Raw genomic sequence first — 144,179 nt, forward strand, 5'->3', positions numbered from 1 at the left:
TAAAGTACTTACCTACCCATTATAAGCTGCTGTAAACTTGAAATAATTTACATGGAACTCAGCAGAGTTCATAGCACGCAGAAAGAACTCAACAAATATTGGCTCTTATGTTTTTTTAGGTTTTCATACCAACACAATTCTACATTTTTAAAACAATTAGGACTACAAACAAGGCTCCAGTACAAAAGGGTGGGTAATTCTTTATCCCTGGTCCTTAATGTTATATAAAACTATAAAACAACTTCCCATAAAATGCACTCCATGCTGCAGTCAAAGGACATATGAGTTCCAAGTGTTTACCACTAAGCCAATGGTTAATAAACCTCAAAGTCTCACACCCTAAGTGGGAACAATTTCACAGAAACCACAAGAACTTGAAATAACTTAACAGGTTAATATATATATTTTTATCAAGTATAACATGGTCATATAAAAGCATTTGTTACAAATATAATTCACACATACAAAAAGAGGCTATTTTATTTTTTATCCCTTTTATATCCTATTTTATGCAAAATGACAAAACCAAGAAACTAACAGAACTGAGCTAGTTCTAAAAAACTGGGAAATATAAATGAAATATATCCAATCATCTACACTCCCTCTCAAATTCCAAACAATGAGGCCTATTGAACTATACTCTTAGAATCAACTTTAAATCTCTGTATGATTCACCTGAATCATACATGGTCAATAGTTATAAATCCAGGTAGAAAAAGCACATAAAATTATTCACAAGTGAAAACACTTCAAACAAAAGAAATGTTTTAAAAAAAAATCCAGATAATATTAAAAGGAAATACACTGAATTTTAAAACATTGTTTTGGACTATTATATAAAATACCAAAAGGTTCAGAACTGTTGAACAAAAGTTTATGCAGAACAAAGTCAAAAAGTGAAAAATTATTAAATGTGTACTATCTAAAACCAAATAAGACATGACTGAACTATACAATTTAGAAACATGTTTAAATGCAGTTTCTTTGTACAGTTAAACTGGCTACCACATGCAAAATTTGGCAATTAATTAAAATGGAATTAAATACAGATTTGCAAGCCTTTTGGCCATGATGTAAATATGAAAAAGTTAAGTGAATCACCAATTGGAAAATAAAAGGTTACACACTTACCATAAAAGCATAAATGGTCAAAGATACACTATAAAATTGTGTGAAAAAAATAATCATACCAAATAAAGATCTTTCAAGCACTTGCACTCAGAAACATTCCTTTTATAAATAAGCACACAGTTTCAACTTCAAAAAAATAAAGCTGATTTCCCTCAATTGCACCTATTAGTTGAGAGCTATAGCATATATTAGGGATGCACTTAAATGGACCATTTTATGGGGAATCAACTGAACTTTAAAAAAATTTTAGAGTATATTTATTCACAACTTCAAAAATACATATAATTCCAGTGAGGCACAGGTGGGCCCTATCAAAACATTCTGCCATTCAACAAAATTGACACAGGATAACACAATACAATGACAAAAAGCTAACTCCACAATTTGGCAATCCTATACAAGAGAGGCCCTGGCAAAAATTTCTTTCAGAAGACAAATACGATACCACAAAACAAAACAACAAAAAGAGAAAAAACTGAACTCTGACAATCCTACACAAACTGTGGGATTTCATCTTCAAGGTCTTCAAACTGCTGCATTCGTTTCAGCCTTGGTCTCTGACACGCCGTGGGTACGTCAGGCTGGTCTCGTTCTTCAGCCTTCTCTTCAGGCCTACTAACTGGGTGCACAGGCCCAGCCGAGGCATTTTCAGACCCTGGAACTGATTTCAGCACGTGCTCCTGGGGAGCATGCGTTGTGCCAGGGGGCACGGCTACGGAGGGTGTCACCGGTTTCTCCTCATCCCCTCTCCCACTAGCAGCAGGAGCAGGTGGTTTATAAAATGTTGTCCAGTGCTGGGGCTGCAGTGTCCTGGGTGTTCTGACAGAAGCAGGAGGGCAGGAGTCAGAGGACCGTCTCTCCGACACCTGTCTTGTTGACCTGACAGGTTCTGTGTATGGCTTACTGGGCTGGGTGATGCTGACAGGGTGGTCCCCGCTGCTCCTGATGTTCAGTGCCACACCTCTTTCCTGGAATGCACTGGGCACAATCATTCCAGTCTTTGCAGTGTGGTCATTTTGTTCATACTGTTTCTCCCTAGTTTTTTGTAGAGTCTGCTGATCAAAGCCATCAAATTTAGAACAAACAACAGTTGGGGAGTCTTTTCTATTAACTCCTTCAAAGACAGGATTCTTGCAAAGCTTGTCTGAATTTACATTTCCCATATTTCTGCCATTTCTCTCAGTAGGAGAGCTAGCAAGAAGTAGTAGTCTGTCTATAGGCAAACTTACAGGCCTAATCCTGGTCCTTGGAAGATGCCTCTCAACACCATTTATTTCCCTATCGGACTTCAGAGTAGGCAGCTTGGAGGTTTTACAAGCATCTTCTGTCTTTCTTGATGCTGACTCAAGTTCTTGGTCTACAAGCAAACGCCCTTTGTTGTCTGTAAAAGAAGAGATTCATTTAAAAATCAAACTTTATGGTACACAGTTAACAAGAGTATCAAAACGAGTTAGAGATGAACACCCTCTCAAAACACGAGTCTTCATGTATTTTCTCCATGTTATTTTTTAGTTTTCTAGGCAGAGGAGTAAAATACTCATAAAATATTAAATGTACACTTTGATTTTAAAATGTTAGAAGTCTATATTTATTTAAATAAATATAATAAATAGCTACAAAATTCATTGCAGGTTGTGGGAAAAAACACCCTTGCTGATGTATAATAGCTTATGTGCTATGTATGAACAAGTAAGTGAAGTGAAATGAAAGTCACTCAGTTGTGTGTCTGACTCTTTGTGACTGCCAGAATACTGGAGTGGGGAGCCGTTCCCTTCTCCAGGGGATCTTTCCAACCCAGGGATTGAACCCAGGTCGTCTGCATTGCCAGGTGAATACTTTACCAGCTGAGCCACAAGGGAAGCCCATGATTAAGTAAGTGCTGGCTAAAAGGGTTGTCATGATTTCAACAGGCTGATATTGGTGTGTTACCCTCAGAAAAGTTACACCAATTTACATGCCAACCAAATATAAGTATACTCTGAATCCCAAGGCTTTTGCCAACTCCATCTGCTTTTCACAGTTATGCTCAACCCACAGTGAGAACGTATTATATTAAATGCCTTAGAGGCCCTTGTATGATCAATTAATAAATGGACTATAATATTCATCCTGATTAAAATTGAATAGTTTTAAGTGGAAAATGCCATTCTCCCTACTTACTGTTCACTTCCAGATGTACTTCTCTCTCTCTTTCTATCAAGTCTGGACCCATGGTCCATGTTTTCTCAAACTAGAATCCTGAACTTTTTCAAATCCTGTCGTTTTTTTGCAGCATCTCCCTTAAAACATCCCGGTTTCTGGTAAATTCCAGCCCTCTGTTCATGCTCCTCTTCTGAGGAGTGGTTTGTAGACAGGAGCCCATCAGAATGACTTAACAATTATCACCTCATCTGACCTTCCTCCATAGCTCCTTACTGTGAACCTCTCTTCCCTGGGCTTCCAGGGCAATGGTCTCTCATTTTGATTTCCCAGGTCCTCCCCCCAGGTATATAGAACATCCTAAAGGACATTTTGCAAACCACCGCAGGCACCAAAGTGTATTCTTAAGTTCTAAGGGAAAAAACTACAGTGTAATGGATAAGAGTGCAGACTCTGAAGCCCAGCATCTGGATTTAGCTCAGCTCTCCCCCTTTTGCACTGGGCAAGGCAATCTTGCTGTCCCTCAGTGTCTTCACCTGTCAAAAGGAATCATACTTGTATCTTTGATGGTATGTGGCCTAAATGATCTAATCATGAAAAGTGTTCATTTATCTAGTATATAAATGAAGTGGTACAGGCACTAAAAACAATGACATTCCTAACTGGGAGCCCTAGATAATGGAATAGTGAAATTATCATGAACATAGGTTCAAATACTGAACAATCAATTAGGGGCATGACCTCTGGCACTATTTAACCTCTCTCAGATTATTAGGTTATGGGTTGAAAGGGGTTAATACTATCTATATTATAACACAGAACTGTTTCTGAGATCAAATTGGATAAACAGAATCAAACAATAAGAACAGTGCCTAGCACAGAGCAGGCTCCCTTGCTTTTCAGATCTTGTCAGGCTATGATCATTAATATTTAATTACAGATCAAATTTAACATATATGACTACATTTAAAAACCCTGCAAGTTCGCTTTAGTGATGTACAGAATTACAGTAATAAATGAAAGCCTTTCCACAAATGGATGCCACCAATCACTACAACTAAAATTATATACAGTGAATGACTACAGACAAGGAAATAAAAAAAATATCATGTGTGCTCAATGTGTTAATGACAGGTGATATGAAAAGGCATTTGAAAAAATTTTTTCTGAGTTTTTTGAGTCTAAAATTTTTGAATTTGAGGAGTCTAAGTGATTCCTTACAAGTCGTAAGATCAATACAATGATCTATGGTTACAAAAGATGCTAATGAATCATCATACTACTCAAAACATTTCTGCGTTCTTGACATACATTAATGGCAAAAAAAAAAAAAAAATTTTTTCAGAAAGAGCACAAAACACACCTGTGAACTCTAAGATGTCTTTTTATAAGGATTACTGAAAAGAATGGCATTCATATAGACACAAGGTACACTAAAAGGCATTCTTAATGTCTGGGAAAGATGCACTACTAAAGAACTTTCTCCCTCTGACTTCTTTCAACTTCACTCACCTTGGCTTTTAATCATGGTTTACTGGGACAGTTTTAAGTCAGTAAGCATGCATTTTACATGGCCACTCACCAATGAGATATGCATCACATTTTTCTAATGCATTTTGCTTTCGCTCTGATTCCTCAAATGATGGAGTGGATTCAAAACTTTTGCATTCACTATCCGTAGTTTGGATATCCTGTTGATAGAAGAAAGTTTTTAAACTTGAAGAAGCAAAACACACTTCAAAATAAACAGTTCAAAGATTTTCAACTTATAACGTTACACTTTACAAAGTTCCAACATAATTCCATATAAGCAAAACTCACTTCTTTTGAAGAGAAAAACAATGACTTCATAGAACGTTCTGGATCTCTTTCTTCTGGTGATAACAGAGACTTTGGAAGATAGCCTGGGTCAACCTGAGGTGCGATGCCACCTGCACTACCTACAGCCGAATCCTGTGGCTGCAGGGACCCATCAAAGATCTTCTGTGAGTAGGTAATGAGGAACTCTACCAACCGTGCTTGATTTGAATAGTCAGCAAGAGAGGAGATGGTGATCGGAGCCGTTGTGGGCCTCGGCCTAAGGAGACTTGGTCCGAATATCACACCCAAGTTTCTGGAGTTCATTTTGTTTTCTTCTGAATGATCTACAACTCTGCGACGCAGAACACATAAGGCTGTATTAGATTTCCTTGATGGCAGTGTATTATGGGATGGGAAAGGTGGAGGAAAAATGGGTTGAAATCTAGGAAAAGGATCTATTTATTTGCTTAAATATTGACCACACAGCAAGTTGGGTTTCACGGTATTAGGGTTAAATATAAATAAGTAGAAGGAATCAGTATAGTTTTACCAGCAGAAAAAAAAAAAAATACCCCTAAATGTTGCTCCTATCTTAGTAAATATGTATGACATCCTCCCAGGTACCTATGGTGGAAACTCTACCTCACTGCCCACAGCTAGTCCTCAAGCCTAGCTGATCCTAAAGATCTCTCTGCTGCTCCACTGCCATTCCCACTGCTCTGGCCTTACTTCAAGTTCTCATCACCTTTTATTTCTCTGACTATTCAAGGAGATCTGAATTGAAGTAATTAAGTACCTCCCCTCCAAGCCATTCTCGATACAGCTGCTAGGAAGACCTAACAGGCAAACTTGACCATGTTAAATTCCTGGCCCCAAATCCTTCAGTGAGTACAGAAAGAAGACAGTCAATTAATCTGCCAGGCATGTATGACTTTACCAGGACTCCACCTTGCTCACTTTGTGCTACTGCTTGCTAGACTGCGGCCGAACTGAACTTCTTTTATGTCCCCTAAAGCAAAGCGTTCTCCTGTGTCTCTGCCTGGACTGCCCTTTTGCACATCAGCAAACCGTTCTTCAAGTCTGGCTCAGGGTTACCGTCTCTGATTCACGACCCCCTCCCCCATGCTCCTCTGCATGCTAAGCGAAGTACCCTCCGAATGAGAATGACACTGCAGTGCACTTCTGTGCAGGTCTGCCACTCAAGCTCACAGCAGGACACATGAAAGAAACCTGACATCTGCATCCTTATTTCCCCAGCCAGAGCCTGGCACAGAACAGGCATCTGACAGAAAGATGTTGGCTCCAAGAACATATATTAAGTGTCTCCCTTTCCCTCATACATATTAGAAATGAAATATTCAGTCAAAAAACAATACCACAAGAATGTGAAATGTACTTACTACTGAGCTGTACACTTAAAAATGGCTAAAAGGGTAAATTTTTGTTATGTGTATTTTACCACAATTAAAAAAATAAACCATAAAAGCAAAACCAAAAAAACTGACCCATTATCCACCCATTAACGCCTGTCTTATTCAAAGTTCTTACCGCTTAAGATGAACTATGAGGTAATGAAGGCTGTTAAAATTTGATGCTGGCAATTGTCTTAGAAGGTCCTTGCTTTTTAGGAGGATTCGGCTTATTTCTATAGATGAACTTGGCCATTTTTTGTCCTCAGGGTTATCCTTTTTCATCTCCTGTTCTTCATTTACATGTTGGATTTCTATTGCAAGGTCTATAAATTCCTTGTACAATCGAAATAAAATAAATGGTTCTGGCAGCTAAAGAGATAAAATTATATTAGAAATATCATTCTTTTCATGTTTTTCACTGTTAATAATTTACTGAATAGCTACTGAGTGGTTTAGCACATCCTTTTTAGGTAACAGGACTTAAGGTCAATCCACAGTTAGAAATGTACGTAATGTCTCATCACAAGGAAAAATACTTTTTTCTATTTCTTTAACCTTGTATCTATATATGATGGATTTCACTAAACTTATTGTGATAATCGTCTCATGATGTATGTCAGTCAAACTGTTATGCTGTACAGCTTAAACTTATACAGTGCTGTATGTCAGTTATATCTCAATACAACCAGAAGAAAAAAAATTAAACTCTAGAACAAGAAAAAAAGAAATGTATGTATGTTTGCTAGGTGTGATCTATAAAGTGAATCTGACATCACCGTAAGTATATCCATATTAAAAATGAGTTAACTAGTAATCAAGTAAAACTCTAAACCTAAAGCTGCATTATGGGATTTTAAAACTGATACTCTATACCAATTACATTCAAGACTGCCCCAAAGTCAGCATGATCTTCAGCTATCTTATTGAAAAAAATCCAGGATAATGTACAATATATATCAAATTAAATAGAAAAAACTTATTTTCTGTTTGTATGGGAGACAGAACAAAATGCTGTAAGGCCCTTGTGTTTTACCTGGACCTGACTGAAGATTAGCAAAAGACAATATGACTTAACAAGAAGACACTGCCAACATTTTATCTAATTTTTAAATACCACTTTAATTGCCAATAAGCAGATCAAAAGAAGTTCCTCTCTCAAACTGTCCATAGGCATACCACCTTTATCCGTCTACTGGCATAACTGATTTCAAGGATTGCACTGCGTGGTGATAAAATATACAACATCTCTCTTGCTAGGTGATGTCTTACACTATCTGTGGTGAGGTTGGCACCTACTTCTCCAGCTTCCCCTGCTGGTCCCAAAGAGGGCATCAAGATCAATTTCTACCTCTACCATTTTGGGATCTGAAGAAGGTCATTCTTGGAGCTTCAGATTTCCCACATAGTACTGAGTAAAATAAAGGCTATTCTCTTAATACTGTAAGAACTGACCATGGCTTTCCACACTAAAGCTCTGGTCCCATAGTATTCCTAGCACAGAACTAGAGCTGGTATGTTGTTGCTGTTTAGCTGCCAAGTCACGTCCAACTCTTTACAACCCCCATGGACTGTAGCCTGCCAGGCTCTTCTGTCCATGGGGTTTCCCAGGCAAGAATATTGCAGTGGGTTGCCATTTCCTTCTCTAGGGGATCTTTTTGACTCAGGGATTGAATCCTTATCTCTGGCATCTTCTGCACTGGCAAATGGATTCTTTACCACTGAGCCACCCAGGAAGACCAAAAGCTGGTAGTATTTGACCCCATTTATTTCCTCTCCCTGACTGACTAGAAGAAATAAAGGATGATTCATTGTGAGATTAAGTTATTTGAAAATACTGTCTCCATTTCTCAGTTGAGAATCATATAAAATGTGGTTAAAGATATATCAATAGTTTCCTGGGCTAACATGGTACATTCAACATTTGTACCTAATTTCTTTCCTTTCTACAATCCCACTGACATACAGTTAAGCCCACAGGACTGGGAGAACAGGGATGGAGACAAAAAACATTTCGCAAGCTGAAGAGGACATAAACATGTGCTGACTTAGCACTCCTAAGAAAGCTAAAATTCTAAACGGAGAATCAACATGATTTACCGGATCCTAAGGAGACTCTGCCTCTTGAGAAATCTGTATGCAGGTCAGGAAGCAACAGTTAGAACTGGACATGGAACAACAGACTGGTTCCAAATCAGGAAAGGAATATATCAAGGCTGTATATTGTCACCCTGCTTATTTGACTTATATACAGAGTACATCATGAGAAACGCTGGGCTGGATGAAGCACAAGATGGAATCAAGATTGTTGGGAGAAATATCAATAACCTCAGATGTGCAGATGACACCACCCTTATGGCAGAAAGCGAAGAACTAAAGAGCCTCTTGATGAAAGTGAAAGTGGAGAGTGAAAAAGTTGGCCTAAAATTCAGAAAACTAAGATCATGGCATCTGATCTCATCACTTCATTGCAAATAGTTGGGAAAACAGTGGAAACATTGTCAGACTATTTTTTTGGGCTCCAAAATCACTGCAGATGGTGACTGCAGCCATGAAATTAAAAGACACTTGCTCCTTGGAAGAAAAGCTATGACCAACCTAGACAGTGTATTAAAAAGCAGGGACATTACTTTGCCAACAAAGGTCTGTCTAGTTGAAGCTTTGGTTTTTCCAGTAGTCATGTATGGATGTGAAAGTTGGACTATAAAGAAAGCTGAATGCCAAAGAATTGATGCTTTTGAACTGTGGTGTTGGAGAAGACTCTTGAGAGTCCCTTGGACTGCAAGGAGATTCAACCAGTACATCCTAAAAGAAATCAGTCCTGACTATTCCTTGGAAGGACTGATGCTGAAGTTGACACTCCAATACTTTGGCCACCTGATGTGAAGAGCTGACTCATGTGAAAAGACCCTGATGCTGGGAAAGATTGAAGACGGGAAAAGAAGGGGATGACAGAGGATGAGACGGTTGGATGGCATCACCGACCCTGTGGACATGATTCTGAGTAAACTTCGGGAGTTGGTGATGGACAGGGAGGCCTGGCGTGCTGCAGTCATTGGGGTCGCAAAGAGTCAGAGATGACTGAGCTGAACTGAAGGAGATTCAGGGATTGTTAGACTAGGTCCTCTAATTTGGGGGAAGTGTGAGCTATCCAAAAAGCATTAGAATTCTAGATCTTTATCCCTAGTCCATGCTCCTGAGCAACCTCAGAAGTCTGGAAATTTCTTCTCTGGGCAGTGTAAAACAGAGGGTCTCTGGAAGGGTAATGCCAAGCATAAGGAACAGGTGGGTAACTATCTTAAATAAGGATTTAGTGACTGTATGCCTGCTGAACCCTTCTTACCTAACTAGGATCCCAGAGTTATGGAATCATACCTGTAGGCAGGGAAAGACTCTTCTCTGTGCTATTAGATTAGCCCACAAGCAGAGACCTAGACATACGAATGTCAGGTGTTTCCCAAACAGTCCTCTTAGATAACGCTACACTCACTACAGTAAAGTTCAAAATCTTCAAGTCTTCATGTATTCAAGAGTTTCCAGACAGTAGCACAGGGAACCATATCCAATATTCTGGGATAAACCATAATGGAAAAAAATATTAAAAGAATATATATATATATATGTAAAAAAGGAATCACTTTGCAGAAATTAATACAACACTGTACATCAATGATAGTTCAATAAAATCTTAAAAATAGTTTACAATTAAAAAAGCTTCCAGAGAGATTTCAGTTCCCAAAGCTTTCATTTTAAGGAGAAAACTACAGAAGACAGAAATGAAAATAGGAAAAAACCAACTCGAAGGCCTACAACTCTGCCGTCAATATTGTGGCTGCTAGTCATATATGGCTACTGAGCAGTGGACATGTGGCTGTTCCAAACTGACATGTGCTCTAAGTGAAAAATACACACCAGATTTCAAAGACCCAGTAAACCCCAGAAAAGGTAAATATTTCATTAATTATTTAAAATTACTGATTAGATGCTCAGATGCTTTCCATTTGTTAAATATTAAAATTTAACTTCACTGTTTCTTTTTATGTGGCTACTAGGAAATTAAATATTATATACAAAGCTCACATTATATTTCTATAGGACAGGGCTAGAAGCTGAGACAAGAAAAAATTCTTTAAAAAATATGAATATTTCAGGTAGAAGAAATACAGCATTCAATAAAATAAAAAGAATGTTATAAAAGGGACAGAAAACTAGAATTCTTGGAAATTAAAACATGATCTCAGAAATGAAATAGTTTACAGTAAGAATGGAAGATAAAGCTGAGGGAATTTTTTAGACAGAATTAAAAGAAAACAAAAACGAAAGAACAGGGAAAAGGGAAGGAAGCTAGAGAACCAATACAAGTTGCATCCAAATGTAAGTTCCAGAAAAAAACACAGAGAAAACAGAGGGGAGCAACAGAGCAAGGAAATTAAAGTTCCACGAACTAAAGGACAAGTAAGCAGAATGACAGAAACTGTGGAGTGCCTGAAAGAGTGGATGAAAATACACCCACATCAAGGCATAGGCTGTGGAATTTGAAGATAGTAGATAGCAAAAGATTCTACAAGTTTTCAGAGAGAAAACAACAGGCTACATATAAATAAATAGTCAGGAATGAGAAGGATTTTAGGCTTCAAAGAAAACAATAAAAAAAAATGCCTTCAAATTTCCAAAGAAAAATAATTTCCAGCCTAGAATATTATAACCTTCCTTACCTCCCACTCTTCCATTCTTATTCAAGGAAGCAAAGTAAAGACATTTACAGATAAAACAGTTTCAAATGTTTAGTTAGTCCGCTTTGCTCCAGATGGCCCTGACCAAAACAGGAGAATAAAAAACAAGAAGACATGACACAGAAGACAGGTGTTCTCACAGAAGAGAGTGGAGAAGAGAGACCCCAGGATGACAGCTCTTCCCATATTAAAAGGACTCAGAAGAACAGAGCTCCTGAGATGGACACGTAGAGGACCAACATTACTATGCTCTCTGCAATTGTCTTCATTTTCACTCAAGGACAGAGCTTTACCCAAGGACAGAATGCAGCTGGCCCTGGCCCAGATCTTTTGAACTTGGCTTATCATGACAAAGTGCTGATTGTTCCCGCAACCCTTCCATGAGCTGCTGCCTGAGACATTATGGCCACTTAATCCACCCACAGCAGCATTTTCTTCAGACCTACTCCTAAAACATGCGAGTACAAGAGTGAGCACAGAAAAAGAAAATATAAAGCACTTCACTGCTGACCACATTCCTGCTGAACTTGCAGTACTAAGCTTATAGGAGAGCCCTGACTGATGCCCCAACCATAGTGAACTTCATCTTCCCTGAATGCATTCACACCTTGATCACTAACCTCCCCCAACAGCTATTCTAAAATACCAATGAAACTAAAGCCAAACCACTACTGAATCCTTCATATAACAGTGTGAATAGTAAACTTTCCTTAAACAGCTAGATTTATGCTTTCTACTCAGTTTTCAAGAACTTGATACATTCTGTTGTATGTATATTGTGAGGCTTCCCTTGTGGCTCAGTTGGTAAAGAATCTGCCTTCAATGCAGGAGACCTGGGTTTGATCCCTGGATTGGGAAGATGCCCCTTGGAGAAGGAAATGGCAACCCACTCCAGTATTCTTGCTTGGGAAATTCCACGGGCAGAGCAGCCTGGAGGGCTACAGTCCATGGGGTTGCAAGAGTTGGACACAACTTAGTGGCTAAACCACTATTCTTAAATATATGAACAATATTTAGGAATACACAACAGGTACTAAAACAATTAAGAAAAGACAGGGAGGTATTAACACTGTTATGAAACACCACTGGGTAGAGCTGTGGGCTGTAACTGTGGAGTGGCATATAGGGGCCTTCAACAAAGTATAAGAATGTTCTATTATAAGGACCTAAGTGATAGAAAATGAAGATTTTTATTATTATGGGTCTTTAAACTGTACATACATTTTATACACTCTTTGATCTGTACTTTAATAATTGGAAAAATATTGATATGGTTTATATCAATGAAAAATGTGTGCAGCAAACATTATCAGCAAATTGCAAATTATATTTTTGCTCTATTTAATGGTAAGTTTCAATGGTAAAAACTTTACCTGTCGAAGGTATAATTTTAAGACATCACAGATATCATGTGAGCTAAATTCTGAAATGTCTACCAAGTGCATTCCATTTTCCAAGGCTTGACACAGTTTTTCAGTTTTGATTTTGTTCCCACATACACGATAAATTCCCTTGAGAAAAGAGAAAAAATTTTGCAAAAAATTCTGCTTCAGTACAAATGGTTAAATGCATATAGCTAAATATACTTTGATTCTTACTAATATTTTAGGAAAAAAACTAGGACCAAATGAGGTAATATTTTTCAAATAAATCTGAATAAATTCAGTTACTTAGTAAAAACTGAGAGCATTGTTCTCCTTTAGTGTATCCTTATGATTAGAACAAATCACATTTATGCTTTAAAAGTATTAACTTTAAAAATTATAATGTACCTGTAGACTCAAGGCTCTATTTTCGATCTCTGAGGCACACATTTTGAGTACAAAAGGGATGCCATCTGGTTCCTTTTTTGCAACTTGTGTGAACTCTGCTCCAAATAAGTGGATTTTCCCCATAAGTTTCTGATGACCACAAATGATGACTAAATTTTCCAAACACTTTCGGTGACAAACAAGGAGACACTACAAGAAAATGACAGTTTAAAATGGTGAACTCACCTTAAATCTGTTCACAAAAGGACAAACTACAGGTAGAGTGATAAATAACAAAAATGAGTTTAAAAGGTATTACTTGGGTTTGAAATACATTTGATAGCAAAATAAAATATAAAATTATAGAAGGAACACTGTGGTTCAATTTTTTTAAAATACATTTGCAAAAGATCTTAATTGCAAAATTAATAACAAAAAAGTATAAAGCAAAAAGGATAAAAGGGCTAATATAATTCCAGAAAGATCTTACCTCTTCACATTCAACACCATGGAATACCACAATGCCTTCACAATCCCTGCACTTGGTGGGGGATCTCAGTTTGCGAAATTTGTGAGTGAGAGCTGCCTTTGACATCAACGTTTTCTTAAATGTTCCAAGAGAATTGGGTCCTTCCAACAGAAGCAGGGTTGTATACAAGAATGGTTAGCAGGACAGAAAAAATTATACCACATGATACTACACTTTAAAAGATTTTTAAATAAGATTACAAAAAGTTATGACTTTTAGTCTGTAACATCAAAATAAGCATCCAATGTACAGATCCCTTATCAGGTACACATTCATCAAACATTTAAGCTATGAGTAAAAATCATCATCAAACCAATAACATACTTCTAAAATATCATGGCACAAGGTTTCCAGAATTATAAAATTTACAGTTTAACATGATCTTCATTTCACAGGAGCCATTACATTCTTGGAGAAGGACCTTATAAAGTTTGGAAGAAAACTAGCTCTACGAGTTTAGTGTGTCAGGATTATTTGCATTAAAGATAACGCTATTCTTGATTTATTACAAAATTACAGGTGACGGAATTCCAGTTGAGCTATTCCAAATTCTGAAAGATGATGCTGTGAAAGTGCTGCACTCAATGTGCCAGCAAATTTGGAAAACTCAGCAGTGGCCACAGGACTGGAAAAGGTCAGTTTTCATTCCAATCCCAAAGAAAGGCAATGCCAAAGAATGCTCAAACTGCCGCACAATTGCACTCATCTCACATGCTAGTAAAGTAATGCTCAAAATTCTCCAAGCCAGGCTTCAGCAGTATGTGAACCATGAACTTCCTGATGTTCAAGCTGGTTTTAGAAAACGCAGAGGCACCAGAGATCAAATTGCCAACATCCGCTGGATCATGGAAAAAGCAAGAGAGTTCCAGAAAAACATCTATTTCTGCTTTATTGACTATGCCAAAGCCTTTGACTGTGTGGATCACAATAAACTGTGGAAAATTCTGAAAGAGATGGGAATACCAGACCACCTGATCTGCCTCTTGAGAAATCTGTATGCAGGTCAGGAAGCAACAGTTAGAACTGGACATGGAACAATAGACTGGTTCCAAATAGGAAAAGGAGTTTGTCAAGGCTGTATATTGTCACCCAGTTTATTTAACTTATATGCAGAGTACATCATGAGAAACGCTGGACTGTAAGAAACACAAACTGGAATCAAGATTGCCGGGAGAAATATCAATAACCTCAGATATGCAGATGACACCACCCTTACGGCAGAAAAGTGAAGAGAACTCAAAAGCCTCTTGATGAAAGTGAAAGAGGAGAGTGAAAAAGTTGGCTTAAAGCTCAACATTCAGAAAACGAAGGTCATGGCATCCGGTCCCATCATTTCATGGGAAATAGATGGGGAAACAGTGGAAACAGTGTCAGACTTTATTTTTCTGGGCTCCAAAATCACTGCAGATGGTGACTGCAGCCATGAAATTAAAAGACGCTTACTCCTTGGAAGGAAAGTTATGACCAATCTAGATAGCATATTCAAAAGCAGAAACATTACTTTGCCAACAAAGGTTCGTCTAGTCAAGGCTATGGTTTTTCCTGTGGTCATGTATGGATGTGAGGGTTGGACTGTGAAGAAGGGTGAGCGCTGAAGAATTGATGCTTTTGAACTGTGGTGTTGGAGAAGACTCTTGAGAGTCCCTTGGACTGCAAGGAGATCCAACCAGTCCATTCTGAAGGAGATCAGCCCTGGGATTTCTTTGGAAGGAATGATGCTAAAGCTGAAGCTCCAGTACTTTGGCCACCTCATGGGAAGAGTTGACTCACTGGAAAAGACTCTGATGCTGGGAGGGACTGGGGGCAGGAGGAGAAGGGGACGACAGAGGATGAGATGGCTGGATGGCATCACTGACTCGATGGATGTGAGTCTGAGTGAACTCCGGGAGTTGGTGCTGGACAGGGAGGCCTGGCGTGCTGCGATTCATGGGGTCGCAAAGAGTTGGACATGACTGAGTGACTGATCTGATCCGATAAATATCCTACCAGAGGTCAGATATTCTATATTGCTTTAGAAAATGATGCCAAAACAAGTATCTGGAGGTCTCAAGTGAAGCCATTAATGTAACTGACTGATCTTTTATGTCCTTCAGTATCCATAGTCTTCCCTGCCCTCAAGAAGTACATGTATTTTATTTACTTTTCCTGCCTAGCTTCTTACACTTTCTTTTGAAGAGGATTTTCTCACATAGAAATTCTCAGAAACAGAATTTCTTCTGTACACTCTGAACAATTAAGTCACTATAAAGTTTCTGAAAGATAAAAATATCTAGCCTATTGGACTTCTCTGGTGGTCCAATGATTAAGAATCTGTGTTCCAATGCAGGGGACGCAGGTTTGATCCTTGGTTGGGAGAACTAAGATCCCACATGCTGTGGGGCAACTACCAAGCCCACGTACCACAACTAAGACCCAATGCAGCCAAAAATAAATAAATATATATTTAAAAAAATATCTAGCCTATTTGAGCATCACAACAATACATTTTAGCTCTAGTAGTTTTCCTTATTCTTATATTTTTATTTGTAACATTTGATTAATACACTATGAACCCATACTTATAAATAATTGGTTGGGATATATCTAGTCAATATAATGCCTTTTGTTTAATACACAGTAAAGTAATTCTTTAAACCATACTATTTCTTCCTAATATCATGCAGTGTTACTGATTCAGCTAGTTTAGTGGAAATGTGATTCAGGTGAGAGTAATACCAGCTTCTGAAGGGGAGGGTGGCTCTCTTTCATCCAGATCGTCTGCAGAAGACATGGTGCCACTGGATGGAGTTCGTGGAAGTTTTCGATGAAAGTCTCCTAAAAGAAAATTCATTGAGAGTTTAAGAAATGGGTAATGACAGCATTTTTTGAATAACACAAGTCATGCTATTTTATTAGTTACAATATCAACATTGCTTCCATTCAGACTGTGGATACACAGGATCCTAATACTTACTACTGGGAACAAAAGAGAATGAGCCAAATCTGACTTTTCCAAATAAATCTAAAATAAACTGAGGATCACACATTCCAATGAGACCTCAACTGTCAACTTCTGATAGTGTTAGAGATTATGAACTCTACAAGAATAAAGAGTATTTTCTACTCAAGCCTTATATCTAATATCTGATGGAATAGCTGGCAGAACAGTAAAGCTGTCATTACTTGCTTGTTGAATTAAGTGATAAAGAAATAAGTGTACCCTAAAGCTTTCTATAATAAAATATACAAAAATCTACAAACACAGCAATGTAACAGTACCATCACATTTATGTTGCTAGTAAGACAGGAGCCTGGGAACCAGGAGCAACGATCCTGGCCAGGAGCTAAGAGTTCATGACATAAGTTGTCAGCCAAGGACTCTGTCAGTTGTCTCAAAGCATGTGTGGAAGCAGCCCAACCAGGTAATGAGGTTTATTTGCTCTGTGCTGATCCTACAAACAGGGCTGTCTCTAAGTGGAAGTTTACATTTAACTCAAGGCTTTAAGAGAGTCTTCAGTTCAGAGTTAGAAAGTACTTCACTAATTATTTAAACCACTTCCTCTCTCTCAAAAGATTCCTTCCCCTCTTCAAACTATGCTTAAAAGGTGGTCATCTAGTTTTTGTTTTGAATGTGTCCCCAAATGACTAAGAGATCATGAAGCCGTATGTTCATTTAAAAACTATTATAACTGTAAAACAAGGGCTTCCAAGGTGGCTCAGTGGTAAAGAATCCCCCTGCCAAGCAGGAGATAGAGTTTTGATGCCTGGATCGGGAAGATACCCTGAAGTAGGGAATGGCAACCCACTTCAGTATTCTTGCCTGATAAATCCCATGGACAGAGGAACCTGGTGGGAAACACACAATTCATGGGATGGCAAAGACTCCGACATGACTTAGTAACTAAGCAGCAGCAGCAACAATTGTAAAATGACTTCCTTTCATTACTGAGCAGAAACCTACCACTTATAAATCCCAGCCCCGGTCACATGTCTTCTTACAAAGCACTCTGACTCTCATCCCTTTCCACTACCAGTGTCTGAGGATGGCTGTCACAAGGCTATGCATCCTTGGGTCTTTACCCATTTATCATGTGACCAGGTTCTAAGTTTTCATCTTTATCACATGAAGTCTTACAGGATTCCAAATAATTTAGGAATAATTTTGCTCTAGACTGAGTCTAAATTTATGGGAATTGCTAGAACCTGTTTTTATAAAGCTAATTATAAATATTCAGTTAAATAGGCTCACATCTCCAAAGTGTTCCTGAACAGCAATAACTTTAAAGTAGGCCTCAAGCTAGTTGGCAACAACCTGCCTGTAAACCTCAGTGCTGCATGGAAGTCATTTCTAACTTTAAAGTCAAAGATATATTTACAGGAATAAAATTTCTGAATTGTGTAGAACACGAAAAGAAAAGTCATTAGTCTTTGATTTTGAGGAAGGTTAAATCCTATAACATATCTCCTGGAATGCCAAGATCCTAGGAGAAAGAAACTTAGCCAGGAAGAATAGGATTGGAGCAGTCTTTGGTAGAAGAGTGAAGGAGAAAGAACATGGAAAGAAATAATCTCAAGGGTTCAAATGACCCATTCTTCTCTTGCTAGCTGTATTACAAGTCATTCTCTTTGAAGCCATTAAGGGAGAATTCAAAACATCTACTCTGCCTCTCTAAAGAGGATGAGATTCTCTTTATCAAAGTACCTTAAAGCACATTTATAAAAAATGAGTAAGTTATCACAGGCACAAGAATTGGTATTCATTTTATGGCTCGTTACCCAGTGAATAACTACAAAACAACCCAAAAGATATATAATAAATTATGTCCACAGAATGGAAAACTATACAGCATATAGCATAAAGTAAAAGACAGTTTCTCACACATCAATAGGAATCTCAAAATTCATAAAAGAGGTCACAAAAGAACAATATGATTTCGTCTGCCTAAGATTCCAAAGAGGGCAAAGCTCAACTACATGAGTACTAAAATATTTAAAGTAGCCAGGGAAAGATAAACAAAATTCAGGATGATGGTTCATCTGGTGAGTGACAAGGCAAGGTTATCAAGGAAGTACACACAGGGGCCTTCTAATATAATGTTTTGTTAGGCTAGGTGTTGAATATATATGGGTTTGTTCTATGATTTTTATTTAAACTGTACATATACATGTACATACTTCTCTCTATGAGACAATTCATTATAAAAATAAGATAGTTATAAATAAGAATTTACTGTATAGCACAATGAACTATATTCAGTATCTTGTAATAAACTATAATGGAAAGGAATCCAAAAAGTATATAGATATATACCTAAATATATGTATAACCTATTAACTTTGCTGGACATTTAAAACTAATACAATATTGCAAATTAACTATACTTCAATTAAAAAAAAGAAAAAGGAAAATAAAGTAGCTAAGATATCCCCCAAAAGGAATATTTTCATCTTTCATTGAATTTTCACTCTAGACTTAATACTTATATACCTGGACTTATAGATTCAGAATCCAGAGATCTGGATTCACTGCTTCCTCCAGTGCTCTCAGAATCACTAAACATTCCAAATGTCCATGACCTTAGAAAAGATGGACCTTTAAGAAAAGAATATTTACAGTCAAACTTGGCTACAGATGAATTTCATAAGGCAAAATACTGACATTATTTAAAATGAGACAAGTCAAACTTCTCTAACAGTGTGACAGCTGACAGGCGCAGTGCTCACAACTATGAATAAAGTTTCATAAGGTTATATCTCAAGGCCTGATTTTTAACTTCCAGACCTGCAACTCATTTAATGATCACATTTAAACAATTTTAGCTGTCATGAATTAGTTCTCTTTTTAGTGTGAAAAACTACCTGTTATGTCTGCACTGTTAGAGCATCTGTCCTCTTCAATCTTGTTAGAGCTGTCAGGAAGGCGTACAACGTCTTCTAAAGAGTCAGAAGGTCCGTATCCAGAAATGGGAGGACTGCTTAATTGTTTATTTACATTCCTAAGAAAACCCAAATACAACTCTTCATACAGAAAAATGACAAATAATCAGCCCACTTTATTTTCAGAAATATTTGTTAATTTAATGAACAGAGTAATTAAATATTAAGAAACATATAGTTGAACTTCTTAAAAGATATGTGAATAAAACTTATTAATCATTTTTATTTATTACAGTTGAAACTTGAAAAAGAGGAGCAAAAATATAGTGAATTATTCATAGCATGGTTAAACTTTTCAAGTATAGTGGATTTCTAAATCTCAAATAACTGAGCTCTGTGTCAAAATGGAAAGCTTTACTCTAAGTCAATTACATCTTAAATATTTTAAAAATTCAGAAAGTTTTACAGTCAATGCTGTCAGTGTTAGAAACGACACCACCTGACACAAGATAGAAAACTCGGCAATAAAGATTTTATATCTAGAAATAATTTCTTCTATATGTTCTCACCCATCAACTTTCTCCTCTTCAGCTGAATTTGTGGCCCTGACAAACTCACTGTACTCTTGGCCTGGGTCATAGAGTTTGGCACTATCACAGAGAGATTGTAAGTTGCTTGAGAGGGAGGCAGCCTGCAGCTGCTGCATCTGGAAGAGGTTAACTGTTACCTATGGTCACAAACAAAACAAAACAAAAAGGTAAAAGAGTCATGCTACAGAGAATGCTATGTACATACACATTTATTTCAAGTAACAGTACCAAGAAAAAGGCCACACAGTGAAGAATTCGACAGTGAATATCATCGTGAGCACACTATGTCACCTGACTTTGTACAAGGACTAAATTGGGGGAGGGGCATGGAAAGTAGTTTTAATGAAGTATCTAGGAGCAATCACTTCCAGCAAAGCTGGCTTTAATCTGAAAGGTTTAAAAACACAACCCATGTCCCTACAGGTTCACAATTTTAGGAGATGGATGTGTTTCTGATGATCCCAGCTCTGTACTCTGATGGTCTGACCGTAACTGTCTACACTGAAAAACATGGAGGAAAAATTCCAATCAGAGCACTATTATTTTCAGTTTCACTTCTTCAATCCTATAAAAATAGAAATACTTTATACTTATAATGTGTCCTACAGCACTCAGTTTTTATAATTAGGTACTATCTTGAATCTATTCAAAATAATTATTCCATTGAATTTCTACAAATGCCTAACATGCCTACTGTCACTACTGCCACTTACAGGAACAACAACAAAAATAAGCAGACAGAGTGTTTACAATATGCCAGGTCCACCCCGAGAACTGTACATGAATTAACTACTCTCAAGTTCATAAAAATCCAAGTTTTGGGTATATTACAGCAAATAAATAGATGAAATCCCAGTCCTCATATGAGTTTGCATTTTCCTGAGGGTGGGGGTTGAAGACAGAGGACAAATTAAGTAGGATAATTTCTGGTACTGAAAACTGCTACAAACATGATATAACATTGTCAGGTTATAGAATATGACCAGGTATGTGTTTGCAAAAGGGTACTTTTGATATGACAGTTTGGTGAAGGGACTCTCTGAGGAGGTAATGTCTGAACTGAGACCTGATATAACAAAGAACCAGTGAGAAGTTCCAGGGAGAAAACCAATACAAACAGAAGAGATAGTGCAAAGACCCTAGGGCAAAAGTGAGTAAGAAAGAACCTGTCATGCGCAAGAAACAGATGAAAGGTCAGTGTGGTGTTTCAGTTTGAGATAAAGCCAAACAGGGAAGACGCCATCTAAACCAAGGTAAGGTACAACAGGAAGCGAGTGGAGGGTTCCCTGGTGACTCGGTCAGTAAAGAATCTATGCAGTGTGGGAGACCTGGGTTTGATCCCTGGGTTGGGAAGATCCCCTGGAGGAGGGTATGGCAAGCCACTCCAGTATTCTTGCCTGGAGAATCCCCAAGGTCAGAGGAGCCTGGAAGGCTGCAGTCCATGGGGTTGCAAAGAGTCAGACACGACTGAGCGACTAAGTACAACATACAGCACAGCACAGGATTTGTAACATGATCTGACTTTTCTAAATGCCACTCCCACTTCTGTGTGGGAAATGTGAATGAATGCCAAATTTCGATCAGCTTAATGTTATTTCAAAGACTGCCATGTTTCCTCTTCATCTCTTTTGATTACCAGATGATACGTTGAACTTTTGATTAGCCTAAGTCCTTTCCAAGGTAGATAGGCATTCTCCAAGGATAACTAAGAGTCAGCATAAATAGTATTTGAAAAGTGCACATAATAGAATCACTTGTTCCTCCTTCAAGTAACACAGGAAATTCAAATTGTGGATGGTAAAGTTTAAGTCCAACAATTAGCTATAATTGGGAATTCTCTGGTTAATGGTAAACTGAACTGAACTCTCTTGATCCTAAAGGTAATTGTATGTCCACTTTTAATACTTTTTAATAAACTTTATGAATCTAGTTAGAAACACTAATTAAAAAGTCAAATGAATACACAGGCATAATCAATCAACTCATCCGCTTAATGTTTGTCTATGCTGCTGCTGCTGCTGCTAAGTCGCTTCAGTCATGTCCGACTCTGTGCGACCCCATAGACGGCAGCCCACCAGGCTCCGCCATCCCTGGGATTCTCTAGGCAAGAACACTGGGGTGGGTTGCCATTTCCTTCTCCAATGCATCAAAGTGAAAAGTGAAAGTGAAGTCGCTCAGTCATGTCGGACTCTTAGCGACCCCATGGACTATACAGCCTACCAGGCTCCTCCATCCATGGGATTTTCCAGGCAAGAGTACTGGAATGGGTTGCCATTGCCTTCTCCAATGTTTGTCTACAGGTACTTATAAATAAAGCCTTATATGTACTGGAAGTCCAATCTTAAAATATCTTTCCCCTAAATTATTCAGTCTTCTCCCTCACCTAACAGAAATGCTGAAGATTGAGGTCCCCATGGGGTAGATCCTGCAGGACTTGCTGGGAATCTTTACTGGGGTGGCTCATAGGTACTTCAAAAATCATCATGTCCCTAAGATCTTTTTGTCCCCCAATCCCGTCCTGGGTCTGGGACTTCATCCTTTTCTTCTAGGTCCCTAATGAATAATAGCACAGTGGCCTAAGTGCTTCATAAAGGGTAAATGACCAAATGAATAGTAGTAGCAAGTGTTATCAGTCAAGGTCATATTGAAATCCTGCATGTTTTCTGTTACTGCTCACTCAAGAACAGAGGATTTTCAACTCTATGCCCAGCTTTCATCATCTATATTTAATCTTTACTTACTCCACTGGCACACAGATTAGCACAAATTTTTCTGACAGTTGCTGAAATAGAGTATTTCATAATTTCCAATCAATGGGAAAAGTTTCTCTCATATACATTAGCAATAATCTAAAAATTTTTGTTCAATATTTCTGTCCTACATTTTTTAAAAAGATAAATTTTTCATGAATGTCCTTTCAAAGGAAAGGAAAACCTCTTGTGCTAATGTTTCCCATCCTTCAAAGTCTGTTAATTTAATTAGGCCTTTGGTAATTGGTTTGGTCATTTCTCCTTGTTCTCACTCAGTAATGCAATTTTTTTGGGCCGAGATACATGCATTCCAGGATCTTAGTTCCTAGACCAGGGATTGAACTCACTTCCCTCCTTGGTGAAAGCACGAAGTCCTAGCCACTCGACCTCCTGGAAATGCCCTAGTAATGTAATTATGATCTTCATCCCATATCCTTCAATACTTCCTAATTCAATACAGAATAATTCTTGATGTTTATGATGTAACTTATAATTTTGCTGGGACTGATTTATGTATCTTCCTTAAGATAGTGAGTGAATATAACCGAGTGTCCAGCATCTTTATATTTCAGATGACTTTGTTTTCTTTTCAATGATAGACGTAATAATAACAGATCCTAGAGTGAGAACAAAATTCTTTTGAAAATAATTTGCGAGATGGTGATACAAAACAGTCACCAAAAATCCCCCAATTCTTCTTTGATAGAGAAGAAAACAAAGAAATCTGAGAAAATTATGGCTCTTACCTTGGGGGAAAAGCACCTACATTCAAGAACTGAATGCTGGATTTGCTATCTGCTTAGATCTGCATGTGAATAATGTCACTTCCTCAAAGTGAAGGAGTAAAACTGATTAAACTGGTTCAAAAGAACTCCAGCTAATAAGAAATTCTGCTCACAAATATCTATAGGGAGAAACTTCCCATAAACAGACTATACATTATACGCTGTAGTGATTTTCAAGAGTTGTGTATTTGTTCAAGTTTGGGGAACTTGTACCTCAAAGTCTACTTCATACGCAGATAAGTACTGCTCTATAATTTTTCAGATGTATTAATTCTCTCTCCCTAGATAAATGCTAAAACTCCTTGAGAGAGGGTATCTGTTGTATATTTCTTTTAAATAAACAGTAGGCAATAACAGTAGTGGTATCATCATGCATATGATACGACTCTAATGGCACAAAGTGAAGAGGAACTAAAGAGCTTCTTGATGAGGGTGAAAGAGGAAAGTGAAAAAGCTGGCTTGAAAGTCAACATTTAGAAAACTAAGAGCATGGCATTTGGTCCCAACACTTCATGGCAAATAGAAGGGAAAAAAAGTGGAAACAGTGACAGATTTTACTTTTCTTAGGCTCCAAAATCACTGCAGATGGTGACTGCAGGCATGAAATTAAAAGACGCTTGCTCCTTGGAAGAAAAGCTATGAGAAACCTAGACAGCATATTAAAAAGCAGAGACATCACTATGCTGACAAAGGTCCATATAGTCAAAGCTATGGTTTTTCCAGTAGTCAAGTATGGATGTTGAGAGTAGGACAATAAAGAAAAAAGGCTGAGTGCTGAAGAACTGATACTTTCCAAGTGTGGTGCTGGAGAAGAGACCCTACTGAGTGAGTCCCTTGGACTCCAAGGAGATCAAACCAGTCAATCCTAAAGGAAAGCAACTCTGAATATTCATTGGAAGGACTGATGCTGAAGCTGAAGCTCCAAAATTCTGGCCACCTAACGCAAAGAGGTGGCTCACTGGAAAAGACCCTGATGCTGAGAAAGATTAAAGGTGAAAGAGAAGGGTGCAACAGAGGATGAGATGGTTAGACAGCATCACCGATTCAATGGACATGAATTTGAGCAAACTCCAAGAGATACTGGAGGACAGAAGAGGCTGGCATTTACAGTCAATGGGGTCACAAAGAGCTGGGCATAACTTAGCAACTGAACAACAGGCATTAACAAATACAAATGTTATATACAAAATTGTGTGCTTAGTTGCTCAGTCATGTCCAACTCTCACAACCCCATGGATTGCAGCCTGCCAGGCTCCATGGGATTCTCCAGGCAAGAACACTGGAATGGGTTGCCATTTCCTTCTCCAACAAAATTAGGTAACTTCTTGTTTATATCACATCAAATTAAAAGAAATAATAATTGTTGGATCACCAAACAGCATCACTTTTTTAGATGGAGGCAGACAAACAAGATTAAGCTCATGAGAGAACTCTGTTATATGAAGTAGTCAGATTTCAGCAGTCTGAAAAAAAATCCAGGGAGAGATATTTAAAGTACTATCTTGTGGAAGAGGGATTATATCAATATAGCACAACTTGAAAGGTCTACAATAAAACAGATTTTTTTAAAAGCTCAATATACACGTCATACTAATTCTGGAGTTGTTCAAATCCAGGCTGGGTAATCATTCACAGCAAGATAGCACAGTATTTAGAAGCACCAGCTCTGAAGTCATTCTTCAAGTCTGGCTTTCCAACGTATAGCTGGGTGACTTTGATATTAAGTTGTTTATAACTACATTAAACATTTGTTTCCAAAAAAGTTAATGTGCAATAAATCTTGTAGGGGATCCTGTTCAAAATACAGATTCTGATATCAAAAGTTTAGGCTGAAACCCAAAATTCTGCATTCCTTATAGACTTCCAAAGTAACAAGAATGTGACTGGTATAAGGAATACACTTGGAGAAGAAAGATTTTCTAAACTTTACTCCATCAGTAAAATGGAGCTTAAAACAATTATAGTTACCCAACATGATTTTGTGAAAATTAAATGAGTTAATGAAGACAAACAGCTTCATTCACAATACACTGGCAAACACACAATCTTAATTATCATTAGCTATTGTTTGAGGTAAAAGGACTTGTAAAAGGTAAAAAGTTGGCTTAAATAACTTACACAGGAATTTTGAATCTTGGGATTTTGTAATTCTTTTCAATATTTTTATTAAAATTGACTGTAAATTAACCACATATTAATTAATCAGAATTTGATAAATAAATGAGATACAATTTTAAACACCCAGAAATATTTTAAGGAAGGTTTGTGATTCAAATGGAATAAGCTCACTTCCAAAGTCTCTCACTCAATTTCCCTAAAAACCCTGGACAGAATGCACGGATTAGCTATCTGAAGGCTCTGAAAAGTAAATGGTAGCAAGTAGACTGTGGAAATAAACTACAAATTAAGTTATGACCAATCCGTGGCATGCTTCCTGTTATTTTTTTCCTGCTCATATTTCCCAGTCAGTACACTACTCCTACTCAAATATATGTGACTGAAAGAGTTGGGGAAATTCTCTTGTTTCTTTTGTATGTTTGTTTTCTCTCTTGCCCCAAGCCCTAAGATGAAGTCCTCTGGCAGTGTGAGTGATGGCAGTAGCAGCAGAACACACGTCTAAAACTGAGGGGAATTCTTTTCTATAACTGTAGTCTGAGGAATGAGGAGTCTGAAATTCCTGTTGTTTCTTTCTCTTTATCCTTCCCCAACTCAGCTCTCAAAGCAGCAGACTAGGTTAACTTCAGTTTCCCAGCCAGAAGGCCTAGAAGGGAGTCCTTAGTTGAAGAGTGAACCTAGCTGGATCAAAAGCCTGCTAAATTTTTAAAGAATCAACATCCAATACAGGTTATAAAGAAAACCCAGAGTCATATAAGGTAATACTGAAAATGCCTAAGATATCATCCAAAATTACTTGTCACACAAAGAACTGGGACAATCTCAACAACTCATAAGAAAAAAGACAAACAGATACCAACACCGAGATGACTCAGCTATTTGAATTATCATAGACTTTAAAGCAGATATTATTAGATTTCAAGAAATAAGGGCCAACAATATTAAAATGTGGAAAGACTGAAGTCTCAGCAGAGAATTTGAAGATATAAAAAAGAAACAAAAGGAGATTTTACTACTAAAAAAATATCCAAAACAAAAAAATCAGTGGATTGACTGTACGGAAAATGGAGATAACAACAAAAAAAGTCAGTGAGCTTGAAAAAAGATCAGTAGAACAACATAAACAATCAGGAGAAAAAAAGATTGGGGGAAAAAAGGTCCTACATTCTTGTGGAATAATAACAAAAGATCTGTCATTTGAGTCTTTAGGGTCTTAGAGGAAGATGAGGGACTGTTACAAAAAAAAAAAATCTGAAGGAAAAATAGCCAAATAGTTCTTACACATTGAAAGAGTTAAATCTGTAGATCCAAGAACAGGAGAAACTCAACAAAAGTTACATCCAAATACACTGTAATCAAACTGCTGAAGCCCAAAGACCAAGAAAAATTTTTGCAAGCAGCCAAAGAAAAACAACACGCTTCATATTAGGGAAACAATGATTCAAATGACTATGCATAGAAACTCTGGATGCCAGAGGCAGTGGAATAACATTTTTATAAATAAAGTGTTAAAAGAACTGAATTCTAAATTCAGTGAAAATATCCTTCATGCATGAAGATGAAATAGACATTCTAAGATGAAAGACAACCAAGAGAATTCATCACCAGTAGACCAACTATAAAAGAAATGGTAAAAGAAGTTCTTTGGACAAAAGAAATTATATGGGAGAGAAGATGGAAACTCAGAGTGAAAGAATAATAACAGAAATGGTAAATATCTGGGTACATTTAAAGACTAGTTTTATTCTCTTAAACTCTCTAAAATATGAGACTTTCGAAAACCAAAATTGTAAGTTTGTCTGGTGAAGTTTTCAATGTATGCAGATGTAAGATACATATCAACTACAACTAAAAATGAATAAAGGAACTTATATGGTGGTATAGTTCTCACATTCCATTTGAACTTGGTAAAATATTAGTTCAAAGTAAACTGAAAAATGCAGCCATTATAGTCTTAGTGCAGCCATTTAAAGAAAAAACACTATACAAATGAACAGACATAATCAAAGACCCAATAGATATATTAAAATATATATAATAAATTAAACTTTAGACAATAATTTTAGATAAACTAAAATATAATTCTAATATATAAATAAAACATTAAGTCTTTAATAAATAAATTAAATAGATCAATTAAAATGTAATTCTAAAAAATTATCGATTTATACAAAAAAGGCATCAAAAGAGAAACAGATGAAGGGAAACATAAGGTACAAACAGAAAACAAAAAGTAGTAGGCCTAAATTTGCACATATATTTACATTAAATATAAATGGTCTAACCATTCCACTCAAAAGATGGAGATTATCAAAATAGATTTTAAAAAAATCAACACTGAACACTATGCTATATAATAACTTCACTTAAAATACATGATTAAGTTAAAAGTAAAAGAATGGAAAAAGATATACCATGCTAAAAATGCTCAAAAGAAACCTTAACTACTTCTATCAATATTAAATAATGTAGAGTAAAAGGCAAGGAAAATTACCAGGATAAAAAGACACATTTCATAAAGATAAAAGGATCAATTCACCAAGAATATATAATAATCATTAATGTATATAAGCAATTGAGACATTCAAAATATATAAAGGAAAAACTGACAGAATTAAAAATATATAGTATGCTAAAAACGTCAAAATTGCTTTCTCAGTAATTGACAGAAACAAAAAGTAAATCGTCAAGGATATGGAAGAAATAAATATCATAAACCAAGAGGAACTAGTCTACATTTATAGGTTACTCCAGCCAACCACAGCAGAATATACATTCTTTCAAGTGAACACATGAACAGTACCAAGATAAACCATATCCTGAGTCATAAAGCAAATCATAACAAATATAGGAAAATTAAAATCATATAAAGTATTTGTTTCACTATAACAGAATTAAACTAGAAATCAGTATCAGGAAAATGTCCAGAAAATCCTCAAATAATTAGAAATTAAACAAGCTTCTACAATATCCACAGGTAAAATCAAAGTGTTGAGGAAAATTAGAAAATATTTTGAATTGTATAAAAATGAAAATCCAAATTCAAAATTTGTGGGATGTAGATAAGCAGTGCTTAGAGAGAAATTAAAATCATCAACTATTCATATTAAAAAAGTAGAGAGGTCTTGATGAACAATCTAAGTTTCTACCTTTAAGAAACTAAAAGGAAAAGCAAAATAAACCTAAAGTAAGCAGAAAGGAACAATAAAAAGCAGAAAAAAAATTTAAAAAGAAAAGTAGAGAAAAACCAATGAAATCAAAAGCTGTCTCTCAGAAAAGATCAACAAAATTTATAAACCTCTAGCCAGACTAACCAAAGAGAAAGGAAGTGAAAGAGAAGGCACAAATTACCAACATCAGGGAGGAAAGAGAGGATATCACTACAGCTCAATGAGACACTGAGAGGTTAAGAGTTATAAACAACACTATGCACATAAACACAATAACTTAGATGAAAGGGTGGAACTAATTCCGCAAACTACCAAAGTTCACATGAAAAGAACTAATTCAAACAGGCCTATATCAAAAGAAACTGAATACACAGGGAAAGATTTTCCAAAAAAATGAAAACTCCAAGCCAACTGCTTTCACCAGGAAATGCCACAAAACATTTAAAGAAACAATACCAATTCTATACAATCTCTTCCAGAAAATAAAATAGGAAGCAACACTTCCCAACTTATTTTACAAGGTCAGAATTACCCTGATTCCAAAATCAGATAAAGGCAGTATAAGAACATGAAAAGTAAACAAAAACATAATACCAATATCTTTCATAAACAGAGAAGAAAAAAATATTCAACAAAATATCAGCAAATTGAATCCAGCAATTTATAAAAGGAACAATGTGTCACAAACAAGAGTGGCTTATCCCAAGAATGCAAGGGTGGATCAACACTTAAATATCAATGTTAGTATTATGAAGCAACTCATCATATTAACAGACTGAAGAAGAAAAACTCTATTATCACATCTAGTGATGCAAAAAAACAAAAATCATATGACAAAAACCCAATATTTTTATGACAAAATTCTCAACAATTAGAAAAAACTAGAAATTCTTTAACATGATAAAATGTATCTTCAAAAAATAACAAACCTTACAGGGACTTCTCTGGTGGCCCAGTGGCTAAGACTCTGCATTGCCAATGCAGGGGGCCTGGGTCTGCTCCCTGGTCGGGGAACCATTTCCCACCTGCCGCAACTAAGAGTTCACATGCCACAGCTAAAGATACCTCATGACTGAAGGCATAAGGAGAAGAGGGCGGCAGAAGATGAGATGGTTAGACAGCCTCACTGACTTAATGGACATGAATTTGAACAAACTGTGGGAGACAGTGAAAGACAGGGAAGCCTGGCGTGCTGCAGTCCATGGGGTCACGGTCAGACATGACTTAGCAACTGAACAACACCACACCACAACAAAGACTGAGGATCCCTCATGCTGCAACTAGGACCCTGCGCAGCCAAATAAATTAATTAAAAACAAATATTTTTAAAAACCCTACAGCTATCATGTTTAATGGTGAGAGACTAAGTGCTTTCTTCCTAAGATTAAGACAAAGATGTCTTATCTCACCACTTCTATTCAACAATCAATTTTAATATCTAGCCAGTGTAATAAGAAAAAAAAAAAAGGAACAGAGTTTGGAAAGAAAGAAAACTGTCCCTATTTGCAGAAAATGTGATTTTTTATGTAAGAAAACCCTATGATTCTGCTAAAAAAAAAAGCTCCTAAAAGTAATAAGTGAGTTTAGCATGGTTGCAAAATACAAGATCAAGATATGAAAATAACTCGTATTTTTCAACATTAACAATGAACTTAATTTGAAATTAAATAAGCATGTGTGTATGCATAGATACATATACACATGTACACAAATATCGTGTATGTATTTATTTGTATCAGATTCACAATGAACCCCCCAAATAAATACATACATACATACAGAGGTTTAAATTTAACAAAACATGGGAAAGAAATGTTAAAAACTACAAAGTGCTGATTAAAAGTAACATAGCCCTAAATAAATGAAGACACATACTGTGTTCATGGATTGGAGAACTCTATTTATAGTTAGGATGATACCTACATAGTCAATTCTCCCTAAGCTGAATTTAATGTAATTCCAATTCAAATGTTAGCAAGATTTTTTTTTTGTAGACACAGACACACTGATTCTAACATTTTTATAAATGTTAAAGGATCTTAAATACTCAAAACAATTCTGAAAAGAATAAAATTGGAAGACTTATAGTACCTGATTTTAAGACTTTGCTAGACAATACCAGTAATCAATATAGTAGTGTTCTGACAAAAGGATAGATACATATGTATTATATATCCACAGAACAAAATAAAAAATCTAGAAACAGAACTATAAAAATATGGTCAATTGAGTTTTGACAAAGATGCAAAGGCAATTCAATGGTGATGATTCAATGGTGATGCTACAATGTCTTCAACAAATGGTATCAGAACAAGCAAACAAGTATTAATCACCCTTTTTTATTTTCTGTATTTTATGATGATTTAATATCTTTAAAAACTTGCTGACTGGGGACTTCTATTCCTCTGAATGCTAGCCAATTCTTAGCTGGGGGACACACATGTCTTTTACATGCAACTCCAACCATCTCTAACTCTCACACATCAAGCCAGTATTTTCCCCTGCCCTAAAATCATCCCAGGTCAGGTACCAATTCCTATTCCCTGTTTCAGGCCATCCTTATTCCCCAAAGCCCAAACTAGACAATCCTATATTGCTTATCCTGTCCTACCTAGATTTTCCCTCAGAAACCCCAATAAAGGTTTCATATTTGCCTCTCCTCTCCCTCGTGCTTCTGCTTCACCAATCCTGGTACCTTCTCTCAGGAAATCTAGGTAATTCATTTTTCAATGACACTGACCTCTCCATGCCAACATTCAGTCACCACTATAACATAAAGTTCCATGAGTATAATTTTCACGTAACATCCATATGCAAAAAATGAACTTCAAGTTATACTTCACTTTATAAAAAATTAACTCAAAATCGATCATTTCTCAATATCAAACTATAAATTTTTTATAGAAAACCAAAGAAGTCTTTGAGATCTTGGGTTAGATGAAGCACTCTTAGGTATCATCCAAGAGCATGACTCATAAAGCAGAAATTGTTAAGTAAGATTCCATCAAAATTAAAACTTTTGTTCCCTGACTCTGCTAAAAGAATAAAGAGAAGCTTCAAACTGGTAAACAATATATGCAAGCTCAACAATAAGAAAATATCTCAATCCAAAAGAACAGGCAAAACGGAGATTGCAAACTTACCCTTTAAAGGATGCTCTATATCATAAGTCATTCTCAAAACAAAATCACTACCACTACATACCTAAGAACAGCTAAAATATAAAAACCAACAACTGACAAGTGTTGTGAAGGATGCAGAACAACTGGAACTCTCACACATTGCTAATAACAATGAAAAAACTCTAAAAAACTGTTTGGCAATTTCTTACAAAATTAAACATCTACCATACCACCCAGTAATCTCACTCCTAGGCGTTTACCCCAGAAATGTAAAACTTATATTCACACAAAAACTGTAAATGAATATTCATAGTAACTCTATTCTTTATTACCCCAAACTGCAATTGTCCAAGTAGTGAATGGATAAACACTGTGGTATATTCACACAGTGGAATACTAATCAGCAATACAAAGAAATGAATTATTGATACATGCATAACATTGATGAATCGCAAAAGCATTATGCTGAGTAAAAGAAGCCAGTCTTCAAAACACACATATTATAATTCAATTTATGTGACACTGTGGAAAAGATCAAACTACAGAGATGGAGTACAGATCAATACTTGCCAGGGATAAGGGATAGGTGGAGAGTGTGACTATAAATGGGTACCATGAGGAAATTTTATTGGAGTGATACAATTATTTCGAGTCCTAACTGTGATGGTAGTGATTACAGAAATTTATATATGCTTTAAAATTTGTGAAACGTATGCCAAAAACAAGTGCAGTCATCCCTCAGTATCTAAGAGAACTGTTTCCAGGACCACTCATGGATACCAAAAACCCATGGATGCATAAGTCCTTTATATAAAATGGCACTGTATTTGCATGTAAATTAGGCATAACCTTCTATAGACTTTAAATCATCTCTCGATTATTTATAATACCTAATGCTATGTAAACAGCTATTAAATATAATTAAACGCTATGTAAATAGTTACCAATGCAGACAAATTCAAGTTTTGCTTTTTTGGAAGTTTCTGGAAATCTTTTTTCCCCTGAATACTCTCAAGCCACAGTTGGTTGAATCCACTAATGTAGAACCCGTGAATATGGAAAGTTCACTGTATTTTGCACATAAATTTTTAATAAAAACCATTTTAAAGAGATACATGAATGCCTTGTCTTCAAATAAACCATTGGGTTCAATTTCAATATTTAGTTTTCTCAAATTCTGGAGAACAGATCTCATTGTACTGATAGAAGTTTCAGGGATTAAATCCATTTTGTTAGTCAACCCAAGAAAGAGTGGCTTAGAGGCAATTTCAAACACTCACCCTTCAATTTTAACCAAACAAATCATCAATCCATGGAGAAGAGAATAGATAAAAAGCTCAAATCACATACTAGAATTAAAAACTGAGAGTCAACTTTCAAACTCTGCTGCTGCTGCTAAGTCGCTTCAGTCATGTCCAACTCTGTGCAATCTCACAGACTGCAGCCCACTAGGCTCCCCAATCCCTGGGATTCTCCAGGCAAGAATACCGGAGTGGGCTGCCATTTCCTTTTCCAATTTTCAAACTCTAAACTTTCCTATAATCTCAGAAATTAAATCCTGTAAGAATTGCAACTCATCAAGCATTCTAGAGGTTATACAGTCTGTATATCTACAGATGTACAGACTTTTTCTCTTTAAAATACTGAAGAAATTACTTACAGCTTTAAGGGTAAGATCACACTGGAAAACAAGTTTACGGAGTTGTGTTAAAATTTCTCTTTTGGTATTTTCTAGATCATTTCGTCTTTCTTCAACATTTGTCACACACACTTTGTAGAGTTCATTTGCTTCTTCTACCTTTAGGAGTTATCAGAGAAAAAAGTGATGCTGGTTCACTGAATCTATATTTTAAAATAAATATACTTATTCTAGTAAAGCTCAGTTTAAATGATTGAAATGGCTTATGCATGAAAGTTCTGAAACATTCTATGTTTTAGATAGAATATTCCTAAAGATAAATATTGTTTTGGTCAGCAATTCAAGGACACCTGACTTCTATGAATAGTTAAGTATAATTTACAATTAGTACATTGTCTATAAAATAAATGTCCATTAATAGACTTTTCTATTTATATTTACCATTTCCTATAATCTTCTTACAGAATTTATCAATTATATTTCATAAATATTAATAATACAAAGCTTCTGCCTAGTCTTGCTAGCAGGTACTAGAATAAGTACACATATACACCCAGTTGCCTAAATGGTGAACCTCCTGAACAATCAAGCAGAAAATATTAAACGATTGACCTAAGATACTTCCTTCACAAATAAACCCCAAAATTCAAAATATAAGCAAAAATCTCTTAGCACAATGGTTCTCAAAGTGTGGATCCCCAGCAGCAACAGCAGCAGCAGTCCTGGGCACTTGTTTGAGATCCAAGTTGTCTGGGGCCAACTCCAGACCTTACTAAATCAGAAATTCTGAGGATACAGCCCAGCAGTTTGTTTTGACAAGCCTTCCAGGTGGTCCTGATGCAGGTTAAAATAAGAGAACTGAAGCCTTAGCAGATTATTGCTAATTCAATAGTAATAAATAACAAAAAAGATGATTACTTTTTGAAGAGCCTCCTCTTCCAGCCTTCGCTTCTTTTCTAGCTGCCTATTGAGATTTTTTACTAATCCACTACTTGAGCTCAGATGTTCTTCTTCTGCACGAAACATGGAAGATTTTGCTTTTTCATATTCATCTTGACGTTGCATACACAACAATTTTGCCTTTTTAAGAGCAGTCTCTGTTTCAAGCTACACAGAATAAAAAGAGTATGAAATACAAAATAAGAAAAATCCTAATGTACAAATCTCTTTAGCATATTCAGCAAGACGGTTATGACTGCATTTTAGATAAACTATAGGATAAGATATGCATCTTTCCAGGGTATATATGCCAACAGATTGCTCATGATTTTTAGATGTTCACAAATAGATGAAACTATTATAATACTAACCATTTTATTTTGCTCCTGCTTCCAAAGTTCTTTTATTTCTTTCCTTTGTTTTTCCATTTCATTTTTCCTCCCAAGTAGAGGCTGCCAAGGGCATTTTAAAACAACAACAAACAAAAAAAACAGAAAAGAGAGAAAAAAGCTGTTTTCTAAAGGTACACTGCTGTTTAAAAAAATAAAAAGTATAGTGTATATATAAATTTTTACCTGCACAAATTTGTTGGCTTGGAGAGCTGCAATTGTTTGCTGTAAAAGGTGACTACTCTCTATATCATTAAGAAGGGCATTGGTAAATAAAGACTGCAGTGGCATAAACTCCTAGAATTTAAAATTGAAAAGAAAATTTTCCAATAGAAATGTACTAGAGTTCTAGATAACCCCCCCATTATTTTTCTTCAAAAAAAGAAATTTTTAAGTTTAAATTTTTTTCAGAAAAATGACTATTCATAAGTATGACCATATGAAAAAATACTGAAGAACATTAATAAGTAGTTCTTAAACTAGTCAGCAAAATTAGTAGCTAACAAGATAATTAATATTCATATATATAAAAAACTGTAAATTTCCTAGCTTCTTCATAATGAATATCTTTGTAAGTTTAAAAAGATCTTATCTTGTCAATAAAAAGGTTATTTAGCATTCAAGTTCTTTCCTATATTAAGTACAAAATTTTCTGATTTTACATGGTATTATCAGGAGCTGAGTAATCACTTGGCATAGAACCCTAGCAGTTCACTGACCACTTACCTGTAATCCAATGTTAGTTCTAGTTGCCTCTGCCAACTTAACAATATTTCTAGTGGACTCCAATTCTGAAAAGGTCAAAGAAGGCATCAGAAGGTAAGTCCAACTTACTTTTTCTCCTCCATACTCTAGAATTATCTGTAATCCCCCAATTAAAAAGTGATCACAAATACTAGCCTGCATCATGGTATGAAGCTATGATTCTTAATTGAAATTACTCATCAAAATCAACTGGGAAACTTTCAAAATACACTTGCATAGATCTCACCTCTTTAGGGGACTGGGACCTAGGAGTGATTATTATCTGTTTCTAAGGCCTTATTTAGGTGAATCTGATGGGCATCCCATATTAAAGGCAAATAATGTAATAGAAAGAGCACAAGTTTTGGGTAAATTCTGTATTTTGCCAGTTACTAATATGATCTTAGGCAAATCTGCTGACCTTAGGCAAATTCCCTGTCTCATTCACCTCCTCTGTTAAACAGGAATAAGAATTTTGTCTTGCCTACTTCCCAGGGTTTTGGTAAGGATTAAATCAGAAAATGGATGTGAAAGCACTTTGTTAACTGTAAAACACTGGGAAAATATTAGCTATCAAGAAGTTCCTTATATATGTTTCCATTGCCTTCTGATCTGATAGCTAGATTTTATCTGATAGTTGTTTTTTATCTCCTTTAACTATATTAGCTGATTGCATTTCTTTTCGCTCATTAGAGTATAACTTTTTTTAAAGGCAAAGACCACTGTCGTGGTGTCCCCAGATCTAATGATAGGTCCACAGTTCAATGTTCAATAAGTGTATTTATTTTAAGGAGAGCCTTCCCTATTTCAAGAAGAGAAAATGGACAATGATTTTATTTACTACAATGAAAGCACTACTAATGTGAAATCATTATTTACAGTCTGTAGAAAATGAATCACAAAGAATTTAGTTCTTATGTTCCAGAGTTAATCAGATGCCCCAAAGGGCAACTCACCCAAGTTCAGCTTCTTTTCAACCCATGAGACTATGTTCTTGGTATATTTTGACCATGTTTTAGCATATGACAAAGCCAGTTCTACAGAATTAGTGTTTTTTAACAGCATGCTGTCTAATTCTATAGGAGAAAAACTTCCTGAAAATAAAAAAATGTCAAGGTAAGTACACATTAAATATGAGCTCATAACATGAAACCTTTAAAGAAGCATTAAAATCCTAAGATGTTTTTCAATGAAAACTGGTTGAAAAAAATGTGACAAATTCAAAAACAAAGGGTCATGGCTTGAGTTGAAAATAATTTCAAATTACATTTTAAAATCTTAATACATATTTCTATCATTCATCAAGTTACAAACCCTATATAATTGTTGATCAGTCTCTATCATCACACTATCTACTCTAGTAGGTTTTTTTCCCTTAAGTTTTATATGTAAAACTTTACATATTATTCATCTTATGTCTAAAATAAATACTTTCGGTTACTAAGCAAGGAGATTAAGTAATCCAAAACATTTATCAAAAGTAACTGCAAAATGTCTGATTAAAGTTTTAAGTACCTCAAGCATTACCTTTTTCATTGGATGAGTCCACTGATTCCACAGAAACGCTTTCAAAAGACTTTAAAAAAGGAAGAAAGCAAATTTAAGATTACAGCAGAAGATAACAGATCTTTGCTTCAAAATTTTTCACTCTAACTTGTTACTCTGAGATAATTCCTACTAAAGAATTTCAAGCATTTAGAACTCAAAGAGCCTGAGAAGCCTGTTTAAATGCCAGAACATTTAATAAGAACTATATAGCTTTTTACAACAGCAGTTCTCAAGGTCCAAAATGAATAAACCTCTTTGTTTACTAACAGCATTAATGAATCCATTCAAAATTTTAAATCCTAAAGATCTCAAAAATATTAGTCAGCAAGTTTTGGAAGCAATCTAAATAGACTTCTATCTAAACAGAAGACAAAGACACTCTCAGCCATCCTTTACCATTTTATTATATGATAAGCATGTTGTGCAAAGTCCTTTGGACAGCTTAGTGTGGAATTTTCTATGATGATGGAAATGTTCCACAGCTGCACTGTCCAATAAGGTAGCTACTAGCTACCTTTGAAAAGTGGCATTTGAAAAGTGGCTAATGTAAATGAGAATTAAAATTTTAATTTAATGCACTGCATGTGACATGCAGCTACCTTAATAGACAGTGCAGGAAAATGTTATCTACCAAAATTGTGAGAGCTGATTATTCAATGTAAAAGGAATCATGTAAAACCTACATTTGAAGTCAAGCTCTATCACTTAGTAGTTATACGACACTGAGCTACATATTTATACTCACTTAAGTTTTCTTGCCCCTTCATAAAATGAGGATAAGAACACCACTTCATAAGTCTATTTTAAAGATTAAGATGATGTAGGTTTGGGGCTTCCTTGGTGGCTCAGTGGTAAATAATCCACCTGCCAATGCAGAAGACATGGGTTCGATTCCTAATCCAGGAGGATCCCACACGCCATGTGGAACAAATAAGCCTGTGTACCACAGCTACTGTAGCCTGCATGCCCTAGAGCCTGTGCTCTGAAGTAAGAGAAGCCAATGCAATGAGACACTCACGCACAGCAACATGGGCCACAACAGGAGCACATGAATAGGACATATGATTCACACCTAAAATTTAAATTGTTTAGATCCCTGTTACACTGATAGAGTGTTTTATTACACTTCCTAAATTAGCAGCAAGCTTGAAACATATAATTGAGGAAAAATCATAAATAACAGCATAATATTTTAAAGATCTAGAAATACTTCATAATTCTGATATGGTTTCTACACTGTCCTCCAGTCATCAAATGGATGACTTCAGAATGTCACATTTTTTTTTCTAAATACTGTAGTACATATAACAAATGGCCTTTAAGTAGTCATTCACATTTTGTATTATTTAAGAAAGACCTGTAGTTCTTATGTTATTTTGACATAATAACAAGTACTTGACACATTTCCAAATATGTGTTGAAATCCTTTTGGATCTGAATTCCAATACTTTTTGGAAATCCTTAACAGGAAATGATCAACATATGTCCCTAATGCAGTCTGTTTAAATATCTTGCATTTGGTGAAAAAATATTACTCAAATGAAAATATTACTACTACAATTACTATAAATCTTTAAAGCAATATTCTGAGTACATTCCTAATGTTTTATTATTTTATAGGTGTTTTTCTTCAACTAGGAATCAGAACTCTAATTCTCTGACATACTTATAAGGATGCTCTTAGGGAGAATTAAGACCTACAGTTTTGTTAATTAGGTGTTTCATGGTAACAAACAAACTACAGAGCATGTGAAAAGATTAACACCTTCTTCACTTCTTGTATCATTTTTCTAAGTTCCCACCAGTCTTCAAGACCTGCGGCACCATCAGGAAGGAAAAACGGCTAAGAACTACCGATTAAAATTTTGGATCATACGACATATAGATTCATTACATAAGACACTATAAAATTATCAGATATGTTCTTTTAAAATGATAGTTCCATTTAAAAAGTACAACTAAATTTCCAGCCCCAAAACTGGCCATAAATTATCATACTTCAAATGAACCGAGCTATTTTTCTCGCTACACTAAAAAACTATCAAAGACTAATGCTGAGATTAAGATTAAGATATTATTAAAACAGGAAGTTAAAAATATTAAAGTCTTTGCTTTCATACAAACTTGGCCTACCTTACTTTCCTGAGAAACAGGCAGTCGCAATAATGAATCATTGCCTACATCTCCCATAAGGAAGTTTGTCAAGCTATCCAGGGGAAGTTTAAAAAAAAAGAAATAGAAATTAAAAACACAAAGACAAAACACAAGTCATTACATTGCTGTGTCACAAGCTGTACATTCAACATGTCATCTAGATTAAAAGAGCCTTAGATATAAACTCCTAAGAATCTATCCACATAAACTAAGTGGTCACTCACAAATGGATGCTGCTTCTGAACGGCTATGCCGCTGCTGCTGCTGCTAAGTCGCTTTAGTGGTGTCCAACTCTGGGCAACCCCATAGACGGCAGCCCACCAGGCTCCCCAGTCCCTGGGATTCTCCAGGCAAGAACACTGGAGTGGGTTGCCATTTCCTTCTCCAGTGCATGAAAGTGAAAAGTGAAAGTGAAGTCGCTCAGTTATGTTCGACTCTTCGTGACCCCATGGACTGCAGCTCACCAGGCTCCTCCGTCCATGGGATTTTCCAGGCAAGAGTGCTGGAGTGGGGTGCCATTGCCTTCTCTGTCTGAATGGCTATAAACACCTCCAAATACAGCAATAAAGCAACATAGGATATAGCTTTTCCAAAGCTGTGATAATATTTTATGTTGGTTAATACTTTACTTTGCTTTACATACTGAATTATCATGACACATACTCTCATTGAGACTTAGGCCCTAAATTCTTGAAATGACAGTCCTCTACTTACATATTTCCAAAGGTAAAGGCCAAGGTTTCAATAGAAGAAAACACTTCTCTGAAGAGATCATTTTTGTTTTCTTCATTTACTTCTGTGAAGTTCACAGCTGAGGGAAAAGGGATTACAATAAATGAGGGGGAAAATAAACTAGATTTATACAAAAAAATTTAATCCCATAGAAATCCACCATTACTTTCTAGAAGCATTAGAAAATTCAGAAACTAAAAAACCTAATACACAAAATAATATGATGTTCAAGTCCTTCATTAAAGAAATCACACAAAAGAATCACCTTGCATAAAAGTAGCTGGCATTCCAAACTGACTCCTCCACACACACTGCATTATTTGGCACATCCAAAAAGTGACTCAATGTGAAATCAATCGATCTTGAGTCATAGAGACCACGTTACATCAGCCCTCTCTCAGTTAAGAGAGCTCTGTGCTATTTTCTCTTGCTTATTGCTTCATGGCATTTTTAAAGAACAATTAAATGCACTGTGGCCCACCTAAGTCAATATGAAGTACATTTTCCACTACAAATAACCAATATCTAAAGTCATATATACATCTAACGTAGCATAAAACCTATACATGAAGCATATCATATTAACAACACCCAATACTTAAAAAACTTTTAATTCCTAATTTCTGCCTTTTTAAAGCCTTATTTCTTGTAAGGTCCTTAGGCGCTGAGGTCCATTTAAATTGATACATAGCTGTCTTTTACCATCGTGATTTTTTAACATTTTGCATTTTGTTAAAGAAACTTATGAAATATAATTGGAAAAAGTTTCTTATTATAACTTTATCTTTACACACCTTTGTTAAAAGCCCAGATACAGTTTACAGAGACAAAAAAACGAGAGGGTTGAATAAATTGTTCCAAGCATCACGTTCTACTCAGACTGAGTTTAAGGAGCAACTGGCTCCTTGTATCCCACCCTCCCTAGGATCCCTGCCAATAACTGGAAGAAGAGAAACCAAGTGGAGAGGAAGCTATACTTTGTTTTAAAACGGAGTTGTTCTTAAGCTTGGTTGTACATCAGACTTACTTTAGGAGCTTTAAAAACAAAATCTGAGGCCCACCACCCAAGATTCAGATTTTAAAAGCCTGAAGCACAGATACTTGTTCAAAATTTCTCCCAGGTGAATCTAATGTGCAATAAGAATTGAAAATGCTTTCTAGAAAGCCAGGATTCCTAAGAAGGGATGAATTAAAACCTCAAACCTGGAAGCCTCAGGAAATTACAACCAAAATTTTATAGATACGAGGGGCTAAGGTCCACAACTTTCATCATATTCCTCTAAATATTCCTGATACAAAGATGAAGAAAAACTTAAGAACCACCACAAATAATTTTTTAAATATCTCAAAATTTAGGTTGTAGCTTATATAACCTAGACAGCTGAAAGAAATCCATACAAAATATATGAAACAACAGTTTTCAAGACACTAGCTATCAAGCAACAAAGAACAAGAATCCTAACATACAAGAAACAAACGTGGTAAGCTCTACAACTGTCCTAAACTTACTGTCTCATAACACACACAGATTTCTGAGCAAAGGAAACTAACAGAGATAAAGAAGGCCATTTTATAATGATGGAGTCAGTTCATCAGGAGGACATAATTTTATACATTTATGTACCTAATTAACAGCTTCAAAATGTATGAAACAAAAACTAACAGAATTGAAATGAGAAATAGACAAATTCACAACTATAGTCAGAAATTTCAAAAATCCTATCTCAGTAATTGACAGAACCCGTAGACAGAAAATCAGTAGAGGATATGAAAGCCTTCAACCATACTATCAGCCACATGGATGAGACGGACATTTAAGGAACCTCTACCCAATGACAGCAAAACACACATTCTTTTCAAGCATACATTGTAAATTTATGAAGATGGACTATATTATGGGCCATAAAACCAGTCTCTGGGTTTAAAAGGATTCAAGTCAAGCAAAATATGTTCTGTGGCTAGATGGGATTAAACAATAAAAATCTCTGTAAAAATCCTCAAATATTAGGAAACTAACACACTTCTAAATAACCCCATGGATCAAAGAAGAAAAAGGGAAATTAGATTAGAAAGTATTTTGAACACAATGAAAATACACTGTATCAATCTTGGTGCACATGGGGGCAAAGAGGTGCAAAACGGAGGGATTACCAAGGGGCATGCATCACCTGGACTGTGATGGTTTCACAAGAGTATGAATATCAAAATTGATCAGATTGTACCCTTAATTTAAATATGTGCAGTTTATTATAAGTCAATTATACCTCAATAATGCTGTCTTAAAAACTGCACTAAAAAGTAGACTTCAAACATAATTTAAAATGGAATACCAGAAAAAAATGTAAAGCCTACTTCTATTTCCTAATTTTAACATGTTAGACTTTAAAGAAAAGAAAAAAAATGCTTTATAACACTTGGCAGAATTCTGTAATTGTCCTTCCTTTCCTATAAATATATTTTTCAAAGCACTAAACAGGACTGGGGAACTTCAAAAAATAATTGTAAGTAGTGAAAAGACAATTATTTGAACCATCTTCAGTCCTTAACTTCATCCCTACTCAAATGAGGTTATAGCCATCTATTGTAAATTCCTCTTACTGCCTTTGCCTCCACTTCAAAACAGCTCTATATCTCTAATATCCTTTCACTTCTTTTGCTCCTGCCCAGGGTTTCAAAGAATAATCTTCAGCTCCTTTCCAATAATAAGTCTTCCCATTCCCTCCTGCATTCTCCAAAACCCTGTACCACCACCGCTTGCGCTTGTGCTCAGTCATGTCTGACTCTCTGCAACCCCATGGACCGTCGTCCACCAGGGTCCTCTGCCCTCCTCTGCTCCCCTAGGTCCCACTAGCTGACATTTCTTATGATACTAACAACATACCCAAATCTTTCCTATGGTAAAAAATTAAATTTACCGTATTTCTCCTTAAAGCTATCATCCTAATTTAGCATTTCTTTACTGCCAAACCTCTATAAATACATAATGACTGAATTCACTAGGATTTGACTTTTCATCCAGTTTAATGGTTAGCAGGGGTTGGAAAACTTTTTCTGTAAGGGGCTAGATAGTAAATATTTTAGACTTTTCAGGTCATACAATCTGTTACAACTATATTCAACTCTGTATAAAGGAGTCAAACATAAATTAAAAAAAAATGTCTCTAAAGTTTTTTCCTTCCATCCCATTCCCATTGACACTGACTTAGTTCAAAGACGACATTTTACTTCTAGTCTGGACTATTTAACAACCTGCTAATTAATTAGCCTGTCTCCACTCTCTCCTCTCTATTAGCTGACCTTCAAAATCAAATTTAAAAAATTTTGCGCAAAGTTTAAATATCTCCCTTGGGTTCCCTATTAAGTCACAACAATGAGCACTAAAACACATTTAATATCTCTTTAAGAAAACACGTGAATAGTTTTCATACATGTACTCTACAAGAACAGCAACTTTCAAACAATTTTACAATAACCAATCTTTGGTAAGAGAAGAGGGATGGTATGAGGGAGGTTCAGGATGGGGAACACGTGTACATCCGTGGCGGATGCATGTTGATGTATGGCAAAACCAATACAATATTGTAAAGTAAAAAAAATAATAACAATAAAAAAATTTTAAAAAAAAGAAATACACATCACATCATGACCAAGTATACCATAAACATATAATAGATAACTATATATACAGTTATATAACATCTTTAAAGTTTCTGAAACATCCTTAAGTCTTAAACTTCTTTTCTATTCACTTTCATATTTTAAAAATGCTGGCTACAATTCATTAATGTGATGTCATAAATCAGAGGCCAAAGTTTGAAAACTGCTGAATTAAAAGATACAATGGAAGAAAATTTTCACTATATGCATGGGGAAAATTGCAAAAACACAAACCAAAAGCTTTAGGATTTATAAAATGAAAACTTCACATTGCTTCTGAGAAACAAAAAAGACAACCTGAAGAACTTACATGCATCCTATATTCTCAGAAATGCTGAATATACAAATTGCTCCTTAATTTAATTTATAAACTTAATTATAAATTAACTATAATCTATGTTTATAGATTTAATTATAAATTAATTTAAATTTAATTCAAATCACCTTCAAAATACTAGCACATATTTTTTGGAACTAGGAAAAATCAATTGAAAAGTGCTTATGGAAAAATAAAATCCTGAACAAAAAGAATATTGGAAAGAGGAGCTATCCCTATCAGACATTAAAACACTATAAAACAATGGAGACAATAAGGTATTGACACATAACTAAACAAATCAAGGGGAGAGAATAACCTCTGATGCTGCTGCTGCTAAGTCGCTTCAGTCGTGTCTGACTCTCTGCGACCCCACAGACGGCAGCCCACCAGACTCCCCCATCCCTGGGATTCTCCAGGCAAGAACACTGGAGTGGGTTGCCATTTCCTTCCCCAATCCATGAAAGTGAAAAGTGAAAGTGATGTCGCTCAGTCGTGTCCGACCCTCAGCAACCCCATGGACTGCAGCCTACCAGGCTCCTCCGTCCATGGGATTTTCCAGCCAAGAGTACTGGAGTGGGGTGCCATTGCCTTCTCCTGAATAAACTCTAGAAACAGATATTAAATATGTGACAATGTAGTATATTTATGATAAAGATGGCATCTTAAACCAATGGGGAAAATAGGAATTATTCAATAAACTAGCCAGAAACATAGATACTCTAGAATGTACCAAAGATTTAAATTTAATAAATAACACCATGAAAACATTAGAAGAAAAAACAATGGCGAATGCTATTATAATCTCCAAGCAGGGAAATCCTTCCCTTATACTCAAAAAACATACAAAAGATTGAGATATAGATGCAAAATAAAATAAAATAAGCAACTCAAAAGATAAAAACAAACTAAAGAAAACCTGCAACTTATATCAAAGATTAAGGACTAATTTCACTTATACAGAGTTTCTATAAATCAGTACTAAAAAAAGACCATCAAGAAAAAAATTTGAATCAACAGTCAAGTCACATAAAATGATGTGCAAATGGCTCTGAAACATATGAAAAGATACTCAACTATACCCAAAATGAGGGAAATGCAAATCAAATCTATACTGAGATACCATTTTTTTGCTACCAGACTGGATAACGAAGTCTGGTCACCAGCTCTGTTGGCAAAGGTGTATGAAATGAGCTTCTTCAGCAAGACGATCAGAAGGACAGAAAAGCTATGGAGGATGTTAGCAATATAGAAAACATAGATGTACGTGTGCTCTGTTCTAGTAACTACCCACCTAGGAATATACACAAGATATTCATTGAAGCATTGTTTGTAATAAAAAAATTAGAAACAATCCAAACATCTATTAGTAGTGAACTAGTTAAATTAATTATAGTACATCAATATAACAGAATATCACGCAGCTTTGAAAAAACAAATAACAGCAAAAGAAGACCTTTTATATACAGTTAACTCAGAACAATGAGCAAAGAGCAGACTGTTAACCTTTGCATAAGAAAGAGAACGTATTGTTATTTGCTTTTGTATATGTAATGTCTCCAGAAAGATACATAAAAAACCAGTAATAGTTGTTGCTTATCTAGGGAAAGGAATGGGTAGCTAAGGTCTGATTGAATACCTTTTTATACTGTTTGCACTATGAATCATGTGAATGAACTGCCTATTAAAAAATTAAGTTTCAATACAAAGAAAACATGTGAGGCTTCTACAATTTTGGATACTTATTTTTCTTGTTTGCCAATTTTTAAATATAGGGCAAAATACAGATCATGAAAAACCTTAAAAATGGTCCTTTTATATTACAAATGAGGTTTACCAAAATGCTTGTAAATGATGAAAACACAACTACTACATACACAATAAATTACTGAGTGCTATGGTGTCTTCATCTACTTCACAAATAAGCTGTATCTCTCTTACCATACTGCAAATATTTTGTCAGACTGAGCTTCCGGCTTGGAAACAAGACACAGGAAATACAAATCACTATTAGAATGAATGGGGAAAAGCTAAGGATTTTTCTTGTAAGGTTATTAAAAGGTAAATCCCACATTTAAAATAAAAAAATAAGAGAAGTTAAAAGGATTTCAATTTTATTCCAATGCAACTGTTAGGACTATGCATAGGAAGTGCATAGATTTCATGCATTCACACCCTGAGCAGCACAAACAAAATTATACCTCCCTGATCTAACTGTCTTTAGGGCTTCCCAGGTGGCTCAAACGTAAAGAATCCTTAGGAGACTGAGGTTCTATCCCTGGATCAGGAAGATCCCCTGGAGGAGGAAATGGCAACCTACTCCAGTATTCTTGCCTGGGAAATTCCATGAACAGAGGAGCCTGGCATACTACAGTTGATGGGGTCACAAAGAAGTCAGATACCACTGAACAACTAAACAACAACGATATTCAAAAATGGTTTCTACACTTCAAATCCTGGCCTTTCCATGGTTTGAAAACTAAATTAAGATTAAATGAAAGAATTAAATAAGCTCTAATTTGACATCAGTTTTCTAGGTTACTGAATATTTTTCATTTGAGGTATCAATAACATTTTTAGATGGCCTCAACAATAAGATAAGGGGGGTCATTTAGAAACTTAAAACTTACACCAAAGAAAACATAATTTTTAGTTTTCTAGCGTCATGGAGTCCTACTGAAACAGAGCAAGTGGAGTCCTACTGAAACAATAAATTCCCCAACAACAAAGTAATCTTCTAAATTTCATCCAACACAAAAGTAAGACTGTAACAATAATTCCAAAGGTAAAGACACTCTTAGTGGGAAATAATACTCAAAAAATTGCTTTACCTCAAAGAAAAAAGATCTGTAAAGCAGTGGAGAGGTCACTTTCTTGCAGTCTGTTTCTGGAATGTGGACATCAACCATACACAGACACCCTCCTTCCCCAGGACATCCTGACTACACACAATAGCTACTGACAACAATTGAATGAACCGTGGTCCTTATTTGCAAGCATGGAAATTTTACTATCTATAGACACTAATTACTCTAACTTACATTAAATTGCGCTTATAGACAATCTATTTTAAAACAAATTTGGTTACTAAGCATTTTTAAGAGTCACAACAGAAGCTATCCACTTTGAAACCATCTATATTTTTCTAGTGCTTGAAATACAGAAAAAAAGAGAACCACGCAAACAGGATAAATCTACATAAAAAGGGAAGGCAGTTCTTAAGTACATGGACTATATTGTATTGACAAGGTTTTTATTTTCCCTTCCTGCCTAATTCCTTGACACTTGCCCTTTGCCCTCTCTATATCAATCACATCATGTTCTTCACATCCAGAGTTCGACAAGCATCCAGAATTGCAGTTCCAATCCCTGCCCTAGCCCAGTTAATGTTCACCTGACCTTTGAGACTCTGGACAGGTAATCCCTCTCCCCAAAAAAGCCTCTCATTTCATTACTCAAGCCATGGTGACTCACTTTTAGTGAGTTAAACTATTGTTAAACTAAATTGTTAAACTATTTGAATTCACATTACCTATCAGGTTAACATTTAACACTGACAATCACTTCTTAGAACCTAACATTTTTAAAATTCCATAACATCTTTCTCCAGATAATCTACCTACTTTCGTGTTTCTCACCTTCTCTCTGTCCCTGGGAGCTCACACTCAGTCCTCTAATCAGTCTGCACACTCTGAGTTGGTGTCATCCTCTTCCATTAACACTCACAGGTCAACAATAATCCAAGTCCACTACATCTTCAACTTCAAACTTCAGCTTAATCCCTAACACTCAACCTGTCCTACGTTCCATCAAATCAACAGCCACCTCCTCTTCTGTAATAGCCACACTCTACTTCTACCATACCCCAGCTTCTGTCTTAGCTCAGACATTCAACCCTCATCTAGCCCATTATTTCCAATAATCTCCTAACTGAACTCCTTTGTCTCTAGTCTCATTTTTCTCAATCTTTATATAATGCAGCCTAGAATAATAGATTTTAACAATTTTTGGTTCAAATTATTTCATCAAAGGATAATGTCCTAATTCTTATTTCTTTTAGCACATGTAATATATATACACATTTATATACACATATATGATAAACTTATTCTACAATTTTAGTTTCATTTATCCACATTTTAAAATAAGGTACCAATTAAGTCTAATTTTTCCATTTGTTTCCCCCCTTTAAGTGGAGTCACTACAAATGGCCATTTTCCAGTATCAATTGTCCTCAGATAACAAAGACTTTTTGTGCGCCAGTAACTTATTTCAAAAGAGCATACATACTTTCAAAAAACTCAAAAATTTTAAACGTCAGTTGTTTAGTTAATTTCACTTAGTATTTTTAGAGTGTTTCCTGACAAATAAAGTTTAATTTTTAAGACAAAGAGACTTTTAGGTGTGACTTAGTGTGTTAGTTGCTTAGACATGTCCGACTCTTTGCAACTCCATGGACTGTAGCCCACCAGGCTCCTCTGTCCATGGAATTCTCCAGGCAAGAATACTGGAGTGGATTGCCATTCCCTTCTCCAGGGTGACTTAGGAATATTTAAATATCAAAGTGTGTATGACTCCTACTGATACACATCATACATGCGCCATGAGAGATGGCTCCACAGACATTATGAACCAAAATATATCACGTGGATCCTTTTTGCTCATGCCAACCCATGGTTAATAGTGTCTTTCTTACCTTTCACTTTTGCGATAAGCATTTCTGCAGCATTTTGAAGATCGACAGAATTGAGGTTCTGATGTTTATTCATTACAGACTTTAAAACACGAAGAAGTTCATCAAGACGTATATGAATGACTTCTTTAAAACACTCTTAAAGGAAAAAAAAATTTTTTAATTTGTTTCCCAAACCACGTTACAAGAGTCTAAATAAACCATGAAAGATCATTTGGGAGCACATTTTAAACAGAAGCAGTGGCTCCAAAATTTTTGCCTACAGTATGTTCACTTTTATTTTCACCACTGCAATTACATGTAACTCATTTAGCCTTCAAAAAATCCATAATCATTTTAATTCACTAAAGATTTCAAAAGCACTCATAGAGTCAACTTAGGCACTAACCTTTTGCAGTTTTCTCAGTCTAAATGTGCTTTCCAGATTTCCCTTGAGGCAACTTTATAAGTTTTTCCTGTCTTTCAGTTTTTATTAATATACTTTTAAATACATATTGTATCAGTTAAAGCCCTATAAATGTCTGAAATATTAACTCATATGAAATGGCACTTACATGTTAAGTTACCACGTAAGAATTGACTCTTCATTAAGCTACTATCAGATATCAGAAATGAGCAACTCACAGGCATATATGTAAGTACCTCCATTTCACCTATATATTTTAAAAACTGATATAATTTACATACAATAAAATGCATAGATCTTTATATGGTTCAATGAAATTTTACACTTTTAGAAAAATTGAGTTAACTGCCAATGATGAAAAACTGGGGGATCATTACAAGAACTCCAGATTTATGCCTACTCTTGAAAAATCAAAATGTGGTTATACCAGGCCCATATCCTCCTTGGCCATAAGCAGCTGAAACAGAGCAGCACTGTGCTCTTTTAGGCATGCTTCCTTCCCAGTGCACACCTGCCTGCTTAGACATTTATACTTCAGTTCAGTTCAGTCGCTCAGTCATGTCTGACTCTTTGCGACCCCATGAATTGCAGCACGCCAGGCCTCCCTGTCCATCACCAACTCCTGGAGTTCACTGAGACTCACGTTCATTGAGTCAGTGATGCCATCCAGCCATCTCATCCTCTGTCGTCCCCTTCTCCTCCCGCCCCCAATCCCTCCCAGCATCAGAGTCTTTTCCAATGAGTCAACTCTTCGCATGAGGTGGCCAAAATACTGGAGTTTCAGCCTTAGTATCATTCCTTCCAAAGAAATCCCAGGGCTGATCTCCTTCAGAATGGACTGGTTGGATCTCCTTGCAGTCCAAGGGACTCTTAAGAGTCTTCTCCAACACCACAGTTCAAAAGCATCAATTCTTCGGCGCTCAGCCTTCTTCACAGTCCAACTCTCACATCCATACATGACCACAGGAAAAACCATAGCCTGGACTAGACGAACCTTTGTTGGCAAAATAATGTCTCTGCTTTTGAATATGCTATCTAGGTAGGTCATAACTTTCCTTCCAAGGAGTAAGCGTCTTTTAATTTCATGGCTGCAGTCACCATCTGTAGTGATTTTGGAGCCCAGAAAAATAAAGTCTGACACTGTTTCCACTGTTTCCCCATCTATTTCCCATGAAGTGGTGGGACCGGATGCCATGATCTTCGTTTTCTGAATGTTGAGCTTTAAGCCAACTTTTTCACTCTCCACTTTCACTTTCATCAAGAGGCTTTTGAGTTCCTCTTCACTTTCTGCCATAAGGGTGGTGTCATCTGCATATCTGAGGTTATTGATATTTCTCCCGGCAATCTTGATTCCAGCTTGTGCTTCTTCCAGTCCAGCATTTCTCATGATGTACTCTGCATAGAAGTTAAATAAGCAGGGTGACAATATACAGCCTTGACGTACTCCTTTTCCTATTTGGAACCAGTCTGTTGTTCCATGTCCAGTTCTAACTGTTGCTTCCTGACCTGCATACAGATTTCTCAAGAGGCAGATCAGGTGGTCTGGTATTCCCATCTCTTTCAGAATTTTCCACAGTTTATTGTGATCCACAGAGTCAAAGGCTTTGGCATAGTCAATAAAGCAGAAATAGATGTTTTTCTGGAACTCTCTTGCTTTTTCCATGATCCAGCGGATGTTGGCAATTTGATCTCTGGTTCCTCTGCCTTTTCTAAAACCAGCTTGAACATCAGGAAGTTCACGGTTCACATATTGCTGAAGCCTGGCTTGGAGAATTTTGAGCATTATAGTATCCCTGGTCAAAGACATACAGACAATCTTTTATAACCCCTGGAAATAAGGTGACCATATAATTTATCTTTCAAACCAAAATACTCTAGTAAGTGAAAAGGGGGGCACTTCCCACTAAACAGGCATGTTTCTGGATCACCATGCCTGGCAAACCAGAAAGTATAGTCACTTTAACCTTTAAAATCCCTTAAGTAATCCTCAAAACTTTGAAAAGACAACCACCTGAAATACAATACTCTGATGTAATGTTCATTTCTATAACCTTATATATAGCACTGGTGTTTAATAATGGCACATTTGTTAAATGCTTCCTTATGTGCTGCTGCTGCTGCTAAGTCGCTTCAGTTGTGTCCGACTCTGTGCGACCCCACAGATGGTAGCCCACCAGGCTCCCCCGTCCCTGGGATTCTCCAGGCAAGAACACTGGAGTGGGTTGCCATTTCGTTATGTGCTAGGCACTGTTAAAAGCACTTAAAGCCTATCACCTCATTTAGTTTTCATATCAATTCTATTAGGTAGATAATTTAAAAAATTTCCATTGTATATATGAGAGAACTGAGGCACATCTAGGTTCACCAAGTCAGAATGTGAACCCGGGTTTGTATAATTCTAAAAGCTAAGCTCTTAACATTATACTGTCTCCCTACTGAAATATTAAAAGCTTTAAAAAACACTTTTAAAGACGTGTTTTATAATTATGCAACTATTTAAAGAAATATTAAAAGACAGCCACTAGAAAGAAAATCTACAGGATGAAAAAACAAAAGAAAATTCTACTATTATCTGTCAAACAATCTGTTCATTAACAGTATTATCAAGAGCAAGAAATAACGAGTATAAAAGGAGCAGGCAAGGTGGGGAGCTGGGTATATTAGGGCAAAAAGTATCCCAGGTAGAGGTAAAGAAGAATAGTTCAGGTAGTGATGGGAGGAGAGAGAATAGAGTGCCTTCAGTAAAAATTCTACTCATTCATCCAAAAATTTTAATAGATAAACCCAAGAGATTAGGTGTGGCTTAAGTAGCTTTGGAAATGAGTGGAGAGTATAACGTTAAAGGCAAAGGAAATGCACATAAGCACTGGACTCCAGTTGATAAAGTTTTCAGTGACACTTCAGGTTAACAATGCTGATATTGCTCTACACGTACCCTGAAAGTGAACAACTGCATAACTGGATGGTGGATGGTGGGAGCCAGCATGGCACTCCCCCGACCCCAGAAAAAAAGAGAGAAAGGAAAGCCAGTCATTTCTATCCCCTACTGTGCTGTTTCAGATTAATTTCTACAGATATTAACATACTTAGGAAACAGTAGGTAAAAATAATTTGTCTTATTTTGAGGTCTCAGGAAAAAGAGCTTGATCTTTGTGGGTCAGCAAGAATCCTCTGTTCAAGCTGGTTTTAGAAAAGGCAGAGGAACCAGAGATCAAATTGCCAACATCCACTGGATCATGGAAAAAGCAAGAGAGTTCCAGAAAAACATCTATTTCTGCTTTATTGACTATGCCAAAGCCTTTGACTCTGTGGATCACAATAAACTGTGGAAAATTCTGAAAGAGATGGGAATACCAGACCACCTGATCTGCCTCTTGAGAAATCTGTATGCAGGTCAGGAAGCAACAGTTAGAACTGGACATGGAACAACAGACTGGTTCCAAATAGGAAAAGGAGTACGTCAAGGCTGTATATTGTCACCCTGCTTATTTAACTTCTATGCAGAGTACATCATGAGAAATGCTGGACTGGAAGAAGCACAAGCTGGAATCAAGATTGCCGGGAGAAATATCAATAACCTCAGATATGCAGATGACACCACCCTTATGGCAGAAAGTGAAGAGGAACTCAAAAGCCTCTTGATGAAAGTGAAAGTGGAGAGTGAAAAAGTTGGCTTAAAGCTCAACATTCAGAAAACGAAGATCATGGCATCCGGTCCCACCACTTCATGGGAAATAGATGGAGAAACAGTGGAAACAGTGTCAGACTTCATTTTTCTGGGCTCCAAAATCACTACAGATGGTGACTGCAGCCATGAAATTAAAAGACGCTTACTCCTTGGAAGGAAAGTTATGATCTACCTAGATAGCATATTCAAAAGCAGAGACATTACTTTGCCAACAAAGGTTCGTCTAGTCCAGGCTATGGTTTTTCCTGTGGTCATGTATGGATGTGAGAGTTGGACTGTGAAGAAGGCTGAGCGCCGAAGAATTGATGCTTTTGAACTGTGGTGTTGGAGAAGACTCTTAAGAGTCCCTTGGACTGCAAGGAGATCCAACCAGTCCATTCTGAAGGAGATCAGCCCTGGGATTTCTTTGGAAGGAATGATGCTAAAGCTGAAACTCCAGTACTTTGGCCACCTCATGCGAAGAGCTGACTTACTGGAAAAGACTCTGATGCTGGGAGGGATCGGGGGCAGGAAGAGAAGAGGACGACAGAGGATGAGATGGCTGGATGGCATCACTGACTCGATGAACGTGAGTCTCAGTGAACTCCGGGAGTTGGTGATGGACAGGGAGGCCTGGCGTGCTGCAATTCATGGGGTCGCAAAGAGTCAGACACGACTGCACGACTGATCTGATCTGATCTGAAGAATGGTCAATATTCAAAATGAATATTGGATATTAAACAAGAAGGTTTCCCAGGTGACGCTAGTGGTAAAGAACTTGCTCCAAATGCAGGAGATCCGAATTCAGTCCCTAAGTCAGGAAGATCCTCAGAGAAGGAAATGGCAACCCACTCCAGTATTCTTGCTAGGAAAGTCCATGGACAGAGGAGCCTGGTGGGCTACAGTCCATAGGGTCACAAAGAGTCGGATACAACTGAGGCGACTTAGCACGTATGCACATAATACTAATGGTTTAAATGCCTAAATAAACCAAGGTAATAAATTCTGGCTTTCTCAGAGTCAAGGAAATTAACTATGTGGAAATAAATATATTTCAAAATTATTATGTTTATTAATATATTTAAAAATTATTATTAGTGTTTCATATGTTTTAAAAACATATTATTATATATTTTTCAATGTTCTTAGTTTACAGTATATAGTAACAGATACAGCCCACAGAAACAAAAACTCTTCAGGATTCTTAATAATTTTTAACAGCATAGAGGGGCCTGAGAATGACTACTATAATTTTTCTTAAAAACCAGTGCAGAACATTCCTATAAGTGTCAACATAGATGTTCTACCAATTTGAAATCCCTTTTTTCCTACATGGAAGCCCTTATAAACATATACTGAAGTTGTTTTAAAGCAAAATACTGAAAGACAGTAACTGAGTTATTCAGTATTCATTTCCTTCTCTTTAACAAGTGGTGCTGGGAAATCTGGTCAACCACTTGTAAAAGAATGAAACTAGAACACTTTCTAACACCATATACAAAAATAAACTCAAAAATGGATTAAAGATCTCAACGTAAGACCAGAAACTATAAAACTCCTAGAGGAGAACATAGGCAAAACACTCTCTGACATACATCACAGCAGGATCCTCTATGACCCACCTCCCAGAATATTGGAAATAAAAGCAAAAATAAACAAATGGGACCTAATTAAACTTAAAAGCTTCTGCACATCAAAGGAAACTATTAGCAAGGTGAAAAGACAGCCTTCAGAATGGGAGAAAATAATAGCAAATGAAGCAACCGACAAACAACTAATCTCAAAAATATACAAGCAACTCCTACAGCTCAACTCTAGAAAAATAAATGACCCAATCAAAAAATGGGCCAAAGATCTAAATAGACATTTCTCCAAAGAAGACAGATGGCTAACAAACACATGAAAAGATGCTCAACATCACTCATTATCAGAGAAATGCAAATCAAAACCACTATGAGGTACCATTTCACACCAGTCAGAATGGCTGCAATCCAAAAGTCTACAAATAATAAATACTGGAGAGGGTGTGGAGAAAAGGGAACCCTCTTACACTGTTGGTGGGAATGCAAACTAGTACAGCCACTATGGAGAACAGTGTGGAGATTCCTTAAAAAACTGGAAATAGAACTGCCTTATGATCCAGCAATCCCACTGCTGGGCATACACACTGAGGAAACCAGAAGGGAAAGAGACACGTGTACCCCAATGTTCATCGCAGCACTGTTTATAATAGCCAGGACATGGAAGCAACCTAGATGTCCATCAGCAGATGAATGGATAAGAAAGCTGTGGTACATATACACAATGGAGTATTACTCAGCCATTAAAAAGAATACATTTGAATCAGTTCTAATGAGGTGGATGAAACTGGAGCCTATTATACAGAGTGAAGTAAGCCAGAAGGAAAAACACCAATACAGTATACTAACGCATATATATGGAATTTAGAAAGATGGTAACGATAACCCTGTATACGAGATAGCAAAAGAGACACTGACGTATAGAACAGTCTTATGGACTCTGTGGGAGAGGGAGAGGGTGGGAAGATTTGGGAGAATGGCATTGAAACATGTAAAATATCATGTATGAAACGAGATGCCAGTCCAGCTTCAATGCACGATACTGGATGCTTGGGGCTGGTGCACTGGGACGACCCAGAGGGATGGTATGGGGAGGGAGGAGGGAGGAGGGTTCAGGATGGGGAACACATGTATACCTGTGGTGGATTCATTTTGATATTTGGCAAAACTAATACAATTATGTAAAGTTTAAAAATAAAATAAAATTAATTAAAAAAAAAAGAAATTTCAGAAATATCTCAAATTACTCTATAAATAATTCCTATTTTCTGTGACTGAACACATCTCTGAAGTATAATAATCAATGGAAATGAACATGATAATTTAAAAAGCCTTACGTACAAAGATTCATAAACTCCCCTATGTATTTGAGTAGATGAGTTTAACTATAACTACTAGGACATGAGAATATTCTGATAATATTTCAGCTGGAACGTTATAAAATAGCAAGCCCTTAATTATGTTTTATAATTTTAAAAAATGTTCCAATGTTCTTTTTCATTATAGGAGAATAAAGCTATCTCAAGTTATTTTTATGAAGCAAAAGCTTCTTGAACTTTTATTTTTTCAGAAAGTTTTACGTTTAGGCAGCTCCTTCACCAACACTAAATATCTCCAAACCATCAAAAGCAGTAATAATGAGCTAAGCAAAAAAAGACAGTAACTGTTCTTCCCCAGTGGCTTCCCTGGTGGCTCAGACGGTAAAGAATCTGCCTGCAATGCGGGAGACCTGAGTTCGATCTCTGGGTTGGGAGGATTCCCCTGGAGAGGGGAATAGCAACCAACTCCAGTATTTTTGCCTGGAGAATTTCATCGACAGAAGAGCCTGGCAGACTACAGTCCAGGGGTAGTCCATGGCAAAGAGCTGGACACAGCTGAACTACTTTTACTTTTTTTTCAATACAGAAGAAAGGTATGCGGCTGATTGGTGTGGTAGAAAACAATAGATTTAAATCAAACTTCCATTACAATGCTTAATCTGCCACTTCCCTGAAATGACCATATACAAAACTCAGTTTCTCTAACCTCAGATTCATCATTATTTCATTCAAGTTACCTTATAAGTTTGTTGTGAATATCAAATAAATTGACAGAAACAAAAGTGTTTTATAGTCTTAATATATGCAAACTATCATTACTATTAAATCTGAAAGCCATTCAAACTAAATACCTTTGAAAACAGATTTGTCCCACACAGAATTACACTCAGTAACAAATTATAGTATGGTTCCACAATATTTTAATGAAAAAGAGATATTACAGTTAAATTTTAATTTAATTTTATATGTAAAATCTAAATTAGCAAACCACTTAGAAATAAAATAATTAAGAATATATTTTATAAAAGTATTTCTATACCTACCAAGTAAATTACAGTATTTAATTTAGTCATATAAGATAATTTTTAAGTTTTATAGTGGCCATATTATAAATGTAATAACATTTAAATTATAGTACAAAGGTATTAAATATGCAAATATTATAAGGTTCAATCAGTTTTAATACCAGCTATATAAAAGAGTAAAACTCCTATATCCCAGCATTTGCTTATCTACCATCCCTATATGGTAACGTGAATTTTAATTTATTGTTTCTTTCATTTGTGCCGTTTATTTTCTGCTTCACTCCGCTTATCAAGTGAGAACAGATTAGCCAGTCCCACTTTTTGGTTCTCATGCATTAACACAATAGCACAGTGTTTATAATGCAAACACTTCATGGAAATACTTAGGTAAATAAATAAGTGAAAAGGCCATGGTGTTTTCCTTGATTTAAAAAAATAAAAACTGACAATAATTTTTTAACTCAGTCTTATTAATTCAGTTTAACCTCTCTGGGAAAGCAATGAAAACAAGGAGGAGGGGAAAAGTTTTCAGAACTTATCACAAGGAAACTCACTTTTGTGTTTTCTGAAATGACTTCTGAATTTACAGGATAAAAGTGAAGCCTTAACAGCAACTTTCATTATCCAATCACTTGGGGATTGTAAAAATAGTTACAGTTGACATTTTAAAAGACTTATTCTATGAGCCTTACATATATGAAGTATGAACTCATTTAATTTTCACAATGACCCAATAATGTAGTTACTACTATCTTATTTTAGGAGATGTGAAACTGAGGAAGAGAATACTGGTAACTTGCCCAGGGTTATATACAAATAGTGGCAGAATGAGAATTCCACCTCAGGGCTCTGGCTCTAGAATTTATGTTCTTAGTCACCACGACAATCAACATGGTTAAAAAAGTTATAGCTTAATGACAGGTATACTCTGCAATCTGATTTAACAGGCTTCAACTTCCAGTTGAATATGCCAGTTACTATTACAAATGAGGTTCAATTATGTAAGCCATACTAGGTAAGTGCAGAAGAGGAAAGCAATCTCCTAAAGCTGGCACATGTGTAATAAATGAGCTACCTGTATTTCATACTTCATTCCCCAAAGATTCATTTTGTACCTTCTAGACACTAAGCCTGAACCTATTAACATCCGTATTAGCTTTTCCTAAACGATAACGATTAGAAATCACTTCTAGAGAGGTTTACTTCTGACAAACACAATAGGAGGACTAGCAACTTATGTTTCCACTATTTCACAAAATTTCTTGCACACTATAAAGGTTGAAAGTAAAATACTAGCCAACAATGGTAAAATTAATACTCACTGTAAGTTGCCTAAATAAATTTACACACCCTCCTGTGTAAAAAATGGGGTAATCCACAAGATTTCAATTCAGATTTTGAAAGTTTATACAGAACTTCCCTCTCACAACAGAACATAGTATTTAATGACATTAAAATTTTTACTTAATTCCTTCTTTCAGTAAGGTTTGCTTTAGAATGTTCACATACCACTTCTGACTACAGTTCTGTTAAATTTGGGACTCAGAATTCATCAAAAGCTGTCACTTATGAGACCAGTTATATTTTTACAAATTAAAAGTGATAAAAACAGTCTTAACTAGAAATCATTTTTAACAATTAGAGAACTTCATCTGAAACTGATGATGAAGTTTTATCTTCCTTCCTAACCTATTTAAAAAACAGACAGAAAAACAGGGCACCATTGTCACAATAGTAAAATTTTATTAAAATCCATTTTTTAAAGTTACATAATGAAAAAATCTATAACTATTAGATTAACTGCCCATTTTTTTCTTCAAATGTATGTTATAATGGCAATGGACACTTCCAAGCACCGAGTACTAGACAAAGTAAGCAATGTGCACTATTCTTTCTAGCCCAATTAAAAGCCTTGTGCTTCTTCAAATTTCCAAATTTCGAACTTCCACACATGGTGCTCACTTGGGAATGGAGAAGGTGTATCACAAAGGGAGAGTTTAAGGTTACTGTATAAACTAGAAGAGCATTTATCTTTGGAATTCAGAATACACTATTTCTCAGTGGGGCAACATAAACCTCAATTGGTACTGCACATACATTAATCTGCAGTGCTATATTTAAACACAGGGGATATACGTATAACAGCGTGCCTTCAGCATTTTAACATAAGATGCAAATTTTGTCCTGTAATTATTCATAATGTACCATAATGACACTGGAGAGAGATCTAAAACTTCAAATTTCACATCTGCTATTTACATAAGACTAAGGGGGCTTCCCTGATGGCTCAGTGGTAAAGAATTTGCCTGCCAATGCAGGAAACATGGGTTCGATCCCTGATCCAGGGAGATCCCACATACACGGAGCAACTAAGCCCCTGTGCCACAACCATTGAGCCTGTGCTCTAGAGCCCGCGAGCCACAACTTCTGAAGCCTGAGCACCCTAAAGCCCACGCTCTGCAACGAGAAGCCACAGCAATGAGAAGCCTGTGCACCACAACTAGAGAGTAGCCTCCACTCGCGTCAACTAGATGAAAGCTTGTGTAGCAACAAAGATCCTGCACAGCCCCCCACGCCCCAAAAAAAAACTCACAGGATAACCTCCTCTAGGAAATACGTAGTGGACAGAGGACCAATAATCTATCACTTACCCTATATCAAAAGCAACTGTGTTCACAGTCCTATGATCTCCCACATTAAGCTCTCTGCTTTCGTTTGTAAATAAAAACAGTAGAGACAAAGAGCACACACATCTTAACTCTGTTAGGGGGCAAAGAGTCCTTTGGCAGACATTACATGAACTTGGTCAAACTCCAAGAAATGGTGAGGGACAGGGAAGCCTAGTGTACTGCAGTCCACGAGGCTATGAAGAGGCAGACACAACCTGGCGACTGAACAACAACAATTTTCTGTAATCAGTTCAACACCTACTGCAATATGAGCGTAACATCCTCACTTGGGAAATTTTCATTAACATCACATTTAAGAAAGTTATCATAAAATTCACATTAAAAAACCCAATAAATTGGTGGGAGCCAGATGTCCTCTAAAATGTGTTATATAGTTTGAATACAAATACTTAGCTGTCTTCTTCAGCTCTGAACTTTCAATATTCTGAACAATGTAGAATTTCCAACTCCAATCAATTTTTAAATCAGAATTATAATATCAATAGCATCTGGTGTAAGCACCTCATTTTTAACAAAGTATTAGATGACTTAAGCCATATTCCAAAACTAGTCAATAGCAGAACTGGGTCTAGAACCTAGATTGTGTGATTCTCTTTCCTGAGCTCTTTCTGCCATCCCTTATTACGAATCGCACCAACTTGTATAAACTGCTTAGAAAGTGATCTGCTGGTTCAAATCAAATAACTGCATGAAAGCTACACATCCCAAAGGCAATTTAAGGAAGGGGAATTCAAATGAATTCCAAGAATTCCTATTTCTAGGTAAAATTTTGCTAAAATAACAACTTCTTCTAGGTTTTCTTTTTAGGCTATAAAAATATAAAATACTTATAGCTCAAAAATTCATCTCAATATTCCAGAGATTGATGAAAACCAAATGTCAATACCATCACTGTCTGACAGAAATCTCTGTGAAGAAGAAGTGAAGAAGTGAAGTTGCTCAGTCATGTCCGACACTTTGCGACCCCATGGACTGTAGCCCACCAAGCTCCTCCGTCCATGGGATTCTCCAGGCAAGAGTACTGGAGTGGGTTGCCATTTCCTTCTCCAGGGGATCTTCCCGACCCAGGGATCGAACCCAGGTCTCCCGCATTGCAGGCAGACACTTTTAACATCTGAGCCACCAGAGAAATCTCTGTAATGATGGTAATTTTTATATCTTCACCATTCAAAATGGTAGCAACTAAGCAGAGATGGGTAATAAGCACTTGAAGCAGTTACTGCAACTGAGGAGCTGAATTTTAAATTCTAATTAAATTTAAACAGCCATATGTCTAGAGGCTACCATACTGGGTAAGTCAATATAAATACCACATGAAATAGAATGAAATGAAAACTGAGCAGTGTCTTTATAGCATCATGCTGCTGCTGCTGCTGCTGCTAAGTCGTCTCAGTCGTGTCCAACCCTGTGCGACCCCACAGACGGCAGCCCACCAGGCTCCCCTGTCCCTGGGATTCTCAAGGCAAGAACACTGGAGTGGGTTGCCATTTCCTTCTACAATGCGTGAAAGTGAAGTCACTCAGTCGTGTCTGACTCTTAGCGACCCATGGACTGCAGCCTACCAGGCTCCTCCATCCATGGAATTCTCCAGGCAAGAGTACTGGAGTGGGGTGCCATTGCCTTCTCCGTTATAGTATCATACTGCCATGTAAAACAGCTAATAAAGCATGAGCAAAGGTCACACCATTCTACATTCATGACCTCTAGGTTCCAAATGAAATAGTAGTTATTTATCAGCAATCAGAGGTTGACGAAATCACATAATTTAAATTATACATACAACTCGTCTATGAAACGGGCTAAACCCTGCCTTTGTGGGGACTGTGTGATTACTGTTTGCATGTGAAACTACTCTGTAAAATGTAAAGCATCATATACAATTATAATAATCTCTATAACTAGTTCAAGGAAAGGGAAATGTAGATACAAAACCTATCACAAAGCTATTACTTTACACCTAGCCTTAACAATGACTGAACACCTGAAGCAGTAGTTACATGATTTTGTACACCACTGCTTCATGACAGGTAAAGTACATAAAGAAAATGGTATGCAGATAACACCAAAGGTGATTTGCATACCCACAGCTACATTCTTAAAAGACAACTTTTTAGCTTTTTCATAGCCAACCAACATGAACTGAAAGGTAATAAACAATATCAAAAATCTGGTATCCCTCCTCTTGAGGAGGCAAAAGACAAAACAGTGGCAAAGCCACCAATCAAATACTGACAATGGTCTCTTCACTCCAAAAGAAAAATATGAAACAGCTCTTTGCTGTCTGGCCAGTTTACAACTATACAGAACAGCAGGAGTCCAGGGAAATTTCTCAATGCTCAGAGACAAAAGCATGACCTATGCCTATGTCCTCTAACATATGTATATTAAACCACCTTAGACAGCTACAGAATTTAAACTTTTTACCTGCTTTCCTGAAGATTATATCTCATGTGATTTTTGCAATAATTCTATTAAATAAATAGCATGACATTCTAACAAGCTGAAAATCATGATCAAAATTAAACATTTTATTACATGGCATTTGTCATTTATAATGAGGTTGATTTATACTGTTTATACATACTCCTTTAAGGAAAACAACAAACAAAAAGGTTCTATCAATTCAAATAAACTAAAGAATATATTTCCAGATTTTGATAACAACAACACAAAGACAGAGAAAATAAATTCTTGCTAAATCCAAAATTTATTTTGAGAGGGCATACATAAATCCTTTTAACTCTGACTAAAGAATCAAGCATTAAAATCAATCCAAAGATAAACTAATGGAAATTCTCTGGCCACTGCTCACTAATGAGAGCTGGTTACCCAAAAGATGGTATTTTGCATTAATTTACCAACCATAAATGGAAAACTTTTTTACTATTAGCAATACACTCAAGTTCTAAATTTTGAAGTACTAGTTTTCTTATTTAAAGAACATCCTTACAGATTTTTAACATTACATTTATGTAAAAAATATATTTCCGTATACATCTTTTTACCTCAAAAGGTAGTTTCCTTTTCCTATCTTATTACCAATTTCCTCTTTTCTTCTTACTTAGGATCAACTTTCAATCCTCTTCCTTTCTAATGAACTGTCTATTCACAAATTTAAAACTCATTAAAAAAAGTATGGATATAAGGAGTGGGTCCAACTTGTTTTAAATTACCATCATTTAAAATCTGTGAAACAAGGGATAAACATGTGAGATAAAGATTCCAAATGATGTAAAATTTCCTACAGAAAACAAAAACAAATAGATACTCTAACTAAAACTCTTATTTATATTAGTGAAACCTATTTTAACTGATACATTAAATAAAATCAGATTTTACCTTAAATGATTTGCCAATTAATATAAATTTTGAGTTAAAAGTTAACCCAGTTACATCAAAAAGATAAAATTTTACTATATGTAAATTTTTTAAAAACCCAGTTAAGAACAAACCTTTATTACATAGCTATGCTTTTTTAAATAAATGGCAGATGTGTCATTTTAATAATGAATCTGTTACTGGTATAATGCTTAATGTATTTAGAATATCTTTCCACAATAACAAAGTAACTTTATTATCATTTAATTATCCAAAGTTAGACTTCAAAATCAAGCTATTTTTTTTCAAAATCAAGCTATTAAAATGAACAGAAATGTAGGTAAATTCTTTTCTAAAAACATATATATAGTCTCAAAAGAATGACTTACATGATTGTCATTTAAGGGTAAGTCCAATACTAAAATTTTGAGGCTACAATTCAAGTCTAGGTATTTGGGGCATTTCAAATGGAAAATTACAGGTAGGTTAGAAATAAACTCTTAAAAGCAGTATTTATGACAAAAGGCATGGTTTTTTAGTTTCTATTTTTCAGAATGCATATCAGAAAATGAGTATCTAACTTATATTCACAGAAAATATTTACTGAAATCTTATGTCTATGAAACCCCAGAAGGTGTCATATAAATAACCAGGAAACTTCATTTTCTACATCCAGACATACCTTTATGAATATGGACTGAACTGCTATTTATTACAAAAGAATATCAGTTGTATGATTATTAATTGCCATCAAAATTAGATATAAAAGAGGCACAGAAAGTTGAAAGACAAGTACTAAGATCAAGTCAGGGAGTACAGATGTATATAGCTCTTTCTTTCAGGACAATCAAGTCTCAGGCTCTAGTATCCATTTCTAACTAGACAAAAAGTAAATTCTGTGACTCTCTTTTGAGGAAGAGAACAGCAAAACAGAATTAAGTTTGACTTCTGAGGAAAAAATTCACTCAAATCAGTGATTTTAGACTGTTTCAAGAACAATATAGAAAACTGAATCTGCTGAGTCGCTTCAGTCGTGTCCAACTCTGTGTGACCCCATAGACGGCAGCCCACCATGCTCCCCCATCCCTAGGATTCTCCAGGCAAGAACACTGGAGTGGGTTGCCATTTCCTTCTACAATGCATGGAAGTGAAAAGTGAAAGTGAAGTTGCTCAGTCGTGTCCGACTCTAGCGACCCCATGGACTGCAGCCTACCAGGCTCCTCTGTCCATGGGATTTTCCAGGCAAGAGTACTGGAGTAGGGTGCCATTGCCTTCTCCGAACTGAATCTAGGCAGATGTATTAACAATGTAAATTAAAAATATTAGTGTGCTTATTACAGACCAAACAGTGCATTGCTACCATTAACAAGAGGGTTAAAATTCCAAATATCTAAAAATCTCCCATATCAAATGGGTCTTGTTCCCTCACTTCCCAAGCTTTCTACTACGTATTGCACTGTATCTGATTATAACATAGTTTACACTGGAAACATCAAACATTTGGCAAAACATATATAAAACAGCTAAAGCAGAATACTCTGCTTCTACTACTGTGTACATTCTTATATGCAAGCGAGGCTGGCATTTACGATATTACAAACCATCCAGTAAGAAGGCTAAGGGAAAGAGAGTCAACAAACCTGAAAGAATAGCTTCCTTCAAATACAGTAACATATGGGAGAACTTCCTGATGTCATTCACCAACTCCTTGATGTAATCAGGATCCAAAATGGCGTTGGAATTTATGGACTTGAGCCCCATCTCAGAAGTTGTAACATCAGTTGAGAGCTGGCCTGTTGACAAAACACGTTTTTTCTTTGTCTTTTTCTGTTTGTAAGCAATCATCCTTTCACATAACAGTCAAAAAAATGGAATTCCTTAAGTGGGAGAGAAAAAAAGAGAGAAATGCAAATATTTCATTAACCAAGGTACCAGGTTTTCACGAATAGCTCAAAGCCCACCTCAATATTCTAGTTAAAAAAAAAAACAACAAACTCTGTATTACTAATATAGCAACTTCCATTTATTAAGTGCCAATAATCTTGACAAGTCTATGATATGCCGATTCTCAATTCCCAAGTTAGGAAAGTGATTTGGAGGTTAAATGATTTGTCTAAGCTCTCAGCTGATAAATGATGAATTGGTACTTAAAACTACATCTGCCTTGTGACCAAAATCTATGCTCTTAATAAACTTCCTCTTAATTCCTAGGGCACAGAATTTTTTAAGCTATAAAAGTTGTTCTGAAATGTCACTTGGTAGAAGAACATATTCTCCCACTATGACCTCACCTTCAAAAATAAAGGTGAAATATGAGCTTTGAAAATAGAAAGGCCGTTTTCAAAGTCTCCCTTCCATCATTCCTATGTTTGACCTGACAAACCGTTAATCATCTCTTCTGGGCTTCCCTAGTGGCTCAGATGGTAAAGCATCTGTCTGCAGTGCAGGAGACCCAGGTTCAATCCCTGGGTTGGGAAGATCTCCTGGAGAAGGAAATGGCAGCCCACTGCAGGACTCTTGCCTGGAAAATCCCATGGATGCAGAAGCCTGGTAGGCTACAGTCCATGGGGTCGCAAAGAGTCAGACACAACTGACAACTTTGGTGAAGTGCTAGTCGCTCAAGCATGTCTGACTCTTTGTGACCCCATGAACTAAACAACAATACACACACACACTCTGGATTATCACTTTTCATCAAGAATACTTCTCTGTTGAAATTAAGTTCTAAGCATGTCCACAAATCTGACACACTGTTGTTATTCAGTCACTCAGTCGTGTCCGCCTCTTTGCTACCCCATGGACTGTAGCACACAGGCTCCCCTGTCCTTTATCATCTCCCAGAGCTTATTCAAACTCATGTCCTTTGAGTCAATGACGACACACTTGGACTGAACAAATAAATATATGATCACTGGAGCAATATTTTTGGTAATTTCATGGTGATATAATAAAAACACAATCTTTGTTATGACAAAGACTGAGATTTGAATCCTAGCTGAATACTTAGTAACCTGCACAATTTGGTTATAGGCTGTGTGAAGATTAAAAGGGAACATAAAAATTAAAATACTTCATTTAAAACACCTAAACCGGGTACACAGTTGGAACTCAAGGAAAACCTTACTATGTTTCTGCTTCATCCTTACATTTTATCTTCCTGGAATTAAAAGTCCTAACTTTGTTTATATCTCTTGAAATCAAAAGAGAAATGACTCGAGGAATTAAATTAGCTCAAGCATTATCATTGAAATATTTACCAAATGTTTTGTCTTGGATATTTGGATACTTTGAAAATGGTAGAGTGACTAAGGACTTCTGTGAAATTTACAGTAGAAAGTTTTATGGAATATTCATTTCTGGGTTACATGTAAGATATAAAATTGTATCATTTACTCTTTACTATACATTGCCCAACTCCATAGATTACCGCACCCCACCCCCGCCCCAGCCATCCACAGTTTTTTACTCTCTAATTCTATCTCTACTACCACACTAGCTGAATAACCATGATTTCTTGTCTGAGCTACTGCTACTAATTTCCTAATGATTTCTCCACATTCATTCTTGTTCATTCCATAGGTAGTGTCTCATTACAAAGGCATTCATTTTCAAAACATGAATCTCATCATGTTATTTCTCTGTTCAAAACTCTTCCAAAGGACAATGAGAAGCTATCGTGCATCACAAGGTTCAACATGAGATCTGCCTCCTATCTATTTCTGCAATGTCATCTGAAGTCAAATTCCTACTCAACACTCTCAGCACTCTGGCCACCCACACACCTCTTTCTCATTTTTTCAATAATATTTGTTTACCATGACTTGTAGAGAAAATAATTTTATATCAGGAGCTAGTATACATATTAAGTATGTTTGTGTGTGGTGTATGCATGCAGGAATGCATAAACATAAAACAGATACTGGCTAAGGAGCCAGGTGATGTTTTCTTACTCAGATGTTTTCTTTCCTGTTCCATTTCGTTTTTTAAAATGCCAGTTGTAACCCATCAAATTGCTCTGAGACTTACTATGGATTTTGTCCCTACAACCTGAAAAACACCAACTGTTGGACTCAACAGGGTCTTGTCTATATACAGTTCTATTTGCCTGGACTATTCTTCCTCTTTGTTTACTCATTCTGATCTCAGTTCAAAGAAGCCTTCCTGGACCTCCCCTGCCTCATAACCACCACCGCCACCAAACTAGAACAGAATTTCCTGTTGGATGCTTTATAGCATCTTATCCTTTCCATCACTGCACTTATCCAAGTTCCCATAGATGATTCATGTTTCCCTATCCAGACTATAATCTCAAGGCAATCATGATCAATGTTTGCTAACCATGTGTTTGTTCTCTGCTTATAGCAGAATGAGGGATGAAAAACTCAAAACTGTCTGAATAAGTAATGATTTTCCAGGATGAATAATGAACAATAATGAATAAGCAATTTATAATGAATTTATAAACTTTATAATTTTACAAAATTTTAATTAATTTTTATAGAAATAAAATGGTTAACTCTGGTTTGTTTCAGTGTCTTGAATGGAAAATAGAAATTGTTTTTAAAAATCTGTCTCTAAAATAGTATCTTTCAAAAAAAGAAAGGCATATAAAGTTGAGTAAAGGCAAGGGTATATAAGACTGAAATCAAAGGTGGATTTCTATTACTGTTCCTCTACTTCTGATTATTAAATAAGGTGTCCTGACACTTCTTTAATAACATTTAAAAGTCCTTTATTCAATATTGTTATCCTCAAATCATTTCTGGAAATGCAATTTCTACATTTACTCTAGTTTCAAACCTATCTAACATTAATTCTTAAACGTGTAAATAACTTCTAAAATGAACTTAGGACAATTTAGGGGGCACTATTATACCTAAGTCTCCCCTCCAACAAAAACAAAACAACACTCAAGTGTCTTGTTTGGGCAGCTCTTTTACAAACCATTAATTTAGAAGACTATTTGCCTAAGTTATCACTTTTTCAGCTTACTTAGTAAAGCCACTGTGATTAATTTTGATGGCTTTTAGTTTAGTAAATTAGAAAACTGGTCATTGTCACTGGTAAAAAGATGGTTATAAGTTTTAAAGCGTATATCACAAGCTTCAAATAAAACAAATCACCCACCTCAGTAAAACTATTTTACTTCAATTGTCAAATTAGTAACTCAAAGTTATAGAGTGTTTCAAAAATGCTTGAACATTTTTAGTCAAGACTATCTGTAAACAAACAAAAATGATGGGGATGTGAGGAGTCAGCATTATGGTGAGTAATGTACTACACTTTATTTTTACTATATACACTTTACTACTTTTCATATTTCAAACTAAAAAAAGGAAACAATACAGTTGAAAAAATGTTAACATAAAGTTAATCCATACTTTCACAAAACTGAACTATGATGAAGCGACTTAGCAAGCAAGCAAGCAGTGAGAAAGTTTGGAGGATATACACTTTCCAAGATCACCCACATTACTTTCTCATGTCCCAAAATGAACCTCTAGCTGGTGGGAACATAAAATGTAGTTACCAGATACTGTAACTGTAAATTTAATTACATGAGATAATAATACGGAAAGCACACTTAGCACAACACTTGGTTCATCATGAAGGTGCAATAACTATTAGCCATTATCATTAGCAGTGCTTTACTGCAGGAGACTGTAGACATACGTAAGTAATGAACAACATGTGGCTTCATTACAATATATCTGTAAATTGTGACCATGAAATATAGGACTGGAAACAATTCCAGAAACGTCACTGACTTTGTGGAAGCCTACTAAATATGACTTCCAAGTGAAGTTTGAACTGCGCAAACAGATTGTTGAGCAAAATATTTGTGAAACTCTTCTAATTCTCTTGCATTTCTTCCAACTCCAAGTCATCAATATAAAAAAAACACATATTATCCACTTCACAAAGAGCTGTGTAGCAAAGAGAAAACTACTGTGCAAAACTATTTTCTCTGTATGTTCCAAATTCTAAGTAATATGTGCATCAGAAATGTGAACACTAACTTCTGGTACCCTGGAATGTGTCTTTTCCAAGACTTCAGTAGACTGCGTTTATCAAATGTTTTTGCCTCACGTTCCTCCACCCCAAATGTCTCCTTACAAAAGTATTTTCATTTTAGGCACCGGGCTGCCTAACTGAAAACTGAAACAACCTCAAATATCTGTATTTAATTCCCAATCTTACCATTTCTACCTCAGGAAAAATTGCTATATATTTTAGAAATCTGCTATTTCGACACAATTTCTGATTGGTAAGAATCTTAGAGATGTTTAAAAAAAAATCAGGAAAATTCACCCTGGAGGTCTTTTTAAATGCACTTCTCACTAAAAGAGAAGAGGGGAATGTTGAAAACTTATATCAGTAATATGCAAATAATTAATTTCTAAAGGAAGGCATGCAATACTCATACACTTCATTCCAGTGCAGTCAAAACTCAGCACGTTTAAAGAAGATGAAGCTGCCCAACCTCCCACGCCTCCAGAATGTCTAGCATTCCTGACGGGCAGGGCTCTCCCTTGACCAGCCAAAACTACCCAAAGCCAAAGACCACGTTCCCCATTTCAGCGTTTAAACAGAGTGGGAAAATGGAGCAACCAAAAAGTGTGTCCGGCTTTGATAGCGATGGACAAGAGATACCGTCTAGGAGACGCCTGGAGAAGGTGCACTCAGCTCCCGCCTTTAGCAACTAACAATCCTGCTCTCCGAAAAGTTATAAGCCCAATTCCGTCTTGAGGAAGACAGTCAAGAAAGATGAACATGGAGACAAGAGGTTCGTGAGTTACTAACAGCTGCAGTATGAAACGTCTCAGGCTTGAAAATTCAGCCGTCAAAAAGGAAAAAAAAAAAAAAGTCCAGCCCTTAAAACGTCCACAGCAGACCTGGGAAAGACCATTGAGGCTTACGCGGCCTCGGAACGAAAAACCCCTCACTCAGCCCAAAAGACAGAGACGAAAACAACGCAACCACGGAAATCCTAAAATCAGGAATGAGACCCAGCTGAAGAGACGACTGCTGTCAGGGCAGGTGGGGTAGGACGGGGTCAGATCAACTCTGTAGCGATAGAGAGCACAGATTCTGGAGCAAACCTGCCTGAGTTGAAGTCACACTGCCAATTACTAGCCCGTGTGTTCTGACACGTTTTTCCCATCTGAAAAATTAGTTAAATAATCGTGGAACTCTCAGGAGGTTAAAATGTGTAGCGCACTTAGGAAACAGCATGCCGAACGTGGGACACGCTAAGTGTTTGCTTTTATTATCTTCTTCATCCGCTCAGGGCCACCGCTCGTGCCCTCCCGGCTCCCCCTCCGCTGCCGCGCCCCTCGTCCCGTCCGACCCCTCCCGGAGGACCAGGAGTCCTGGGCACACCGAACCGGCCCACCGCCGCCGGTCATCAGCGCACCCGCAGTGGCCTCCACTTCCCGCCGCCGCCTGGGCCGCCCGGACCCTAGACGTCAACTCGCCGGTGACCCCAATGCCCTGCCTCGGCCGCGGCAGCTGCAGCGAGCGCCGCCATCCGACACTCACCGCGGCGCTCCATCCCGCGTCCCGGGCGCGGACGCCCGCCAGACACTCACGGCCGTCACGGCCGCCGCCGCCGGCCCCATCCCCCACGGCTTTCGGACGCCCGGCCAAAGCCGCCGCCGCCGCTGCGGCCCCTGCAGCTACCGCCACGACCGCGCCAACCCCGGCCGCCCCGCCCCCGGCCTCGCGCCTCCCGCCCCCCGGAGCCCAGCCCATTGGTCCGCGCGCCCGGGTGGGGGCGGCCTCTGGTTCACGCGCCTGGGGTTCCGACGGTCAGCTGCACCTTGGCCGGCTGGCGGTCCTGAGCGCTGCAGGACGTGTTAGCAGCCCCGTGTGGCTTGTGGCAGAACGGGCGGAGGAACCTTAGGAATAGGTCACCTGATGACTACATCTGACAAACGAAAATTTCTTGGATGAACAATCTACATTTTTTTATGAGGTACTTCTTTTGACGACCTCGTCCCTCTCTCTCCAACTCTTAAGAAAACAAAAACACGATCCAAAGCAGGTAAAAGTGTAACACAAGCCTGACTCCTTTTCAGAAAAATAAACTTCCTCAAAACCAACTAATTACTCTACCCTCTGTACAGGGTCCTATTTCCCACTTAGACCTATATATTACTTCAGTTGCACTTGCAAACTCGCTCGGAATGAGAAAAAATGTCTGAGAAAGATGGAATAACTAAAGAAAGCAGCAGGGGCCGAAAGCACATAGGTTTCCACATCATTCTACTCAGGAAAACAAGCCTTATCAGTTATCTTCATGCTGGAACATTCAGAAAGAACTGATGGAGAAACAGGGCTCATGGGGAGGGTAGGGTGGCTAAGCCTAGTGTTGGAGGCAGAGGAAAAAAATGGTCACACGGGGAGAATGCAGAAAAAGACAAGTGTGAGGAAGAAGAGTAAGCGGAAACTGCGGAGAGAGGCAAAACCAAGGAAGACAGAAACAAGTGAGGGCAGAAAGAAGATAACGAGAAAAAAAAGAGAAAAGAGCAGCCACCTACTTCCAGAAACAGAAAAAGGAAGTGAGCACGATAGAGCCAACAAATGAGGTAGCAAGACAGGGAGAAAATACTCACTGGCAAAGAGAAGAGGAACACCTCTCGTATCTTTGAACTCTTTTACTAAAAACAATGTTGGGGAAATAAAGCAAATTTGGCCCTTCAGGTGCTACTTTATAAAAGATAAATCTGAAAACGCTCAGCTCCTTGGTTACTTTAGCTCCACATTGGAATTTTCAGATTCAACTTACACAAATTTACCCTTCAAACTTCAAAAACAACAGTATCAAGGACATGCCATAGATACTAAGGAAACCCTAAATCCAAACTCTCCTAACCACACTTAAAAAGAACAACGCGCCATGGACTCTCACCATGGAAACTGATGATGCCCTGAACTGAAACAAACTAATGAGAGGTCAAGGATCCCAGTCCAAAAGGGAGCTGGAGCACTGCAACCCTAATTAAATCCTAAGAAAAGGTTTGGGGAAGAAATATAAGAAAGTTACTCAATCTCAAACACTCTTTTATATCTATTTTAAAATACCTGTATATTAGCATAGAGAAGGAAATGGCAACCCACTCCAATATTCTTACCTGGGAAAGGCTAGAGTCTGGAGGGCTAGTCTATGGAGTCACAAAAAGTCAGACACAACTTAGGGACTAAACAATAATACATGGTTGCAAAATATGGATCATACTTAATATAATGCTTTTTACTTAAAAAATAAAATACCTGTATATTAATAATTTTGTACTCTTACTCCATTAATCACCACTCCCTTAATAAAGAGGATTGTGTTCCTTATTACAGTTAAACTGACAATGTTGTGCACGAGGTCCTCATGTGTGAGGTAGAAGCGGTGGTGTGAAAAGACAGAAAGGAGCACATGGGAGGGAGGGAGAGGAAAAACACCATGAGAGATGTGGGAGGGTGAGAAACAATCCTGGAGAGGAGAGAAAGAAGACCAAGAAAGATTCAGGGACAAGTTAAGGCAGAGAAAATAAGATGGAGACAGAACAGGGAAGACAGAAAGAGAAAGAGAAATAGGAGGACTACCCACTAACAAGAAAAGGAAGACAGACACTTCTCACACCCAAACAATTCTGGGCAAGTGATCCTAATTAAGCCCCTAGGTTGTTACTGGAAAAGAAAAATATGAGAACCTCAGGCTCCTCAACTACTTGGGCTCTACTATCATTTTGCAGATTTAATTTTTGAAAACTTACCCATTAAACTTTAAACATAACTGTGTCAAGATAAAAAGAACTAACAATGCTAGGGACATCTAACAATCAAATGCTCCTTCAAATCCTACTGGAAGAGAATGATGCACCAGAGACACTCATCATGGAAACCACTGAGGACTAAACTGAAAGACACCAATGGGGAAGAGAGGAAAGCATTCTAAAGCCATGGAAGGTAGAGGCAGGGTAACCCTCAGAGCTCAACAGAGGGAAGTCCGCCCGCTGGATCTGCTCTGGGTTAACCTCAAGACCCTTCCCACTGATCTACCTTTAAACCATATCAAAACAGCCAACTATTGTGCACAGAACCAACAGAGTGGCTCCTTGAAGAATACTGGACGATTAACTTGTAAGTACTGTTATCTGAGGGAAATTTTGAGAAGTCTCTCAATCCCAATCCTCCTCTTAAATCTTTTTTAAAAATGTATTATCTGTCATCTTTTCTACTCTTTTTCCTTAGTAAGGAGGAACAGGGTATTTGGAAACAGTGAAAACTATAGTTCACTTTTAAATTAAAGGGTTATTTTATTAATTCTCCCTAATTTACATTTTGTTTAAAGAAATTTTACATCACACAAGTGAGTTTCTAGTATGAAAAAGTACACTATTAAAACAAAACCTTTCTGCAACTCTAAAATTTTTGGTTTATAATTAAATCATAAACCATTTTAAAAAAAGAAAAAGTAAAACCATCTGTATATCTATCAAAGAAGTCCAATATCTTAAAACTGTTTTTACCATTTTACATTATTATTGTCTCAAGTATTTTTCCCTTCTAAAACAGAAATTCTTATCCTCTGTGATGTTACTTTTCTGTCACTCTGAGAAACTTCAACTTCCATACTGTTAAAATCTTTTCCATGTGTTCTCTTCAGTGTTAACATTTATAATAAGTATTCCTATTTTTGCTGGGTAGGGATCTTCATATTCCTGAAATTGATTCTGTAGCTACCTAGCATACTTTTCATAATAGAACATTGTTCCAAAAACATTTTACAGTGTCTGTAGACACCTTTGGTTCTCACAGCTGGGAAGGAATCGTACTGACATCTAGTAAATAGAGGCCAAGGATGCCGCTACACATCCCACCTGCACAAGAGAGCACCCCTCAACCCTACGTCCACCCCAGCAGAGAACTACCTAGCCCCAAATGGCCAAAAACTGCCAAGATTGAGAAACTCTGCTCTAGATCCAATTACCACTTTATAAGTAATACAGAAGACAAGAGAATATGTTAAATTACATCACAGGATGCACTCAGTAAAGTCTAGACTGTGCACCATTTTATAGAGCAAACAACAGTTTCTTAAATAAACTGTACTAAAATGATGAAAAAAATTTCCAGATTTTAAAAAAGTCTTAAAATTTTGACTACATCAATGCAGGAATAACTGAGATTTGCCCTTCCACTATATTATTTTCATACATCAGACTATAAACAGCACAGGACCATGATCCTGGAGAGATGGAATCACAAACAAATGAGGTGATCCCTACAAGTCACCCCAACTTTCTGCCTGGAGGCACATTCTAGACCATGGAACAGAAGGAGGAAGCCAAACAGAGTGTGGTGCTCTTGTTGAGGAAAGAGCAATCATAGCTCTGGGATCAGTACAACAGAGTACCAGAGAGGAAGAAGGTAGGCAGAGAAAGAGCTCCAGAAATCTGCATAGGCAACTCCTTAATTTTCTTGCTGAATTGAAAGCTGTATATGTATAGGGTGAATCCCCACAAGGATGGACAAAGAATTTCCAAGGAGCTGTAGCTGAACAATTTCCAGGGCTCTCACAAGGCTAGGAAACCTCTGAGTTTTCATGAGCCAGAGCAGAGAGATCTATGGAATACTTAAGGAGAGATCCCAGAAGGACATGTGTTAGTAGTACATGGAGACCAGCCCTAATAAAATAATATTCTAGACTCACCTCAAATGAAGCTTCAACACAAGCCTCATTTTGTAAATTTCTTTTAAAAAAAAATACTGACATTTAAAACAAATATAATAGCAATCTGTGTGGCATTTACAACATATGTAGAATAGGAAAAAGTATCACAATAACAAAAACTAAGGAAGGAGGGAAATGCAAGTAAGGTTCTTACACTATATGTGAAATATCATATTATTATTTGAAAGCATATTATAATAAATTTAAAATGTATATTAAATCTTCAGAGGTACAGTTAATAAGCCAACAGTAGTTAGGAAATGGCAACCCACTCCAGTGTTCTTGCCTGGAGAATCCCAGGGACGGGGAGCCTGGTGGGCTGCCGACTATGGGGTCGCACAGAGTCAGATACGACTGAAGCGACTTAGCAGCAGTTATAAATAGAATTTCAAAAAATTGGTCAATCCAAAAGAAGGCAGAACAAGAGGAAAAGAAACAAAGAACAGATGAGAAAAATTAAAGACAAACAGCAAGACGATAGGCTTAAACCCAATCATATCAATAATTACATTAAATATAAATTATCTGAACACCCCTATAAAAAGGCAGCACTGGTCAAATTGGACAACTGGACAATCTCCAAAAAAGTTAGATTCAATTACATACTGATTTCCCAGGTGGCACTAGTGGGAAAGAACCTGCCTGAAAATGTAGGAGACATAACAGACATGGGTGAGGAAGATCCCTTGGAGAAGGGCATGGCAACCTGCCTGAAGAATACCAGAGAGGAGTCTGGCAGGCTACAATCCATAGGATTGCAAAGAGTCAGACATGACTGAAGTAACTTAGTACACATAATTACAAACTGCCTGTAAGAAAGAGACATAAAATATAAAAGACACAAGTAGGTTGAAAGTAAAACATCACAAAAAGATACACCAAGTAAATACTAATCTTAAGAAAGCAGAAGCAGTTTTTAATCTGACAAGGATAAAGAGTAACATTTTATAACAGTAAGAGTCAATTCATCTTAAAGACATGATCTTAAAGTGTATGCACCTAAAAATAGACCTTCAGAATATATAAGACAAAACTTGACAGAAATGTAAGGAAAAATAGATAAATCCCAATGATGGTTAAGATTTCAATTATCTTCTCTCATTAACTGATAGGATAATAAGAGAAAATCTGTAAGGATATAGAAAATTTAAACAATACTATCAATCAACTTGACTTGCCTGACACACATTTATAGAAAATTCTACCCAATGACAGAATACACAGTCTTTTCAAATACACACAAAATATTCACTAAGATATATGTAGGACCATACAGCAAGTCCCAATAAATTTAAGAGAACTGAAATCATACAGTGTATGTTCTCTGACCCAAACAAAATTAAACATAGACTAAATAACAGTAGGAAAATCACCAAATATTTGGAAATTATAAAATATATTTTTAAATAATCCATGGGTCACATTTTCCCAAGGCAAATTTGAAAATAGTTTGAACTGAATAAAAATGAAAACACAATATTTCAAAATGGGTAAGTTACACAGTAAAAGCAGTAGTTAGAGAAATACACTGTTTTAGATACCTTATTAAAAAGAAAGGAGGGTCCATATGCAGCAACATGGATGGATCTAGAGATTGTCAGACTGAGTAAAGTCAGACAGAGGAGAATTATCCTATGACATCCCCTACATGCAGAATCTAAAAAGAAATGATACAAATGAACTTATTTACAAAACAAAATCAGACTCACAGAGAACAAACTTATGGTTGCCAAGGGGGAAGGATGCGGGGGAAGAGATAGGGAGCTTGGGATCCACATGTGCACACTGCTATATTTAAAATGGATACCAACAAGGTCCTACTGTATAGCACATGGCACTCTGCTCAATGTTATGTGGCAGGCTAGGTGGGAGGAGAGTCTGGGGGAGAATGGATACATGTATTTGTATGCCTAAGTCTCTCTGCTGTCCACCTGAAACTATCACAACATTGTTAACTGGCTATATGACAATATAAAATAAAAAGATTTCTAAAAATAAATAAAATACTTGAACAATGAAAAAGAAAGGAGGATCTAAAATCAATGGTTTAAGCTTTTACTTCAAGCTATAAAGCAAAGAGCAAATTGAACAGCAAGTAAGTAAAATGAAGGAAATAATGGTAAGAGTAGAAATCAGTGATTTCTTTATTTTCTTGCGCTCCAAAATCACTGTGGATGGCGACTGCAGCCATGAAATTAAAAGACGTTTGCTCCTTGGAAGAAAAGCAATGACAAACCTAGACAGCACATTAAAAAACAGAGACATTACTTTGCCAACAAAGGCCTGAACAGTCAAAGCTAGGCTCACAAAGAGTTGGACACAACAGAGCAACTGAACAACGACAACAAAGAAATCAGTGATATGGAAGACAGGTAACAGAGAAAAACCAATGTAACTGAAAGTCGGTTCTTTGAAAAGATAGATTAAATAGATATATATCTTGCTGAACTGATTAAAAAATAAAGTGAGAAAACACAAATTACTAATATCATGAATGAAATAAGGAGCATCAGTACAGACCCTACAGATGTTAAAAGGGAAACGAGACTATTATAAACTTTGCCAAGAAATTCAAATCTGATAAAATGGAAAAATTTCTTGAAAGACACAAATAACCAGATCTAACACACAAAATAGAAAATCTGGGGTAACTTTATATGTACTTAAAGAAATGGATTCATAATTTAAAATACCTCACAAAGAAAACTGCAGACCCAGATGGCCTCACTAATGAAATCTATTGAACTAGATAAAATAGTCCTACAGAAACTCTCAAAAAATAGAAGAGTTGGGAAACCTCCCAACTCATTTTATAAGGTCAGTATTACTCTGATACTGAAAGCAGACAAATATATTACAAGAAAACTACAGATCAAATTTCCTAACACAGTATTAGCAAGTCAAACCCAACAATATTTAAAAGAAATAACACATTAGAACCAAGAAAGGTTTGTCTCAAGAATCAAGCTTAGTTTAATAGTCAATAGACGAAAAAAACATGTGATGATCTTAATAAATGCAGAAAGAGCATCTGACAAAATTTTGCAAACTTTCATAATTAAAGCAGTCAGCAAAGTAGGAATAGAAAGGAATTTTTTCAACCTTTTAAGAGGCATCTACAAAAAATCTACAGCTAACATCTTGGTCAATAATGAAAGACTACCTATGTTTTCCACTTTAAGATTAGGATCAATATTGTTACTGGGCTTCCCTGATGGCTCAGATGGTAAAGAATCTGAGTCTGCAATGCAGGAGACCTGGGTTCAATGTCTGGGTCAGGAAGATGCCCTGGAGATGGGAATGGCTACCCACTCCAGTGTTCTTGCCTGGAGAATTCCATGGACAAAGGAGCCTGGCAGGCTACAGTCCATGGAGTCGCAAAGGGTTGGACATGACTGAGGAACTAACACACACTATTGTTACTGATGGTCTTAGACAGTACAAGAGAACAAGAGAAAAAAATAAAACACATTCAGATTGAAAAGGAAGAAGTAAAACACTTCATTAAAAATTGACATGTTTGCATATCTCAAAAACTCTAAGAAACCTACAAATGAGTTACTGCAACTAATAAATGAATTTAGCAAGGCTACAGAATATAGGGTCAACATATTACAATTTTATTTCTAAATACTAGCAACAAACAATTGGACAGTGACGTCTCAGAAACAAATACCAATTATAATAACATCAAAAAATCAGATATTTTTAGGAATAAATTTAACAAAATATGTCTAAGATCCTAAATTTAAAACTATAAAACTTTAGTGGCAAGAAATTAAAGAAGTAAATCAATCAGTAGATATGCCATGCTCATAGACTGGAAGACTCAAAACTGCTGAAGACTTTCGTTTCCCTCAAAGTGATGTGTCATTTCAAGCAATCCCAAACAAAATCTCTCCTAGGTTTTTGCAGAAATTGATAGGCTGACTCTGAAATGTATATAATATGTAAAAAATCTAAGCAGCCAAAAAATTTTTGAAAAAAGAACAGATTTGGAAGATCCATGTCTGATTTTAAGATTTACTATAGAGTTACAGTTGTCAAAACAATATGATATTATTATAGAGAGTGAAACAGATCAACAGAATAGTCTACAAATAGACCTACATATTTTCAAAAGGTGCTAAAGTAATTCAATAGGGGAAAAGGTGTTCTTTTCAATAAATGGTACTGAAATAACTTGATAGCCATATGAGAAAAAAATGATCCTTACTTCAGAGCATACCCTAAAGTTAACTCAACATGTATCATAGACCTAAATGTATTATCTAAAACTATCAATCTTTTAAATACTGGAGCTGGAAGAGGCAACTGCATATTTTTATTTAAAAAAATTATGGGGGGACACAGCCATGCCCAGCTGTTTATGTACAGTCATTAGCTTCTTTTGCCCTACAACAGCAAAGTTGAGTGGTTGAGGTACTGTAGCCTGTAAGCCTAAAATATTTATGATCTGGTCCTTTAAGAATATGTTTGAGGATCTCTATTCTAAGAAAACTTGGATAGAAAACCTAGGGAACAATTTCTTAGACACAAAAAGCAAGAACCATTAAACAAACAAACAAACAACTGGTTAACTAAACTTCATTGAAATGTAAAGCTTCTGCTATTTGAAAGACAACTGTTAAGCCCACAAATCGGGAGGAAATACATGACAAAGGACTTGTATCCAAATTACATCAAGAACTCTTAGCTCAATAATAAAACAAACAGCACAAGAAATTAATTAGTAAAAGATCTGAACAGATACTTCAAAAAAGAAGATACACAACTGGGCAGTAAGCACATGAAATAGTGCTCAACATCATTAGTATCAGGGAAACACAAATTTAAGCCACAATGAGATACCACCAGATGTCTACTGGAATTCTCAATTTCAGCTAGAGTGAAATCTGGGATAGGAAGGATGTACAGCAACTAAAACTCCCACACACTGGTGCTATACAAGGTACACACCACTTTGGAAAACAGCCTGGCAGTTCCTTATACACATGAACATACATTTACCATAAAAGCCAGCAACTCTACTCCCTTATCTAACTCCCCAAAATGAAAAATACATTCATCCAAAAACTATACACAAATGTACGCAGCAACTTTTTTCATGATAGTCAAAAACTGGAAACAATCCGAGTGCCAACAGATAAATGCCAACAGCCTTACAAGGGAATACTACTCAACAATAAAATATCTATAACAGCAAAAAACCATGGGTGAATCTCAAAAACATCGTGCTAAATGAAAGTCAGGCACAAAGAAAAGATGAACCAAATTCTTAGTAACAAAAAAGCAGGAATGGCTGCCTGGTGACTGGGCTTGTAGTGTGGAAAGTGGGGGGAGTTCTGCATGTGAGACTTTTTTGAAATAATGGAAATGTTCTATATCTTGATTATGGGGATTACATGAGTGTATACAATTGTCAAAACTCACTCATACTGTATAAAAATCTCTTATTATTTTAGTACTCAGGGAATATTAGGTAAATTAAAAGTAAAATTGTAAGGTTGCTATTCCCTCCTCCAGAGGATCTTCCTAACCCAGGGATGGAACCCACGTCTCTTACATCTTCTGCATTGGCAGGCATTCTTTTCCACTAGCGCCACCTGGGAAGCCCACAAAATTCCAGGAAGTTCTACTGAAATAATCCCTGAATTCAACTTTTTCTCTCCCTTAATATTTTTCAAAATATTTTCCATCTTCTTCCTTAGAAAGAAAGTCTATGGTATTTGAAAACTTTCTCAGGGATAAATACTGGAGCATTTTTTGAGAAAAAGAAAAAACCTTATCCCAGGGAGGCAGTATCATCAAAGGGCTCTTGCTTATCAGAGTAAAAGATAAAGACAAAGCAGAAAGTACAAACCGTCCACAAAAATCCTCATCATATCCAAACGTGTTGTTAACCCTCCTTTTAAACCTCCTTATTTCTTTACACAGGGATGTATCTTTCTGTGTTGTGGCTCATCATTATACTGGAGATAGGTGGGAAATCAAAAACAAAGTAGCCATCAAAGCAGAATCATAGAAGCTGACTGATGATACTCTTGTATGTGTGCATTACGATAACCAGCAACTCTGCAAAGAAGGATCATTTGGCCTTCTGTGCTTATTAAAATCATTCTCTTAATTGACTTCAATCTCACAAAAAAATCACTTCTTCCAAAAAGCCTTTTCATTTCCTCTACTGAAAATAAGTCATTCCTTTACTTTCCCATAGGACATTCAACATACTTTTCTCAGGTAACCCAAGATATTATGCCTTGGGCCCTATTTATTTGAAATTACCTGCTTCTACCCAATAGACTGAAAGTTTCTCTAACATAAAGTGGTGTCAAACTAAATTTTCTGAGTGAATGCTGAATCAATCACCAATGGTACAGGAATGAAAATCTTTCCACGGAACCTTTTGGTCATGAGCTTTGTTCAAGCAGTACTAACGACTGAGACCAACAGCAGTGGCTGAAGCAGCGCACATTCCTAGATCAAGGGCTTTTACCACTGGGAAGAGAAGGTGCTGATAATTTAGTGGATATTCTATTTTAGGGAGGTGGGTAGAGCAGGAATGACCAGCCACCATCGATTCCATGAACAGTGCTTTCTTCATCTCAGCCAGAGTTTTACTTCCTGCCAATTTAGGAACTGAAAAATTTTCAACTCAGACCTATCTTACTTCTCTTCAAATCCACTCTAGACTTTTTCTCAGAATCAGGAGACTAAGGCTATTTGAACCATAAAGCTAATGAAGCTTAAGTGTCCGGGTTCCTCACTTGCTTAGTTCCTACAATCAGGAAGCATTTCCAAGTATACATTCCTGGCAAACTGCCTGAAGAAATCTCCGAAGAAAGGGATTTAAATCTCCAAGACCCATAATTTGTTGCGAATTCTTTACTCATTCTAAATATTCACTTTCGTACTTAATTATGAATTCTTTTTCTTGAACAGGAAACTACCCCCCCACACACACACTTCCTCAAACCGAACAAGGAGGCGAAGCTAATTCCCAAAAAGAAGAGAAAAGTAAAAGGTAAATGTCAAACAAATAGTTCTTTGGTTATTTTGGCTCCAGTGCCGTGTTGCAGCTTTCACCTCCTAACAGAGAGATCCACCATTAGAGGTGGATAGGGGATGTCAACGACCAAAAACAAAACAACAGTCCATGAGGGTAGCTGGTAAACAAACCTCACCCTCCCCTCTAAAGAGGAGTGGAGATGAAAAAGCGAGATGGACCCTGGAAATGTCAGAGGGGGCTCAAAGACAAGGAGACTCCCTGGTTACTTTGTTCAAGGCAAAGGAAGGCCTTCCCTCGGGCCAAGGTTTGGACTGTGGGACCTGGGACAGCCCGGGAAACAAGCTCACAGGGATACCCTCTCCTGCTCTCCTCCTGGGAGCTGCAATCCTCCGCCTGTCAATTTCTATTCTGCAAAGCACAGGGCTTACCCGAGGACCAGGCTGGGATAGCGGGTGCGTGTGTGCGCGTGCGAAGGAACAGCTACAGGGGTGTGACAGAAGGGTCGGAGTGGTGGGAGAGAGAGGGAGTGTGAAGACCGACAGAGACGCACCGGAGCAGGGCACTTGGGTAGAACCGGAACTGAGTGTTTTTCTACTTTTCATTACCGCTCCCCCCGCCAAATAAATAAATAAACAAACAGTCGGGCCTAGGTGAGGCGAAATGTGATAAGAAAAGGAAGACAGGCAACATGGAATGTCTTGTTATTTCCCTCAGCTTTCGCATTTGTCAGACAAAAATTTGAGAAAATGGCACTAAACTTCCAAAAAGATCCCAAGTAAGGAACACCAAAGTGAAGACCCGGTTAAGGAAACCAAAAGCGGGGGCTGCGGCGGGGGGGTAAGAGTGCGGGGCAGGGAGGGTGAAGAAGCCCCTTCCAGAATTCCGCTTAAAGGCGGATGAGCGAACATGGTTAGAAAAGGGAGAGGGGCTGCAGGACACTCGAGGGGAACTGGAAAGGAAGGAAAGTCCACCCCGAGACTCTCTTCCCCAGATACCGGGACGGCGTCGCCTAACTGGGGGCACCGGGGTCCGCGGATACCTGCGACGCCCTCTCTAGCTCTCCCCGCTCTCCCTCCCCTGCCGCTCCCCTCATCCGCTAGGACCCCTCCCGGAGGACCAGGAGTCCTGGGGGCACCGGCCCGTCCAGCCGCCGACCCTCAGCGCAGCCCGCAGGCGCTTCCAGTTCTGGCCGCCTTCTGGGCCGCCCAGACCCTGGACGGCAATTCGCCGGTGACCCCAGACCCCTGCCTCAGCCGCCACGGTTGGTGCGAGCGCCGCCACCCGACACTCACCGCGGCGCTCCATCCCGCGTCCCGAACGCGGACGCCCGCCCAACATTCACGGCCGCCGCCGCCGCCGCCGAGGGCTGGAGCTCGCCGCCCCCATCCCCCACGGCCCGCGGACGCCCGGCCAAGCCGCCGCCGTCGCCGCCGCCGCCCCTGCAGCTACCGCAACGACCGCCCAGGCCCCGGCCGCCCCGCCCCCGGCCTCGCGCCTCCCCCGGGGCCCAGCCCATTGGCCTGCGCGCCCAGGGGGCGGGGCCGGACGCGGGCGGCAGGTGGGGGCGGCCTCTGGCTCTCGCGCACGGGGCTCCGACGGTCAGTTGCGCTTTGGCCTGCTGGCGGTCCTAATACCTGCAGGACGTGTTAGCAGCTCTGTGCGGCTTGTGGCAAGACGGACGGAGGAACCTCAGGAATCAGTCACCTTTTACACCCTCCAGCAGGGAGCAGGTCCTTGTTGGTTAAGTGCACATTTCTCAGGTGGACACACAGTCAGAAATTTGGTGTTCAATTTGTTTGATCCTACTCCTTGCCACATCCTCCTTACCCGTTTAGGAACAAAAATACATTTTATGTTTACCTTTAAAATTGCCACACTCTTTTCTTTGTTGACTGTCATTTTCAGAAAACTAAATTACACAAAACATCAACCATTATGTAGAATACCTGACTCGTGGGAGTTGCTCAATGAATGCTGCTGCTGCTAAGTCGCTTCAGTCGTTTCCGACTCTGTGCGACCCCATAGACGGCAGCCCACCAGGCTCCCTGAATGCATGATTCCCTAAGCATTCTATTTGGCTCTTACCATTAAATGCTCCTTTACTAATGGGACTCATCAACACTTGTAGGGAAAATGAACAACCAGAATTAAACCACTTATCTAGATTTGGATCACACACCATAATGAAAAAATACAGGGTTTCTATTGAATAGTTCAAGTACTTAGTAACACTTAACTACCAAGAATACCCTTCCTGTCATCTATGCCAAGACATAGCAGACATTCTGTGAATATTAACTGAATAAATAAGTAAAATTATGGGAAAAGAATTTGGAAAAGCTCCTCAAATCTTCTCCCATTAAATCTTTTTCAAAATACATTAAGCATCTGCCATAATCTCCACTCTTCTTCGTTAGTTGGGAGTAATATATTCCAAAACATTCTCAGAGAATGGTAATTCACTTTCACAATAAAATAAATACAACCATTAACTGAGAAAGAATGAACATCAAAAATCTGTTATCTGCTGTAAATCAACTATATTTTCATAAATTTTTTAAAAAAGAAAAAATCTGTTATCTGGGATAAGTAGTTCATGTGTTTGGTAAAGAAAATAAGAAACAAATACCTCCACCAAATTTGATAACAGTATCCCAGCACTTTCTATTATAAAGCCAACCGGTTTTTACCTCTAAATGTTTCTTGGTTAAAGCGGCTCAGGGTCACGGCTTTGGACCATAAGGAGTCAGAGACAAACAAACACAAGTCAGAGGCATAATAGGATGCTGGATCAATAATGTAACATACATGACAGATGATGTAGTATTGCTATTTATAATTATAGTATTTATCAATAACACATGACTACTCTGCCAACTGAAGTGTTCTTCATTCTTTCTATGATACACAGGATACAACCTCTACTCTGAAGCTTTCCTGTTCTCACTCAAAATCAGTCATCTTATTTAACATAATATGGTGCATGGAACCCTATACTTAGGGCACTTGTGATTCTCATGCCCTCTTTTATTGGATACTAGTACCAATGTTTACTTATACTAATTAGATTGTAGAGGTCTCTAGTGTTATGTTACCTAAGTCTGTGTCCAGTACACAATGGGTCTGTACTAAGTATTTTCTGGAGGACTTGAGGGACTGACCGATGGGCCCCTAGAATAAAAATTCTAGGATCCATTGTTTGTTTGTTTGTTCTTACTGTAAATTCTATTCAACCTGATGTGACTAGTGAAATTAAGTGTAATGGCCACAAAAACCTCATGTCTAAAGCAAAGACGGTCCCAGTTACCCTGTGGCCAGAAGTGAAGGGGCTGACAATGAAAGCAGCTGTTCCAGGTACGGATAGAGATGGGAGCCCAGCCCAAAGGAGAGTCCAGTGCACAGGTGCTTTTCCTGCCAGTCATGCTTCAGTGACAGCCTGTTTAGGGGAGCACAACATCACCCACAGACAATACTTACTGAGTACTTCCACTGTGCTAGGCATTGTTCTAAGCACAGGGATTATTATGTTAGTGAACTTACAACCCACTTTCAGACTCTCCTCAATCATAGCTAAACGCCTGGGAGAGGGAAGGAGATAGTGGAAGCAGGCAGGGTGGCCCAAAGGCAGGCAGATTCCCAGTCACTGTGGCTGTCTTTGCCCCTCACTGCTGGGAGCCCTCAGAAAGAACCATGGAGAGCCCGCCAGGCCACGGTGAGTACAAAGGCCCCAGATTCCAAAGTGGACAAAACTCACCAAGCAGGTTATTAATCTTGATTCTGTGATGGTTGTAATTGAGAAACAAGGAATCAATTCAGACCACATGCTGGAGATGAATGTGAAAGACATTGCAAAGATCCAAGAATTCTGTGTTGTTGTGAGGAGAGGGAACTGAGTAAGAGTGCCTGAAAAAAAATAAAAATAAAAAAAACTTAAGTACATGAACATGGTACCATACTCGTTTTATGTCTAGATTAAGGTATTAAATTTCAAGCCCCAATTTGTTTATGTCATTTAAAGCTCTTTGTAAGACATTTGATGACATAAACCTCTGTGCTTGAGTCACCACGTACCATGACCCTACCTAATATCCTAATACAGGTAAGGAAACTCTCCAGATAATTAATGGTTGGTGCAAAATTATACTATTGGCCTAAAAAGTTGAATTATTGATATAGTTGTAGATAAGAGATAACGATGATGATAATAGTAATAAGTAGCTTTCCATGGTTCAGTGGTAGAGAATCTCCCTGCCAATGTCAGAGACACAGGAGATGTGGGTTTGACCCCTGGGTGGAGAAGATCCCCTGGAGTAGGAACTGGCAATCCCAATCCCCATGGGATTCCTGGAGAATCCCATGGACACAGGAGTCTGGTGGGCTACAGCCCATGGGATCACAAAGAGTCGGACACAACTTGGAGACTGAGCACGCAGGATTTACTCTGTGCTAGACAGTGTCTTAATTATTCTTTATATTTAGTAACTCATTTAGTCCTCACAACAATCATCCCTATTTTTCAAATTAAAAATTGAGGCACAGAACAAAAGAGATTACATAAAGGATTCGTATTGGATTTTATGAAAATTGATCTTAGGATGAAGATAAATTTGACCATACTTTTCTTAGAAAAAGATGGTGGGGAATCACTCCTCCTATTCTTCCTCTGACGTTTTTGTTGTTCCCCTGATACCCCAAGCTCCTCTTGCCTCTGCGGTTCCCTTTGCCTGGAATGGCTCCCCTGCCCCATATACCTGACTTTTCGTCCTTTCAGTCTCCCCTCAAATGTTCCATGATATTGACATGTTCCCTGACCATTCCATAGAAAAAAGTATCCCCCTCTTTGACACTCCCTATCTTCCTTACCCTGCTTTATTTATTTACTTATTTATTACTACAATAGTTAACTTTATTTGTTCAGGGACTCACCTTGCAAGCATTAAACCAAGCATGGGCTGTAATTCTGGGAGCCAAGATTCACATGCTTCGGAAGATACAAGCAAACTGCGCTCCATGTACATGGATGAAAACTAAAGGTTCATGGTTAATCACACTGTAGTTTTTAAGTTTCTATAGCCTAGCAGCCAGAAGTCACAAGTCCTTCAGGTCCTTCTGGATGTTGCACAGGGTGTCTGTACCTCATCACTTACCCTGCTTTAAATGCTAGGAAATGCGATAGCACATCTCTACTGAGTTGGTAAATTTTATTAGCTTATTTGTATATTTTTCATTTCCTCTCACTAGTGTGGAAATGTCAGCACCATGATGAAAGGGACACTGTTTTGTTCACCATTGTATCCCCTGACCTTGGAAAAGTACTTGGAATTAATCAATAAATAAATAGTTTAAAGAACAGTACAGTCCATCGGGTCACAAAGAGTCAGACACGACTGAATGACTGAACTGAGCTGAACAGGGCAAACACTAGATTTATCTTTCAAAAAGGTAAGTTTAACATTTTGAAAGTTTTAATCAGGTAAGAAGACCTTATTACTTTGTTTGACAAAGATTTTACATTTGCTGCTTATATCCAACATACTAATACATGCCAAGTTTAATTACTTTACCTAGTCTTTGTCTGAAAGAACCATAAATAACTCTAGAATCTTAAATTATTTCCTTCCTTCTTTAAAGTGGAAAGGTGAACATTTTCTGCTGTTGTTTTTCTTTCATCTATTCCCCCAAATGCTTACTAGATAAGAAAACAAATACAGCTACTCCTCATCTACATATTCTACTCAATGGATGATGCTGTGCTTTGGAGTAATCATGTCATCCAATTCTCAAAAACCTTTATGAGATGAAAAGATGAGATTTGTTTTCCCTGAAAGAATATTGCAATTTTCAGAGCCAGAGGATGTTAGAGCTCTACTCCATTGTCCTTAATTTTATTTGTTTTTTTAAAAAAAGCTCGGCTCAGTTTTCCCAGAGATCACAGGGTTAGTCATTGGCCTGATTAGACTGGAACTAAGACCAGGACTCTTTCTACACTAATTGACAAATTAAGGTTTTAAAATGTCCATAAGTCTATGAAATTAGATCAGAGCCCCTACCTGAATCGTTCTTAGTTTATGTCTAAATATTTAAGCTATACTCACATGTTTAAATATTAAATTTGTTCTGCAAATTTACTCCTATTATTTTAGAGGTCTGACTTATTAAGTTACTAAAAAATTATGTCCCTTGAAAAAGTGGGTGGCTTAGCATGGAGCCAATGAGGAGCTCAGTTTGCTTTTGAAGTAGAAAGTTGTCCTGAGGCATTCTGAAACACATGCACAGATTACGCCTTTCTCCTGGAGAGAAGGCTGGCTGGCTGGCTTCAGGAAGGAGTAGAGCCCAGTGGAAACATTGCTAATCTCTTTCTTTATCTACACACTGAATAAATATTGCGGAACCCTGAGAAACAATGCAACCACTAGGGACTTTAATGAGTGTTTATCTTTCTAACTGCGTATTTATAGAGGGGTGACTGCCTGTGGCATGCTTGCCAGAGGATTAAGACGGGACTGCTTGTAAAAGCTGAAAACAGGTTAGTTACACTATCACATTCTATAGCATGAGAAGAATTATTATTATCCCATCATGTAGATACCTGGGTTTAAATTATTTTATTTTGAAACTATCTCAATAGCTGACAATGTAGGACTTAAATTAGAAGAAATAAAATATGAGAAAAATAGTACTATATGACTCACTAACCCTATAATATTTATATCTCGAAATGTCTGTAAACTTTTGTATCAAAAACCTTGAAAAACAGTGCTTGAGTATCACTGATGGATTGGCATCCTTTGCCACTGATAAATATGTCAAATAATAAGATTTGACATACTTATTATGCTCAATGACATATTCAGTTTAGGATGTTCATCAGTATAATTAAATTTTCCTAGGAGCTACATGGTATTAGACTACATGAAGTCATAAGCATAACATATATCCTACTAACCAAAAAGCTGATGAAATATCTGTTATGTAACATAACTGAAATCATTAGCTTAGCACACGCAGGGTGGAGAACAAATGGGATGACAAACAAGCATCAAGACAGCCAGTTGCCTTGCTTCAGAGTTAGCCCGAGCTGGGTTGCAAGGTGAAACATGGTTTGTATCTCTCTTATAAATAGATGAAGACAATCCTCTTGGTTGGAATGAACAATATCAAGCTGATGTCTAATATCTTCCATCTGGATTATAACTAAGAATCAGTGGGGGTTGGGGGGGGGGCGGGAAGAGTTCCATTATGGAAAAAAAGTTATTGAAAAGATAAAACAAGTTTACCAAGAGACCGGAATCTAAGGAAGTGAATAGACCAGTAGACAAGAGGTCTTGATATAAACCTTGGAGTTACTTGGGGAATTAGATGCATAGAATGTGGATTCTAAGGAACAGTGGATTCTAGAAGGACTCTCTGAACGTGTTTCACAGAGAACTGGTATTTCAATTTACACAAGCTTTCTTGAGCACCAACAAATCTGTGAAATGGAGCTGCCAATGGCAATGGCAGTGTTGTATTGGTGACGCAATGTTTGAAGCACAGTGAAAACTCAAGGGGCTTTGCATTGTTTTGTAGGTGATAGCTGGCTCTGGTAGTGGGAGTGAGGCAGGACTATGCCAAGGAGGCAAAAATAAAGGACATAGAGATATTACTGGGGAAATTTCTTGAGAACAAAGTAGATCACTGATTTATCAGACAAAGTGTTGTAGGCTGAAGTTTGTCCCCTCAAAATTCATATGTTGGAGTCCTAACCCCTAGTACTTCAGAAAGTGACTGTGTTGGGAGATAGGGTCTTCAAAGAGGTATTTAAATAACAATGAAGCCATTAGCCTAGGCCCTAATCCAATATGACTGCATCCTTATAAGAGATTAGAACACAGACCATGTGAAGACGAAGGGAGACCAGATCTAGACCATGCAAAAACACAGAGAAGACGGTAATTTTCAAGTTGAGAGGCATGTCTAAAGAAACCAGTCATACCAACACCTTGCTCTCAGACTTTTAGTTTCCATAATTGTGAGAAAATATACTTCTGTTAAGCCACTCTGTCTGGGGTACTTGGTTATGGCAGCCACAACAAGCATGTGAGACAACACAAAGTTCTAGAAATTAATTAATTAACTAATTATTCCATTAATGAATTCTAGCTGGACTCAAGACCATTTCTTTCTTTTACTCCATAGAAATATCAAGTCCAAGTCTGGCTGAAAGTTGCCATTATCCGACTCTTTTAGTGGCCCATTTCTTCTTTGTAATATGTAAGAGATGCAATGAGTCCATATCACTCCTACGCTGGGGTGTAGACCAGGATGCAGCATCCTATCCATTGTAATATTATCATTAAAATCAGAAAGCAGGATGTTTACAAGCCCGGTGTTTTGTGAGTATTTTCAGTGGGAGGAGGCTGATTGGTTTCTGCTCAGAGTGGAAGGGTTGCCCTGGTCTCTTCATTTGTATACAGTAGGAAAAGATTTGAGAGTGACAATTTTAAGGATACTATTTCTGCCACTGTAGGTAGTGTTAGTGGCTAGTTAGTTAATACTAGTAATTTCATCACAGTGCTCGGTTCATAATAAGAGCTTGATCAGTGTTCATTTACTTTTCTATTGTTTTTGGTTCTACAGTATTTCACAGTGTACAAAGCTACATTATCTCAATTTATCTTCAAAATAAGTTGGTGAAATATGAGTTACTGTTGTCATTCTTATTCAGATTTCTCATAAAAAAGCTATATCTTAATAAAGTTAAGCTGTTTACCCAAAATTGCACAAGCTAAGAGCAGAGACTGAACTCAAAGCAAGGTCATCTGTCTCCTCAAGCAGGACTCTTTCCAATACCCCTACCAGCTCTAAATAGACCTATTCTACACTACAAGCTTCAAATGATCCACTTTGATTTTTAAAAATGACATATTCTATATTCATCAAGTGTTCTAGGTAATAAAGAGCTTTGATATTTCTTACACAAATTGTACCTCTCCTACAAATCTACATAACTAAATTACATGCCACATGTAAGTGGGCATAAGAGGAGACTGTCACCAAAACTTCCTATGTTACCTCTCACACCATTGGCCTTGATTCAGAATTTCTAAAGCATGAGCACTTTTTAAAAGAATATTTATTTATTTATTTTTTGGCTGTGTTCAGGTCTCACTTGTGGCACATGGGATATCCCTTGTGGCGGTGGGCTTAGTTGCCCTATGGCATGTGGGATCTTAATCCCAACCAGGGATTGAACCCATGTCCCCTGCATGAAAAGGTGGATTCTTAACCACTGGACCACCAGGGGAGTCCAAGAATAAATACTTTAAAAAAAGAAGATACTTTTTCTTATTTAATTACAGAGATCCAGCTACTAATACCCAGGGATGATTAGGGTACAGTACACAACTGAGTGACTAAGCACAGCACACAGCACTAATCTTCAGATATTCTATGGTCTATTTACTTTATAATACATATAGTATATTTTATTTTGGGCATGTATATGTGTGTGAGGGCTTCCCAGGTAGTGCTAGTGGTAAAGAACCTTCCTGTCAATGTAGGAGACATAAGAGACGTGGGTTCCATCCCTAGGTCTGGAAGATCCCCTGGAGAAGGGAATGGTAGCCCACTCCAGTATTCTTGCTTGGAGAATCCCAGGGACAGAGGAGCCTGGCGGGCTACAGTCTATAGTGTGACAAAGAGTCGGACATGACTGAAGTGACTTAGCACACACACATGCATACGTGTGTGAGGTGGGGGCAACAACATTGTTTCTATAGGATGCGCCTTTTGATTCTTTATGCTAGATGTACAAGCAAACTTTGGGAATGCAATCCATTCCTTAGATGGGAGCTCCTTGAAAGTTAAGAATTTCCTTATATGATTCAGAAGACATTTCAAGAATCTCACAATGTCTACAAATGATTATTGTGACACACGTGCCACACCCCAATGATAAACGCTCTATAGATGCAGAGAAGGACTGACTAATAAGACTTCCGATGATGGTAAGACATAAATGAGGTTACACAGATGTTGCTATGCTATTGGAAATTCTTTCAGAATCCATGATAGCATCTGAATGAAGTCCAGCGTATACAGTGACTGATGGCTCACTCCACACTCTTTCCTTCAAAGAGAAGGAAGATGATAGGAGCCCACGTCAGAGATATTGGACCAATTATTAGGTGTGATATACAAAGGTTAGTTAAAATAAAACTTTAAAACTCAAAGCCCTAGAAGTAGGGGCAACCGAGAGAGACAGATCCCCTACAGAGGCATTCACTCTTAGCTCCAGATCACTGAGGTCCTGCATGAGTAGGGTAACCAACCACATATTTTGATTTGCCTTGACGGTTTAGTGGCTAAGTCATGTCTGACTCTTGCAACCCCATGGGCTGTAGCCCACCAAGCTCCTTTGTCCATGGGATTTCCCAGGCAAGAATACTGGAATGGGTTGCCATTTTCTTCTCCAGGAGATCTTCCTGACCCAGGGATCAAACCCGGGTCTCCTGCAGGCAGTCTCCTGCACTGCAGGCAGATTCTTTACCAACTGAGCCACCAGGGATGCCTCAGGCAGATTCAATTAATATCTGTTATCCAGCTGTAATTATTAAAAGAGCCTCTTCTCACTCTCAGAAATGTGCCAATTCGTGCAATACAGTATATGGGCAGTCTGGTCATAGGAAAATTTAGGTAAAGTTTTGCCTGGTCTTCTGATTTTTCAAGCCAAAAATTTACGTTTTAAAGAACATCTTTGGATTTTTTTTTTTTTTTAAGTGGCCAACAAATTCCACAAGTTTAAACACTTTGTTCAGACCAAAGAAAACTTAGGAGCAGAATCTGGCCTGGGAGCTGCCAGTTTGCAGCCTCTAGATTAAAACCTCGGACTGATATGACAGTGTTCTTTGGTTTGCCTGTTTGGAGAACATGTCTCTCTTGTAGCTGGTGACAAAGGGTCTTAGGTTGCTTCCCACAAGAGAGGGCCTTCTTGCTCTAGGAAGGGCCATAGAAATCAGTGTGGGATCAGGAAATCTGACACGAACACCTTAAATCCATTGTTCTAGGCCTTGCAATGATTGTAACTAGCATTTCCCCTGTACTACAGGCATTACATGCATGCTTAGTCGCTCAGTTGTGTTTGACGCTTTGCGACACCATGGACTTCAGCCCACCAGGTTCCTTTGTCCATGGGGATTCTCCAGGCCAGAATACTGGAGCAGGTTGCCATGCCCTACTCCAGGGGATCTTCCCAACCCAGGCAAAGAACTCAGGTTTCCCATATTGAAAGTGGCTTCTTTACCATTTGAGCCACCAGGGAAGCCCAAGAATACTGGAGTGGGTAGCCTATCCCTTCTCCAGGGGATCTTCCTGACCCAGGAATCAAACTGGGGTCTCCTGCATTGCAGGCAGATTCTTTGCCAACTGAGCTACCAAGGAAGCGTGGCATGCATTACTCATTTACTCTTTACTTTAAGTCTGTAAGGAAGATGCTACTATCTCCATTGTTCTAATGAAGAAACTGAGACTTAAGTGACTAATTAGTCTGAACGAGATCACTCAACTAGTAAGTGGTGAAACCAGGATCTGAACTTCTAACAAACTTAACACTGAAGCTCCAAAGGCCATGCCTTTTTTCTGTGTCTGCTGCTTTCCCAAGGTGGAAAGATCAACTTTCTCTTTCCCTTGGGACATTTTTCATTTGAATAAATCCTTTTTGACCTCTTGTCACTATGGAAAATTATACTCTTGACTGGGTCTGTAGGAAGACAATTTCTTGCTTTTATTTAGTGCTTTAGGTCAGAGGTCCAATGGTTCAGTCAAAATCTCTGGGAATGGGGGACCCCAAGGGAGTTTAGAGCCAAAGTCCCACTTAGTCATAAGCACTGTTCATTTACCAGGTGGCCCTTCTACTCAGACCCTTCAAGAATCTATAGTGGTGCCAGGCAGCTGGTCAAAGATTTAAGGTTGCATAACCCCAGTCACAGAGAAGGCAATGGCACCCCACTCCAGTACTCTTGCCTGGAAAATCCCATGGACAGAGGAGCCTGGAAGGCTGCAGTCCATGGGGTCGCTGAGGGTCAGACACGACTGAGCGACTTCACTTTCACTTTTCACTTCCATGCATTGGAGAAGGAAATGGCAACCCACTCCAGTGTTCTTGCCTGGAGAATCCCAGGGACCGGGGAGCCTAGTAGGGTGCCGTCTATGGGGTCACACAGAGTCGGACACGACTGAAGCGACTTAGCAGCAACCCCAGTCATGTCTGTATTTGGTATCCATTTCAGACATATAAGTAACAAACAGATCTCATCTAATGGGGACTAAGAAAAGCATAGGATTTTCTTTCCATTATTAATTTGGCCAGAGGTTGGGAAATGTTTAATATGTTATATTGGGTTGAATAACCACCTCCCCCAAATTCGTTTCTGCTTGGAACTTCTGAAGTTCTGAAAGTCACATTCTGAATGTGACCTTATTTTGAAATAAGGTATTTGCAGATCTAATTAGTTAAAATGAGGTCATACTGGATTAGGGAGAACCCTGATCTGACGACTAGAATCCACATGAGAAGAGAAAGAGACACACAGACCAATACATAGTGAAGGTGGCCATATAAAGATAAGTAGAAATCAGAGCAATGCAGCTGTCAGCCATGGAACACCAAGGACTTCAGGCAATCATCAGACCCTGGAAAAGGCTAATAAGAATTATTCTCTAGAGCTTTCAGAGGGAGCATGTTCCCACCAGTGCCTTGATTTTGGGCTTCTGGCCTCCACAGCTGTGAGAGAATACATTTCTATTGTTTTAAACCATCCAAGTTTGTGGTCATTTGTTAGAACAGCCACAGGAAACTAATACACATAAAGAAAACTATTTGAATACTGTAATTCCCTTTCAGGATGCAACAGAGCAATCTGTGTTGAATATTTAAATTCAGAGTTCATAAGTCAAAAGTTCAAGAAATATTTCATGACTCACTGTTAGTTAAAGAACAAACTATTCAGGGAGTAAAAGTTCTCTCCCTATATGATGCAAAAGCATCTGTGGAATTTCTACAGAGGACCAGAGGCATCCAGTATGTTGACTCAAAATGGCTCAATTCTGAGCTAATCCTGACCAAGACTAGCTGTAATAGGGAATCCCTTTACCAATCTGATACCATTAATCATACTGTGCTAGCCTGAAATCTGACATGGCTGAGGTGAGTCACAGGCATTGGCATGTGCATTATGTAGCAGTCTCTTCCCATTCTTTGCCACGTGTACCCTATTTATCTGATTGCTGTCTGACTCAGTTTCTCTCCTGGGATTCTGACATCACCAGCTTTCATTTCTCCAAGGGTAAATCCCTGCCTTACTCTAACCTCTGGCTGGAATCTGCCTCAAATTGGATGGACTCTCTGCATTGGGAAGAAATCTCTTATACTCTGAGTACTGAAATGTCCACTGCTCCCTTCAGAGGAAAGCTAGTCACAGCTCCTACATCCTGATCTCAGCTGATTCAGCCAAATGTGGATGTCTCATTCAAGACCAGCCCATCCATAGGTCTATCGGTGTTCTATTAAGCAATCTGGCAAGTGAGCTCTACCCAGTGAGGGAAAGGGTTAAGCAACAGCAGCAAGACCTGTATTGTATAGTTTCAATAGGAGGTCATTGTAGAGCCCCTGCTGTTGGTAGTATGGACAGAAGTTGAAAAGACACACAGAAAGCAGAAACCGTGAGGTAGCAGATGCCATTAGTGAGCAGAAACCAAGAGATAAAGAAAAGAGAACAGGAATGTGACAGGAGTAGTAAAAACAGAGACCGAGAGTAGCTGCATCACTGTAAAGCTTGCAGAGCATTAGAGTCAGGCTGAGAGATTTGCAGGCACACAGGATAACCCAAACTGCATTATATTCTAAAGTGGCTTTGAGTTCTTAGATGACGGTCTGGCCCCTGAAGCACAGCGGTGCAGCTGTTAAGAGTGTTCCCATTCTCACATTCTATAACCCTAGAAGACACCATCTTTATATCCCCACCCTCAGACCCCCCATTAACTAAAGTAAGTGGGTCTCTGTTCTCGAAACTTACGACTTTCTACTTCTGTTTACTTATTTCGTTTTTGCTTTTTCCACTTAAAATATTACAATATACACATTTTCCCATGCCATTTTGGATTCGTCAGAAGCATGATGTAGTGTGGCTACATAATAGTGTGTTTTCCAGAAGTTCTTTACTTTTGCCAGATAAGTTCTCTATCTTTGAACGTTTGTATTTCTTCCAATTTTCCTTGAGTATGAATGACACAATGGTGAACCTCCTTGCATGTAAAGCTGAGCCCACATCAGCTTTTCCTTGAATCCCCAGAAGTGGAGTTTTGGGTCAAAGGGTGGGCCTATTTTTATGAATCTTTCTACATATCATCAAATGGGCTTCAGAAAGAATATACCTGTTCATAATCTTGGCAGTAGCATATCAGAATTGCCATCTCACCACAGCAGCCCTTGAGTTCTTTCTCCCGTGTGTTACCATTAGTTGCTTTGAGCCTCAGGAATTCTTGCTGGCTCCTCTCTGAGTCTTTCTTTGTTAGGTTCTATCCTCATCCTCATCTCATCTCCACCATTTGTAATTGGTACCCAGACATCCAAAGCTACCCCTTCCATCCCGAGACTGAGAAGGCCCCATTTGGGAAGAACATTAATGGCCCTTGCTGGACTAGTCTGTGGAGGTCTGGAATGATCTTTGGCTTTCTGGCTGAAACATGAGATGCAGGGGTTTCAGGAGTTTGGGGAAGTGATTCTCCCTAATGTCCTTCTGTAGTTCCTTCCACTTGCTTCCCGTGGGCTTTTGAGTTCCTTCAAGGGAGTCCCACCCTGTCCCCACCATCAGGCTGGTATCCGCTCCTCCTACATTACATTTTGCCTGTCCCGTTTCCTGAGGCTGGGCCACTCACTCTTCTCTACCTCTATTGGATAGACTTCCCTAGAAGCTTTAGCTTTACATCTCACAATCCTCCATCCTAATCCTTTATCCCCACCCCCACGCCCACACCCAGCACACACACATACTCCTGATCTCAGCCAGGAGCCTGTAAGGCCATTCCCTTAAGCTGCTCTTCTGTGTTGGTTGGCCCTTTGACTTCGACTTCTAGGAAGCAGGGCAATATTTTCTATACTGTCTTGGCCTCTTATTGCCATCATCTTCTCTGAATTGCCACCTCTCCCCTACTTTTGCCCCTGACTCTGGCAACTTTCTATCACTGTGGCTCAGGGCTTCTTCTCTGTTTCCAGCAAGCTCTGGCCCTTGCACTACAAGTCTAGTGAGAAACTGACACTTCAAGGCCTTGCTCCAGAATATTAAGGGAGTGTACTAAACGTGCATTGAAGGGCTGTGGCAGTTTGCCAGTTTCATCTTAATAATCCCTATTTCACTCCCCAGGCTTATCCCCTCCCTGTTCAACTTCCATGTGGTCCTTCCTGCCTCCCATTTGTTAAGGGTCTGTCTCTGGCATCAGCATCTTGGTTAACCTTCCCTCTGGCCCCTGGCCCACCATAGGATATCCTTGTTCCCTCCTTGGCTCTCCCCTCCTGCCTTGGCATTACCGGCCTGGTCTGGCTTCCCCATGGGCTGTATTCACAAGGTGCCTGGGCAGGGCTGACCTGGCATTCTTGAGGGCCCTGCCTTCTTCCTGGCTCTGACCCTGCTCTAGAAGTTATGTAGATAGGCTATTTTAACCCCTTCAGTTTCCTCCCTAAAAGTTAAGGGCTAATACTTGACCATGGGCAGCTCAGGCTCAGACCAGCTTTTTATAGAAAACCCTTTCCAGGGACATGACTTGGAAAGGAATGTGGAAAACAGTGGCAGCCCCTCAGATCTAAAGAAATTCTAAGAAAGAAATCATCAGTAATTGTCTAGAATGCCCTGATCATCCTCCTGTGGGATAGTCTTACCCAAGTCCACATCATCAATTACTGGGAGCTACCACAGCACTTTCAGCATACAGCTGGCATCTCCTCTCCTTGCTGTTGCTGCCTGTTCCCCAAGTCCCAGTGACTTTTTCCTTAGACTTGTGGCTGACTGAGTTCCACTGCTTCAGGGGTAGAATGGCTGATGTCCTTAGTAAGTGCAACAAGGCTGGGGCTATTTCACCAGAGGTGATGGGGAACACCTCAACCAAGAGGTTGGGGTGATATCTCTTGGTTTGTGAAACCAAATCCAAATCCACGGGGAGAGTCTGGATTGAGAGTCCTCTCTATCCATGCTAGCAGCTGTTACAGACTTGGCACTGAACCAGGAATGTGGATGTAGGGATTTTAGGGAGAATCAGTGTTCTTGTTTCTGGCCTATTTTATGAGCCACCAGCCTCAAGTCGTTAAAGAATCCACGTGCCATGTGGGAAACCTGGGTTCGATCCGTGGTTGGGAAGATCCCCTGGAGGAGGACATGGCAACCCACTCCAGTATTCTTGCCTGGAGAAGCCCCATGGACAAAGGAGCCTGGCGGGCTGCAGTCTGTGGGGTTGTAAAGAGTCGGACACGACTGATCTACCAAACACAGCACAGCCCAGGAAAGGTGCATGGTGGCATTCTCTCTGATCAAGCTGCTTTTGATGAAAAGAAACCAAGACCTACTCTGAGTTTAGGCAAATGGAATAAGAGGAGGGGTTGGCCCTTCTAAGGTGAACTAGCAGACCAGTGGGTTTCACGGGCAAATTAACTGACACATCCAGAGGAGCGAGTCAGCCAGGCTCAAAGGCCAGGCTAAATGGACACTGGTCATTGCCATTCTCCTCCTTCTCCAGCATGCTTATTCCTGGGCTCCCTCCTGCCCATACAGAGACGAGGAACTTCCGAAGCTCATGCTACTCTAGAAACTGCTCTCCACAGAGTCTATATTCTTTCCCCTCCAAACTATGGTGAGGAATTTTCAGAGCTTCAAATAGGATTCTGAGTCTCTCTCCCTTTCTGCTAGAGAGGGACTAAATTTTCCTGAATATTGTGCTTACTGTGCCCACCTAAGAGCTAATGACATCTCCTTGCCTCTCTTCTCTTTCTCCTCCACTTTTCTCTCCTCCACACTTCATGGACTGAGTGCCCTTCAGTGCTGTGGACTTTGCTTCTTTTCATCTACATTATGGTGGGGTTCAGGGTATAGAACCAACTCATTCCCATAAAATAAATCTGGTTCTAAAGAGGACTCTTGGAGTCAATGGAGTATCTGTTAGCCATTTAGTTACTAAGTTCATAATAACTTATTCTTAGTACTCATAACCTCCCATGCTGTGAAGTTTCCCATTCTAAGCTTTTTGAATCAAACTTTGTGGTTCCAGAGACACATGTACAAATAAATTATTTGTGACAGTCATTAGCTCTTGGAGGAAGTGCATTCATCAGCCTCCTTTAGGCTTTACAGCACTGGGCACCCAATGTATGAGGAAACCAAGGCTCATAAATGTGATGTGACATGCCCAAGGTTGCATGAGTTAATGGTAGAACTAGGACAAGAACTCAGATCTTCTGTCTTCAGTCCAGGAAATCTTTCCATTTCACTGTCATGCCTTCCTTAAAACTTTGTTCATCTTTGGCTGACACAACCCTCTCTTGAGCTGAAATTACTTCCATAGCTTAGAAATAGGTCAGTTGCCTGTTTAGCATTTTCTTTCTGGCTTTCTGCAATGGGGTCTCAAAATAAAGCCTGCTAAAGTCTGCAACTGGATCTTAGATCCTGAAAGGTTGTGCTAATAATCCCAAAACGGTAAAGTGTGTTTTGGTGTGTTCCCACTTATGCTGTAGCTCTACAGCCTTGGTTACCATGGCCGTCATGTCACAGTGCTTGAATGTGGACTATGGTTACAATGTACCTTGAGTAACCCTTTCTTAAATTCTTGGGCAAGGTAAAAGTACAGTATGATTATCAAATCCTGTGTACATTTCTTCTTCTTGTGAATATTTAACTCACCTACATTTTATCTCCCATCATAGACACGAATGTAACAGTAAAATGTAGAAGAGAGGCAGTTCAGCGTTGAAATGGTGGATTCTGAAGTCAAACAAATCTGGAATTATATCTTGACTTGGCCACTTGCTCAATGTGTGACCTTGGGTAAATTATATAATCTCTCCAGGATCTGATTTTCTTCTTCATAAAATAAGTGTTATTTGAAATAATTATAAAAATAATCCATGAAAAGGGATTAACCCTGGGTATGGCCAATAGCAAACGTATTCCTTCAAACTACCTCAATTCATGATATAATAAGAGCCTGAATAGTCAAGTTATTAGATAAAACCATTGCATATCTTTGGCATATTGGCAATGTTAATATTTGTCCTGTCACTTTGTCCCTCTTTCTCCAGCTCTTTTAATTATTTTTACACTGTATAAGCTTCAATAAAACATAGGCTTCTTCTGACAAATGGAAAAGAATGATTAGTAAACTTCACAAATTATAGTTTTGTTTAATACTTTGATTTTTTAATTAGTTATGTCTGTCAATTCAGATATTCATTTTGAATATAACATTCAAACTCTCAGTTTAATTAAAAATATTTGTATTAAATGGCAAGACCTGTAGGCAACATTTGATATGTTAATTTCAAAAATATCCACTTTACTAATTCCCCTCCCTTCTTTAAATTTTTGGTCAAATCTCACCTTATGAACAGGGCTTACTCTGATCATCCCATTTAATTCTGCAAGCTTTCACCTTCACTCAATCCTGCCACACACACACACCCACCTCCCACCAACACACACACTGGCTACCCCACACCACTTTATCTTGCTTGATTATTTTTCCGTAGCACTTATCATCTAACATACTACTTAACTATGTTTATTGTATGTTTCCCCACTCCAGTACTCTTGCCTGGAAAATCCCATGGACGGAGGAGCCTGGTGGGCCACAGTCCATGGGGTCTCGAAGAGTCGGACATGACTTAGCAACTTCACTTTCCCTTTTCACTTTCATGTATTGGAGAAGGAAATGGCAACCCACTCCAGTGTTCTTGCCTGGAGAATCCCAGGGATGGGGGAGCCTGGTGGGCTGCCGTCTCTGGGGTCCCACAGAGTCGGACACGACTGAAGCGACTTAGCAGCAGCAGCAGCAGCAGCATTGTATGTTTCCACATGGATAGAAGTTTCCCTCTTTCTCTCTCTGTCTTCATTAATATATCCCAAGTGCCTATAACAGTGCCTGGGATATAGTAAATGATCAGCAAATACAGGCAATATCAGTTGAATGTTTGTTAAATAAATATACTGGCATATTTAATTAAAGTAGGTCTACTTAAACTACCAAATGGTTTTCTTCTATAGTCGGAATATAGAAGAATCCCTGAGTCATTAACTTCTGTTTGTCTTTTCGTGTGCACGTGTGCTCAGTCATGCCCAGCTCATCGAGACCCCATGGGCTGTAGCCTGCCAGGCTCCTCTGTCCATGGGATTTTCCAGGCAAGAATACTGGAGTGGGTTGCTGGTTCCTACTCCAGGGGATCTTCCCAAGCCAGGGAAGCAGATTCTTTACCACTAGCGCCACCTGGGAAACCCATATATATATGCATGGGTGATACGCATAAATGCACACATATCCACATACACAAGAAGATAATTTTTGTTGCAGTAACTATTAAGTCTGTCAACAGAGTATATTTGTGTTTTTTTCTTTTTTTCTTTTTCTATTTTGAGACAATGTTTATTTCAAAAGACATAGATATTTCTTCAAATATCCTACAGAGCAATGAATACCCTGGGGTGAAAGTCCAGAAAAAGTTCCTTTTCAAAACTCCCAGGATTGAGTCCAGTTTTGGCCATGATCCGGTCAGACAACTGAATCGTTTACCATGTTGGTGCTTGAGTACGGAGCATCATTTTAGAGCAAAGCTCAGAAGGAATATATTTTTACCTAAATAAATCTGCTTCTTGCTGCTTAGTAAACTGACTTGATTCATTTATTCATGAACATTCATTTAATTAACTTATTCATTCTCGCCATTTGTCAAGCATTGTGCTAGCTCCTGGTTATATATGATGTAATACATGATAAAAGGAGAAAGTTCATTCCTTTAAGGAATATAATGTACGCAAAGTAATGGGCAAGTAAAAAGGCAGTTATAATGAAGCATAAGTGCCTCTGTACAGCTGACAACAGAATGCTAAAGGAACACAAAAGTTAGGATACATTCACAGTCTCTAATAACCCAGATTGCTGCCCAGTCCACCTTTAGACAATCAAATTTTTGAGATTAGATCAGCCCTTTTGTCTGCTCGGAAATGGCAATTGCTTGTGGCCAGGACTAGAGGGGGGAAAACTTTATTATTATCATTATTACTATTACTAGTAATATTACATTTTTAATGATAATGATAATTATGTAGAAAAGGCAGTTTACAGAACAAGAAATAAAATCTTACTATAATTAAAGCAACACAAATTAAAATAATAATTCAATAGATTTAGTCAATTACTGAATACTTACTGTGTGTCAGGCATGTTAAAGTTGCTGCAGATACCGCAGAGACTAAAGCCTGCAAAGTCATGGCTCTCAAAGAGCTCATATTCTTTGCAGAATAAACAACAAGAGATACAACAGAGAAATAAACAAAGGAACAAATAATAGGTAGATAACTGTAATTAAAGTCCCAGCTGAAGCCCAGTTTACAGGGGGTCCGTTGGATCCATGGATCTAAGTGGGGTCATTTCTCTTGTCCTCAAGTGTATGATTGATGTTGACAAACACGGAAGCTGGAGATAAAGAAAGTCAAGGGGATGAACAATAATGTTACAGTTCTGCTCCAGCATTTTGTTAACTACCCTGCTTGTCATAATATGGTCTGAAAAAGAGAGCTGGACTTCTCTCAGTACATAATTACCTTGATAACATCATTTTGATCAGGCAAAAAAAAAAAAGCAACAAAGAGAGATGATTAGTATGCTGGAGATCTTGTTCAGATATATACACACCAGAGGGTGGGAAATAAAACCTACAAAGGTTCCGAAATCTGCCATATCAATAAAGTTTTCAAGGTCCAGTGGTCAAGAGTGTGCTAGAATGTGCCTCCAAAGTAAGAAACATTACTGCATCTTACATTCTCTACTACAAAGAAAGAAGCCTTTGGGGTTCTGGAAGCAACATATTCTCCACCTAGGAATATTGTGCCAAGCCATATACTGGTGTCAGAAAAGATTGCCAGCTTTGAATGTAAAGGGACTCTGCAGTAGGTCCACTGCAAGCAGCTTGGTCGCTTGGGCCATACGCTCCAGCAAACCCATGCTGGTCAAGTTGTCAGTGGTGAAAAAGGAGTTTATAGTTAAGTCCCAGTAAGAGAATCACAGTGCAGACCCCTGGAGTTCTGCAGATGGCCATGCCATCTGGAGCTACACATTATACACCTTTTGAAAATTGGAAAAATAGTTCTTGATATGTTGCTGAGCTCTGGTGGACAGAATGCTTGACCCTGGGTACCAGGTACCAGACTATCCATGAGTTGGGTTATTTGTTGTTGCTGTTGTTCAGTCACTCAGTTGTGTCTGACTCTTTGTGACCTGATGGACTGCGGCATGCCAGACTTCCCTGTCCTTCACCACTTCCCAGAGCTTGCTTAAACTCATGTCCGTTGAGTCAGTGATGCCATCCAACCAATTCGTCCTCTGTCATTCTCTTTCCTCCTGCCTTCAATCTTTCCCAGCATCAGGGTCTTTTCTGAGTCTGTTCTTTGCATCAGGTGGCCAAATTATTGGAGCTTCAGCTTCAGCATTAGTTCTTCCAGTGAATATTCAAGACTGATTTCCTTTCGGATTGACTGATTTGATCTTCTTGCAGTCCAAGGGACTCTCAAGAGTCTTCTCCAACACCACAGTTCAAAACATCAATTTTTCAACGTTCAGCATTCCTTATGGTCTAACTCTCACATTCATACATGACTACTGGAAAAATCATAGCTTTGACTATACCAACTTTATGACTTGGGACCCACCAAGTCACAAAGTCAGATAAAACTGGGAGTAGTCCATTAAAAGAAAGGGCTGGTTCATCCAGGATTAAGGCCAAGCAGGCCCACAAGACAAGTAAGCTTCCTGAGCGGATAGTCCAGAGTCCCATGTCACCAGCCACAGTTGTACTAGCGTCTCTTCCTCCAGGTGCTCCTACCTATGCCTTAAGAGGGGAGGGGGACCCTCTATGACTAGCTTAAATAGAGGGGAAATCTTGAGCTTGAGTTATGGATGAGTTCACTTTGCTGATGGAAGCAAGATGAAAATGGGCAGCAACTACGTTACAGCCACCCTCAGGAAGAGACTTGAAAGACAATGAAGAAAGAAAACCTTCCCAATAGGCAGAGTTGCAAACAACACACCTGAATTGTCTACTTTGTAAAGAAGAAATGGCCCAAGATAGGAAAGTGTATTTGTTATCTATTGCTACATTACAAATTACTTTAAAACTTAGCAACTTAAAACGTATCTCTCACAGTTTCTGTGGGTTAGAAATGGGATGTGGTTTGGCTGGATCCTCTGCCTTTGGGTCTCCCTCATGGTGCCAACCAACATTTCAGCCAAGCTGGAGTCTCTCCAAGCTCGACTGAGGAAGGATCTACAACCAAGATCACTCACGTGGTTGTTCAGAGGACTCAGTTTCTCACAGGATGTTAGACAGAGGGCCTCAAGTCCTGGTCACCTGTTGGCCAGAAGATTCCCTCAGTTCCTTGCCACATGGGCCTCTCTGCAAGATAACTAACAACACAGCAGCTGGCTTCTATAAGGGTGAGCAAGTGAGAGAGTAAGAGAAGGCTGCTGCTGCTAAGTTGCTTCAGTTGTGTCCGACTCTGTGAGACCCCATAGACAGCAGCCCACCAGGCTTCCCCGTCCCTGGGATTCTCCAGGCAAGAACACTGGAGTGAGTTGCCATTTCCTTCTCCAATGCATGAAAATGAAAAGTGAAAGTGAAGTCACTCAGTCATGTCCGACTCTTCGAGACCCCGTGGACTGCAGCCCACCAGGCTCCTTTGTCCATGGGATTTTCTAGGCAAAAGTACTGGAGTGGGGTGCCATTGCCTTCTCCGAAGAGAAGGCTAGCAACGTGGAAACTAGCATTTTTGAAATTTGTTTTAGAAATGATACCACATTTTTGCTGTGTTCTACGTGTTAAAAGCAAATCACTATGTCCTGGTGGTGGTGATTTAGTCGCTAAGTCGTGTCCAACTTTTGCAATCTCATGGACTGTAGCCCACCCACCAGGCTCCTCTGTCCATGAGATTTCCCTGGCAAGAATACTGGAGTGGGTTGCCATTTCCTTCTCCGTGGGATCTTCCCGACCCAAGGATAAAACCCAGGTCTTCTGCACTGCAGGCAGATTCTTTACTGACTGGGCTACCAGGGAAGCCCCACTATGTCCTACGCATACTATGTCCTACCCACACTCAAAAGAAGGAGATTATATAAGGGCATGAATACCACAGGTGGAGACATCAGGAACCTTCTTAGAAATTGCTTTCCACAACAGATTCCTGGACAACTACCCATTAGAGCATTAGAATGGCTTACAGATGGAGTGGAGTGCCTATTTGGTGTCAATACCCTACAGGAGGGAGTGCCATTCTTCAGGACACAGTAGCTTTTAGAGACCTCTTTATGAGATTATATCCCCTCTACAAAGAATACAAAGAGTAGAGGCAGGCATAGTCTCACTAACCATTACTCCCAAGGACTCATCCTAGTAATTCTAGGCTCTGTAGAGTTAGAAGTACTGGTCCTTAAAGGAAATGTTCTCTTGCCAGGGGACAGAGCAAAGAGTCCCATTGAATTACAAGCTATAAATCCCACCTGGACACTTAGAAACCCTTATAGCCAGAGACCAACAGACAAAAAGTAAAATCAGGAATAATTGACTCTGATCAGCAAGAAGATAGGGCTGCTTTTACACAAAGGGGGCAGGGATGAACAGATGTGGTAACTAACACTATGCACTTGGGCACCTCTTGGTAATCTGTTACCTGATATAATCTGCGAACAGTCACATAGAGCAGCCCTGGCACAGGAAGAATATGAACACCCCTCAAGGATGGGAATTTGGATTCAACCAATGCAATAGCCATCAGTACCAAGTGAAGGCTGAGGATGAGGGAGATTCAGAATGCATAGTAGAAATGGGAACGGATGGGTACCAGTTTTGACTCTAAGACTGACTTCAGAGATGGGACTACAGTTTGCCCCACTAGCCCCCTCTTCTAAGTTTTTCCTCAGAAAGAGAGGACTATGGGAACCATGGTGGAGCTATTCTTCAACCTGGTGTGGAGAAGTGTGTCTGTGAGGCATGAGGGTGACTGTGGTTACCATGGAAGTGGGTGGCTCAGACCTTCCTTCAAAAGAACCGGGTGCTTGGTGTGTAGTGCAGGCTGCAGCCTTTGGAAACACGCCAGTGTTCACTCTGAGGCCACAGTCCCCCACCAGTGACTGAGATGACAGGGCACTGGAGCTGGGCTGTTTCTTCCCAACATGAGACTCCTCCAACGAGCAGTCTCAGCTCTTGAGCTCTCCACTGGCCTGGCTGAGACTTCCTCAGAGTTGTGTTGCAGTTGGAGGTTCCTTCCACCCAATTCTCCTTCTTCTCTTCGCCTTACACCTATGTTAGACCTACATCCTGGTCTGGAGGCTCTTCCTGCCTATTCCTTCTTTCTTGCCCCTGGTATCCTTCATGGGTTTTGCCCTCAGGAGATTGTGAACATGACTGCTTCCCTCTCAGTGACTGTTTCTTCTACGTCCTCACCAGGACTGACACAAAGCAGTGATTTTATCCCTTGGTGTGAAAGTCACTCAGTCGCGTCCAACTCTTTGAGACCCCATGGAATTCTCCAGGCCAGAATACTGGAGTGGGTAGCCTTACCCTTCTCCAGAGGATCTTCCCAACCCAGGGATCGAACCCAGGTCTCCTGCATTGCAGGCAGATTCTTTACCAGCTGGACTACAAGGGAAACCCTTATCCCTTCGGGTTCTGGGTAAAATTCTAAAAAATAAGTTTCTTAATCTAGATAAGTTTTAATCCAATGAGTGAGTGTCCCAAATACAAGTCCAATTTTCAGAGCTTAGATTTGTACATTAACAAAAACTATAAAATTCCTATTGCTATGGGGGTTTAGACACAGTGCCCAAGCAGGTAACTCCTCAGACAGGTAGATGACTAGGTAACTCCTCAGACAGGTAGATGACTACCGACTGGAGTCAAGAGAGGAGTGTCCAGCTGTTGTCAGTTCCCGTAAAGCAGAGTTTTGGTCAATGCCAAGACTTTGGAAATCTTGAATGCTAACTGAAAAACTGAAATTCCATTCAAGCTTCATGATCAGAAAGAGAAACTAATAAATAAGTTGTTGGTTGAGTCAGAGAGCTGTCCTCCTTTGCATGAGCTATAATCCACTCTGCAGGACATCTGTCTGATTAAAGGACTTAAGCAATTTATTTTAACAAGAGTGGTCAGCAGGTTTTCCAGCAGTGATGGTTACAAGTTAAATAAAAGATGCCTTTGGGGATTCTTGGCTTGGTCTTTTATTTATCATTCTTGCAAACATTTCTTGCTGCAAAAGAAAAAAAAAACTTTCGTAATGTTTAGTGCTCATCCCCACCTCCACACTTTTTGATGAAATTTAATAGAAAGCCTGTGAGTGTTTGGTTTTAAAGGCAATGGAAAAATATGTTGGACAGATCCCAAATTAGGGAATAGACAAGACCCATCTCTGTCTATTATGTTTGAAAGTTATTCAAAACAAATCTCTCATATCAAAACATGTTTATTGAACAGCCAATGATTTTGCCTTGGATTTTTTTTAAATAGAATTAATAAATACTTTAGTCTTTGTTCTCAGGAGCTGAGTAATTTATCACTAAAAAAGTAGTTGAACCCAAACTTCTTTCAAATGGCAATGCCTCTGTTATAGCTAGAGAATGGTCTGGCTTTATTTTTATTAAAAACTTTTAAAAGCAGATGAGGAATGCCAGAAAAAGGACAAGAGTGAATATAGGCAAGTTTTTTAAGGTTGTAAAAATAACAACTAATATTTACTGAATACCTATTATGTGCAGGTTTATAAGCATTGTCCCTTTTATTCCAAACAAGAACCCTATAAGGTAGAATGCCATGATAAACCCCAGTACCCAGATGAGAGCGAAATTAAGAAAGATTAAGCAATGTGTCCAATCAGGTCTATACCACTCTAGAGCAGGAGTTGGCACACCTTTCTGTAAAGGGCCAGATGGTAAATATTTGGGGCTTTGTGGGCCACACAGTCTCTGTCTCTCTGTTGCAACTACTCAGCTCTGTTATTGCTTCATGAAAGTGGCTATAAATGACAATGTGAATGAATGGGCATGTCTGTGTTTCAGTAGGACTTTACAGAAAAAGGTCATCTGGATTTGACAGGTGGGCCTAATCTCTGTGAATGTTGCTTCTTTTTCTCAGGTGAAACAGTGTTTTAAATGTGAGGCACAATTGTTGTTTTTAAAAATAAATGTATTTGGAGTCCTGCAGAGAAAATTCTAACCAAGTTAAAGCTATCTAAAATACAAATCCACTTATTCAGCAAATACCTGGTGAGTGGCTACTGTTGGGTCATTAGTAATACAGTGATATCTTAGATGGAGTGTACAGGGGGAAAAAGACAAGTAAATAGACAACTATTGTTTTAATAGACTGTGACAAGTGCTATATGACAGGGGCGCTGATTAGGGTCCCAAGGGAACATAGAAGAAGGGCAACTAACCTGGCCTGGGGAATTGGGGTCTTCTGGCAAAATGGTCCAATAATAGAGCGCCAACTCTATGCTCCCACCACTCAGCTCCACTCTCCAGGAGTGAAGGTTATTTGAGTAAAACAGCTGGAGCACAGCTTTAGCTTGCTGTGTTCTCAGGCTCTTCAGAGTATAAATGTTCCATGCATTAGGGCTTGACATTATCACCTGAAGGTAAAAGGAATCACCAGGTAGTTTTTAAGGATCTTAGTTTTCTCTAATGTTGCCTTGAACCCTGACCCTAAGAAGCCTTTGTGCTCACTCTCAGTTGTTGTTCACTTCCCCAGAGAACAGCACATAAGCCAAATGGGTAGCTGTGGATTGGCCTGCCAGTGGTTCCTGACAGTCTATGAGATGTGTGTGTGTGTGTGTGTGTGAGAGAGAGAGAGAGAGAGAGGGAGGGAGAGAGAGCTCAGTCATGTCCAACTCTTTGTAGTCCGCCAGGCTCCTCTGTCTATGGAATTTTCCAGGCAAGAATACTGATTGGGTTGCCATTTCCTTCTCCAGGTGATCTTCCTGACCTAGGGATGGAACCACATTTCTTGAGTCTCCTGCGTTGGCAGGCAGATTCTTTACCACTGCGCCACCTGGGAAGCCCATCTAATAGATATTAATACTCGCTTGAAATAAACTTCAAGAGCCCTAAAGACTGTGACTGAGAAGTTCTTGGTTCAGTGTCTGAGAATCCAGTCTTTGAATAAGCGCCACAAGTGATTCTGATGTGCATGAACTATGTTTGGAAACTGCTGGTCAGGCGGATTTCTAAAGTTTCTCTTAACCTTTCCAGCCAGCTAGTCTGTGTTTATTGCCATGACTACACTTACAAACATCCTACCAAGAAGGAAGGAAAATTCTAACTGGTTTTGGGGATGTTTACCACCGTTTCTACCTTCCCATCACTGCCATATAGGGACAATGGTTTGCGTGATAGGTTGTTGTGTGGGAGTCAACTTTGTTGCCCTAATATGCTGAAGAATGGCCAGGAGCTCCTCTTTGTTAGGTTACAGAGAAAATGTGAATCTTGGATGTATCATGCCTGCATGCTTATTTCAGGCATGCTTTACATAGTGAATGAGAAGCACCTATGTATTAATTAAACCCAGCAAGGCACAAGAAAGGTTCTTCCTGCCTCCAGGTTCTAGACAGGTCCAGATTGGAGGTCTTCTTGTTAATAGCATCCAGATTGGTTTAATGTTCCACAGGGTCAATGAGTGCCAGTTGGCAAAAGTTAAAAGCAGGGGAACGAAAAGGGTAAAGGAGAAGGAACGCACAAGAAAGGCAGTGTTAGAAGGCAGTGAGAAAGAAAAATAATGTTGGAGTGGCAGAAAGTCTTTTATTTCCTGATTCTGCTTTAAACATTAGTCCAGATATTGAGTTTGGGGTTTTCAGGTACTCCAAAGACTTGGGATTCTGAGCTTCTATTTTAAATTAGAGCATTTGAGTAGAAGCAAAGCCACAAGCCCAGCAGGAGGGTTTTCAACCTAAAAAAATTTCTAGAAGACATCCTGGATATTAAATACTTAACATTGGTCTCTTCAGAGCATATAGGGAAGAGAGCATCTTGTTAGACTGTTTACATAGTGAATGTATAATCTCATAGGGACAAGCTTATAAAGGCGTCAAATGATCACATTGAGCTCTAACTGTTCGTGTATAGAGTTAATTTTAGATATTTTTAAACATAAAAGTATTAGAAATTCATGAGTCCGAATTCTACATTGTCATTGTAGTTCCTATTAGGGATGTATTGGAAAAAACCTGTATGCTTTTCAGCTTCTTTTTTGTAATATTTGTCAAGCTGCTCCTGGACATTGTAAAAAGCCAACTAACTTCAGTGAATAATTGTCCTAAGAGTCTTAGCTACGGCCCCCAAATTATTGTTACTGAGGCCTTTTTGAATACGAAAAATGAAAACAGACTTGCTTTCATCCGGTTTTGACACAGCAGGAACTTTCCCAAATAGTCAACTCTTAACTTTCCATGCTTTGGAGCAGACTGCAGTTTTTCATCTCACTCTGGAATGTGTTTTTATTCTAACATTTGAATAGGGATGTTTCTAGAATTCTGGGAATTCACTGGACTTTAAGTAAAATAATGTTGCCCTTCTGGGAAGATCCAACTCTGAAGAAACCAGAGAGCAAGCCAACTTCTCATGCTTAAAGATGAGTTAAATACGCAGGGGAGGGAGTAATGTCACAATGAAACTGAAAGGCAGATTTGTCATGGATTTAGGGCATCAACATTTGGCTGTACTGAATGAGACTATTCAGACCCTGTTTTTCCTCAGATCATGCTAAATTACTGCTCAAAGTGGAAGAAAATGCTAATTTTGACTATCATTTTAAACAATTAATAGTTATTTTTTTAAGTACCAATTATTTATATAGGCACTAGGTAGATCAAATTCAGCATTTGATTTTGTCTCGTAGGGGCAGAGGGGCTTCCCCGAGGGCTCACGGGTAAAGAATCTGCCTGAAATGCAAGAGCCACAGATGGCACAGTTCGATCCCTGGATTCTGAAGATCCCCTGGAGGAGGGCATGGCAACCCACTCCAGTATTCTTGCCTGGAGAATTTTATGGACAGAGGAGCCTGGTGGGCTACAGTCCATACCGTCGTAAAGAGTCAGACATGACTAAGCAACTGAGTACATGTGTGTGAGAGTGTGTGTGTGTGTGTGTGTGTGTGTTGCTTCAGAATGGAAGAGAAAAAAATAAGGGATTGTACTTCCCAACCTGGGAAGAAGGACAATTCCACTGTAGCAATGAGACAGTTAATATTTTAATTTTCTTCTTCCTTTTTCTCTGAAATTCTCTCCTCCTTCCCTGATTAAGGTAAATATTGCAGTGTGTGAGCTGCCTGACATGGTGACAGGGAAAAGAAAGGGAAAGGATAGTCTGGTGATTTGTTTTTAGTATCAGATCCCTACTGGAGGGAGACAAGTTGATTAGAGTTTTTCTTCTCCATCAATTCCTGCCAGGTCTTCCTCCAGGATATAGCTCCTAGAAGGAAAGCAATTCAAACCCTCAGGAGTGGAAAGATTAAGTAGTTTGGGGACAATAAATATATCTTGGTAAGTCCAGATTGTCTCCAAATTTTATTTGTACATCAACCAGTTAATAAAATATTTCAAGAAATCTTTCTGCATACTGAAAATATAACCAGTCCTAATTCTACTTGCACAAAGCCATCAGATTATTTGATATTCATTGAAGCATGCATGAGCAAACACACACACACACACACACACACACACACACACACACAGTGTATCTTGTACCATTTAGGACCCTCTGCCTCCCTAAAGGGTAAGTCCTGAGAACAGGCATTCAACTGTTGTCTTAATAAAAGGTAGATTATTAATTTCCTTGCCTAGTCAAGAACTTTGAATACCTTGTCCTAACCTTTTTCTCTCTATATAAGGAAAAGCAGCCCAGAGAAGTTCAGTGATTCTTTCCAAGGTTACACAGCTAGTACCTGGTACATCAAAGGCTAAAATCCACCACGCCTGGCACATGTGCGTGCATGTGTTTCTCACCACATCCAGGGGAGAAATGTTCTGAGAGACATTCTGAAACCCATTAAAAAATTAACCTCATGGAGGTTGAAATTAAGGGTGTCTTAATTAGTCATTAAATTTATTAAACCAAACCCTTTGCTGAGGACCCTGCGGGCACAGTCAAATTAAAATATTTTAAGTCATATAAAAACCTCACTTTAATTGCTAAGTAGACATACCAGCCTGGAAAGATGGGTTTTGAACCAACCTCACTGTTAATAAACAGAAGCAAATGCTTAGCAGCTCCACAGCAGGAAGCTGCCTGCCTGGAAGAACCTCTGGCTGCCTGGGTTTGTTACAGGCCTCAGAGGAAGGGAAGTGATGAGGACAGTAGTCTTACTGGATAAATGCACATAGGAGCATTAGGAGAAATACTAACCTCCAACTGGTAGGAGAATAAGATGGCAGTGATGTTTGTTAAAGAGGCAAAGAAGACTGATTACAATATGCGTTTATTTGTAAGAAATCGAGGTCATGAATCTAGCTACATTCTTACGAGTGTCAGGCTATAGTGTCCTAATTTCTAGCTTCTTTGATTGTTTTGGCCAGGTTTGCTGTTTCTCATGGTTCCCTTTTGTCTGGTAACATTGTTGCTCTCAAAGAGCAGCTGTGAGGGTCCTCCAGATGGCTAATCTCCAGCAGTCTTAGTATTTCTTCAAAGATTAGTGGGCAGCTGCTTATGGTATGAAACAATGCTTTGCTTGCCATACAATTTCATGCCCCCTTTTGACTGCACTGTACCCTCTGCCTGGAGAGCCCTAACCCTCTTGTCTAACTGATAAGCTTCTACATTGTACTTCAAAGACTAGGGTTGAATGTCACCTGTCCAGGAAGTTTTTCTGAACTTCAGGAGTGGCACAGACTTCTCCTTCCTCTCTACATCATTTCTTTCAACATATAACCTTTTCATAGCACCTTTCAGAACTTACACAATCACTAACCTTCCTATCTTTAAAAGTTGAATGGAGGCCTTGGAGTCAGTGACTATCTTCTTTTGTGTCCACAGGGCCCTGTGCCTTTAGTCCATGCTTGTTAAATGCTTGCCAGTGACTCACTCAATAAATGTGTTCATGGAATTTCTTCTCTGGTCTACATTCCTCTCTTAACTGTTGGGCCCCACCTCCACCTGTTGAAGCTGAAACTCCAATACTTTGGCCACCTGATGCGAAGAGCTGACTCCTCTGAAAAGACCCCGATGCTGGGAAAGATTGAAGGCAGGAGGAGAAGAGGACGACAGAGGATGAAATGGTCGGATGGCATCAGTGACTCAATGGAAATGACTTTGACTAAACTCTGGGAGTTGGTAATGGACAGGGAGGCCTGGCGTGCTGTGGTCCATGGGAAGAGTCGGACATGACTGAGCGACTGAACTGAACTAAACTGAACCTCCACCCTCATTCTTACCCCAGTGTCCTGAGAGCACGCTAAAGGATAGTGTTGACTTGAACTTTCACTATACTTATAGTCTTTCCCTTGGGGTCTTTCTTTCCATTTATTCTGATGGACATCTCATGAGAATTACTCTTTTGGTCAAGATTCCCCTAATATGATTCTAACTTTGTCTCATAGTGTTTTGATACCACCTTCTACCACATATCTTGACCACATCCAGCTATTACACACCATCCATCAAAGTTCCCTTACAGTTTCCCAGTTTCCAGGCTTGGTTCAGATTTAGACCTTATTCACTTATTCACTCACATTCATTTACATAGATTTGCATCTTATTTATTCATTCAGAAAGAGCACTTACCATATGCCAAACACTGTTGCTTACTGTATTCAACCAAGACCACCATTCTCCTTTAGGAGTTTTGTTCATCCCGATTGCCCCTCAGATCAGATCAGATCAGATCAGTCACTCAGTCGTGTCCGACTCTTTGCGACCCCATGAATCGCAGCACGCCAGGCCTCCCTGTCCATCACCAACTCCCGGAGTTCACTCAGACTCACGTCCATCGAGTCAGTGATGCCGTCCAGCCATCTCATCCTCTGTCGTCCCCTTCTCCTCCTGCCCCCAATCCCTCCCAGCATCAGAGTCTTTTCCAGTGAGTCAGCTCTTCACATGAGGTGGCCAAAGTACTGGAGTTTCAGCTTTAGCAGCATTCCTTCCAAAGAAATCCCAGGGCTGATCTCCTTCAGAATGGACTGGTTGGAGCTCCTTGCAGTCCAAGGGACTCTCAAGAGTCTTCTCCAACACCACAGTTCAAAAGCATCAATTCTTCGGCACTCACCCTTCTTCACAGTCCAACTCTCATATCCATACATGACCACAGGAAAAACCATAGCCTTGACTAGACGGACCTTTTTCAGCAAAGTAATGTCTCTGCTTTTGAATATGCTATCTAGGTGGGTCATAACTTTCCTTCCAAGGAGTAAGCGTCTTTTAATTTCATGGCTGCAGTCTTCCTTCTTCTCCCTCTTAGCACTTGTTTTTCTGGGGGTCTTTTTTGTTTGTTTGTTTTTAATTGTATTTGGTTTGATGGTTAGTTTTTTGGTTTGACTTTCTTCAGCAAATGAGGACAGGAGGTGGTCTACAAAGTTATATTTCTGACTTAACTTGGCATTGTCTTCTATAGGTAATTTTCCCACAGTAAAAAAGAAATCTTTTGATTTGAAAAGTGAAGAAACCATTAACGAATCTGTAGAGGAAGATGGGAAGGCTGAAGGCTTCCATGGTTCTTGCATATACACTCTTGCTAACCTCTCCCACGGGTCATATAAACTCATCACAATGAGCAAGCCTGACTCAGGTAATTCACCATTAAGTACAGAAGTTTAACGCCCCTGAATTTATATACTTACAAATGGTTACAATGAGAAATATTATATTTGTATTTTATCCCCTAAATGTTTTGCCCTGAAGTTAGGGAATTAAAGAATAAAAGAAGACAACTTGTGGCGGCGGTGATGGAGGGTCAGGGGCGGGGGCGGCAGGCAGGCCCTAGCCGGAAGGAGAGTTGTTTTGGAAAGGAGAGAAAGAAAGCATAGAGCTTATCTTGACTCTTTTCTGTAAACTGCAATCCAGTCTCCAGCAGTTACATTACCCATTCCTCTTCCCTAACTGGGAAGATGGGATGGTTTTGTCAAATTACCTAAAAGATGGAATAATGGTAGGATAAGCAGAGAACACTGATGTCCTCCCTTTCCATCTCCTGTGTCATATCCTCCATCAGTCCTGAACTTTTGGGCATCACTTCCCAACTTTGAATAATGACTTCCAGTGACATAGAAATATTTCAACTCCCTTCAAGGGTTAATCATATTTCCACAGCTGACAGTTGTACTCTGCCATGAGTATTAGATATAGAGATGGTCATAGTATTGCTCTCCGAGAGACAAAAAAGCAGAAAATTTGAATCTTACATGAGTATACACACGCACCATGTAGCACACATTCACACACCCATATGCACGTGTATCCAAACATACATTCACAAAATATTCATGTAGCCATATATGCATACACATTTAAACACTTTCTAAAGCAAGGGTTTATAATTTTCCAAAGTTACCCTAAATCCTTATGTTTGCCAAATATGACAGCATGATAGGGAAGGAACTGAGGCCCCTGTGGTATCATATCTCTCTGGGCGGGAGGTGCGTTAGAGGCTGCTCTTTCTGGAAACAGCCTAGCACTTAAAGCTAACCCTGAGATCAACACCATCAGTGAGATGAGTTACAGGACTTCATGGCAGTGCATCACAGAAATTCAGGAATGTATCAAAGCATTCATCACTCTGGTGGCAGGAAATCAGCTGGAAGGATTTAGAGAACTGCAATCACACATAATAGTGTTATCACTGGGAACTTAGAATCTGAATTATGCACACGCAGGCTTTCCTTTTATTTTTTTTTATTTTTTTTTTTTTAAAAGAAAAATAAAACATTTATAACAAAAATGCTCATTGCCAAAGCTATAGTATATACATTTTTTTTTTTTTTCCATCCTGAACCCTCCTCCCTCCCAACCTCCCCATACCATCCCCCTGGGCCTTCCCAGCGCACCAGCCCCAAGCATCCAGCATCGTGCACTGAACCTGGACTGGCATCTCGTTTCATACATGACATTTCACATGTTTCAATGACATTCTCCCAAATCTTCCCACCCTCTCCCACAGAGTCCATAAGACTGTTCTATACATCAGTGTCTCTTTTGCTGTCTCGTACACAGGGTTATCGTTACCATCTTTCTAAATTCCATATACATGCGTTAGTATACTGTATTTATGTTTTTCCTTCTGGCTTACTTCACTCTGTATAATAGTCTCCAGTTTCATCCACCTCATTAGAACTGATTCAAATGTATTCTTTTTAATGGCTGAGTAATACTCCAAGGCTTTCCTTTTAAATAGGTTTCTGCCGCAGGTTCTGCTTATAAGCACTCAAGGAAAAAGAGGGGTTTTGGATAAAATCAACTAGTGACTAGCTGCCTACTCTTCGACAAATGCTATACAGAGCAGTTAAGGTTGGTGAAAATCAGTTCTGAGCTATGTATGCAGTGTTGGCAGCATTACTGGGGGATTTTTTTCCCCCTGGGATATCATGCCTGAGGACTGCTGTGTTGGTGGACATGCAATTACTAAAGCCCCTCCAAGGAATATTCTTTGGTCCATAGGTTTGCACTCCTCAGCAACTAGGACAGCATGGCATATGTGAGGGACAGGCCTGAGGGTGGTGAGGAGAGGCATGGATCTGACTAGGTCTCTCTATTGCCGAAATAATCTAAGGGCCAGGTGCAGTTCTTTTACCAAAAGTAGACATCATAGTGACCCACAGCCTGGCAAGCCTCTTATTACTTCCTAAAGTTGGCAGATAATCACAATCACTAAGAAACTCTTTAAAAACACAGACTTTTAGCCCCTACCACCCCAAAAGTCTGATTTAGATCTGTGCTGGAGTCTTCTAAAAAGGTTCCATGGGTCTTTCTGTGATCCAACAGGTTTGGGAACCATTGGTTTAAGTGATGATCCAATTTTGCTAATTCTTGGTAAAGAATGAAAGAGAAAGATGGCAGAATAGGATTTGAACACTCTTCAGGGTCTTCAACACTCTTCTATGCTAGTGGGAGAAACAGATTTGAAAACAATAAGTGAGTGAAGTTGCTCAGTCGTGTTTGACTCTTTGCAACCCCGTGGACTGTAGCCTGCCGGGCTCCTCCATCCATGGGATTTTCCAGGCAAGAATACTGGAGTGGGTTGCTATTTCCTTCTCTGGGAGATCTTCCCTATCCAAGGATCGAACCCAGGTCTTCTGCACTGCAGACAGACACTTTACTGTCTGAGCCACCAGGGAAGAAAACAATAAGGGCTGTGATAAAGTTAAGCTCAGGAAGTATATAGAGGAGGAAAATGGAATCAGTTTGAAAGAATCAAAGAAGTCTTTCTGCAGGAAGTGATCCTTAAGTTGATTCCTAACAGATGACTGAGTATTGCAAGATGAAGAAGGAAAGCGATGTACTGGTAGAGAGAAGGAGAAATTAATTCAAACTCCAGTGAACGGTAGGTGAAAAGCTGGGCAGGTCACAAGGACAGGATAGTCTTAAAGAACATGATTTGTTCCAGGAGACAACAAGTAGTACACTGTCTTAGCTCAGGCCAGGTGGCTTCCACAGCAGTGATTTATTTTCTGACAATCTCCTTGGGGTTAAGGTTTCGACGTATGAATTTTGAGAAGGCACAACCATTCAGTCCACAACACACACCATGGCTGGGAAAATAAGGTACAATTTGAAGAACAGTGGAGAAAGAAAATTGACAGGTAAGAAACACAGAGTATTACAGACACCCATTAGATATTCTCTCAGCTCACAGTGATTCTCAGTCCTTTGTGAATGCCTTATACGTAGGAGGGAACCCCCAAGAGTCATACCTGTGCTGTGTACTCCTTCTCAGAGTACAGAGATTAACTGATGTATCCATACTGGGCTAATCAGAATATTATTAGTGGGAATTTTAAAACTAGAAGCAAGGGACACAGAGGCTGGGAATCTTTAAGCTGAGTCATGTTAATGGAAATTCCATAGAGAGCAGGGCTAGCATAAACAGTGCACAAATATGAGTTGTAGCTCTGGTTAAGGTTTTCAAACTTCTGCTGCTGACATCCTCAGAGCATCCCTGGTTCAGGTTCTTCTAGGCACTTGGTTGTTCAGTTCCTCCCATTCCACAAGCTTCTCCAATATTGCTTCGATAAAGGAGCCCCTTTTTTGTTGACTTAACAGAAATTTTAAAAAAATTCCTTTCAGCCAAAGGAATTTGTACTATTAAAGATTATTATATCATGATATTGTGTCTGGATTTTACTCTCAATACAATGAATAACCACTGAAGCTTTCTGAGAAGGGAAGTAACTTAATAAGTCTTTTGTTTTGGAATGACCATTCTTTTGGCGGTATGGAAAATGGGTAAATTAGAATTATAGAGATTGGCTAGAAGATTGTTGTAACATTCTCAGTGAGAAATAATGAGGTCAGAAGGAATAGAGAGGATGAATGGATTTCAGAACTATTGAGAAAGAAAGAAGATCTACCAGGGTTTGGTGATCAAATGAATGAGTAAGGATTGGTGCATTAGGAGTCAAAGATGATTACAGAAAGCTGAGTTCCAGTGACCGGGAAAATGGAAAGTGGTGCCATTCAATAAAGGAGGGCTTGAGCAGACTGTAACATGGAGATAAATATTAATCATTTAATTTGTACTATATTAAGTTCTGGGTACTGGTCAGATATACAGTCAAAATCCTCAGCAATTAGATCTAGAATTTAGGAGCAAAATTTGATTTCTAGACTTAGGAACCATCAGTGTACAGATTGCTGTGCTAGTGACACTGGCAGTGGCTAAGAATACTTGGAGAGATGAGAAGAGGGAAAAGGAACCCCAGGAAAATGTCAACATTTAAGAAAAAGAGGTGAGCAGGAGATAATATTTTCCTAGAAGGCAAGACTGAGGAGAGTTTCAAGAAGGAAACTGAAAATAAGGTCAACTTTCTTCAAGAAGCCAAATAAAGCAAAGAGTGAAAATTCAATTGTGTTGAGAAATTAGGAATTGCATTGTTGACCATGCAAAAGCAACATCAGTGGACAGGGTAAGACTGAAAGATATTGGAGAGAAGAGGAGTGAGAAAGTTAAAATGGCAAGCATAGGTCCCTCCTTTCAGTTTAAGAAGGTTTGAAATTACATTTTATGGGGAGAAAAGAGAAGATATTAAGTATGGATAGCTGGAAGGGTCAGAAATTAAGTTGGAGATCATAAAATAATGCTGCTGCCGCTGCTAAGTCGCTTCAGTCATGCCCGACTCTGTGCAACCCCAGAGACAGCAGCCCACCAGGCTCCCCCGTCCCTGGGATTCTCCGGGCAAGAACACTGGAGTGGGTTGCCCTTTTCCTTCTCCAATGCATGAAAGTGAAAAGTGAAAGTGAAGTTGCTCAGTCGTGTCCGACTCCTAGCAACCCCATGGACTACAGCCCACCAGGCCCCTCGGTCCATGGGATTTTCCAGGCAAGAGTACTGGAGTGGGTTGCCATTGCCTTCTTCTGCCTAGAGAAGGAAGTGAGAACAAATCGAGACTGAGAAATTGCAGGCGGGATGGAGGAGTCAAGGGGCTTAGTGCTTTTGATACAATTTAGAAATATGCATTGATAAGGTTAGAAGATGGTTCTCAGATAATGGGAGTTTAAGACCTCAGAGACAGAACAATTCCGATTGTTGAGACCTGGGGTGTAATCAAGAAAGTAGGATAGAAAAAGTATATAACAGTAATGATTAAGGATCTGTTAGGCTAAGATACTTAAACATGTTTCTACACTGAGGAGAAGAATTCATTAGAGAGAAAGAGTGTGTCAGTCAGTAGGAAATAGATGACACACTCACATTAGTTTAATCCAAGGAAGGGATCCCTTACAATGGGGTAATTATTAATACGATACAGGAATCTAACGGGATTGTAGAGTACCCTGGGGCAAAAAAACAGTGGAACAATCCGTTCAGTTAAGTTGCTCAGTCGTGTCCGACTCTTCGAGACCGCATGAATCACAGCATGCCAGGCCTCCCTGTCCATCACCAACTCCCGGAGTTCACCCAAATCCATGTCCATCGAGTCAGTGATGCCGTCCAGCCATCTCATCTTCTGTCGTCCCCTTCTCCTCCTGCCCCCAATCCCTCCCAGCATCAGGGTCTTTTCCAATGAGTCAACTCTTTGCATGAGGTGGCCAAAGTACTGGAGTTTCAGCTTTAGCAGCATTCCTTCCAAAGAAATCCCAGGGCGGATCTCCTTCAGAATGGACTGGTTGGAGCTCCTTGCAGTCCAAGGGACTCTCAAGAGTCTTCTCCAACACCACAGTTCAAAAGCATCAATTCTTCGGCACTCACCCTTCTTCACAGTCCAACTCTCATATCCATACATGACCACAGGAAAAACCATAGCCTTGACTAGACGGACCTTTGTCGGCAAAGTAATGTCTCTGCTTTTGAATATGCTATCTAGGTTGGTCATAACTTTCCTTCCGAGGAGTAAGCGTCTTTTAATTTCATGGCTGCAGTCACCATCTGCAGTGATTTTGGAGCCCAGAAAAATAAAGTCTGACACTGTTTCCACTGTTTCCCCTTCTATTTCCCCTTCTATTTGCCATGATCTTCGTTTTCTGAATGTTGAGCTTTAAGCCAACTTTTTCACTCTCCTCTTTCACTTTCATCAAGAGGCTTTTTAGTTCCTCTTCACTTTCTACCATAAGGGTGGTGTCATCTGCATATCTGAGGTTATTGGTATTTCTCCCCACAATCTTGATTCCAGCTTGTGCTTCTTCCAGTCCAGCGTTTCTCATGATGTACTCTGCATGTAAGTTAAATAAGCAGGGCGACAATATACAGCCTTGACGTACTCCTTTTCCTATTTGGAACCAGTCTGTTGTTCCATATCCAGTTCTAACTGTTGCTTCCTGATCTGCATACAGATTTCTCAAGAGGCAGATCAAGTGGTCTGGTATTCCCATCTCTTTCAGAATTTTCCACAGTGTCTTGTGATCCACACAGTCAAAGGCTTTGGCAGAGTCAATAAAGCAGAAATAGATGTTTTTCTGGAACTCTATTGCTTTTTCCATGATCCAGCAGATGTTGGCAATTTGATCTCTGGTTCCTCTGCCTTTTCTAAAACTAGCTTGGACATCGGGAAGTTCACGATTCACGTATTGCTGAAGCCTGGCTTGAAGAATTTTGAGCATTGCTTTACTAGCATTTAAGATGAGTGCAATTGTGCGGTAGTTTGAGCATTCTTTGGCATTGCCTTTCTTTGGGATTGGAATTGGAATCTGCCACACTGACAGAATGTGGTCCACTGGAGAAGGGAATGGCAAACCACTTCAGTGTTCTTGCCTTGAGAACCCCATGAACAGTATGAAAAGGCAAAATGATAGGATACTGAAAGAGGAACTCCCCAGGTCAGTAGGTGCCCAATATGCTACTGGAGATCAGTGGATAAATAACTCCAGAAAGAATGAAGGGATGGAGCCAAAGCAAAAACAATACCCAGCTGTGGATGTGACTGGTGATAGAAGCAAGGTTCGATGCTGTAAAGAGCAATATTGCATAGGAACCTGGAATGTCAGGTCCTTGAATCAAGACAAATTGGAAGTGGTCAAACAAGAGATGGCAAGAGTGAATGTCGACATTCTAGGATTCAGTGAACTGAAATGGACTGGAATGGGTGGATTTAACTCAGATGACCATTATATCTACTACTGCGGGCAGGAATCCCTCAGAAGAAATGGAGTAGCCATCATGGTCAACAAAAGAGACCAAAATGCAATTGGATGCAGTCTCAAAAATGACAGAATGATCTCTGTTCATTTCCAAGGCAAACCATTCAATATCACAGTAATCCAAGTCTATGCCCCAACCAGTAATGCTGAAGAAGCTGAATTTGAAAGGTTCTATGAAGACGTACAAGACCTTTTAGAACTAACACCCAAAAAAGATGTCTTTTTCATTATAGGGGACTGGAATGCAAAAGTAGGAATCAAGAAACACCTGCAGTAACAGGCAAATTTGGCTTTGGAATATGGAATGAAGCAGGGCAAAGACTGATAGAGTTTTGCCAAGAGAATGCACTGGTCATAGCAAACACCCTCTTCCAACAACACAAAAGAAGACTCTACACATGGACATCAGCAGATGGTCAACACTGAAATCACATTGATTATATTCTTTGCAGCCAAAGATGGAGAAGCTCTATACAGTCAATAAAAACAAGACCAGGAGCTGACTGTGGCTCAGATCATGAACTCCTTATTGGCAAATTCAGACTTAAATTGAAGAAAGTAGGGAAAGCCACTAGACCATTCAGGTATGACCTAAATCAAATCCCTTATGATTATACAGTGGAAGTGAGAAATAGATTTAAGGGCCTAGATCTGATAGATAGAGTGTCTGATGAACTATGGAATGAGGTTCGTGACATTGTACAGGAGACAGGGATCAAGACCATGCCCATGGAAAAGAAATGCAAAAAAGCAAACTGGCTGTCTGGGGAGGGCTTACAAATAGCTGTGAAAAGAAGAGTAGCAAAAAGCAAAGGAGAAAAGGAAAGATATAAGCATCTGAATGCAGAGTTCCAAGAAATAGCAAGAAGAGATAAGAAAGCCTTCCTCAGTGATCAATGCAAAGAAATAGAGGAAAACAACAGAATGGGAAAAACTAGAGATCTCTCCAAGAAAATTAGAGATATGAAGGGAACATTTCATGCAAAGATGGGCTCTATAAAGGACAGAAATGGTATGGAACTAACAGAAGCAGAAGATATTAAGAAGAGGTGGCAAGAATACACAGAAGAACTGTACAAAAAAGATCTTCACAACCCAGATAATCATGATGGTGTGATCACTGACCTAGAGCCAGACATCCTGGAATGTGAAGTCAAGCGGGCCTTAGAAAGCATCACTACGAACAAAGCTAGGTGATGGAATTCCAGTTGAGCTATTTCAAATTCTGAAAGATGATGCTGTGAAAGTGCTGCACTCAATATGCCAGCAAATTTGGAAAACTCAGCAGTGGCCACAGGACTGGAAAAGGTGTTTTCATTCCAATCCCAAAGTGGAACAATAACCTTAGATTTAAAGGGTTGGAAGAAGCCAGATATTATCAGAAATCAGGAGAGGGTTGTTTTGAGAGGACAATGACTTTGGTCAGAAGAATCAGCAAACGCAAGAAGACTTTCAGGAGAAAAAGTCAGACAAATAAATACTCCTATCTCATGCTCCTCCCTCTCTCAGATCTCCTACTGGTACTTTCCATTGGCCATGCCCCCAGAGAGCAGAGGGCTGAGAAGCCTGCTGATACAGTTCAAACAGACTTCAGCATCCTCCAGCACCAGCAAGGTCAGTTTAGTTCAGTTCAGTCACTCAGTCATATCCGACTCTTTGCGACCCCATAAACTGCCGCACACCAGGCCTCCCTGTCCATCAACAACTCCCAGATCTTGCTCAAACTCATGTCCATTGAGTGGGTGATGCCATCCAACCATCTCATCCTCTGTCGTCCCCTTCTCCTCCTGCCTTCAACCTTTCCCAGCTTCAGGGGCTTTTCCAATGAGTCAGTTCTTCATATTAGGTGGCCAAAGTATTGGAGTTTCAGCTTCAGCATCAGTCCTTCCAATGAATATTCAGGACTGATTTTCTTTAGGACTGACTTGTTTGATCTCCTTTCAGGCTAAGGGACTATCAAGAGTCTTCTCCAACCCCACAGTTCAAAAGCATTAATCCTTCAGTGCTTGGCTTTCTTTATAGTCCAACTCTCACATCCATACATGACTACTGGAAAACCATAGCTCTGACTAGATGGACCTTTGTTGGCAAAGTAATGCCTCTGCTTTTTAATATGCTGTCTAGGTTGGTCATAGCCTTTCTTCCAAGGAGCAAACGTCTTTTAATTTCATGGCTGCAGTCACCATCTGCAATGATTTCGGAGACCAAGAAAATAAAGCCTCTCACTGTTTCCATTGTTTCACCATCTATTTGCTATGAAGTGATGGGACTGGAAGCCATGATCTTAGTTTTTTTGAATGTTGAGTTTTAACATTCTACCCAGCAAAGTAGACAAGATAAAAGTGGCTCTAGAGAGGAAGATTTGGTGGCTAAGACGGTAAAGAATCCGCCCACAGTGCAGGAGACCTGAGTTTGATCCCTGAGTTGGGAAGATCCCCTGGAAGAGGGCATGGCAACCCACTCCAATAATCTTTCTGGAAGAATCCTCATGGACAGTAGAAGCCTGGCAGGCTACAGTTTATGGGGTTGCAAGGAGTCAGACATGACTGAGTGACTAAGCACAGCACAACACAGAGAGGAAGACAGGGCTCATCAGCCAAGTGCCTATAGAGACACAGGCTAGAGAACGGCAAATTGGTAGTGTGGATTTCTGACAAGGTGGGGCAGTATGAGATCCCAGCCTCAGAAGAACGGGACTTAAACAGGAAAGATAACTCATTTATTATGAAAAAGTGAAAGAAAGTGAAGTCATTCAGTAGTGTCTGACTCTTTGCGAATTAATAGAGGATGGGCTATATCAGCAGACTGTTTTTAAGTTTCTATTACGTCAATGAAGCAGAGATCATCAACGGAAATGATTGGGTGAAGAGATGAGAATGATAAGGCTCTGATGTTATCATTGAGGAATAAGAGAAAGCTAACCAGAGGATTGTAGCAGGATTGCTGAAGAGTACTGAGGGCCATTTGAGGTATGATCATGAACTTAGGGTAAAGTCAGTCTGCTCTTTGATTTTTCTCTCTCTGTGTGTTTGTCACTCAGTCGTGTCTGACTCTTTGTGACCCAGTGGACTGTAGCTCAGCAGACTCCCCTACCCATGGAATTTTCCAGCCAAGAATACCAGAGTGGGTTGCCTTTCCCTTCTCCAGGGGATCTTCCCAAGCCAGAGATCAAATCCAGGTCTCCTGCACTGTAGGTGGATTCTTTACCAGCTGAGCGACCAGTGATTTTTCTCTGCTGCTGCTGCTGCTAAGTCACTTCAGTTGTCTCTGACTCTGTGCAACTCCATAGACGGCCGCCCACCAGGCACCCCCATCCCTGGGATTCTCCAGGCAAGAACACTGGAGTGGGCTGCCATTTCCTTTTCCAATGCATGAAAGTGAAAAATGAAGTCACTCAGTCATGTCCAACTCTTCACAACCCCATGGACTGCAGCCCACCAGGCTCCTCTGCCCATGGGATTTTCTAGGCAAGAGTACTGGAGTGGGTCGCCATTGCCTTCTCCGGACTTTTCTCTAGCATTGTTTAATTGCTCATGTTGGAATAAGGAGAAAGCAGGTAGGTAGGCTCCATGGATGGAATTTTTGCTTAATGAAGTCAAGGGAGTTTTTAAAATGATGAACCATAAATCTAAGTTGCAAAAGGAGGAAAGTAAAGGCAGGTGGGGACTAATCCATATGGAAGAATTAGAGGAGTTGATAGAGGACTGGGTGCCTTGATAAGATATAGTTGAACAAACTCTCTAGAAAGACAAGTAATAGAAAAGAACAAGAAGATGCTTGAATGCATGATTTGGAAGACTGCAATTCATCTGGGTCCTTTCAGTTATAAATAATGGAAACTAAATTCAAATTTTCTTAAATTCGAAAGGACTTTATTGGCTCACTTTGGAGGTCCAAGGGCAGAGTGGCCTCAGACATATCTGGATTGGGAGGACACTATCAAGGCTCTCTTTTTTTCATTTCTAAGGTTTCTACTCCTTCTGCCCTCTTAAAACAGATAGACTTTCTCCACATGGCTCCATATGGAAAGATGGCTACTGGCAGCTCTACACTCATCTAACGGCACCTCATGGTCCTTTAGGAAGAGGGACTCTTTCAGTTTCCATAGACCAAATTTTCCTGAAGGACTGAAACTGAACTTGCTTAGGTCTCAGCCCATCCCTTGAACACTTCCTTGCACCGGGCGGTATGCAAACAGTCTCATGTCTACAGTGTTATTTAATTTTCATGAAAATTCCTGTGAACTACTGAATTGGATGGTCATTGGTTGCCTCTTCATTGTCCATTCCCCTCTTTCCTTTCCTAGCAGTGCACAGATTTTTTGTAGGGGAAACCAGAGTTCTCCCATTCTTAGCAAAGTTGTTAAAGGATGACAAATTCCACTCTCGGATGTAGGGAGACTCCTGGGCTGGTTTCAGCTAATTAGAGTCACCCATCTCCCTGGTCTTTCATGGGTTTTTTTATTAGTGCGTAGCTCTTTTTAACTCATGTACATATATTTTAGAACAATTTATACTGCACAGATACAAAGAGGTAAAGTTACTTTTAAAATAACATGCATTCAGTTTTTCTATTATAAAATTATGTCCATTATAAAAAATATAAATAGTTTATATCATTTATAGTTGGACTTAGTGTTTATGGTAGTTTCTATAAAGATTGAGTATTAGGTCTTTGACCAGAAAAAAAAAAAAGTTCTTCATTATTTGTTGTTCCATGGAAAATTCACCTCGATTTTGATAATCTTCAACTTGTATTACCTAATTTAGGAGCATTGGTCATGATGAACACAAGGATTACTTGTATGAAAGCAGTCTCTCAATCTTCCTCTGTCTGTTTCTCTCATTCTCTTCTTAGATTTGTGTTTATTTAGATCTATAGAATTTTGCCCAAAACAAATTAATCATAGTCCTTAAAAAACTTTTTTGTTTTTTGTTTGCTTGCTGCCGTCAATGTATTCATAAAAGCGTTTACCAGACAGCAATGAGATAATTATCTGTCCTTATGGTCAAAGACCTATGATGCTATTTGCCACAAAAAAAGAGAGAGGTGAAGAGGTAGAAGAGTAAATAATTAGTTCATTTGTATGGTGTCACATACTTAATCTTGCAAATCCGACTCATGACAATAAATATATGAAAACAAAATGTTAAAAAACTTAGAAAGTAATAATAAACCATAAACACAATGCTGTTGAAACTCAGCTCTACCACATCCTCAGCTCTGATTTGGATGTAACACAAGTGTTTTAAATTGCACAGGGTGGAGGCCCTGGCAGGAAGGAAGCATCGGATATTGCTGGAACATATCTTTGTTTGAGCAACAGCTAATGAGAAAGGTCACCATTATGCTTTGCTTTCAAACACTATGTTTGTTTTGAAGTTAGTACTGAACATTTCTTCACAAATGCTGGTTTATAACATTGAGGTACACAGTCCTGTAGTAGTAACCTTTTTTCTCCTAAGTGCAGGATAAAAACTAAAACTTATATTCTCACCACTGTTTTGATCAGAATATGTCAGTAAAAGATAAAATGACTTCCTATTTTGGGGCTCGGGGTTCCTATTTATAAAATTCCAATAGTGGGTTTAAAAGAATCTTAGCCCTATAAATGTTTTCTTACAGTATTAGTGTTATTCATATTCTTATTACACTCATGGCCAGGGTTTGAGATGCAAGGCTTTCTGAACTTCGCTTCCTAACATTTCATTGAATTTTTTTAATGGACCAAGTCAGTGACACTGAGATCCTAAGAAAGATCTTAACTTTTTTCTGGGCAAAGTGTTTGCTGACAAACGCAGTAAACATCAGAAGGCCTCCTCCCTAGAAGAGCTGACATATCAAGAATAGTAAAAGCAGTAATAGCAGACATTTCTGCTGTAACTCTGAGGGAGAGAGAGAAAGGAATCTATTAAATCTCTCCGTTTATATTTTTGGTTTTCCCTGTTGGCTGGGCTGTTATATTCCCATGTCCACAGCACGTTCCATTGTGGGAGTCTGGAGCTCTCAGAATAAACTTTGGGAAAGGCTGGGTCCACCCTCTAGGGATAAGGGAGCCAGAGGGAGGAAGGGGAGGGGGTAAAGGAAAAGGGAAGGGGACGGCTGTCTTCCTGTGTTTGGATGACCTTTCCTTATGTTTATCCGGAGGGGCTGGACAGCCCTGCTGGTGGGTGTCTTTCTGCCATGTTGCCCCACGTGATTCCTTTCTTAGTTTTTTGTGGGTTAAGGAGCTTTGCCTCTGCTGGAATGACTAGATTTAAGTCTCCGAGGAAAAACAAAAGTGTACAAGTCTGCTAGGGGTGAGTGCCTGGAGAAAGAAGGCTTAGGAAACAAGCTCATAAACCCGAGTCTAACTATTCCCTGAGGGAAGGATCAGGCTGTCTCTTGGAGCCTTTTGAGGAAGAGCCCTCCCATGCTTCTGCCTTCCTGCTGAGAACTAGACTAGAGATTGTCTTCCTACTCCTGCATCCTCATCATTTAACACAATGCCCACCCCTGAACTTTGGGTTATTCATAAATATTTCTTGAATGAGTAAATGAATGAATGAGCAGAGTCACAGAGAGGTGACTGGGCAACAGGCAGTGGGGTCCCTACAGTAGCTAGCTGATCTGCTGGTCCCTCTCTAAGGCCCTGTGGAGCTACACTTCAAAGAAACCTGTTTCAAGCCTTCCTGCCTCACGTTCCTGGTGGATGAATCACTTGTTTCTTCTGGGTAGGTGAGACTGTTCTCTGGTTCCCACCTCTCCTTTTCATTTCAGTGTTGACCTCTTACCCCGGCCTGGCCTTAGCATAAATGTTCTTTCCCCAGAGAAACTATCCCTAATGTCCTTGCTTTATCTAAATTAGACATTCCAACATCCCTTTTATGAAACTCCATTTTCTTCATAGCCCTTCCTTAACACAATTTCTAATTATATTCATTTGTGTGATAGTCCATTCTATGACTCTTTTCTCCACGAGATGACACACTCCTTAAAGAGAGGGGATTGTGTTTATTTTCTCATCACTGTATCCTCAGCACCTAAAACACTGCCTGACATACACTGAGTGCTCAGTAAGTATGTGTTACAGGAATGAATGAGCACATTAGGAATGGATTACATTTGGAAGGAGAATTTGTACTAGGTTATTTAGTGGGGATGGAGGATAAAGGTGAAAGTCCAAAAGTTCTACCCCCAACCAGACCCTGAACACTTTATGAGTTTGAGATCCTTGAAGGGGATGAAGTGGTTAGTAATCATAAGTAAAGTGCATTTTACCTGTGGAAGCTAGATAGCACTCGGGATTCCTCGGAGTACCAGTAACTTTCTTTTCCATGCCCCAAATTGCAACTTTTTCTACTTCTTCAATAATAAATTATTCTTGCTCACCAGGTATCCAAACTTAAGAAGGACCCTTTTCTTCACACCACATACCTTCACAATGCTTCTTGTTAGTTTCTACCTTTCTGTTCCCATGAGGGTCATTTGATCCAGTGTATTAGTCAGGTTTATTTCTCTTGCAAGTTACATAAATTCAATTTTAAGTAGCTTAAAAGCAAAAACCAGGAATATATTGGATCATGTATCTGGGAAGTTGATGGGGACGGTTGGCTTTGCCCATATCAGGAATCAGATGAATGCTCAGGACTTCATCTCTCTTGCCATCTTCCTGCTTAAATTTAAAATGAACCGTCATGACCCTGGCTTACAACCACAGAGGATTCTGATTGCATCCCTGTGACCCTCCTGAATAAGTCGCTATTTGAGCCTGGGTGCTGTCCGTGGGGTCGCTAAGAGTCGGATACGACTGCGGGACTTCACTTTCACTTTCATGCATTGGATAAGGAAATGGCAACCCACTCCAGTGTTCTTGCCTGGAGAATCCCAGGGACGGGGGAGCCTAGTGGGCTGCCATCTATGGGTCGCACAGAGTCGGACACGACTGAAGTGACTTAGCAGCAGCAGCAGCAGCAATGAGCTCAAACTTGTAGCCTTTGTGTGGAGAGTGGAACAATCACAGAAGGAGTTCCTCAAGAAAAAGAGGAATTTCGTTACCAGGATGAGCTGAGGAAGAGGTGCTAGGTAGTCAAGAGCAACTGAATATCTTCCTGCAATAGCCATCCTGTGCCAGGTGCAGTGTTGGGTTCTTTACCTATATGAGACAGGATATACAGGGAAACACAAGATATATAGTATACAAGCTTATAATAATAAGATATGGAATCAGATTGAAAAGTGAAAGTGACAGCTGCTCAGCCGTGTCCGACTCTTTGCGACCCCATGGACTATACAGTCCATGGAATTCTCCAGGCCAGAATACTGGCGTGGGCAGCCTTGTCCTTCTCCAGGGGATCTTCCCAATCCAGGGATCAAACCCAGGTCTCCCACATTTCAGGCAGATTCTTTACCAGCTGAGCCACAAGGGAAGCCTTCAGTCCAAATCCTACATCTTTCTTTTATTAGCTGTGCTATTTTGGATAAGTTAATCTAAGTCCAATTTTCTTGTGATAAAACAGTAATGTAAGATACTCCACGGAATAGCATTTAGCTTAAAAGGGAAGAAAATTCTGGCACATGCTGCAACATGGATGAGCCTTAAAGACATCATAAGCCAGACACAAAATACAAATACTGTGTGACTCCACTTATATAAAGCACCTAGAGTAGTCAAATTCATAGAGACAAAAAGTAGAAGGGTGGTTGCCAGGACCTGGAAACTGAGAATGGGGAGTTATTTTTTTAATGGATATGGAGCTTCACTTTGGGAATCTGGAGATGGATGGTGGTATGAATGTACTTAAAGGTACTGAACTGTACACTTAAAACTGGTTAAAATGGTAAATTTCATGTTAAGTATATTTTGCCACAATAGAACAATGATATAAGGATTAAATGAAATAACAGACATAAATGAAATATTATTATTCTCATAATAATCCTTAGAATGAGGTATAATCTCTATTTTTATTGCTGATTAAATGGAGACTTGGAGGTTAAGTAACTTGTCCAAGCCCCCCTAATTAGAGAGTGTCTGAGCCAGGTTTGAATCCAGTATTTCAACACAGGGCCCCTGCTGTTTTTTGCTATTCCACATTTCTTCCCAGCACACTGCTTGCTAGCTACTATCACCTGATTAATATTTTTAAATGCTGCTTTCTGCCAAGCTGTTTAACAAAACTTTAAGAGGTCTATTCCTGGTAGAAACCCCAAATGCCTCCTCCTGGCACAATTTGCTTTGCAGTCTGGCCCTATTGACTTTACCAGCTTCATCTCGAGGTCTGGGCCCTGCTTTACCTTGTCGCATGCTAACTGTGTCCATAGCATGCACACTTCTCCTGCTGAGACAGTGCTGGAAATCTACCTACATTTCAATGCCCAGCTCAAGACTCAGCTCCCCCAGAAAGCCTCACCTCACTGACGAAGAGGCATAGACACTTCTTTCTCAGAATTGCCATAGTGTTTAGTTGTTCATGCCTATCTCCACAGCAGACTATCAGCTCACACACAGGGAACATGGACTGTGTTGGTTACTTCTTTAAATTCCTCTCAATGCTAGTTTAAGTGTTTTGTATTGAGCAATGACTTGATGATCATTTCTTGTTTTAAGTATTTTTGAAAATATTTTAATTATTTGCTTGGCTGTGCTGGGTCTTAGTTTCAGCCCATGGGGTTCTTCAGTTGCAACATGTGGGATCTACTTCCCTGACCAGGGATCAAATCCAGGCCCTCCACATTGGGAGGACAGACTCTTAGCCACCAGGCCACCAGGAAAGTCCCAATGATAATTTCTTAACAATGCTAATGTAGGAAATACGATTAACGATGACTAGTTTGCACACCATTATCTGGATTGGAGAAAAACGTGTATTATTTTCTTGTTAGAGAGGATCCTGAAACTTTTCCTTTAACTTTTAGGTCAGTTCAGGACATAATGTTTCCTAGTCAGCATGGAAATAAAAAGATTAAGGCTGGGGTGGGGGGAACTGATCTGCTGGAGGGCCTGAGTGAGAGGTAGAAGTCTCTTGCTGATTAAATTCTGAAAAACAGAAGAAGGCAAAATTATTTACAAAGTAACCAGAGAAAAGGCAGTGTGTATATGTGCGTGTGTGTGTGCGCGCGCGTGTGTGTGTGTTTAGCACATCTCAAAAATATAAAAGGTCATTTTAGGTTCTGCAAGTAGTGCTTACTGTGTAAATATTTCAGTCTTTACATAAATGCTGGATGCATTATCATGGTGTTTTTGTGTCCTTAAACCTTTCTAAATGATGCTGTCCTTTACCTCTAGCCACTGCTTAATGGCTAGTCTTCTGTGGACCGTGTTAAGGAACCACGGAATTTCCCCAGGAAGAGAATCATGGTTAAGATGCTAGAAATAGCAGTCAGAGCTGATGTTTAGCAGACTGTCCTTATAAGCAGTTCTCTGTAGTTGTGGAGTTCATTCTGATTGACTTGTTCCTGTTCTTTAAATATATTGAAGTAAGTCAGAAAGAGAAAAACAAATATTGTATAATAACGCATATATGTGGAATCTAGAAAAATGGTATAGATGATCTTATTTGCAAAGCAGAAATAGAGTGCACACCGATATAGAGAACAAATGTATGGACACCAAGGGCTTCCCAAGTGGCACTAGCAGTACAGAACCTGACTGCTACACAGGAGCTGCAGGAGACGGGGGTTTAATCCCTGGGTTGGGAAGATTCCCTGGAGGAAGGCATGGCAACCCACTTCAGTATTCTTGCCTGGAGAATCTCATGGACAGAGCAGTCTGGCAAGGTATGGTCCATAGAGTTGCAAAGAGTCGGACACGACTGAAGTGGCTTGACACACACACACACTTGGATTACCAAGGTGGGAAAAGGAGGGGTAGAAGGAGTTGGGAGGTTGGGATTAACACATATACCCTGATGATACTGTGTATAAAATAGATAAATAATAAGGACATAGTGTATAGCACATGGAACTCTACTTCATGTATTGTGGTGACCTGAATGGGAAGGAAGTCCAAAAGGCAGGAGGTATATGTATACATATGGCCGATTCATTTTTCTGTACAGTAAAAACTAATACAACATTGTAAAGCAACTACATTCCAATAAAAATTAATTTAAAAAATAAATATTTAAAATTTCAGCCTTAGGCAAGGGGAGGAACACTGCAAGTGCACGGCAATCTATGTGGTAGGAGCATAGAACATCAGTGAAGAATAACAGAATATAAGGCGGGAAACACATAGGTAAGGACCAGAACCTGAAAGAATTCAGATCATCTGGGCAGATCATCTGAAAGATTCATATGAGCAGATAAGTCACCGTGAATTGTTAGGAGAGAAGTACTATGAGTAGAGGTACATTTTCAAAAGATTAAAGAGCCTGGCTTTATAGTGGATCAGATGGGGAATGATGAAGACTTGAACCAAGACCTTGGCAGTGCCAATGGATAGGAGGGGATGGATATAAGATATATGTACATATAGAGATAGATAGACAGATTAGGTAAAATTTACTGGTTTCATAATTAGATGAAGACAGTGTCAAGAGGACTCAGAATCTGAAATGTGAGTTTTCTAGTTGGTTGGTACACACCTAGAATACACGATGTCTCATGTTTATTTTCAGTCTTCCCTCAAAGTTCAGGGAATAAATTGTGGTTGATCATCCATAAGATACATGAGTAGAACAGTTGAATGTGAGGTTTCTGGCAACTCTTGAAAAATGTGATCACCACATCTGACCAAATTTTGATTCAATGATAGTCTGCTGCTGCTGCTGCTAAGTTGCTTCAGTCGTGTCCGACTCTGTGTGACCCTATAGACAGCAGCCCACCAGGCTCCCCTGTCCCTGGGATCCTCCAGGCAAGAGTACTAGAGTGGGTTGCCATTTCCTTCTCCAACGCATGAAAGGGAAAAGTGAAAGTGAAGTTGCTCAGCCGTGTCTGACTCCTTGCGACCCCATGGACTGCAGCCTACCAGGCTCCTCTGTCCATGGGATTTTCCAGGCAAGAGTACTGGAGTGAGCTGCCATTGCCTTCTCCGTCAATGAGAGTCAACAACTCATTTAAATTTGCATGAATCCAGCTTGCCTCGACTGAAGGAGATACAGAGAATATTTTGAAGGCTGCTGAAAACTATGGACATAGCAGTCCATGCCTTTGGGGGAGGCCATTTCCTGACCAACTTATAGAACACTGTGTCCTCAACCCAGGCAGTAGTTGAGCCCTGGGTATCAGCGGGATTGCTTCAGCTTTTTTGGATATTTCCCTACCTACAATGCAGTCACGCTAGAAGAGCTATGAGAATGGAGAGCATCTCAAGAGTTTGGGAAGCCCCAAAGGAGTGACTTTGAATTATTTCCCCAGAGTAGAACAGAGAATCATGCTGTGAAAGCCTGGGTTCAGAGAGGGAAAATATAAAAAGGTTTGTTTTTGATATCCATGGTGATATCCATCATATTCATGGCGGATCTATCATATCCATTGTCACATCCCTTATGACTACGTCCTTCAGTAGTGCCTTAACTTTGCTTGTCTGAGTAAAGGAAAATATCATTAAACAAGCACTTTGAAATATCAGTAGATTTTTCTATTTCATCTGGATTTAGGTCTTCAGTTTTCTAACTCAAGATTTTTCTGAATAACTTTTCCCCAAAACAACAGCAGTTTCTTCTCTCAGTGAGGACCAACACTAAGGTATCCTTACAGTTTTAAAAATAAACTGTTCTTTGGACCTGCAAAGAAGTATTCAGATGTCGTAACCTGAAAATAACCTTGGAATTTTCCCACACTCTAACAGATCCCTAAACTGCCAAATGGATATGTACCAACATTTCCAGATTCCCCGGGGAACACACTTGAAAATGCTCAGTACCAAAGAAAATGTTAGGGAAATATACACACTCAAAACATAGGTGTGCACACCAAAAGTGCTCTATTACAAGGGAAATATCTCAAGTATAACATGATTGTATATGTGTATTATAGATTATTTATACATTACTAAAATCAAGTGTAATTTAGCTTTCTTGCCCACAAGTTAACATTTTTTTATTTTACTAAAATGGGCTTCCCTCTTAGCTCAGTTGGTACAGAATCTACCTGCAATGTAGGAGACCTAGGTTTGGTCCCTGGGTTGGGAAGAGCCCCTGGAGAAGGAAATGGCAACCCACTCCAGTATTCTTGCCTGGAGAATCCCATGGACAGAGGAGCCTGGCAGGCTACAGTCCATGGGTTGCAAGAGTTGGACTCAACTTAGCGACTAAACAACCACCAAGATGTTTAAAGGAAGAGCAAAACAAAAAAATTGCACCTCTCTTCATTTATTCACACGTATTCCTATTTGATGAATAGAAAACAAAATTATTTGTCTTCTATCTTTACCAAAAGGAAGACAAAGAGATGAAAATATCTTCATGTCTGCAAGGTCCTACCATATAGCACAGGAAACTCTGCTCAATGCTATGTGGCAGCCTGGATGGGCCGGGAGTTTAGGGGAGAATGGATACATGTATATGTGTGGCTGAGTCCCTTTGCTGTCCAGCTGAAACTATCACAACATTGTTAATTGGATATAGGCCAATATAAAATAAAAAGTTTAAAAACATCTTCATTTCTAAAAACATTTTAATAAGAATTTTAAAATTCTAAAAAGCGAACTCCCTGGTGCTCCAGTGGTTAGGATTCCACGCTTTCGCTGCCAAGGGAGCAAGTTCAGTCCCTGGTTGGGGAACTAAGGTCCTGTAAGCTTCATGGTGTGACCAATACATAATAAATAAAAACATCTTCATTCTTTGGCTCCCTCTGTTATGCTTGTCTTAGCCACACCCAATCCCAGCATGAACCCAACCAAACTGTTCTTTGTACCTGCTCATGAGCAGCTGAGGATGGATGAAAAAAAAATCACCCAAATTGCAGATAGATGCTATTATAAACGCTTGGCTGCCTCCTTCTCTGCAGGACCATCTGATAAATTAGTTCTACTTTCCACTACAATTTTCTCAAATGCTCACTCTCCTCAAACATCTGACCCTCCATGCCTTCCTGTAAATGGATGACTTTGTATAATATTTCATCCAGAAAATATAAGCAAAACACAGTGAAACATAAAAGTAAGTACATGAGAACAAGCAAGAAAATGAAAAAAATAAAAACAACAGGGGCAATATTACTCTCTGAGTTATCAAATAAACCATAAAGTTACTATCATTAAATCATGTGGAATTTTTGCTGGGAGATATAATACATCAGTGACACAGATCCCAGAAACCACAGATAAGAGTACAGATAAGATAAAGGTAGATTTCAAAACACTGGGAAAAGTTAGAATATTTAACAAAATAGTGTTGGAAAAATTGGGTTTCAGTGGAAAAAAATAATGTTTATCTCCACTTAATTGAATAGATTTAAAAAGTATGTTAAATATAAAATAAAACTATAAAATTAATAAACAGAAACATGGGAGAATTTTTATGACTTTCATAATGGGAAAGTCCTTAAAAAGTGAGTCAAAATCAAGAAATGGACCAAAAAAATGACAAATTGACCACAGACTGTCATTGACAGTGGAAGTGAAAGTGAAATTGCTCAGTCATATCCAACTCTTTGGGACCGCATGGACTGAAGCCTTCTCCATCCATGGGATTTTCCAGGCAAGGCTACCGGAGTGGGTTGCTATTTCCTTCTCCAGTGGATCTTCCTGCCCCAGACAGTAGACCATCACGAATTATCATTATCGTATGTCATTGTGTATAAATGACCTTGGCCTTTAAAGAAATCCATCTGGTAATATCTACCAAAATGTTCCTCTTTATTTATTTCCAAGATTCTCACATCTGTACACAGATTTTCATTGTAGCACTGTGTGAAGCAATAAAAAATTAGAAGCAATATCACTGTCCTACAAATAGAGGAATGCTTTACATAAATCACAGTACATTCATACACTAGAAAACTACTTAGCCTTTCTAAAGAATGAGGTGGATAATAATGTATTAACATAAAAATACCTTCAACAGAGAGAGAGAAAAAAAGTCAAGTTTCAGAACAAGAGTGTATATGATCACATTCACAAAAACCAAAACCAAACAAATTTGTGTGTGTGTGTGTGTGTGTGTGTGCTCATACTTACATAAATGCTTAGTAAGTGCTTTCAAAGGATAAACATCAAATTGTTAATTCCAAGTGCTCCTCTGAGCTAGGAAATGGTATTTGGAAGGGTAGCAGGTATGAAGGAGTTTTCACTTTTACTGTACTATTTCTGCTTTGTTTGAATTGATTACATCAAGTACATAATCAATTGCACTTTTATAACTTAATTAAAAATGAGATAGAAGAAAATAGAAATTATTAGAGCCCATCACACATAATAAAGGCAAACATTGTTTTATTAAACTACTGTTTTCTGAAACATTTGTCTCAATCGTATGTGTGTAGAGCACATACTGAGTCCCAGTGAAAAGATATATTTCTTACTGGGAGTTGCATTTTAAAAAACGACTTAAGTAATTTGCTTTCATGGATTCTTTTCATCAGCTTCCAAACATAATCTACTATATTCCATCTGTGAAAATTTTCCCTGAAGGGGATATATGTATAATTATGGCTGATTTGTGTTGTTGTTTGACAGAAACCAACACCACATTGTAAAAATTAAAAAACAAGGGAAAAAATCTTTCTCCCTGAGTTTCACACATCTATCCAGCTCTTGTCTTGTTGACTCAGGTTTGTGAATAAGAGGTCTGGATTTGAAAATGCACATCCCAGCCACTTTTCAACACACCCACTCTAGCCCTGCCATTAAGAACCTTCCTGTGGAGGGATCTTTCACAGCCTCCCACCTTATCTGATGTCTCAGCAGTAGTCTAAGGATAGGCTACACCTTACCTCCCTGTACATCTCTTTTTTTGGCTTCTATGTGAAAGCACCCTCTCCTGCTTTCTCTTCTGCCTCTTTGCAGGCTTCTCCTCTGGTGGCTTCTCATTTGTGGGCCAGTTGACTCTTCACTGGTGGCTCAGAGGTTAAAGCATCTGCCTGCAAGGCGGGAGACCCAGGTTTAATCCCTGGGTCGGGAAGATCCCCTGGAGAAGGAAATGGCAACCCACTCCAGTATTCTTGCCTGGAGGATCCCATGGACGGAGGAGCCTGATAGGTTACAGTCCACGGGGTCACAAAGAGTCGGACACGACTGAGTGACTTCACTTTCTTTCTTTCTTTCTTTGACTCTGAACTATTAGTACCCTTTGGGACTGGTCCTGTGTACTGTTTTCTCCTCACTCTCTACTCCTTCCCTGCACGCACGCATGCTAAGTCGCTTTAGTCACGTCCAAATCTTTGAGACCCTGTGGACTATAGCCCACCTGGCTTCTCTGTCCAAGGGATTCTCTAGGCAAAAATACTGGAGTGGGTTGCCATGCCCCCCTCCAGGGGATCATCCCCACCCAGGGATCAAACCGTTGTCTCTTATGTCTCCTCCATCAGCAGTCCGGCTCCTTACCACTAGTGCCACCTGGGAAGCTCACTCCCCCTGTAGGCAGTATCAGTCATTCTCATGAGAATGGTAACCATCTGTGTTGTTCCCCACTTTCCACCTACCCAGCAGTTGGCACAGTGCCTGGCATACAGGTGGTGCTTAATAAATAATGATTGACTAAATAAGTGAATGATCAAGGGGTCTCCTCAGTTCAGTTCAATCGCTCAGTCGTATCTGACTCTCTGCAACCCCATGGACTGCAGCACATCAGGCCTCCCTGTCCATCACCAATTCCTGTAGCTTGCTCAAACTCATGTCCATTGAGGTAATGATGCCATCCGACCACCTTATCCTCTGTCATCTCCTTCTCGTCTGGCCTTCAATCTTTCCCAGCATCAGGATCTTTTCCAATGAGTCAGTTCTTCACATGAGGTGGCCAAAATATTGGAGTTTCAGCTTTAGCATCAGTCCTTCTAATGAATATTCAGGACTGATTTCCTTTAGGATTGACTGGTTTGAGATCCTTGCAGTCCAAGGGACTGTAAAGAGTCTTTTCCAACACCACAGTTCAAAAACATCAATTCTTTGTCTCTCAGCTTTCTTTATAGTCCAACTCTCACATCCATACATTACTACTGGAAAAACCATAACTTTGACTAGACAGACCTTTTTTTGGCAAAGTAATGTCTCTGCTTTTTAATATGATATCTAGGTTTGTCATAGCTTTTCTTCCAAGGAGCAAGCGTCTTTTAATTTCATGGCTGTAGTCACCACCTGCAGTGATTTTGGAGCCCCCCAAAATAAGCCTGTCACTGTTTCCACTGTGTCCCCATCTATTTGCCATGAAGTGATGGGACCAGATGCCATGATCTTAGTTTTCTGAATGTTGAGTTTTAAGTCAACTTTTTCACTCTCCTCTTTCATTTTCACCAAGAGGTTCTTTAGCTCTTCTTTGCATTCTGCCATAAGGGTGGTGTCATCTGCATATCTGAGGTTATTGTTATTTCTCCCGACAATCTTGATTCCAGCTTGTGCTTCATCCAGCCTGGCATTTTGCATGATATACTTTTGCATACAAGTTAAAAAAGCAGGGTTACAATATACAACCTTGACGTACTCATTTCCCTATTTGGAACTAGTCTGTTATTCCATGTCCAGTTTTAACTGTTGCTTCTTGACCTGCAAACAGATTTCTCAGGAGGCAGGTAAGGTGGTCTGGTATTTCCATCTCTTTAAGAATTTTCCAGGTTGTTTTGATCCACACAGCCAAAGGTTTTGGCACATTCAATAAAGCAGAAGATGTTTTTCTGGAACTCTCTTGCTTTTTGGATGATCCAACAGATGTTGGCAAATTGATCTCTGTTTCCTCTGCCTTTTCTAAACACAGCTTGTACGTCTGGAAGTTCATGGTTCACATACTGTTGAAGCCTGCCTTGGAGAATTTTGAGCATTACTTTGCTAGCGTGTGAGATGAGTACAATTGTGCGGTACTTTGAACATTCTTTGGCATTGCTTTTCTTTGGGATGGGAATGAAAACTGACCTTTTGCAGTCCTGTGGCCACTGCTGAGTTTTCCAAACTTGCTGGCATATTGCCCCACTCCAGTACTCTTGCCTGGAAAATCCCATGGATGGAGAAGCCTGGTGGGCTGCAGTCCATGGGGTCGCTAACAGTCAGACAAAACTGAGCGACTTCACTTTCACTTTTCACTTTCATGCATTGGAGAAGGAAATGGCAACCCACTCCAGTATTCTTGCCTGGATAATCCCAGGGTTGGGGGAGCCTGGTGGGCTGCCATCTATGGGGTTGCACAGAGTTGGACACAACTGAAGCAACTTGGAAGCAGCTGGCATATTGAATGCAGCACTTTCACAGCATCATCTTTTAGGATTTGAAATATCCTGGAATTCCATCACCTCCACTACCTTTGTTCATACTTCCTAAAGCCCACTTGACTTTGCATTCTAGGATGTCTGGCTCTAGGTGAGTTATATAGAAATCTGGATCTGGAAATCTGGTTATCATGAAGATCTTTTTTGTATAGTTCTTCTGTGTATTTTTGTCACCTTTTCTTAATATCTTCTGCTTCTCTTAGATCCACACCATTTCTGTCCTTTATTGTGCTCGTCTTTGCATGAAATGTTCCCTTGGTATCACTAGTCTTGAAGAGATCTCTAGTCTTTCCCATTCTATTGTTTTCCTCTGTTTCTTTGCATTGATCACTAAGGAGGGCGTTCTTATCTCTCCATGCTAGCCTTGGAAGTCTTCATTCAAATGGGTATATCTTTCCTTTTCTCCTTTGCTCTTTGCTTCAGTATTATTCTAGTTCCGTATTCTTGCCTTGAGAACCCCACTCTTGCCTTGAGTTTTCTTCATAGCGCTTCGTACCACCTGACAGCACCCTTCTTTTTGTTTAAGTCATTTCTCCCCCCCAGAAGGTAAGTTTAAGAGTACAGAAAGTTTGACCATTTTGTTTACAGCCCTCATACATAGTACTTAAAAGAGTACCCAATATGCGGTAGGCATACTGTTTAGGAGTGGCTGCTTGGAGAGCTGCTCATCAGGGTCACTGGAGTCAAGTGGGAAAGCTGCCAGCGTCTGAGGGTTTGTTGAGGTAAGGGTGATTATTTGAATTTCCTGAACCCAAGACTCTGGCTATATGAAATCCCTGTGGTTATCAGTATCTCCCTGAACACCAAACCCCAGGTCATGGTCAGTTATTGTCCTTACAGACAAGTTTCCTCTCCCCTCCCTCATCTTAAGAGGCAGCACTAAGCTCGCTGGGTTCCCTGTTCCTTCTCAGATACCCCAACCCCAACCTCACTGCTGTCTCCTCCCCCCCATGCTGGTCCTTTAAATGGAAGCATTACCCAACAGTACTTTTTTACCTTCTTCTCTTTAACACTCTCTCTAAACTCCTGTTAATCATTGTCTTTAGATGGTATCAATGCATGAGAAAGATTAGCAAAAATGCTAGAAGCAATATTTTTAAAAAGGGAAACACATTTTGCTTTGCATTTTAATGAGCCCAGATTTTGATTGAGAAGACCTAGGTTTGGGCCCAGCTCTGTCAACTTACCAATTTTGTATCTGTGTGAAAAACTCATAACTTCTCTGGGCTTCCATTTCTGCATTTACAAAATAGAGATAAAGTGTCTTGAAAAGAAAGTGTTGGTTGCTCAGGCAGTCATGTCCAACTCTTTGTGACCCCGTGGACCGTAGGCCACCAGGCTTCTCTGTCTGTGGGATTCTCCAAGCAAGAATGCTGGGATGGGTTGCCATTTCCTTCTCCAAGGGATCTTCCTAACCCAGGGATCAAACCCAGGTCTCCCACATTGTGGATAGACTCTTTACTGACTGAGTCCCCAGGGTTATAATGTCTTACCTCACATATATTATCTTAATGTATGAAATCTGAATGACTCATTTGTTTATAATAAGTTTTTTATAAAACATGTTTTATAAAATATAATTTGATCTATAAATACAGGTTCTAACATGATAGACCAGAAAAGAATGGGTCACTAAACCACTTTCTATAGGGAATAATAATTGATGTGGGGAAGTGTCTTTTCATTTCCATGTACTTGTAGGGAGAAGTACAAGTATGCCCATACAAGTACTTGTATGGCCTCAAGGTTGCTGTTTAGGTCTTATGTCAGTTCAGTTCAGTTCAGTTCAGTCGCTCAGTCATGTCCGACTCCTTGCGACCCCATGAACCACAGCATGCCAGGCCTCCTTGTCCATCACCAACTCCTGGAGTTCACCCAAACCCATGTCCATTGAATCAGTGATGCCATCCAACCATCTCATCCTCTGTTGTCCCCTTCTCCTCCTGCCCTCAATCTTTCCAGCATCAGGGTCTTTTCCAATGAGTCAGCTCTTTGCATCAGGTGGCCAAAGTATTGGAGTTTCAGCTTCAACATCAGTCCTTCCAATGAACACCCAGTACTGATCTCCTTTAGGATTGACTGGTTGGATCTCCTTGCAGTCCAAGGGACTCTCAAGAGTCTTCTCCAACACCACAGTTCAAAAGCATCAATTCCTCTGTGCTCAGATTTCTTTATAGTCTAACTCTCACATCCATACATGACCACTGGAAAAACAAGACTCAATCAAATCAATAATGCACTATGACTGCCCATGGACCTAGGATTGAAACTACAAATAATCTCAAAATATGTGACCAATGGATTGAGCTGAAATCCAAATCAACCAGGATTCCATTTCACTTCTTGAAGTTAACAGTCCTCAAACCTTCTTTGACTGCATTCACATCAGCCCTGCTTCTTTAGGGCAGCTGGAACCTGGCTGAATTGTCCTTCCAGTAAAGGGGGCTCATGTGGGATTGGAGGCAAGCACATTAGCACATTCCTATACAAGGAGGGGGGATTTCAACATTTTCCAGGCTCAGCTTTCCTTTTAGCTGTGGATTAGACACAGAGCACATCTTAGTTTAATTTTGTTTATTTGCTGTTACTGTTTGTTTCATTTTTCCTCCATGATATATAAATCTGCACTTTGAAGGGGAAAAAAAAAAAAAAATCCTATCTGCTTTACGGTTGGTTCCATGAGAGGCTAAGCTATTTATTAAGAGCAGAAAATATTTTAAGCTGCTCAGCTGAGATTTTAATAGCTCTTGTCTAATCGTTAACATACAAACCTCCCTAACCAGAACATTTGTGAGGGATGACTTCTTAACAGGATCTGAAATCAACCCTTTCCCAAAAGGCCTGTTAAAAATTACACATTTGGAATTTTGTTCTAACCTGATTCAGCTGCTGCATTCTCTTCTGATATTTCCTGGGGGATTGCGGGGAGAGGTAAACAGCTTTGTTCTATTTAATCTGCCTGCAAAGTGGGAGACCGGGGTTCAATTCCTAGCTCAGGAAGGTCCCCTGGAGATGAGAATGGCAACCCACTGCAGTATTCTTGCCTGGAGAATTCTTGCCGCAGTATTCTTGCCAAAGAGTCAGACACAACTGAGCAGCAAACACTTTTCTATTTAATCTAGCATTAAAAAAAAAAAAAAAAATCTGGTGTCATATTTGAGTACTTGATGAAAGGAGGATGACCAACCATCCTAGTTTGTCTGGAAATAAGGAATTTCCCAAGACATAGGCTGAGTTAATCACCCTGGAAAGGAATTCTTAGTCCAAATCACTCACAAGACAGAGGAAGAAACTGAGGCCCAGCAAAATGAAAGAATCTTCCCTAATATCACATAAAGAACATTTACAGTGTTGCTGGCACCAGAACCCAGATCTCTTAAGACCTAGATAAGGGTTGCACTGACCCATTGTCCTTGTCCTGGCAGTGAGATATGGGGTCAGCTATGAAGAGGAACTTAAGTTTAATTACTGGCTCTTAGACATTTGACTGCTTTATTTATTTATTGTCTTTATTGAATTTGTTACAATGTTTCTTCTGTTTTATGTTTTGGCTGTGAGTCATGTGGGATCTTAGCTCCCTGACCAGGGATGGAACCTGCACCCCCTGCGTTGGAAGGCAAAAATCTTAATCCCTGGACCACCAGGCAAGTCCCTTGACTGCTTTATTTAATTCACATGTGAGGAAAGCAAAGCAATAATCCAAGTACATTCTAATCAGTAATTGTAGGGGTGCAAATGTTCTAAAGCAAAGTAAAAATGATGACCACTTGTATATCCACATTTACAGAAGCATAATTCAGGATAGCTAAACCTAAGTGTCCATTGACGGATGAATGATTAAGCAAAATGTGGTATAAGTGTGCGATGGAGTATTACTCAGCCTCAAAAAAGGAAGGAAATTCTAACACATCCTACAACATAGATAAAACTTGAGGACATTATACTAAGTGAAATAAATCCATAGCAAAAAGATAAATACTGTCTGATTATACCTACATGAAGTAGTCTATAAGTGGTTTCTTACAGATCTAAGATACAAATACTCTTAGAGTATTTGACCACTCTAAGGAATCAAAAACCACAGAGACAGAATAAGAATGGCAGTTGCCTGAGGCTCTGGGGAAGGGAAATGAAGAGTTAGGGTTTAATGGGTAGAAAGTTTTAGCTTTCCGAGATAAAAATTGTTTTGGCGATGGATAGTGTTGATGTCTGCACAACAATATGGATATACTTAAAACCACTGAACTGTACACTTAACAATGGTTTAAATAGCAAATCTTATGTGTTTTATCTCAATTTTTTTAATGAAAAAAAATTAAATAATGATTACAAAAAGCTCATCTATTTTGCTGGTGCCGGATTT

The 144,179-nt window shown here is 38.9% G+C and overlaps 1 protein-coding gene across 8 annotated transcripts; it reads right to left on the bottom strand.

Annotated features, from left to right (window-relative positions):
• Nucleotides 1–384: 384 nt before the first annotated feature.
• ARHGAP29 (Rho GTPase activating protein 29) lies at nt 385–82,883 on the bottom strand. Of its 8 annotated transcripts, none has more exons than XM_086391302.1 (24): nt 82,729–82,883; nt 67,824–67,915; nt 64,337–64,573; nt 48,695–48,829; nt 40,008–40,104; nt 39,273–39,345; nt 37,119–37,167; nt 36,548–36,685; nt 35,574–35,638; nt 35,034–35,144; nt 34,830–34,910; nt 34,438–34,626; nt 33,541–33,678; nt 19,918–20,075; nt 19,331–19,467; nt 18,960–19,064; nt 16,208–16,306; nt 13,454–13,593; nt 12,985–13,173; nt 12,586–12,723; nt 6,619–6,851; nt 5,092–5,422; nt 4,853–4,961; nt 385–2,512 (listed from the first exon to the last, which is right to left on the bottom strand). In XM_086391302.1, the coding sequence occupies exons 3-24, from the start codon at nt 64,539–64,541 to the stop codon at nt 1,623–1,625; spliced, it is 3,810 nt and encodes a 1,269-aa protein (XP_086247428.1). In that variant the 5' UTR covers nt 64,542–64,573; nt 67,824–67,915; nt 82,729–82,883; the 3' UTR covers nt 385–1,622. The 8 variants fall into 8 exon arrangements, with proteins under 8 accessions (XP_086247428.1, XP_086247429.1, XP_086247426.1 ...); XM_086391303.1 differs by lacking the exon at nt 67,824–67,915 and adding an exon at nt 75,969–76,084; XM_086391300.1 differs by lacking the exon at nt 67,824–67,915.
• Nucleotides 82,884–144,179: the final 61,296 nt, after the last annotated feature.

This window comes from Bos grunniens, chromosome 3, assembly GCF_055505025.1.
Source record: "Bos grunniens cultivar Pamir isolate PY7600 chromosome 3, Bosgru_T2T1.0, whole genome shotgun sequence".
NCBI lineage: Eukaryota > Metazoa > Chordata > Mammalia > Artiodactyla > Bovidae > Bos > Bos grunniens.

Bases quoted from the DNA above. Each gene is read 5' to 3' on its own strand.
- ARHGAP29 (XM_086391300.1), bottom strand. From the start codon at position 64,541: ATGATTGCTTACAAACAGAAAAAGACAAAGAAAAAACGTGTTTTGTCA. The intron at 34,911-35,033 runs GTAAAAATTTAT...TGCCCTTGGCAG, and splicing joins AAGCCAACAAATTTGTGCAG to CCTCTACTTGGGAGGAAAAA. The intron at 33,679-34,437 runs GTAATCATCTTT...TAACTCCTAAAG, and splicing joins AAGAGGAGGCTCTTCAAAAA to GTAGAAGAAGCAAATGAACT.